Below are 144,179 nucleotides of genomic sequence, written 5' to 3'. Positions count from 1 at the left end.
TGCCATGTAGCTTTTCTGTGGATAAAGGGAAGATTTCATTAGATCCCTCCATCTGACACCTTTCATGGGTGCTAAATTCCTTAGTGATATACATCCTGAATATTTACAATCTCAATAGACTTCTGATATATAGAAGCAATTTCTAGGGTACTCTCAAGCATGAGGCAACATTCTGAAGGACAAGCTAACACAGAAAGTTCATACAAAGCTATGAGTAAATTCAGGTTTCATTTAGGCTAGCTGACCATTCTTATTTTCCACTAAAAATGATGCAGTTTTTCTAATCAATAGGTATAACTTATGTACAAAGCACTGCAGTTTGTTTTATTAGTGTGAAGTTCTGGTGACATCCACCCATTATGAAATCAGAATAAGAGAAGGAGACTATCTAGACAATGCTCTTTATGTCAGCTAGTGAGCTGATGTCATGTATGAATTTCCAAATTTCCAAATTAGTACCTGATGTTCTCCAGTAGCTACTGAGGGCAATCTCACAGCATTCAGTACAAAGCAGAAAGAATCATTTGGGTATGTTCTGATGAAACATCAGACCTTTTTATGACACTGCTACAATAGTGTACACACACCACAAAATTCTAAATAAAATTTGATTTTAATTGAATAAATTTTTAGAGATCACACTTCCTTAGTAGTATGCAAGCATCAGGAAGTCCAGCTATTTATACAATTAGGGCAGTTTAAAACATTTCAAAGACAAAAATTTCATGATGTTTCATAGAAACCAAATGTTCTTTTGGGAAAGATGCAATTTTTCATTTAGAAAAAAAACTTAAACATTTTGTTCTGAGGTGGATGGAGGCCATGTTGTCTAGTGAACACCTCAAAAAAGATATTTTGGCCTCGGAAAGGTTCAGAAAAGGGCAACTAAAATGATTAGGGGTTAGGAACGGGTCCCATATGAGGAGAGGTTAAAGCAACTGGGACTTTTCAGTTTAGAAAAGAGGAGATTGAGCGGGGATATGATAGAGGTATATAAAATCATGAGTGGTGTGGAGAGGGCCGAAAGTTATTTATTAGTTCCCTAAATAGAAGAACTAGAGGACACCAAATGAAATTAATGGGTAACAGGTTTAAAACTAATAAAAGAAAGTTCTTCTTCACACAGCATGTAGTCAACCTGTGGAACTCCTTGCCAGAGGAGGCTGTGAAGACTAGGACTATAATAGAGTTTAAAGAGAAGCTAGATAATTTCATGGAGGTTAGGTCCATAAAAGCCTATTAGCCAGGGGATAAAATGGTGTCCTTGGCCTCTGTTTGTCAGAGGCTGGAGAGGGATGGCAGGGGACAAATTGCTTGATCATTGTCTTTGGTCCACCCTCTCTGGGGCACCAGGTGCTGGCCACTGTCGGCAGACAGGATACTGGGCTAGATGGACCTTTGGTCTGACCCAGTACGGCCATTCTTATGTTCTTATGTACTAGAACACAGGAATGAGCCTCTAAGAAGACCTGGTGACTATCCTAATGATCTGTTGGAAGACCTTGGATAAGCCATATGACCATTCTAATAGATATGTAGCCATGTTAGTCTGGTCTAGCTGAAACAAAAAACAGGACCATTCTGTTACTCAGTTTCTCTACTTGATCCCTTTAGCAAAGTGCTTTGAAGTCTACTGGTAAAAAGCACCACATAAGAGCTAGCTACACAGATATTTTTCCACCATAGTACCTGAGATCATGATCCAGGGTCAGCTAAACTATGTAGCTCATTTTTAAAAATCTTTGAGTAGATATACCCAATATCCCTAAAATTTGACCTAGCCCCCGGTCATGTGTATATAGGGGCAGCTGGACCAAATTTCAGGGGTGTTGTGACCTGGTATAGGATTCACAATGCCACTGAAATTTGGCCTGGCTATCCTTTCGTCCAGAGGGAGGGATGACCGTGTCAAATGGTTTTGTGACCTTGTGCATGGGAAGTCAATCCCTGTGCAGCAGAATGTTGGGGAGTCCATCGAAAACTTTATGCCTGGTGACACTGGTTCATTCACGTGTAGATAAGATCCTATTGAGGGAGGAGGGGAATGAATAGCTACAGGAACAGGGTCCCCTTAAGGGCTATGTCTAGACTGCAGAGCTTTTCTGGGATACCAGCTCTGTTGCATCCCAGGAATGTGTCCACTTTTTCAGAACAGTTTCAGAAAAAGCAAACATATTCTTTCAGCATCCCTGTATTTCTCTCATTGAGATGAATAAGGGATGTTCCAAAAGAGGAGGTTTTTTTCTGAAATTTGGCCAGGCCAAATTTCAGAAAACCCTCTTTCGGAAAAAAAAACAGAAAAAGATACCAATTGCGATTTACAATTTGCATATCTTTTCCCAACTTTTCTCGGCAGTGTAGACATAGCCTAGGAAGAAGTGAGTGAGGAACCAGAATTTGGCAAAAATTGACATCACTGGATGAATTGGATGTTAAACTTTTTATCTTTTCCTGTTTGCCAAATGAAGATGACTGTTTTATATGGAATTTTAGGAGACAATGTATATATATATATATATATATATATATATATAACCTCATAGTTTCAATGGTAAACTGGGAACATTTGCAATTAACTGCAAAGGACCTGCAGACCACTGAAGAAATGTACTGATAACTTTTAATAAGACAATTCTGATTTTTTTCACTGTAGTTTTTGTAACCAGAAAAATACGCTAAATCCATCATGTAAGTTCCTGGTTGTGAACTATTTGCTCTATTAGCTATAATTTGAGAGGAATCAGAGATTACTTGGAGATCTTGTCGTGTGTGATGTGATTACCAGAACCATTGCAATCATGGAGAGGAAAGTACACATTTTAGTCATTATATGTAGTGAATAACTGTACTAACTCACTATAGTTCCAAAATGATGACTGTGGCACCAATACTCTATTCATTGAGATGCCATAGTATTTATTGCATTAACTTTCCACTTCTGAGGGCCACATACATGTGCACACAATTAGCAACATGATGGACACTACTCTGCAGAGAAACATTATTGGGGAAAAAAGGCTACTGGAGGTCAGTACAGTGCATTAGCAGAGTTCTCAGGGGCAGGTTCTACAATACCTGGTTGTTGGTACTCTTATGTATTATATGTTCACGATTGCTAACATTAATATACTGGAGGGAGGACACTTAAATTCACAGGAGGATTGTTCATGGTCTACTCCTGAAATTTCAATAGCAGGCTAGACCTTGAATCCTTGACCTTGCAAAGAGTAAAACACATAGAAGAGAACAAAATTGCCTATGAACCAGAGATATAAGAGGATATCCAGCAGGGCTATGAACTTCAGAAACAGGTTCTTCTTTGCTGCAAAATAGTTCTGATTCATGGGGCTTTAACAGTGGCAAAGTTCCAAACTTGCAGAAATACTCCATCCTGCAATGTTCCTGTGAAATTCCACCAAGCTGAACACATTCAAAGGTATTTGGTCCTGCTATCTGGTTGCACATGATGAATGTTTTCCTTGGTGATATTTGCTATAATTTATTCTTTATTATTGTGTCCAGCTAATAGCTATTTATTCCTTTGATTCTGTTCTTCCAGTCCTGAACCTCATATTAACCTTTTACTTTTGCCTTCTCCTAGCCTTTTTTTCAGTGCCATTAATTGAATACATTGATGCTGATAAGTTTTACACTTTATTTTCCCTTCAATTTGTCTTCCATTTTCTGTCCTTTTTTCATTGTAATTTTGTTTTGGTTTCATTTAGTATATGGAGTAGAATTGTACCATCAGTAAAGTAAAAATATCATTTGGGAGACACTGATACCATCCATTTTGCATGACAGCCCCTGATTCAGCTGTGCATGTGACTAACTACCAGCAGTAAGTTGTAGTTCCATAGACCTTATTGGAACAACTCACTTATTTAAATACTTACTTAAGTTTTTCTGGATTGAGTCCACGTGGAAAGTTTTTAATATAACCTAATCATGAGGAACTAAAAGGCCTCTTACTGAGATCTTCAAAACACAAATCAGACACTATCTTGAAGATCTTATTGTAAAATTCCTATTTTTTTTTACTTCAAATGGACATTGGTTTGAGACAGATTTGAAAACTAGGGGCCCATCATAGCTTGGTGCAAGCAACCGTACAGAAAAATGCCATCAATTGAATTATTAACTTTAAGAGAGGAGACTCAATAGATGAACTCATACTAAGCAGGTAGCACATGCATCTGGGGGTGGAGTCCTCCTTTTTCATCTACATTATAACAAGCCTATTGAAGTCAAATACCAAAAAAAAAAAAACAAATCACTGTAATGAATGAGGTTCACACTACAATTACCTATAGACAGTTTACTTGAGTATGAAAAAGCAGATTCACGATTTTTACTCTTGATATATATAGTCAAGATATACTCTAGCTGAGTGTCTAAGGCTATGTCTAGATTACATCTCTTTTATTGAAAAAAGAATATAAATTAGACATATCGAATTTGTAAATTAAAGTGGGATTTGAATTTCCTGCACTTCATTTATACAATGACAGCTGCAGCTGTTTTTTGAAAAGCCGCTTTTTGAAAAAAAACCCACTGTTAAGACGGGAATCTTTTGAAATAAATGCCCCTTTTCGAAAGATCCTATAATTCTAAAAAAATGAGGTTTACAGGATCTTTTGAAAAGGGGCATTTATTTCAAAAGATCCCCATCTTAATAATTTTTTTTCCGAAAAGTGGTTTTTAAAAAAAAAGCCGTGACCACCATTATATAAATGAAGGACAGGAAATTCAAATCCTGCCTTCATTTACAATTTTGATATGTATAATTGACATCCCTTTTTCGATAAAGGTAAGTAATCTAGACATATCCTAAGGCTGTGTCTAGACTGCATCCCTTTTCCGTAAAAGGGATGCAAATTAGACACATCGCAATTGCAAATGAAGCGGGGATTAAAATCCCCCCGCTTCATTTGCATAAAAATGGCTGCCGCTTTTTTCCAGCTCGGAGCTTTGCTGGAAAAAAGCACCAGTCTAGACACGGATCTTTCGGAAAATAAAGCCTTTTCCCTGGAATAAGGGATCTTTCGGAAAAGGCTTTATTTTCCGAAAGATCCGCGTCTAGACTGGCGCTTTTTTCCGGCAAAGCTCCAAGCCGGAAAAAAAGCGGCAGCCACTTTTATGCAAATGAAGCGGGGGGGATTTTAATTCCCGCTTCATTTGCAATTGCTATGTGTCTAATTTACATCCCTTTTACGGAAAAGGGATGCAGTCTAGACACAGCCTAAGAGTATACATGCTAAGTGATGCATCTTCTGAAGATATTCACTTTGGCTTTGTAACTGCAGGTACTTTCTATAGGTACCACACACAAACACAGCTAGAAGTGTTTCCTCCTCTGATAATTTTTGGTTTCATTAAATGTATAGCATGCTTCAAATTATATAAGCTATATACAGAATTCAGAGGAAGAAATGTGTAGACCATGCACAGGGGTATTTGTTAAAATTAAAGAGGTCATAAATGCAAAATGAAAGTAAAATGTTTAAACCTATTATTTTCAGAATTAGTTAATAAGGAATAAACAAGGAATATACACTGTTGCTGAGTGCTGTTGAGCCAAATATCCTTGCTGTACTAGATTTAATAATTGTGAGCATAAGACTAGCATTTGTAGTTAAAACAGTAAATACCCATTTTTGTGTTTAAGAGCACAAGTAGCTTGCAACTGTGTAGTGCATGGTTATTATTACCAGACCAGACTGTTTCTTCCCTCAGCATTAACCATAGAAAAGGGCTAACATGCACAGAAATCTCTGAGAGGATCCTTTGACAAATTCCTCCCTGATTGTTCCATCAGGGGCCTCAGTTCTTTGAGCCATGGAACAGGATTATTGTTACTTAAGGGCTAGCAGTATGGTTGGGTACTGAACAAGACACAGAAGAAAGATAGTTTCTGCTTGGTGAAGCTACACATAGGGAGAATGTGTGTTTTCAAATCACAAAAGTAGTAGGAATCTAGAAATGAGTGCAGAAGAAAGTTTTCCTGTTTGGTATCATAATGATTAGGGAAAAGTAACTACATAGCAGGGGAATAGTAACCCAAGCTCCTAAGACAACCAGTATAGATCAAAGTTGGAGACATTAGACTACTGATAAGAATCATTCTTCTGATCAGGAAAAGTTGTCAGATCCCAAACTGTGGGCAGACAGCCAACACAGACCAGATTATTAGAATTATGAAACTGGTAGTGACTGAGAGTTTCACCTTTTCCCTCCTTTCTACTCACTCACCAGTGACATGGTCTGGTAAGTATACACTGTGGATCCCTCATGGGTGAGCAATAATTTTTTATGGGGAGCCACTACAAGCTTTTGATAAATGGTCAAGGGCTACACTTTTCTAAGGAGAAAGTACAGGCTCTGGGATAAGGATGTTAAGAACTAGTCGACTCTCCAATAAGCCAATGTTTATTGGATAGTCGAGTCAACTAATCGATTCCACCCCCCTTGCTGCATCTATCAGGGTACATCTACACTTGCTCTCTAGTTCAAACTAGTGATGCAAATGTAGCCGACTGAAATTGCTAAAGAAGAGGGGGTTTAAATATCCTGCATTTCATTATCATAATCTTGCCCAAGTGCTATTCTGCTCTCCAGCTGATTTGAACCAAGAAGTGAGCTCTGGGATGCGTTAGTTCGAATCAAATCCCTTGGTTTGAACTAATGTTACTCCTCATTCATTAGCAATTTCAGTCAGCTACATTTGCATCCCTAATTCAAACTAGTGAGCAAGTGTAGACATACCCTCAGATCAGCAGAAATGGGATTAGCTGGGGAGTCCTCAGATAACCCCAGGTTCTGGAGAAATGCTGCGTGAAACCCATGGTCAGCTGAGGAGTCCCCAGCCAATCCCAGGTTCTGCAGAAGTAACCCTGAGCTCTGTGTGGCATTTCAAAGCAGCAATGCAGTATGGATCCTGGAGTCAGCGGGGTCCCCCACTGACATTGGGCTCCATGTGGGTGCTTCTGCTTTGAAATGCACAAGAGCTCTTCATGGGGACTTTTGTACATTTCAAAGCTGACATCTGTGTGCAGCCCGGAGTCAGCAGGACTTCCCATGGCCCCAGACTGCACACGGAGTTCCACATTCCTCCTTTGAAATTCAAAGGAGAAATGTGGAAGTGCCTATCGACTAGTCGAGTAGTCAATGGAAATTCCATTGACTACTCGACTAGTAAATTGGAGGTGGGTGCAGAAGGGAGCTCAGAGTAGGAGACTGGGTACAGAAGAGGTTGTGGGGTCTGAGAGGGAGTTTAGATGAAGGAGGTAATTATGTTCTGGGTGAAGGGAATGGGGTACAAGAATTGGGAATGAGTATGGGTGCAGGAGAGGATACTGACTTGGGGAAGGATTGTAGGAGGGGATGCAGGGACCTGGGGGAAGGGAGTGCAAAGGATTTGGGTACTGATCTGGGACAAGACTGGGTAGTGATCTGAGACAGGTAGTTGGGGTGTGGGAGGAGATTAGGGGCAAGAGGCAGGCTCTGGCTGGGGGGGCACTTACCTACATGGCTCCTAGACAGCAGCCCTGCAGGATCCCAAGGTATCCGCCATTACTGCTGCAGCCTCATGCCGCTCAAAATGGCTGCTGTTCTTTGTGGCTTCACATGCTGTTCCTGCCTCCAGCACAGTTTCTCAGCTCCTACTGGCCAGAAGTGTATAATGCTCTTGTCCTCATTCAATATTAAATTCATCATCTCTATACTCTGTGACCATGACAAATTATTGCTGATGCAAAAGGATAAACTGTAAAATACTTTCAAAGTGAATGCATAGTACAGATGCTGTTTCTTTAAATCTTTTTTTAATAATCTTTAGTCAATTGTTACTGGTAGTTAGAGAAGAGCACTTGGCTGTATTTGATACAATTTTACTTAATGTAAGATCAGCCTGAAAAGTGTGCTGGTGTGCCTGAGGAACAAAAGTGTAAGCATGTGTGTAATTGTCAGAATGTGAACAAGGGAACTCTTAAACACCAGGATTGCACAAAGATGTAGACGAGAGTGTTTCTAAGTGTAGATTATTCTAATGGATTATCATTGATTTTAGTTTCACTCTCTTTTTTTTTCATTAGAAGCATTAGTTGCCATGAGCTTTACAATTGGTTTGCAATTCAGATGGATGAAGTCAATTTGGTGTAGTAGAATAATCATTATTTTTTACCACTTTTAAGGAATTTATTTAAGACCTGTCTGCAAAGTAGCTCAATTTCACTGATGCAAACCAGCAGTTCAAAGAGAACCTATATATTCCAGGTAAGGTTATTTGCTGAATTAACAAAGATAATAAATATCCACAGGCTGAGAGGATTGTAAAATGAAATTAGAAAGGTAAGATATGTGAAGCAATACATGAAATATTGTTTGAAAAATGCTAATGTTTCTTAAAGTTTTAGATGTAGAACTATTATAAATTCAAGATTCATAAACATTAAACATTTGTAAAAATCTATGATCTAACTAATTACATTTTTGGGAATTACAGCATTGAGTATTCAGGTCTCTTTTGCTTGCTCATCTTTTTTCTGAATTATTTAGACTCCCTTTCTTCCTACATATTTTTTCTTAGAATATTTATTTACAGTGGGGATGAACAGCTGATTTGTTAAATTGAAAAATGCAGATTTGCATCACCTGAAACATTCATGCAGCATTCATTGAATAGTTTTGGGTGGGAGAAATACCCCCTAAGAATTCAGAAGAGTGAAATATTTTATTTTTCCTCTTCAGAAATGAATATTTTGCTCATTTTTTATTTGAAATGACTTTTTATTTAAATTTCTTTTAATATTTTATTTACAATTTTTTGAAAAAAATGCTTACAATTGAAACAAAATATTTCATTTGAACTGACATTAATTTTGGTCAACACTTCAATACACCAACATTTTTGAGAACTTTACTTTGGTTCAACCAATAAAAGTGGCAGTGGTTGTATGAGATTAACATTTCAAGCAAATAAATAATTATTTGCCTAGCTTTATTTACAATGAAGTGCTTTTGAACTGTATGGTTTGGTTGTTTGTGGGGCTCTGTTTTCTACTGAGGGGGAAATCTCACTCCCCTGGGGTACAGAGCCCCCAGAAGGGTCCGAGGCCGGAGGTCAAATCAGTGAGGCAGGAGAGAAACCTAGAAGGAAAAACTTTATGATGCATGCATGCAGGCTGTCACTTCCAAGAGTGAAAGCAGCAGCCATGAGAGACAGATTCAGGTATCCTATATACAGAATGCTTAGACAGTTCACTTGTTGATTGTTCTTCTTTGATATGTTAAAGTCTCAGCAGAAGTACTCTGAGACTTCTGTTCACCCCAGGAGTGCTAGAAGTAAGTTTTTACAGTACACAAAGCCACATGAGAACTTGAGTGGAGGAGTCTACAAGGCAAACTGTGACAAAGATAAGGGTTTACATGACAAATTGTGACAGACTAGGAGTATTCATGAACTTGAGATAAGAGGTATTGTAAGGGTCTTGATTAGAGTTAATTTGATTTCTCTCTGTTACAGGGAGAGAGGCCTGGAAAACTTTTAACCCTTACAGCAGTTTTCTTTTAGAGAGTTTTGATTTCCTGCACAGTCCCCCCTTTAGACACAATTAGAGTTATTTGATTTTTCTCCCACACTACTCTTTCAGATGGCTTTCTATCATAGTAGCCAAATGGTACACACAAATATTAATATGTTTTCTAACTTCCCAAGTTTCACCATACAAGTTAGAATTCCCACAGTTCATCCCTTTTACTTTCCAAAGACAGATAAATAACTGAATAAGACTCATTTCTGTGATTAAAGTGCCATGAAAAACAATCCTCTGTGGTACAGAAACAGCAGTATCCTTGCTTTTTGACCTCTTGCTAGTCAAGACAGACAAGGACAGTCTCATGGGTAAACCACAGAACTGGAAATCATAAGAGAACAATTCTGTTATCTTTTCCAAAGATGTCATAGGCGATCATTTGGAAATTATAGAACCAAAAAACATTGGCTTTTGGGGGGGGGGGGGAGGGAGGAGGGATGAGGGAATTCAACAAGCTAGACATATACAAATCCATGACTCCGGATTTAATGCATCTGAGGATACTCAGGGAGTTGGCAAATGCCATTGCAGAGCCTTTGGCCATTATCTTTGAAAACTCATGGAGATAGGGAGAGATCCCGGATGATTGGAAAAAGGCAAATGTAGTGCCCATCTTAAAAAAAGGGAAGAAGGACAATCCAGGGAACTACAGGACAATCAGCCGTACCTCAGTCACCAGAAAAATCATGGAGGGAACCTCAAAGAATCCATTTTGAAGCATTTGGAAAAGGGGAAAGTGATCAGGAATAGTCAACCAAGGGCAAGTCATGCCTGACTAATCTGATTAGCTTCTATGATGAGGTAACTGGCTTTGTGAATATGGGAAAGTCGGTGGATGTGATATACCTTGACTTTAGCAAAGCTTTTGATATGGTCACCCACAATATTCTTGCCAACAAGTTAAGGAAGTATGGATAAATGGACTGTAAAATGGATAGAAAACTCGCTTGACTGTCGGGCCCAACGTGTAGTGGTCAATGGCTAAATGTCAGGTTGGCAGTCAGTTTCAAGCAGAATGCCCTAAGGATCAGTTCCCGTGTGGTTTTGTTCAGCATCTTTATTAATTACCTGGATGAGGGGATGGATTGCACCCTCAGCAAGTTTGTGGATGACGCTAAACTAGGGGGAGAGGTAGATATGTTGGAAGGCAGGGATAGGGTCCAGAGTGACCTAGACGGATTAGAGGATTGGGCCAAAATCTAATGAGGTTCAACAAAGACAAGTGTAGAGTCCTGCACTTGGGACGGAAGAATCCCAAGCATTGTTTTTCACGTTACTGGATCTTGAGGGGAGCAGCCAGATCACTGATGCACCCATAGGTGGGGGTGTGGGCCCAAACAATGGTATAGAAGGGGGCCATGTGAGGTATTGAAAAGAAGCTTACTGTCTGATAATCCTATATACGCTGTTCATGTGTTTGTAGAATGTCTGTGTGTGCAATTATTAGCATGTAATGGTATGGATACTGAAGATTTCCCTGCATGTGGTTGAGCATTGGGCAGGGCCGGGCTGGTGGACATGCTAATTAGCAAGGCCCTGTGGGACAATGGCTCTCAATGGGCCAAGGACACACCTAAAGAATGAAGGCTGTCACCTGAGAGCTGCCAGAGATTGGCCACTGGCCAGGTGACCTACTACAGCCAAGAAGGGACCAGGAAGGAGGTATAAAGAGGCCATGTGGTCGACACCATCTTGTTTCTCAGCTCTGCACTTCATCCCAGAGGCAGCATTGCAGGGATCGAAGAGCCCGGAAGACCTGTGAACCCATCCTGATGCTAGGATGTGCAACAAGAACTTTTAAACCAGCATTTGTAACATCTCTGCTAGAGCCTGCATCGAGGACTGGGAGATTCGGTGCATGTAACGTACTATTCTTTAACAACCTGACTCTCATGCTTTTCTTTCTTGTGATAATAAACCTTTAGATATAGATTCTAAAGGATTGGCCCAGCGTGATTTGTGGGTAAGATCCAGAGGGTAAATTGACCAGGAATCCGTGGCTGGTTTCTTGGAACCGGACAGAACTTGTTCGGGGTAGGCGGGATTGGGTGCTAGGACCCCCCCCCACCTGTGTATAGGCCTGGGGCCATCTGGGGCATGGATATTGCTGGGGTGTCGGAGGGGTTTTGCTCGGGAGGCTTCAGGCAGGCAGCTGAAGCGCTCTGTGGGACTGGTTTGTGGCCTGTTTGGAGAGGTCACCAGTCTGGGAGCTGTAAGGAGCCCTGGATTTGAGCAATTTGCCCTGAGCAGACGCCCTCAGTTGTGCCCAGACACGGCCTGGTCGGTCACATTGTTACAGGCTGGGGACCGAATGGCGAAGCAGCAGTTCATCAGAACTGGATCTGGGGATTACAATGGCTGAGAAGCTGGATATAAGGTCAACCGTGTGCCCCTGAAGCCAAGAAGGCAAATGGAATATTAGGAGGAGCATTAGGAGGAGCATTGCCAGTGGATCTAGAGAAGTGATTATTCCCCTTTATTCAGCTCTGGTGAGGCCACATCTGAAGTATTGTGTCCAGTCCTGAGCCCCCCACTATAGAAAGGATGTGGATGCATTGGAGAGGGTCCAGCAGAGAGCAACCAAAATGATTAGGGGGATGGAGCATATAACTATGAGGAAAGGCTGAGGGATTTGAGCTTATTTAGTCTGCAGAAGAGAAGAGTGAGGGGGAATGTGATAGCAGCCTTCAACTTCCAAAGAGGTTCCAAAGAGGATGGAGAGAGGCTGTTCTCAGTACTGACAGAGAGCAGAACAAGGAGCAATGGTCTCAAGTTACAGTGGGGGAGGTCTAGGTTGGATAGTAGGAAAAACTATTTCACTAGGAGGGGGGTGAAATATTGGAATGGGTTACCTCGGAAAGTGGTGGAATCTCTAGATGTTTTTAAGTCTCGACTTGACAAAGTCCTGGATGGCATGATTTAGTTGCGATTGGTCCTGTTTTGGGTAGGGGGCTGGACTTGATGACCTCCTGACGTCTTTTGCAGCCCTATGATTCTATGATTCTAACATTTCTTTTCACGATATATTGATTTTCTTTTCCAAAAACATATTCCTTTATTTTACCACTTCTGCATAGATTTGTCTCTAATTCTTCAAATATGAAATGTACTGTGACATCTGCAGGGCTACCAGAAAACAGCACTGCATGTCCCTGTGAACACTTAGAACAGACAAAAGGAGAATTTTTGTACATTGTTAGTAGAGTAGAGTAGAATCTGTGACATGTTTGTGACAAATATACTAGATGAAGTTGCGCACTTAACCCTGGTCTACACTAGGGGATAAGTTTGAATTAAGATACACTACTTCAGCTATGTCAGTTATGTAGCATAAGTCTAAGTATCTTAACTCAGATTTTGCACTGTCTACACTGTGGGAAGACGAAGGGAGCACATACTCCCTTCGAATTCCCTTACTCTTTGTAGAAGCAAGATTACCAGCATTGACAGTCCTATAAAGGTAGCCTTCTAGTCAGGCAGTGGCACAGATAGCTGCAGCAGCACAGGAGCCAAGCAAACAGAGCTGTAAACAGGGGAGTTTGAGTGGGAGTTCTGTTGGAGGAGAAGTTTTGATTGTGGGACTTGTTTGGAGTTTGTTTTTGCTGTGGAGGGGGTGTTTTGGTTTGTTTTTGTGTTCACCAGACTAATAGGATTTTGGTGAGAAAGTAGATAAAACATAGAGGTATTAGTGGCCATGGCCCAAGTAGTAGAGAACACAAGGAGGATGATTGGATGTGGTAGCTGCGGTATGTACATGATTCTGGAGGGGGTACCTGAAAGGAGTTTTGTTTGCATGAAGTGCCGCCTGATCGAGCTGATGGAAGAAAAGATCCGAGGACTGGAGATGCAGGTGGAAACTCTGGTTGAGTTTAGAAGGGGGTTTGAACAGATGATGGGGCAAAGGCGTGACGTGGCTGAAGGGGAAAGTTTAGATATGCAGATGGAAGCAGGATCAAGGGCCTCAGAGGGGGGCAGCTGGGCGAAGAAAATGGACAGTGGAAGCATGTGACTCAGAGAACCAAGGAGAGGAAAAGATGGGTCAGTGAAGGAAAAATAGAGCTCAAGAACAGGTATGTGGAGCTGGAGAATGAAGAAGGGGTACAGCAGGTAGATAATGAAGATGGAAGGGTGAGAAAGAAGAGAAGAGTGGCTAGTCCCATAGATAAAGGGGAAGACTTAATGGAGACAACACCAATAATGAGCATTAGGAGGATACAGGATGGGTTAAAGAGGATTACAAGGGAAAATAGGAATGGCAAGGACTTGCAGCCAGAGGAAGCTAGAGCTAGACCAGAGAATTTCACTGTCACTAGGAAAAGACAGGTCTATGTATTTGGGAACTCCTTATTGAGAAGAATAGATAGGCCTGTTACCAGAGCTGATCCAGAGAATAGAAGGGTGTGCTGTCTGCCAGGTGCTAAGATACGAGATGTGGAACTGAGGTTGAAGAGGATTATTAAGGGAGCAGGAAGGAATCCATTGATCATCTTTCATGTAGGAAGAAATGATACGGCTAGATGGGCTCAGGTGATCTTTAGTGGGATTCTGCCTGTTCCTAGAGAAGGGAAACTAAGATGTGACAGGATTATGATGATCAATAGATGGCTTAGGAAGTGGTGCTATAAGGAGGGCTTTGGGATGTATGGTCACTGGGAGGCATTTATGGACAGAGGACTGTTCTCTAGGGATGGACTTCACCTAAGTAGGGAGGGAAATAGACTTCTAGGATGGAGGCTGGCTCAACTGATTAAGAGAGCTTTAAACTAGGAATTTGGGGGAGACGGTTGGGAAATGCCCAGGTAATCTCTACGCCAGATTTTAACACTGAGAGGGAGGAAAACGAAGTAAGAAAGGATATAGCTGGGGGTAGGAGAATGAACTTGAGGAAGGGCGGGGTGGATACTAGTCTAATAGGTTATATTGGGGTATAACGTCCGTGCCAAATTGGGTAAAGAATGTGAATGAGGCCAAACAGCAAAAATTAAGATGTTTGTATACCAATGCCAGGAGCCTAGGTAACAAAAAGGAGGAACTAGAGCTATTGGTCCAGGAAGTGAAACCAGATATTATAGGAATAACAGAAACATGATGGAATACTAGGCATGACTGGAGTACAGGTATTGAAGGATATGTGCTGTTTAGGAAAGACAGAAATAAGGGTAAAGGTGGTGAAGTCGCATTGTATATTAAAGATGAGGTAGACTGTAAAGAAATAAAAAGTGATGGAATGGAGAAGACAGAGTCTGTTTGGGCAAAAATCACATTGGGGAAGAAAACTATCAGATCCTCCCCTGGGATAGTGCTTGGGGTGTGTTATAGACCACCAGGATCCAATTTGGATATGGATAGAGACCTCTTTAATGTTTTTAATGAAGTAAATACTCATGGAAACTGCGTAATCATGGGACATTTCATCTTTCCAGATATAGACTGGAGAATAAGTGCTAGTAATAATAATAGGGCTCAGATTTTCCTAGATGTGATAGCTGATGAATTCCTTCATCAAGTAGTTGCTGAACCAACAAGGGGGGATGCTATTTTAGATTTGGTTTTGGTGAGTAGCGAGGACCTCATAGATGAAATGGTTGTTGGAGACAATCTTGGCTCGAGTGATCATGAGCAAATTCAGTTCAAATTAAATGGAAGGATAAACAAAAATAAATCTGAAACTAGGGTTTTTGATTTCAAAAGGGCTAACTTTAGTAAATTAAGGAAATTAAGGGAAGTTGATTGGACTAAAGAAATGATGGATCTTAAAGTGGAGGAGGCCTGGAATTATTTTAAGTTCAAGTTGCAGAAGCTGTCAGAAGTCTGTATCCCTAGAAAAGGGAAAAAAATGATAGGCAGGTGTGTTAGACCAAGTTGGATGAGCAAGCATCTCAGAGAGGTGATTAAGAAAAAGCAGAACGCATATAAGAAGTAGACAATGGGAGGAATCAGTAAAGAAAGCTACCTTTCTACCTTGAGGTTAGAGCATGTAGGGACAAAGTGAGAGGCTAAAAGTCAGGTAGAGTTGGACCTTGCAAAGGGAATAAAAACCAATAGTAAAAGGTTTTATAGCGATATAAATAGGAAAAACAAAAAAAAGAAGAAGTAGGACCGCTAATTACTAAGGATGGAGTGGAGGTTAAGGATAATCTAGGAATGGCCCAATATTTGAACAAATACTTTGCTTCAGTCTTTAATGAGGCTAATGAAGAGTTTAGGGATAATGGTAACTTAACAAATGGGACTAAAGATATGGACGTAGATAAAAGCCAAACTTGAACAGCTTAATGGGAGTAAATCGGGGGCTCAGATAATCTTCATCCAAGAATATTGAAGGAACTGGCACATGAACTTGCAAGTCCATTAGCAAAAATTTTTAATAAATCTCTAAACTCAGGGGTTGTACCATTTGACTGGAGAATTGCTAATATAGTTCCTATTTTTAAGAAAGGGAAAAAAGCGACCCGCGTAACTATTGGCCTGTTAGTTTGACATCTGTAGTATGTAAAATCCTGGAAAAATTTTTGAAGGAGAAAGTAGTTAGAGACATTGAGGCTAACAGCAATTGGGACAAATTACAACATGGTTTTACAAAAGGTAGATCGTGCCAAACCAACCTGATCTCCTTTTTTGAGAAAGTAACAGATTTTTTAGATAAAGGAAATGCAGTGGATTTAATCTACCTCGACTTTAGTAAGGCATTTGATACAGTACCACATGGGGAATTATTGGTTAAATTGGAAAAGATAGGGATTAATATGAAAGTTGAGAGGTGGATAAGCAACTGGTTAAAGGGGAGACTACAGCGGGTCATACTGAAAGGTGAACTGTCGGGTTGGAGGAAGGTTACTAGCGGAGTTCCTCAGGGATCAGTTTTGGGGCCAATTTTATTTAATCTTTTTATTGCTGATCTTGGCACCAAAAATGGAAGTGTCCTAATAAAATTTGAGGATGACACAAAGTTGGGAGCTATTGCCAATTCAGAAAAGGATCAGGATATCATACAGGAAGATCTGGATGATCTTGTAAATTGGAGTGATAGCAATAGGATGAAATTTAATGGTGAGAAGTGTAAGGTTATGCATTTAGGGATTAATAACAAGAATTTTAGTTATAAGCTGGGGACACATCAATTGGAAGTAATGGAGGAGGAGAAGGACCTCGGAGTCCTGGTTGATTATAAAATGACTATGAGCCGTCATTGTGACATGGCCGTGAAAAAGGCTAATACAATCTTGGGATGCATTAGGCGAGGTATTTCCAGTAGGGATAAGGAGGTGTTAGTGCCATTATACAAGGCATTGGTGAGACCCCATTTGGAATACTGTGTGCAGTTCTGGTCCCTCATGTTTAAGAACGATGAATTCAAACTGGAACAGGTACAAAGAAGGGCCACTAGGATGATCCGAGGAATGGAAAACCTGTCTTATGAAAGGAGATTCAAGGAGCTTGGCTTGTTTACCTTAACCAAAATAAGGCTGAGGGGGGACATGATTGCACCTTTTAAATATATTAGGGTATGTCTACACTACCCTCCTAGTTCGAACTAGGAGGGTAATGTAGGCATACCGCACTTGCTAATGAAGCCCGGGATTTGAATTTCCCGGGCTTCATTAGCATAAGCGGGGAGCCGCCATTTTTAAATCCCCGCTGCTTCGAACCCCGTGTAGCGCGGCTACACGGGGCTCGAACTAGGTAGTTCGGAATAGGCACCCTAGTCCGAACTACCTAGATCGAGCCCTGTGTAGCCGCGCTACACGGGGCTCGAAGCAGGGGGGATTTAAAAATGGCGGCTCCCCGCTTATGCTAATGAAGCCCGAGAAATTCAAATCCCGGGCTTCATTAGCAAGTGCGGTATGCCTACATTACCCCACTAGTTCGAACTAGCGGGGTAGTGTAGACATACCCTGAGAGGGATAAATACCAGGGAGGGAGAGGAATTATTTAAGCTTAATACCAATGTGGACACAAGAACAAATGGATATAAGCTGGCTAGTAGGAAGTTTAGACTTGAGATTAGACGAAGGTTTCTAACCATTAGAGGAGTGAGGTTCTGGAATGGCCTTCCGAAGGAAGTAGTGGGGGCAAAAGATCTATCTGGTTTCAAGATTAAACTAGAATGGTCTATGAAGGGGATGGTTTGATGAGATAACATGATCTTGGTAACTAATTGTCCATTCATTATCAGTGGGAATAGATGAATGGAGGGATGATAGGAGTTACTATAGAGAACTTTCTGGGTGTCTGGCTGATGAGTCTTGCCCACATGCTCAGGGTTTAGCTGATTGCCATATTTGGGGTCAGGAAGGAATTTTCCTCCAGGGTAGATTGGCAGAGGCCCTGGAGGTTTTTCGCCTTCCTCTGTAGCATGGGGTACAGATCACAGCTAGAGGATTCTCTGCATCTTGGGGTCTTCAAAGTATTTGAAGGCTTCAATATCTGAGATATAAGTGAGAGGATTATTCTGGGAGGGGTGGGTGAGATTCTGTGGCTTGCACTGTGCAGGGGGTCAGACTAGATGATCATAATGGTCCCTTCTGACCTTAAAGTCTATGGCTACATCTACACTGGCACCTTTTTCCAGAAATGCTTAAAACGGAACAGTTTTCCGTTAAAAGTATTTCCGGAAAAAGAGCGTCTACATTGGCAGGATGCTTTTCCAGAAAAGACCTTTTTCCGGAAAAGCGTCCGTGGCCAATGTAGACGCGCTTTTCCGGAAAAAAGCCCCGATCGTCATTTTCGCGATCGGGGCTTTTTTGCGGAAAAGACTACTGGGCTGTCTACACTGGCCCTTTTCCGGAACAGTTTTCCAGAAAAAGGACTTTTGCCCGAGTGGGAGCAGCATAGTTTTTCCGGAAAAGCAGCTGATTTCTTACAGTAGATCGTCAGTGCTTTTCCGGAAATTCAAGGGGCCAATGTAGACTGCTCGCAGCTTATTCCGGAAAAGCAGCTGCTCGTGGAATGAGGAGTACAGCTAGTTCGGTTTAGGAAGCCTAATCCGAACTAGCTACTCCGTGCCGCATGTAGTTGCGCGGCACGGGGTTCGAACTGCCGGCATTTAAAAATGGCACCGGCCGGCTTCATGCAAATGAAGCCCGGGAAATTCAAATCCCTGGCTTCATTTGCAAGTGCGGTATGCCTACATTACCCTCCTACTTCGAATTAGGAGGGTAATGTAGACATACCCTTAGTGGGAAAGGCAAAGGAAGGAATGCGTATGTAAAACATATTCACTACCATATCACCATAGGTGGTCCTGTCTTTTAAATTTAAGAAGTTGGAACTTTAAATTTGGTTGTCTTTTGAATCGGGCTGTTAAGCAATTAAAAAATGGATCATGATTAATCACATGTTAAACAATAATAGTATTTCATTCTTAATATATTTTGGCTGTTTTCTACATTTTCAAATATAAGTTGGACCTCTCTGGTCCAGAATCATCAGGACCTGACTGGTTCTGAATAAGATAATTTGCCGGATCAGGGGAGGTCTGCTGCCACCGGCCCCCGAGCTTGTCATCCGCTGCTTGCAGGCTGCCCCGGCAGGCAATCCTGCCTCACCCGTCCCCCCCTCACCAACCTGGCTTGACTGCTTGCCCAACTACTTCTGGTTCCCTGGGCAGCACAGGCTGTAGATCCTGCTGCAGGGCTCCGTTCCTATGCATCCAGGAGAAGCCGCAGGGCTGGGGCTCTGATCCTGGTCCTGCACAGCCTCAGCCTTGGCCCGGCACAATTGGGGGAAGGCGCAGGCTCCAGCCCTGGCCCTGTGTTCCTGGGAGCTGCTGGAGGGCTCCAGCCCCATTTCTGCACTGTCCCCAGCCGAGCTGCCATCTCACCCAGCTAGTCCTCCTGCCTTTAGGTTCCTGGATTCCTTGGAAGTTTGTGCTTCTAATTCTAATTTAAAACAATTATACAGGTTGTAGAGAATTAGAGCTAAGCCATTTTTGGTTTGATCATTTTTTCCAATTGTTTTATTCTTTGTGGTTTTATGAACCACTATGTTGGTGTGATTTTGTATGTGTGTGTATGTTCTTGAAACCCAAACACACCATGCAAAACTAGAATGAAGCCAGCAAATTTCAACACATCTGTCTCAGAGCCACTAAATTAGATCTTTAGTGCTTTTCAGTGGGTGGAATTCAGGTATATTGTAACCAAACTATAACATGAAACACATTGGCTTTGTCTACACTGCAGGGTTTTTGCAGAACAAGCTTTTTGCGGAAGGTGTCTTCCGCAAAACCTTCTTGCATGAAAGCGCATCCACACCTCAAAAGCTCACTGGAAAAGAGATGTGCTTTTGTGCAAGAGAGTGTCCACACTGAATGGATGTTCTTGCGCAAGAAAGCTCTGATTGCCATTAACAGAATGGCCATCAGAGTACCTGTGCTTTTTCTACTTTTAGCACAAGAAACCCCTGTTCAGTATCTACACATGCCTCTTTGCACAAGAGCTGTAGCGCAGAAAGGAGTTATTCCTTGTGGGAAGAGGAATAACTCTACTGGCAAAAGCCCTCTGTCCTGTCAATTTACTGGGAGAGTGGAGGGGGGGGGGGGCTGCACAAAAGCACGCTTGAGGTATAGACGCTCTGCCAGTTTTTGCACAAAAATGACTGGTTTTGTGCAAAAAGCTTGTAGTGTAGACGTAGCCTCAGAGTATGGCCAAACCTTTAATCGAAGCCATTCTCTTTGCTAACTCTACATTATTGTTCATTAGTTTTTGCTGGTAAGCCCAAAACTTGGAAACATATTAGTTTGAATTTCTCCTTTAGTTTCATAACAAAAGTTATGTGCAAACTTAGCTAAAATTTTAGAACTATAATGATTAATGTTCTGGACTTGAGAAAGAAGAGAGTAGGAGGCTCTAAGGAACAAAAGGGACAGAAAAATTGAATACCCCATCTTCCTTGCCCTAAATCTGCTGAAAAGGTCTTTTTACAATTTGATGTTGACTTTCCCTCTTCTCCCTTCATTTCTTCAAACTTTAGAGAGCAATGGCACTTTATCGTTTATTTCCCCATCAATTACAAATATTTCTTCCAGACACACTGAAAGATGCCTACATCTCTTGTAATTGTTGGCTTAGAAGAGATTTCTTCTCCTCTTTTCACATTGGAGGTACTTTTCTTCTTATTGTTGTTCTTCATTTACTACATTCAATCACACAAAAATATTTTTACTACCACAAAGTTGCCAACTGCCATAGGCCTTCTAATGTGCTAAATTAGAAATGCAATCTGATCATCCAATCTTTAGATGAGTTCTAATCTTAGAACTCATGCTGGCAATACTTATTGTCATATAACTGTGTCTGCTTGATTATAATGAACACTGAATAGTTTTAAAATGCTGTCCAAGAAACCAGACTAAAATATACCACAGACTAACAGCCTGGATGTGGGAAAATAAATTTGACTTACAAGTGTGTTGACTGGACCAATAGTGGGACAGAATCTAAATTGACATAAAAATCTCAGTTTGTCTGGAATCTTATCTGACATGTAATCAGTGTGTTTACTGAATGATAAAGTGGTGTCAAACAATGAGCTGGGCTCCAAGGTATTTGGTAGGTAGACAAGATATAAGCTTAGGAAAAGTCACCAGTTTGAACATCACAATCCTTAGTAAGATTAGACTGAATGCCAAAGAAAAACATCTAATGGCTGGATATTATTTTCAAGGACAAAAGTGAAGTAAGCTAGCTAATCTACTAAGTGAAATCAAAGGACAATTTTATAGACAGAAATCATGGGCCAGATCCTGAATAAGTATACATGATACACATTTGCTTGCCCAGATGGAGCTTTTTGCTTGATTATATATAGTGGATGCCTTTGAAAATTCAGCATCTGCCAATAGCTTCCAGGCAGTGATGTTAGGGATATGGCAGATACTTTCTGTTGGGGCTGTAGGATGATACTGTGGTAGTCTCCTCACTATAATTTCATACAGTGTGTTCAGCATTTTATTTGAGGTACACAGCCTCACATATAAAGGCTGATGGAAATTGTAATCTCTACTGTAGGATTTTTCAGGCATTCCTTGATTTCTATAATTGTATTGTTATTAAAACTGTTGGAGAAGCAAGGGAATGAGGAGGAAAGTAGACAAGCGCATATTTTATTTGTTCCTAATAATATTGGTGAATGATGGATAGAGAAAAGGGGAACATGTGGAAAAGAAAATGGGATAAACTGCAGTGCAAGGTATCTATGGAATCGCCCATCCTTTTTGCTCAATTGTGCTAATAATTACAAAGTGTCTGGTTTCCTTAGTTTTGGCTTGTTGTGTGAACCATTCGCTTTCAATACCATTTACAGGCAGTCCCCGGGTTACGTACAAGATAGGGACTGTAGGTTTGTTCTTAAGTTGAATTTGTATGTAAGTCGGAACTGGTACATATTGTAGGGGAAACTCTAGCCAAACATTTTTTTTAGTTTTGGATAGCATAGGGAAAGGTTAACTCCCCTCTAATGTTTGTTTTGCTGTCTGTTCCCCTGTTCAGAAGATTTCACATCTATTTCTGTCCCTGTGACAAACTCAGGACTAAAGGAGTAACTCATCAAAAACCAAACAGCTCTGCACCATGCTTTGAGCTAATAGCTTTATTTCCACACACCACCCAGGGTTCTAGGAGGAGGGTCCTTTTTTTGCTAACACAATGAGGCCAGCACTTTGTTTGTTTTGGTGGAGTCTTTGTTTGCCCAGGGAGCCCAGCATGTATAGGGGGAGGAGGGGCGGAGAGGCTGCTTTTGTCTGCTGTTCGGCAGCCTGTTGCTCAGGGGAGGGGGCAGCCTGTTGCTGGCAGGGGGGGAGGGGGGAGGCGTGCAGGATGCGAGGCCGCGGGGGGGGGCAGCGGGCGTGGGGAGGCACTTTTCCTCTGCCCGGCAGCTCTGCGGGACCCCAGTCAGAGCCGGCCCGAGGAGGAGGAGGATCCTAGGACCCAGGTGAGCGAGCCCCGGGAATGCTGCTGCGCATGTGCGGGAGTTGCCTCACCCAGTTCGTATCTAGGGATCCGACGTAAGTCGGATCCACGTAAGTCGGGGACTGCCTGTACTGATTTCCAAGGGTATGTTTACACTACCACCCTAGTTCGAACTAGGGTGGTAATGTAGGCAACCGGAGTTGCAAATGAAGCCCGGGATTTGATTTCCCGGGCTTCATTTGCATAAAGCCGGGCGTCGCCATTTTTAAATGTCCGCTAGCGCGGACTCCGTGCCACGCGGCTACACGTGACACGGACTAGGTAGTTCGGACTAGACTTCCTAGTCCGAACTACCGTTACTCCTCGTGAAACTAGGAAGCCTAGTCCGAACTACCTAGTCCATGCCGCGTGTAGTCGTGCGGCACGGAGTCCGCACTAGAGGACATTTAAAAATGGTGGCACCCGGCTCTAGGCAAATGAAGCCCAGGAAATTCAAATCCCGGGCTTCATTTGCAACTCCGGTTGCCTACATTACCACCCTAGTTCGAACTAGGGTGGAAGTGTAGACATACCCCAATAGATTTGTCATTTTTATGAATGAATTTGCATAGGACATGAAGTAATAATGATCATTTTAGTTTTCCTCATGTGAATCCTATGTGTGCACCCCGTTCTTCCAACAATGAAATGAAAAAGGGAAACAAGAGGAAGAGTGTTTTTGAAAATGAAATTAAGAGGGGAGGCAACAGATTTGAGGGGGGAAAGGGTAAATGGGTTAGAAATGAGGCAGAGAAGAGGAAAGAACTTAACACACTGTAGTGACTGTCCTTAAAATATCTAAGGGTATGTCTAGACTACAGGCTTTTGCCGACAGAAGTTTTGTAGACAGATACTGTCGACAAAGCTTCTGTCGACAAAGAGCGTCTAGACTACATTCAGTTCTGTCGACAAAGCAAGTTGCTTTGTCGACAAAACCCTGTAGTTTAGACACAACCCTAGATGCAATAACACCTTCTGTTGACAGAACTCTGTCGACAAAAGGCGTTATGCCTCATAAAATGAGGTTTACCAGCGTCGACAAAACTGCTGAGTTCTGTCGACGTTATGTCGACAGAACTCAGCGGTAGTGTAGACGCAGGTATAGTTTTGTCGACAAAAGTTCACTTTTGTCGACAAAACTCTGTAGTCTAGACACACCCTAAGAGTCACATCACAATTCATTCTGCACACCAAAATAAGCAGCAGTTTTAGGTGCCTGTTACTCCCTCAGACTGGTCTGCTGAAGTTTGAGAAGAATGGGTTTAAAAGAAGAATTTCAGGTGAACATCTCTAAGTTATGTATCTTTAATAACTCAAGTAGGATCCTCAGATTGCTTTGGTGCTAATTGTTCTCTTTATTCATGTAATGAGAATAATATCTGATTAAAGACTATTGGATGTACTTTCTTGGTAACATTTTTCAAAGTTCATTTTAAGCCTTGTTGTATAACTATGTAATTTGTCCACACTTGTTCAACTCACTCATAGAAAGAAATGGTGGGGACCTGTGTAAATAATAGTTTGCAATCACATAATTAAAGGCTGTCATTAGAAATACAGAAAGAATCAAAACTCTATGATTGTCTTAAATTTTAGCATTTCCTGACTTCTGAGGATTTTTCAACTTTAATATCCTTTTAATGTGGATTTTTAAAAAGTAACTTCTTTAGTTAAAATAAAATCAGTAGAAAAAATAATTTCCATAATGAGAATCTGTTCACTAAGAAGCAACAGCATGTGAGTCCTAAAACAGTCCTAAAACAGTCTCTAAGATTGGCTTAACTCACGTACCTTAAAATGTATATGGAACAGCCTAACCCTTAGTCAATGACCTGACACATTCAACATAACTTCTGGCCAAAAATGTTCAAATTAAATATTTTTTTCTGAATGGTAAATTTAATGTAATCTAAATTAAACCTGAAAAATTTGCTCTAAAAAGTATCTGTCTTCATGGGGAAAAAATCATTTTTCTATTAAACTCCCACGAACTGAACTATTTCTATGTGGCTATGCTGTCTACATGCTACTAGGTGTAGTTTAGTCTCTTCCTGTTCACTTCTAAACTATCAGCTGACCTCCCCAGCCCAATACATCACCCGTGATCAGAGATAAGGACACGGGCAGGATTCACACATTGGAAATGGACTCAGCTATCTTTTTAAGGGTAATTCTATACAGAATAACTGATGTTATTCTGAAATAACATAGTCCACATCTACACTTCAAGCTGTTATTTCAACATAATGTCAAAATAAAGTTGAGCTGGAGGACTTTTTAATCTGACTCCTGTAACCCTCATTTTTACAAGGAGTAAGGGAAGTTCGAGGAAGAGTGCTCCAACTCGGACTTCCTGCTGTTTAGACAGTGCCAAACGGTGACATAAGCAATTTCAACTTAAGCTACGCAGTTGACATAGCTGAAGTTGAGTAGCTTATTTCGGCTTTAGCCCTGAAGTATAGATATGCCCAAAGCAAATCTAGTCAGATTGAAGTCAACAAGAGTTTTGCCACAGACTTCAGGATTTCACCCCATGCACCTGGTCACTAGCTGGCAGACACAACATTAGTTTTTTCAACTAAAAAGTGAACTTTCTAATACTACATTTACCCTCCCGGCATATGTGCCTCCAAAATGCATTAACATTAGAGGAAGTGTTATGCAGTCTGGCTGTGAAAATTACTCCAGCATTGTATTAGCTTGGGAAAGTCAACATCTGCTTCTGAACTCTCATTAAATATATTTGCGCTCCAAACCTTTATCTTTATGCATGGGAAAATGACACGTGGTTTATAATTGCAACCTGCTCGAAGCAAGCAATTCAAATGGCCAGGTCAAAAGCCTTATTTTCCCCCGTCCCCAAGGGCATCCTTAGGGTGAACAGCAGGTGGAATTCTGATCACTTTGCCAGTTTTCCTTCTGCCTGACTTAGTGCAGTTATAAATACTTCATGGTACACCTGCAACAAACTTTACAAATCCTAAGTATTTCACTGCCTACAGCTTGCTAGAGTGAGATGAAAGGAGTGATGACAATGAAAATAGTAAATCTTATATCCATTGGACTATGTTTGATACACCTATGACCACAGGCTTCCTAGGAGACAGGATCTATGGATGTAGTCATTTTTTGAATGTGTTGCACTTCTCATTTAAAATATGTCATTTATGTAATAACTTTAATTTCTAAACATTGAACTATGCCAGCCTGTTCATGGCTTAAAGGCATAGCCCTGAATTCTTCCTGGGACTCTTAAGAACACCACATGACAGTTTAATCTTCACCATCGTTTAAATCAGTGTGGTATTGTCATTGCCTTTTCAGCCTCTCCTTTCCATTTCTCTACATGGCACACTACAATATGGAGAGAAATATGACTCTTTGTCTATATTATGTGGGGTCTAGGACTGCATGTCCAGTTTAAAACAAAACAAATAAAATCTTAAAGGCATGATTGTTGACCAGATTGTAGACAGTGGTCCAGTTGCTGTAAGTAAAAGGAAGGGATGCACAAAATAGTATTAGAGGGTTGAGATTGCTGAGGAACAAAGGAGTCTCTGCATACAGTTTAGCCTGTGGAATCTATTCAAATTATACTGTTGCTGGAAGTTACTCAGATCACTCATGTTTTACTTCAATTTGACTGGGACTCTGGCACTTCTGAGCAGGACTGGATATGGCAGTCCTTCTAACCTGATAAGAACATCTGGCCTTTTGGTCTTTGGTCTGGTGCTTCTAGTTTCCTGACAAACATTCAGGCTACATCTAGACAGGCAAGTTTTTCCGCAAAAGCGACCGTTTTTGCGGAAAACTTGCCAGCTGTCTACACTGGCCGCTTTATTTTTGCGCAAAAGCACTGCCGTTCTACTGTCCGAAATCAGTGCTTCTTGTGCAAATGCTTTGACGTTCCCATTCGGGCAAGAGCCCTTTTCCGGAAATGCTTTTGCACAAAAGGGCCAGTGTAGACAGCTGAAAACTGTTTTGTGCATAAAAGCCCCGATGTCGAAAATGGCGATCGGGGCTTTTTTGCGCAAAACTGCGTCTAGATTGGCATGGATGCTTTTCCACAAAAAGTGCTTTTGCGGAAAAGTGTCCGTGCCAATCTAGACACTCTTTTCCATTAAAAGCATTTGCGGAAAATCATGCCAGTCTAGACGTAGCCACAGGGTTACTTGGCCCTTATGCCAGGGCCACAGCAACAAGAGTTTGAAGAGGAGAAGCTAAGGAGTTAGCTGAGACATCCATTCTCTTCCAAATTCCACAGTGCACTGCTTCAAACACAATTGCTCTTTCTCTTCCCTTGGAGAAAAGTCTCTGGCTTCTGGCATTGTTCAAAATACCTTTGGTAAAACTTCTCTGCCTCTATCTCTGAGAAGGACTAAAATCTCACTGCAGGGGTAGTTGGTGCCTGGAATGCCTGTCATGGGAATAGGGCGCAGAATGGGATAGACCACAGCAGAAAACTCTGGATGGGGGAATTGAAATAACTTTGATCACTCCAGGAGAAGTCTCTTTGTAAAGGGGTAAATCCAGTGATCCACACGGTGATCTTCTGGGTAAGGGCTGCAGGAGTTGCCATACATATATGAGGGTGATATTGTGTCCAGTGAGAACTGGTCCCCATAAAATATTAATTGTTTCTGTATAGTAGCATCTTTATTCCCACATCTATATTTTGTGAGGATGGAGCCATACATAAGATGTTGCTTATCAACTGTCTGTTCTGCACAGTTTGTAATATTGTGTATAATAGAGCCTTGGATGGTGACATTGATCCATGGTTGACTGTGCACTTTACTGCTAAACACTTACTTAAAAACAAATGTAGAAAAAGAAAAAAGCTTTAAAGAAAGAAAAACAAGCATCAACTCTGACAGGTAAATGAAGTGATGGAGACAGACTCACATATTAAATAGCAAAACTTCAAAATCTTTCAAATATGAGGCTTTTTCATTGTGAAAAATTTCAAGCCATAATTTTCCTATGAGGCAGAGCCTCTTCTGCTTTGTAGTTATAATATTTCATAATTCGAGAACTATAGCAGAGTCCTCCAAGGAGCCAAAAATGTCTTCCCTTAAATTTGGGATGAGGAATAAGATATTTAAAATTGTGACCCATTTATTTGTTTTGTATAGATCTAAGTATACTTCTATTGTCTGTTCAAAGTAAAATGTGTTTTTATTAGAGATGGCCAAACCATGAGGAGTTCAGGGAGTCTTGAACTTGTCAATTGATTATTTGGATTCACAAAACTAATTTCAGATATGGAAATGCCACCCCAGTCACAATCTAATTTAAACCCTGCTCCTCTTTCTAGAGACATGAATAGATTTTCTGAACAGAATGGATTATTAGATACTCGAAACGAACTTCAAAAGTGCTCATGGTTGGCTCAGCTCTAGAAACTGAACCTTGGCTCTATGGAATAAAAAAAATGAGGTGCCTCTGCCTGAGCTGCATGATCACACTCTAGATTATTATTATTATTATTTATTAATGTTTCTCCATGTAAAACAAAGTCTGTATTGTAGTTTAGGCATAAAAATATAAGAACATCAATACTGGGTCAGATTAAAGGTCCATTTAGCCCACATCCTGTCTTTTGATAGTGGCCAATGACAGGTGCTCCAGAGGGAATGAACAAAATAGGTCATCATCATGGGGTTGTCCATTCTCTGTCATCCATTCTCCGCTTCTGGTAAACAGAGGCTAGGGGCGCCATTCCTGCCCATCCTGGCTAATAGCCGTTGATAGACATATCCTCCATGAATTTATCTACCTCTTTTTTTAACCCTGTTATAACCTTGGACTTCATAACATCATCTGGCAAGGAGTTTCATAGGTTGTCTGCATGTTGTGTGAAAAATTACTTCCTTTTGTTTGTTTTAAATTCACTACCTATTCATTTCATTTGGGGACCTCTAGTTCTTGTGTTATGAGAAGGAATAAATAGCTCTTCTTCATTCACTTTTTCCACACTTGTCATGATTTTATAGACGTCTATCACATACCCCCTTAATTGTATCTTTTTCCAAGCTGAAAAAGTTCCAGTCTTATTAATCTCTCCTCATATAGCAGCCGTTCCAAACCTCTAACCATTTTGTTGCCCTTTTCTGAACTTTTTCCAATGACCATATATCTTTTCTGAGATAAGGTGACCACATCAGCATACAGTATTTAAAATATCAGTGTACCATGGATTTGTATAGAGGCATTAAGATATTCTCTGTCTTAATCTCGTCCCTTTTCTAGCGTTCTGTTTGCCTTTTTTTATATATACTACTGCTGCACATTGAACTATCCACAATGACTCCAAGATCTTTCTTGAATGGTAACAGCTAATTTAGTCCCCATTATTTCATATGTATAATTGGAATTATGTTTTCCAATATGAATTGCTTTGTATTTATCAACATTAAAATTCATCTGCCTTTTGTTGCCCAGTCACCAAAGTTTCGTGCAATGTTTTTGAAGCTCTTCACCATTTGTTTTTGACTTAATCGTCTTTAGCAGTTTAGTATTATCAACAATTTTTGCCATCTCACTATTTACTTCTTGCTCCAGATCAATTATTAATATGAGTATGTTGAGACTATGTAGAATTTTCGAAAGAGGATATGCAAATTCCCATGGAGGAATTTCAAAAAAAGTGCTCTTCCTTAAAAGAGGAAATCTATGTGGTTTTTTTGAAAAAGGGTTTTTTCCCCCAAAAAATGCGTCCAGACTACTTTCACTTTCAAAAGATCCTCTTTCAAAAGTGAGATCAGAAGAAGATATGCAAATTCCCACCATATTTGCACATCCTCTTTCAGTAAAAAAAAAGTAGTTTAGATGTACCCTATATTTTATGGGAATGGTCCTAATACAGAACCTTGGGGGAAACCACTAGTTACCTCCAACCATTCTGAAAACTGACCATTTATTCCTACCCTTTGTTTCCTACATTTTAACCTTATAAATCATGAGAGGAATAGTGTTTCCTGTAAGCTGTGCACTTGTGTGGCCACTCAGGGGAGACTGAAATTCTGCCTAGTTGATTAGCAGAGTGCCCACAGTTAATTTTTTGTTCCTACTGGTGGTGCACATTTGAACATGACTTGGTGCATGTGGAAAAAATATTCTACACACCGATGGAAAAAACCCACACAGTTTAAAAAGATTACAGGAATGTTAGAGATGACCTTCTCGCTCATCCCATGATAGCTTACTTTGTTTAAGAGCTTTTGGTAATGGACTTTGTCAAAGGCTTTCTGGCTGGAAATCTAAGCACATTTTATCCACTGGACCTGACCTGTTCACATGCTTGTTGGCCCCCTCAAAGAAGTCTTTTAGATCGATGAGGCATGCGTTCTCTTTATAGAAACCATGTTGATTCCTCCCCAACAAATTATGTTCATCTATGTGTCTTACAATTCTGTTCTTTACTATAATTTCAACAAAATTTGCCTGGTATTGGAGTTAAATTTACCAGCCGGTAATTGCCAGGAGGACCTCTAGAGCCCTTTTTAAAAATTGACATCATATTAGTTTACCTCGAGTCATTTGGTACAGAAGATGCTTTGAAGAATAGGTTACAAACCACAGTTAATGGTTCTACAATTTCATATTTGAGTTCTTTCAGCACTCTTGGGTGAATGCCACCTGGTCCTGGTGTCTTATTGCTGTTTAGTTTATAGATTTGTTCTAAAACCTCCACCAATTACACCTCAATCTGAGACAGTTCCTCAGATTTGTCACCAAATGATGGCTCAGGTCTGCATCCTCATACATGAAGACCAATGCACAGAATTAATTTAATTTATGTGTAATGGCCGTATCATCCTTAAGTGCTCCTTTAGCATCTTGATCATCCAATGGCCCCACTTCTTGTTTAGCAGATTTCCTGCTTCTGATGTAGGTCGTTTTTTATGTTTTTGTGTTTGTTTTTTTGCTATTACTTTTTGAGTTTTTGGCTATCTATTCTTCACATTCCTTTTTGGCATTCTAATTGTATTTTTACACTTCATTTGACAGTGTTTATGCTCTTTTCTATTTCTCTCACTAGTATTTAACTTCCACTTTTTAATAATGCCTTTTTATCTCTCACTGCTTGGTCTGGCCCACGAAAGCTCATCATCTAATAAACCATCTTGTTAGTCTTTAAAGTGCTACATTGTGATGCATTTTGCTTCTTTCACTTCATTGTTTAGCCATAGTGGCACTTTTTTAGTTCTCTGGCACTTTTTTGGTTCTCTTACTATTTTTTTTTTAATTTGGGGGCATATATGTAAGCTGAGCCTTTATTATGGTATCTTTGAAAAGTTGCCATGAAGTTTGCAGGGATTATAATTTTGCCACTATACCTTTTAATTTCTGTTTAGCTAATCTAATTTTTGCTATATTCACCTCTTGGACTGGATCCTGCACTCCACTTAGGAGTAAATCAAGAATTACTTCTCTGTGTGTGGCTTCTATAACCAGTTGCTCCAAGAAGCAGTCATTTAAAGTGTCAAGAATCTTTATCTCTGCATTCCATTCTGTGGTGACATGTACTCAGTCAGTGTGGGGGTATTTTAAATCACCCATCATTATTGAGTGTTTTTTATTTTTATAGCCTCTCTAATCTCCCTTAGAATTTCAGTTACTATCACCATTCCAGTCAGGTGGTCACTAATATACCCTTACTGCTATACTCAAATTATTGGAGCATGGAATTGCTATCCATCGAGATTCTCTGGAACATATACGATTTTGTTCATTTAAGATTTTTACTTTGTTTGATTCCATGCTTTCTTTCACATATAGAGCCACTCCCACACCAGCATGCCTGTTCTGCCTTTCTGATACTTTTCATAATATGGTATTACTGTGTCGCAGTTATTAGCCTTATTCCACCAAGTATCTGTGATGCCTATTATATCAATATCACCATTATCCCCATTCAATACAAGGCACTCTAGTTCACCCATCTTATTATTTAGACTTCTAGCATTTGTATGTAAGTATTTAAAAAACTTGTCATTATTTAACTGTGCCATTATATAATATGATTGAATGAAACTCTTTTTAATTTGACTGTTTTTCATCAGATCTTATCCGTGCTTTATCATCTTCTATTCTTTCCTCTTTACTAGGGTACAGAGAATCTCTATTAATAGATCTTCTCTTCAGGGATGTCTCTGTCTGATCCATGTGCTCCTCTGTACCTGTCGACTTTCCCTCAGTCCTTAGTTTAAAAACTGTTCTACAATATTTTTTATTGTCAAGTGCCAGTAATCTGTTTCCATTTTAGGTGGAGTCCATCCTTCCTGTTCCCATTTTACCAAATATTTTCCCAATTCCTCATAAATCCGCCTCATACAAACAACTCATCATTCCACACATTGAGACTCTGCAGTTCTGGCCCTACGCGTGGAACTGGAATCATTTCAGAGAATGCTACCATTGAGGTCCTGGCTTTCAATCTTTTACCTAGAAGACTGAATTTGGTCTCCAGGACCTCTCTCCTATCCTTCCCTTTGTCTTTGGCACCTACATATACCACAACTACTGGCTCCTCCCCAGTACTACACATATATCTGTCTAAGGATAAGTCTTCTATCTATACGGAAGATCGACACGCTTTCTGGGGTTCAATTTAGTGGGTCTAGTGAAGGCTTGCTAAATTTAACTCAGAGGGCGACCTTGTTGGCACTGATATACCTGCTCCTCATGAGGTGTAAGGGAAACTGATGTAAGCATTTGATCCTGTCGATTTCCTGCTGTGTGGATGGCATGGAAATGTGATTTGAGATATGTCGACTCCAGCTACATTAGTGTATCTTAATTTGACCTTCTGGTGTAGTGTAGGCCAGGCCTAGATGCCTTGAGAGATCTACTATCTTTGCACCAGGCAGGCAAGTAACCATGTGGTTGTCCCAGTCATCACAATCCCAGCTGTCTATGTTTCTAATGACCAAATCCCTCAATACTAACAGCTATCTTTTCCTAATAACTGGAGTTTCATCCCCCAGACAGGTATCAGTATGAGAGGATACCACATCATCCTCTGGAAGGAGGGTTCCAACTATGGGATCATTTCCCTCTGCTCCAGTGGATGTTCTCTTTACCAGAGACTTATACCCTCCTCAGCAGCATGGAGGCTCTCTGACCAGAGATAGGACCATTTTACAGAGTCCCAGGAAGTCTCACCTATGTACCTCTCTGCCTCCTAAAATTCTCCAATTCAGCAATCTGTGGCAGATCTCCAATACCAGGGGTGCCCTTGGAGAATAAAATTCCTCCTGGAATTCCAGCCACAACATGGTCTCATTTTACTATGTCCAGAACAAATGAGATTACCAAGGGCAGATTCTTACCCATATTTAATTCATTTTCTTCAGCAACTTTTCCTTCTTCTTGTCTCCATTATTCCTAAGTGGAACATCAGCCTAACAGATGCTCAGTTCAGTTTCTGAATGCATACCATTCAAGTGGATTCAAAACTAAGCAGAAGAAGTTCAACTACATTTGATTGTCTTTTGGTAGAAAATAATGGCACAATGATATTCAGAGTGAAAGCTTCACATTTAACTTAGCTCTTTCTTGTTCACATTGCAACTCAGTATAAGCTGCTATGAAACATGGCCAGAAAGACACTCTTACAACCTGTACCAAAAACTGCTTTCAGAATGAAATATCAGAGTATGCTCTAGCTCAATGTACATTTAAAGATGAGTTATAATAATAAACCCTTGAAAAACAGGGTTCATCATTATAATGCCGACAGCTAACATAATGAAATGACACTATGAATGAAGTAATGAAAATGCTGCAGTGGAAACATGCAAAATAAGATGGGAGGGATGAAGATCTATCAGTACCTGCAATAACAATGAATTTAGCATGGGATAGGAGCCGCCTGAGACTAATGAATTAATCCCAGCTCAATACTCTACATGAAGTGGAAATTCTGTCCTCTCTAAGTTGGTTCCCATATGCCCTGGAAAAAATTGTATTTTGCATAAGACCACAAATCACCATAATTATGCCTCAATTCTTATTTATGTTTATTCTTGCCTTCTTCAATGAAATTCTACAATGCATGGATGGGCCCTTGGATTTAGATTTAAAAAGTGACTAAAGACAGACATATAACAAAACTGAGTTACACCTCAAGTGACAGTGTTCTTTGCATTGTATATTTTTTCTTTGATTGTAATTATGGCCAAATTCTGTGATACTGGTATAAAACTATAATATCTTACCTAAAACCAGCAGAGTTACTCTAGATTTAAAGCAGTGTACCAGAGCAGAATCTGGCCCTTTGAAAAAAACATCTATGGAAGATGTAGTCCAAGTTTCAATGTTACAGCATTCCTGCTAAAATACTCTGTGAATAAGGATAGCAGAATCTGGATCTTGGATAATTCTCATTTTGCTTCTTTGATTTTTTTTTAAACAAATTTCTTCTCCAAACAGCTTTGGATTTAGGTGGCATCAAAAGATACTGATAGGTAGGAAACTGGAATGCTGAACAAATTTCAAAGGAAGATCTTATACACTGAGATGTAACAATGTTACTCATAAGGGTTGCACAGGATAACTACAGTCAGAATATTTCTTGTCTATAGAGCTAATCCAAAATCCATTGGTGTTAACGACAAGTTAAGTCTTTGCACTGACTTCAGTTGGTGTTTGTTCAAGTCCTTCTGGCTTTGAGGAAGGTTATACTAAAAGGTGAGTTTAACAGAGAATTTAAAATTGGAAGATTGTTCAAGGAAACTTATTCTTAGGAAATTTCAACTACAAATTTGAAAAAATATTGAAATATTAACATATGAATTATTAACAAAGCTACTGCTTGAAGGGGAAAACAATGGGTTTAGAGGGATGAAAGGCACTGAATGAATGACGCTTAACTGTATGTAGAAACAAAAGATCTGATTAATTATGGAGATGCACGTGAACTGTAAAATTAAGATCCAGATTCTAAAAACTCCAAATTTCAGATCCAGAGTTTTGGTTCAGGCCCATCTCTAACAGATTATGAAAACAAACTTCCTCTGCCTTAATAATTTGCACTGATTATAGACCATAAGGTTGAAGACTACCAATATTGGAAAAGCACATCACCTATAATGTACTTTTCCCTTCAAACACAGCACTGAATTAATTTATAACAGAAGTAAAGACAAAGTTTAATAAACAAAAGGGTATGTGATATCAGCAGAATTGATAGAATTAAAAAGGGATAAAGATCAAAATGATTACAAACAAATAAAAGTGAATACATGTATATACACACTTAATATAGCAAGACAGATTTTATTCTAGAGTGTTTTTCTCACCTATAGTTGCCTTCCAAGCTTTTTACTGGCCAACTTGGCCAGAACACAACACATCAAATTCCTTGGTTTATTTCTCTGATAAAGGTGAAGGATAAAGATGGAGGCTCTCTTTCTTCTTTATGTCCTCAAAGAAATTGCCTTTGTCTGGAAAATCAGGAAGATCTGCTGGGGATTCTCTCTCTTGTTTCTCTCTGAGGTGGAGGAGCCATGTTAATTCTTTCTTTCCTGAGTTCAGAATTAACCTTAGTGATTGCTTACCGGTAATATATTAATTGAGGTAAACCTACATTCGTTAGTCCAGGACAGACCAGTTTATTGTCTTTATCAACAGCAGGCTGCCTCCTCTTAAGCATGTTCTAGTAATATCAAAGGAAGAAAAGCTGTAGCTTCATATATAATGCTACTAAAAACCAGTGTGGAGTTAGTTTTCATAGTACTATTAGAGAAATGTGGTAAACATAAAATTACAACAAGATTGGTATACAACAGGTTGGAAGACCATACTGAAAGAATAGTTATAAATGATTCACTGTATGACTAGGAGGGCTTATCTACTGTCACCTCACAGGACACAATATTATCCAATACTGTCACTGATTCCTTGGATAATGGATTGGAAAGAATGCTTAAAATATTGTAGATAACAACAAGCAGTGAGGGATTGATGGCACTCTGATAGTAGGATTAGAACTCAAAATAACCTTGACAGATTGGAGAACTGATTTGAAATCAGATGAAATTTAATAAAGATAATTGCAAAGTATTTTGATTAGGATGGAAATTATCAAATGCCCAACTACAGAATGGGGAGTAACTGGCTAAGTGGGAGTACTACTGAAGAGGCACCAGTGGTTATAGTGAATCACAAATTGACTAGGAGTCAACAACATGACAGAGGTGCAAAAAGGCTAATAACATTCTAGAATGTATTAAAGCGAGCATTGTGATATGGGAGTCAATTATCCTGCTCTAATTGGCCCTGATGAGCAAATAGTTTGGAGACAGTCCAGTGGAGAACAACAGAAATGTTAAACAGTTTTAGAAAACCTGCTCTATGAGGAAAAGTTTAACACTGGGCGTCTTCTATCTTGAGAAAAAATACTGAGGTTGGAGGGCTGACAATGGATTTCAAATATGTTAATGGATGTTATAAAGAGGTCAGTGATAAATTGTTCTCCATGGCCACTGAAGGCATGTCAAATGGGCTTCATGTGCAGCAAAGAAAATTTGGTTAGATATTGGAAAAAAATTCCAGTTACAAGCATAGTTAAGCTCTGGACTAGTCAGTCAAAGGAGGCTGGGGAGTCTCATCATTAAAAGGTTTTAAGGACAGGTTAGACAAACAACTGTCAGGGATGGCCTATGTTTTATTTGGTCCCACCTGATTACAGGGGGAAAGGATTTGATGGCTTCCTGACACCCCTTCCACCTGTGTATTTTTATTATTCCATGATTAACCACTTCATTTATTTTAAATAGTAAATACTAAATAGTTTTTGTGGAGCTTTTTTTAGCCATATCTCATCACAAAATATGAGTCAGTATCAGTATCCCCATTTCATGGAACCTGAGTCCTGGAGGTGTGAAATGACTTGCCCAAGGTTACAAAATTGTTCAGTGGCAAAGAAGGGATTTCAGTCTAGCACTCCTTAGAGTCAGTGTAGTTTAGAATCCACTCTGAGCTACACTGCCTCAGATAAATTCAGGGCAGGGTTTGTCTTTCATGATGTATTTGTTTAGTGTGTAGCAAAATGAGTCCCAGATTTTAGTCATGGCTTTTTTGCACTGCTGCATTTATAAATAATGCGTAATAGTAGTTCTAATAACATTGCTTTGTATGGGAAACCACTAGTGCAGAGTATAGCTCTCTGCAGCTTTTTTAATGTATAGTCAGCATGGTGGGACACAGTGTGGCTGACAACTGCACAGTGCTATGGAATGGTATTTGAAACTCTTGGCCTCTGTCCTTTTTGGCCCTCAATTTTGGTCTCCTCTGCACTGTGGAGTAAATAGGGCCCATGAAACTAATTTGTGTTCAGGATAACATATATATCTTTTTGGCTCTGGGTATTAAATTCTGATTATTTTAACAGAAAATCATGCAACTGTGGGGAAAAGCTTTTAAAAAGCATTTTGTTTAAACTGCAGCTTGTCAGCCAAATGTTTTTACTGTGCTGACATGCACTTGCCAGACTACCTGCAGCAGAACTGGACTCATATGATTAATGGATAAAACTCAGACTCCTTTCTTCAGGATGGGCCTGCAGGGCTCTGGTCATTTGGGATTTATGTATTCTCAGTATTGTGACAGCATGGCACGTGCTGGAAATGTGCTAACACACTACCATTTCTGCATGCCCCTTTCCTCTACACCAAAAGAGTTAAAGAATTGAGTACATTTATAATTAGAATACAATGGAACCATAAAAATCCTGCTAAAATATCTTCCATTACAAGATAATGCTACTATGCTGCAAAAATGATCTTTTGGGGGAAAATATTGCCATGATTCCTCATCATTTTTTAAAGAAACTGTTTGGGTGGTCATTTCCACTTGGCTAAATGTAGAGATTAAAGATTTAAGTTAATCCATTTCAGATGACAATTCACTTTTCATTTCTATTAAAAAATCATCAGATTCTGTTTTACTGCATGTGATTCTTAGAGTTGTTAGTATTAGCAGCTGCTGTGCTTTTTGAGCCTTACATTTTCCTGTCCTGGAGGAGACTTTTTGCTCTGCAAGCTACATTCTATTGAATAGCTTTGTGTTCCTGTTTTTAAAAAAACAACAACAGAGGAAAATGATGCTTCAGGCCTTTACAATAGGTAAATCACTAGGATTATTAATTCTCCGTCCACCGAAACAGAATATTTAATTCTGTACATATTTTTATGTCCACATTTTGTGATAGATCATTCTGCACATATTTTTCTTAACCTGTAAATTCATATAGCAGAAGAGCATGATCAATGACCATAACTGATGCAGATACATATATATGAATGGTCTCTCTCTCTCTCTCTCTCTCTCTCACACACACACACACACACACACACACACACACACACACACACACACACAGAATTCATTGATGATCTTAAAATTTAAAACCACAATCAATGGTCCAGTTTGCTATTTATGGTGTGGAGGGGGGCGTGGGGAGTACTGCAGCTACCAGTATTCTCAGGAGAGTGCTGTTTTTTGCTAATAGAATACATTGAGGTTTTGGTATTGTTAATTTCATGATTGATCTTGCACCACTGAAATCAACGGAAGTGGGACTGGGACCTTAAAACAAGGTCTGGAGAGAAGGACAATTAAAACAACCAATTCAGTAGCTAAAATAAAACACTTTGCCACTTGCAGCCAGACACAGGTAAGTGAAATCTTAATACCCCATAGTATGTTTGTTCTCTGTCTCTAAATATATGAGTGTGTGAATACATATGTATAATTTAGACGCACATGCACATTGCCGTGCAACAACATAGCTCATGATTATCCTAGAAACCAGTAAATGAAGGGTTTGGGAATAACAGTGAATGTTAACCTTTTATCATACTGAAAGAGAATATATTTCTGTGGTGTATGAAGGCACAGACTCCGGCCGGTGCAAGCACAAAATCATTTTATTGCAAGATTACAACTATCTTTATACCCTCTCAACTTCCCAAAAGTCCACATCCTGCTTTTTCACAAGGGCTGTGTCCAGACTCAGGGGTTTTTTCGGGAAAAGTAGCCTTTTTCCGAAAAAACTTCACCTGTGTCTAGACTGCAGCCGCGTTCTTTCGAAATTAAATCGAAAGAACGCGGCTTTTCTTTCGACGGCGGTAAACCTCATTTCACGAGGAAGAACGCCTTCTTTCAAAAGTGCTTCTTTCGAAAGAAGGCGTTCTTGAATGTAAATAGGGCTTCTTCGAAAGAGAGCATCCAGACTCACTGGGTGCTTTCTTTCGAAAAAGCGGCTTGCTCTTTCGAAAGAGGCTTGCAGTCTAGACATAGCCAAACTGTGCTTTTTCACAGCCCCAACACAGCATTCTCGAAGGTCGTTGACTCGGGCAGATGTTGTTATTGTTGGCTTAGGACTCTTGCCTGGTTTCGTCCTTGGGATGCCCTGTCACGCGGCCAAAGCACTATACTTGTTGATTCTCTACATATTTCTAGATGTGTGTAAGTTGAAAACATTGCATCAGTGCATATTATAAAATGTTCTTGACATTTTAGTTTAGACACTTTAGTAAGTAGACAAGCATGAGTCATATCTGTCAGGTTTTTCAGCATAGCAATACCAATTGTTGCCACAGCTTTCTCCTGCTGAACTAGAAATTTGCCCTTCGGGGGTCTTAAGATCTGTCTCAGCATTTTGTCTTTTTTGACATTTTCATCATAAATCCCATCATGCTTGGGGACTTGCATGCATAAGCTAAAAGGGGAGATATGTATCACAAATGGCATGCTAAAAATACCTAACTTGAATTCCAATTAAATGAAACATTTCAGATTTTAACTGACATCAGAGTAGATAGATTACAAATTGAAAATTTCAGAAACATCCAAAAAACATGCAGATTTTATCTGCCTAACAATGATCAGCTATTAGAGTGAACTTAACCAAGTAATGGAGACTTCCACAGACTACTAGTTGGCTTTAGTGAGTGTGGGCCAAATTTTCCACTTGTTCAAACTGATGTAGCTGATCTACATGGGGTACCTCCATTAAATCAGTGGAATTGCATTGATATACATTAACTTGAAATCTAGTTGTATGTGTCTATCATATTCACACAGCTGAGATTTAAAGACAAACTCTTCAAAAGCCATAAGAACATAACAGCCATACTGGGTCAGACCAAAGGTCCATCCATCCCAGTATCCTGTCTGCTGACAGTGGCCAATGCCAGGTGTCCCAGAGGGAGTGAACTGAACAGGTAATGATAAGCCATCTCGTTCCTGCTCTCCATCTCCACCCTCTGATGAACAGAGGCTAGGGACACCATTCCTTACCCATTCTGGCTAATAGCCATTAATGGACTTAACCTCCATGAATTTATCTAGTTCTCTTTTAAACCCTGTTATAGTTCTAGCCTTCCCAACCTTCTCAGGCAAGGAGTTCCACAGGTTGATTGTACGCTGTATGAAGAAGAACCTCCTTTTATTTGTTTTAAACCTGCTGCCCATTAATTTCATTTGGTGGCGCCTACTTCTTCTATTATGGGAACAAGTAAATAACTTTTCCTTATTCACTTACTCCACACCACTCATGATTTTATAGATTTCTATCATATCCCTCCCCCCCCCCCCCTTAGTCTCCAGAACATCTAGGATATATGTAGATATTAAGTGGCATTATTCTTCTCTCAGTGGAAGTTACTGATTTTATACCTTATAGTATCATAGCTACCTACAGATATCCCATTATCAATGTTTCAAATACAATAATTGGAATTCAGGTTAAACAATAAATAACACAGCCGTGTCACTGAAACACAGGCAGTGTAAATGCTGTTTATTGTCAGTTTTGCTGACAAAACATTCCACTCCCCTCCACCCCCACGAGCGGAGTTTGTGTTGTGGACAGAAGAGTGCTGCTCCTAACAAGGAGCCATTTATGCTGTCACTTGCCAGGGCGAAACTTTTGTCTTTCAGGTGGGGAAGAGGGCGATAAGCACCTATGAATGACAAAATTGAGTTGTTCTATTGGCAGTGTAGATAAAGCTTCAGTTTCAGACTGGGGGAATGGATGATTCATTGAAATGATGAATAAACTGAAATTTGGATAATAAAGGTTTGTGCAATCAAGGTTTACTTATATTTATTAAAATGTGTTTCCTTCTTCTCCGGGAAGACCATTCCATTGCTTTAGTCTTCCTCTCATTTGAATTGTTGATCAATAAAGCAACAGTCGTGATTTGCTAGTTCTCTGATCCCTAGTGGAAATACAACAGAATGTTTCCTACCATTTATTAAGATTTCTTCACTGGCAATTTGTTTCAAACAGTCAAAAAATCACAGGACAATCTGGAATGGATCGAATGCAAACAACAGTACAACATCAACTTGATTTAATTTTATACAGGCACATTGTATTTCAGTAGTGTAGCATCTCCATGGGTTGTCTTGTTTGAAATCCTTGTAGTCTAAATTTACAGCATCACCTTTTAGGATAATTATCACTTACCACAGCTACATGAAACCTCTAGGATTTAAATCAAAATAAAAATGTAATATTTCTCCTAAATAAATATTTTTCCAATATCCAAACATTCATTCTCATTGGATGGAATTTAACTTAAAATCCTTGGTGTTTTGACTTATTTTAACTTTAGATTTTGGGAAAATAAATAATGGGATTTAGAAGTACCCTTTCTCCTTGACATACACTGTGGGTACGCCTAAACTATGTGCTGTTTTTGAAAGAGGATATGCAAATTCCAGCAGAGCTTTCTAAAGTGAAAGTAGTCTGAACCCTTTTTTAGAAAAAACCGCGTAATCCTCAGTTTTTAAGGAAGAGAGGTTTTTTCAATAAAAGGGCTTTTTTCCCCAAAAAAACCATGTCCAGACCACTTTCACTTTTGAAAGCTCTGCTTTTGAAAGTGCGATCGGAAGAAGATATGCAAATTCCCAAGGAATTTGCATATCCTCTTTTGAAAATAGAACGTAGTCTAGACATAGCCTTTAAGAATTACCTGTAAGAACTGAGTTTTGTCTCAAATTATTCACCACCTGTAATCTTGAGTAGATTGGTGAGATAGTTTCATGGCAAATGAAAAATTTGTCCTGAAAACTTCTCAAGTTGTTTCTGAGAAAAGTAAAATATTTTTCTGTTTCTGTTCAAATTTCTATGGAAATTTGGGATTGGATGAAATTCTGTTGAGTCCCTAGACTTACACTCTTCTGAGATTTAGCCCCTTCCAAAACACCTGTGAGCTGGTCTATACTAGGAAGTTATTTTGGGATAACCTCCCCCCCCCCTTATTTCAAAATAATAAGCAGAATCTCCACACTACCAAGCCCATTATTTCAAATCAATGAGCTGGTTATGTCTAAGTATGCACTCCTGCTTTCTTGGGGAATAACGCTTTTCAAAATAGTGGTAGCGTAGATGTTCCTGTGCTGCTATTTCAAAATAACTACTCCCCAGAGTAATTAATCCCCATTTCTTCCTGGGGTACTAAGTTGAGGTAGTGCATCCCAATAATGGAGCCTACTGTGGACTAATTTCGAGGCTCCTCCATAGTGGGGACATGCTATTTCAATTTTGTTATTTCAGGAATTATTATTTCAAATTTAATTATTTTGAAATAATTTCCTAGGCTATGTCTAGATTGCAAGCCTCTTTCGAAAGAGGCTCTTTCGAAAGATACTTTCGAAAGAGGCTCTTTCGAAAGAGAGCATCTAGACTGCACGCGGAACTTTCGAAAGAGCAAGCTGCTTTTTCGAAAGAAAGCACCCAGTGAGTCTGGATGCTCTCTTTCGAAGAAGCCCTATTTACATTCAAGAACACCTTCTTTCGAAAGAAGCACTTTCGAAAGAAGGCGTTCTTCCTCGTGAAATGAGGTTTACCGCCGTCGAAAGAAAAGCCGCGTTCTTTCGATTTAATTTCGAAAGAACGCGGCTGCAGTCTAGACGCAGGTGAAGTTTTTTCGGAAAAAGGCTACTTTTCCCGAAAAAACCCCTGAGTCTGGACACAGCCCTAGTGTAGACATGCCGTGGGAATCTACTCTCACCTACCTAAACATTGTACCTCATGCTCATGGTATCCTGCTTAAGGTTTTTAGTGGGGTGTATTATTGGGTGACCCAGATATAGTGCTTAATTTCTAATGAAAAAAGGTATCAGGAACAAGCAATTGAGTGCCATGGTTCAAGGAGGTTTTGTTTTAATTTTCATAACTGATATAGCAAGCCCACTGGTGGTATGAACTACCAAGACTAGAAGTGCTGGGTCTCAGCCTTGCCAAGCCATGGCACAAACTAACCATTAACCAGATGTCCTGATATTATCAGAAACATCTTAATATTAGGGTCTTTGTCTTATATTGGCAACTATATGGCCCTGAAAAAAATGTGACCCAATTGTTCACACTTTCTATTTGGTCACCCTAGGATGTGGTATAATAATTTTCAGTAACTACATGTGTGAAGGAAACTTACTGGCTTGTAAACAGATTGTGTCTCTAAATCATGGGCAAAGGCCATGACATGATGGGTACACCAGTTGTTCTTAGATGTCTCCCTCTGCTATTAATTTCCTGAGACAGCATCCAAAAGTCCTTCCTGAGCTTGGTGTGAGATTAGTGTCATTTTTGCACTATAGAGGAACAAAATTTCACTACAGTGTCCTCTAATGCTACAGTGAAGTTTTGTGCCCCCAGAATTCACTCCACTCTTGCTCCTGTCTCAGCCGTCATACATGAAGCATTTTGAAACAATTGCTCACGATATACATGGAGGTTCAAGTCAGTCTCTTATTACATCTACTGGCGTTATTGCAGAATGACAGATGAATGAGCAGAATGCTGTGAAACACCCCCAGAGAAAGAGGCAAGGACTTACAATAAGATCAGAAGGCAGGCAATATCTTCTATTTACCACCTTTTCCTTTTAATGGCTTTTACCTACTATAGTTCCCCCCCCCCCCCCCCAAGAGAGGAAAGCACTACTATTTGATGTTTTTTTTAAGATTTAGATTTAGATGTAGCTGGTTTTTGTGCCATTGAAAATCTTCCGTTTGGCTTTCTTTTACTTTTTTTTTTAATTCTGAAAACTGCTATTTCCAACTATGCAAATTTCTGGGAAAATGCTAGAAATGATTGCATACAATGTAGAATTGGGTAGAATCTTGGAACCACAGCGTACAAGAATTGGCAGGAATCTCAATAGATCATAAACTCTATTCCTGAAATCATGGCAGTACGAAGTACCATCTAGACATCCCTGATAGGTGTTTGTCTAACCTGCTCTTAAAAATCTCCACTGATGGAGATTCAATTTACTCCAGTGTTTAACCACTGTGACAGGTAATTGTTCCTAATGTTGACCCTAAACCTTGCTTGCTGCAATTTAAGTCCATTGCTTCTTGTCATATCCTAAGAGGTTAAGAATATTTTTTCCCTCATCCTTGTAATAATCTTTTAGGGCAGAGTTAGGGTTGAATCAAATAGTCTGGGACTAATCAGTGCTCAGATATTGACAACATCCTTACAAATCTGTGGAAATCCTGTGGTACATCTGAAGGAAAATTTGCAATATTCTGAGCAAGTTGTTCACATAGGTTTAATTTTTCTAGCCCAACACATGTTTCTAGCCCAACACACATTTACATGCTACACACGTCTGCAGGAGCTAGCACATGTGAAATGTTCTCTTTTATTTCAATTAATAAAAATACCATTATGGCATAAAGAATTGCTGGTCAGGAAAAGGGCACATTTCAGTAAGATTGTGTTCTTTAGATTTATTTGAACCTCACCTTTCTTCTTTGTAACTATATCATTTTAACCCCTTTGTCCATTAAAATGTCTTAAACACATTTATTCTGTTTGCCATCTTATTTCATATATTGTCAAGTAACAAAGGCCAGTGAAGCTAAATAGGTCACTTCAAAGTCTTCTCTTTTCCAAAGGGAATAAATGTAACCTGTTTTTTCTTAAGAACAAATATTCTGAAAACCTGAACTCTCCCATCTATTTTTCCTTCTGTACTCTCCGGCATTGTAATGTTTTAGTAAAATAAAACCTAATATGGCAATTTAGACAATGTCTAGTTATACCTTAATATACAGAAAAGTGTGTGTGTGTGTGTGTGTGTGTGGATTTGTATGCTATCCCAATTGCCTCTTCTACCTGCAACATTGGCTGGCTTTAGGGATTTTTCTATAATAACCTTTAAATCATGGTCAGTGAGGTACACGATGTTCTATTAATAATATATGTGATATCTCTTTTGGGTCATTGTTAATTCCAGGGCAAAAGTATGGGGAATTTAGCTGAAAAAAAGTGTAGTTAACTAGAGTGGGGATGAACAAAGTGGTTCACTTCAGATAAGATTTCCCAACAATCTTTTAATTGTTCTTCATACTGAACCAGAAATAATAAAAAAGTGACATTTCTGTAAAGTTTGGATAAGCATTGCATGATCTGCCATTTGCCTGCAAATGTCAGGTGTTGCTTTTGGTGTCTTCACCAACCCATCACTAGTAGTTTGATCTTCCTGTTCCAGATCACTCTACCCACTATACGGGTATGTTTACACTATGGGATAAGGTATAATTAAGATATGCAATTTCAGCTATGTTAATTGCATAGTTGAAGTCGAAGTACCTTAATTTGATTTTCGGCACTGCCCACATTGCAGGAAATCAAAGGAAGAACACTCTCCCTTCAACTTCCTTTACTCCTCATGGAAGCAGTATTGTTGGCATTGACTGAAGTGCCACTCTCAGTTTGAATTAGTTGTCTCATATTGACAGCTGGCAATTTTAAGGAGTTGCAGGGAACTGTAGCCACTCTACATCTGTTTTCTGCAGCTTCACGTTCTGTGTGACAGAGCTCAGGTAGTTTGCTGGCTGGTAGTTACAGCTGACCTCTTTTAATTGTACTAGATCTATTTGATTATTTATTGGTTATTTTAATTGGATCATTGAAATAAGAAAAATAAAATGACCATTAATTTTAAAAAGCATTTCTCTTTGGGCTACTGACAAAAAATTTGCTGAGCCTCCAAATAAAGTCTTTGTTGCTGAGGCTAGTAGACAACCAAGTGAAGCATTGGTTAAATAAAGCTACCAACTACAAAGAATGCAAGATTATGAAAAGGAAATATTCCTTCATTTCTTTCTGTCCAACAGTAGTATTGCAGGAGAATCCTGTTAAAATGTTAGATTCCTGAAAGGAAAGCCATTAAAAAAAAGTGGAGGCCTCATCCAAAGCTGATGGAAAGTGCATGCTTACTTGCTAAATAACATACAACTGATCACTTACCTAGTGCTGTTTCATTTCATTTTCCCTGTAACTCTGGTTCACAGAAGACACAATATCATCAGCTAAATAAGGCAAAAAAAGGAATTCTGTCTACTCAATGTCCTGTGTTTCACTGTATTTCTTCTACCAGTTAGTCCTTTTACCTCCAAAATCTATTTGAGCTGTCAAATGACATGAAAAGCAAAATTGTCTGGGGACTTCTACAGACTCTGAAACAACTTTTTATTTTATTTTATTTTATTTTATTTTTTATTTTATTGCCTAGATTTCAGGTTGCCAGTGTCCCTTTAAATCCATTGTCTAGATATTTCAAGCCTAATATCTTGGTTGCTCGAGACTATACAATGTGACACCACAATGGGTCTCTTTGGTATGCTAATTGTTTCCTCCCTGCTATTACAAGATCATATGTTGCGCATTGTACACATAAAGCAACGCCCAGAGTGTAGCCCTTCTCATTACCTTCTGCTGTTGATTCTGCTACCTCCCGGCTTTTTAGGTCCATTCAGAGGCCTCTGTGGAATTTGATAACAGCAGATGCAAACAGAAGAAAAATTCAAGTTTGTATAAAAATTACAGTTCAGAAACATGTCAGTGACATGTGCCAAACAAGGTATGACTATGATCTCTTCAGTAATAGGAAGCACAAAGAAAAGTTATTTATTAATTTAGATTTATGTACTAGAAACAAAGCCCATATCTAGGGCTCTATATGCCTTGCCATATGTTAAAAATGTAATTGTACTAGTGTTAACAAAAGCAAACTCAGAAGCCAGAAAGGAAAAAAAATGTATAAATAATCCCAGCTACTACAGCTGCCTTTCCCGAAAACCTCAGAAAAGGCATGGGCTGTACAGCATGCCCCAAAGATTGAAGTGTTAGGGCTATTCGGTACCATAGCAGTTTCACCTCTGCAGACCCCACAACTACGGAAACTAAGCAATTCCCAAGGCTGTTAGTTAATGTAGGGTATTACACACTTTGCAAAAGAAAGAGAATAATACAATGAAACATAGTTATAGTGATACTCCACTTGCATTAAACAAAAGAAAAAATTCAAATTAATAACAATAATTAATGAATGTTTTGAACATATACAGAATTTTTTAGCCAGAGCTCTTAAAACACTTCAGCAAGATAGGGAACTATTATTATCATCCTTCTAAATAAAGGGGAAATGAAGCGCAGACAGATTAAGTGACTTGTCCCAGAGGCACATGTCTACAGAGCAAAATAAAAATAATAATAGAACCCCGAGTCTTAGAGTCTGGGTAACTTACTCAGTCATGCTACAGGGCCATAATAATATATCAGTTTAGTTGTTCTCACTTGTTCAGAGCCCAGGTTCCAGTCCTGCCAACAGGGTGCGGCAAAGAAAGCAATTACCCAGGGCCCAATGATACAAAAGGGCCCTATGACCTGGCAGCTGCTACTAAGACAGAGATGGCAGACTGAGCCCCAGGTCCTTTAAATTGCTGCCTGAGTGCAGTACTCTGAGCAGCACTGAGGGCTGCATGGGTGAGGCTCAGTGCTCTCTGAGCAGCACTTAGGGCTGCCTAGGCCCAGGCCCTCCCCTTCTGGGAGTTTGGCAAGGAGTCTGGCAAGGCTATTGGCTCTGCTGCCAAACCCTGAACACTGCTGAAGGGGGCAGGTTGCAAAGCCCAAACAGCAGCCCAAATGGAGATGTCTTCCATTCTATTTTTAGCCCTGTAGAGTGAGCCTGAGTCAGTGGACTGGGCTCTGAGATTCTCTGCCACTGGTTGTGTTTTGTTTTTGAAAATGTAGTGACAGTGGCAACATTAGAAATCAGGTGTCTAGGCAGTGCTGTCTCCTTTTGTCTGAATGTATTGCAATATGCAAAGTGCAGTTCCATTAAGGGGAAACCTTGTCGTCTAGGGATTGATCCCACAAGATGGTGAGCTTCTCTTGTAAGGTCTCAAAGTTTTGCAGGAGCAAACCTGTAGCAATGATAATCTATGAAAATCATCATTTCATTGTTTTCAAAAAAGTCCTACTAGTTGATCCTCTCTAGTCCGATACCATCTGGCATGGCAACATTTGGGATCCAGAATGATTTCAGTTACTCAGTTGTCCACTTATCGCGGGTGTTGTCAAGTTTGCCTCAGACCTATCAAGTTTTGTTTTTACACCCACCAGTCCTGGCTTTCAGTGTTCTGTGACATTATTTAGCTCTAAATCAACCCTAAATGCATTCTAAGAGACCAGCAAGCAATGGAAGTGCTGGTAATGTTATTACATTTACTCATGTTTTCTATGCTTTATCTATTTATTTCCTTGTGCCAATACAGTAAAATTATCACCGGGACCAGATGGCATTCACCTAAGAGTTCTGAAAGAACTCTAACGGGAAATTGCAGAACTATTACCTATGGTTTGTAACTTATCTTTTAAATCAGCTTCCGTACCTAATGATTGGAAGATATTGCCAATAAACGTGATGCCATTTGGGAACAGGTCCCATATGAAGAGAGATTAAAAAGACTTGGGCTTTTCAGCTTAGAAAAGAGGGGATTAAGGGGAGGATATGATAGAGGTCTATAAAATCATGACTCATATGGAAATAGTGAAGAAGGAAAAGTTATTTACTTATTCCCACAATATAAGAACTAGGGGTCACCAAATGAAATTAATAGGCAGAAGGTCTAAAACAAACAAAAGACATTTTTCTTCACTCAGGGCACAATCAACTGAATTCTCTGGCAAGGAGCTAAGGGTTAGAACTTTAACAGGGTTCAAAAAAAGAGGTAGCTAGATTCATGAAGGTTCACAAAGGCTTATAGCCAGGATAGGTAGGAATGGTATCCCTAGCCTCTGTTTTTCTGGAAGTGAGTGACAAGGGAGAGATCACATGAGGATTACCCGTTGTGATCCCTCCCTCTGGGGCATCTGGTATTGGCCACTGTCGGCAGAAAGGATACTGACCTAGATGGACTTTTGGTCTGACCCAGTATGGCCATTTTTATCTCCTTATGTAACAACACTAATACTTTGTTATGAAGAGAGCTTATAAGTCTTGGCTAGGCGTAGGCTTAGATAGGGTGTATCAGTACAGCCATACATTGTTAAGCAAATTGCAAGTGTTGTTCCATTTATTTGCCTCAGTGAAATAAAAATAGAGACTCACCCGCACTAATATTGACTTCCCGTGGCTTAGCAAATTCTCTGGTTTGGCACCAGTCAGGTCCTAAGAGTGCCAGTCTAGAAAGGTTCAACCTGTATTATGTATCTCTTAGTACAATATTCACTTAGTATTGAACAGGCCAGATTTTGTGTTTGGTTTTCAATAAAGGTCCTAATTGAGGTACAAATGTTTAAGAAAAGGTGGGGGGAGGGAGGTAAGTGATACAGTGTGTTAGTGACTTAGTTTAAATTAAACACCTTGAAGAGAAAGAGCATATTGAATATTTGGCCCCCAAATCTTTCAAACCTTAGGGAATGTCTACACAGCAAAGTTATTTCAAAATGACAGACCTTATTTTGAAATAACTTTCCTAGCATCTACACAGCCAAACTGCTATTTTGAAATAAATTCAAAATAGCGGAGTACTTATTTCGAATTTGGTTAACCTCATTCTACAAGGAATAATGCCAAATTCGAAACAGCTATTTTGAAATAAGTGCTGTGTAGACACTTATTTTGAAATAGGGGGCCTCCTGCCTTCCTAGGGAGCCCTGGTGGCCACTCCAGTCTCAACCAAGAACACTCCTCTCCCTCCCCCCCCCCCCCACCCTGGAGACCTTAAAGGGGTAGACTCTGGCCACAGTGCCTGTGCCAGCTCCAAGCCTGCCAGCCCTGAGCCAGTAGTCACTGCCCCTGACACAGTGGCCCCCGAAACATGAGCCAGCAAGCCACTGGCAGCCAGCCCTCCATCGCTCCCCGGGAGCAGTCTGCCAGCTCCCAGGAGCCTGCCAGGCCCAGAGAAGGTGAGCGCCTTCCTGATCCAGGGTAGAAATCATGGACCTTATTCAAGTTTTGGGTGGATGACCCCAACGACCATGAACTATGCACTAGACAGAGGAATGCGGCCGTCTATGGCAGGAGAGCTTCCAGCCTGGCCACCAAAGGCCACATGCGAATCCAAGAGCAGGTTCGCATGAAAATCAAGTTGGTCCAGTGAGACCCTCAACCCTGAGCTCTGAGCTTCCCCTCCCCCTTCTTCCCCTTGCTTCCCCCTTCGTGCTCCCTCCTCTCAGGTTTCCCCTCCCCTCTCCCACCCTCTCTTTTCCCCTCTCCTGCCTCCTTTCCCCATTCTCACCAGAGTTTCATTCCTCCTCCCCCCAGTTTTGTTAAATAGAGTTTGTGTCCATGAAAATATGTGTATTTTATTTGACATCAGGAAGAGGGGTTAGGGATGGGTAAGTGAAAGAACGTGAGGGAAGAATGAGACACAAGCTCCCAGTGGGGCAGACCAGGGAGGCTCTTAGTGCTCCTCAAGGTGCAAGCTCTCCTGCAGGGCCTCCTGGATACTGACAGCCCCCCAATGGACCTCCTGGATGGCAGCCTGCAAAAAGTGCAGCCAGGCTCACAGCAATGCATCCAAGAGAAGCATCAGAGTGTCCAGGGGCAGCTCAGGCTCCATGTCGCAGAGTGCTGTGGTATCCTGAGTGAGGGCAACCAGAGCATGCAGAGACAAAATGCTTTGTTGTCCCTCATTGAGGTAGTCAAGCTAGCAGGGAAACTTGAGAACTGGCTGTCCGGGAGAAGGGGGGATGTCCCTTTAAGTACAGACCTCAGCTAGCCTCAGGCAGTAGCCCCACACAGTAAGTCCTGACCTGGAGCCCTGCTGGAACTTGTTCTGGCCAGCTTTAAATGTGATTCAGAGTCCACTCAGGGTATGTCTACACTAGCTCGTTAATTCGAGCTAGGTAGGCAAATCAGGCAACTGGAGTTGCAAATGAAGTCCACGATATTCCACAAGCAGTAACAGTTAATCCGAACTAAGGACTTAGTTCAGATTAACTTTAAACTGCCGCGTGTAGCCGCGGGCAGTTCGTTCATACTAAGGGGGAATTTAAAATGGCGGCCGGATGGGAACATGCAAATAAAGCCCGGGATATTTAAATCCCGGACTTCATTTGCAACTCCAGTTGCCTGATTTGCCTACCTAGCTCAAATTAACGAGCTAGTGTAGACATACCCTCAGTGTGGACGTGTTATTTCAAAATAGCAAAATACTATTTCAAAATGCATTTTGTGTGTAGATGCGTTATTTCAAAATAAGATATTTCAAAATAACATTGTAGTGTAGACATACTCTAACTGAGGAGGGCTTTAAACTAGGGCAAAGAGTGCAGTTGACCAAAACCCAGAGGTAAGAGAAAAACATGGAGACCTGAGAGAAGTTTTGGAATTTGGAGGACCGTGGGCTTATAATAGCAGGTACAAATGAAAAACAAGACACAACTAGGAGGCAAAATCACGTCAGTATCTTAGATATCTGTATGTTATTGGGAGGAGTTTGGGGAAATAAGCAGGAAGAACTTGAAATTCTAGTAAATAAACACATCTATGACATAGTTACCTTGATAGAGACTTGGTGGGATAATATGCATCACTGGAATATCAGTATTGAAGAATACATCTTGTTGGGAAGGACAGGCAGGGGAAAAAGGGAGAAGATTTTACCTTATATAAGTTGAAGTGGAAATATAAAATGACTTGTTAAAAGTCTCTGTGTAATGCTGAAAGAGGTAAAAAACAAGAATGTTGTTATGCTAGGGATCTATTACAAACCAACAAACTGGGAAGAAAAGGTAGATGAGGTTTTTTTTTAAAAAACAAAAAATAACAAAATCATCCAAAGCATAGAACACGGGTGGTGATGGGGGGCACTTCAACAACTCAGACATCTGTTGGGAAAACAGAACAGCAGGGCAAAGATTATCCAACAAGTTCTTGGAATATATTGGAAAGTTTTTTTTTCTTTATTTCAGGAAGGTGGACAAAGTTAGTAGGGAAGATTTCATTTTGACAAGTAAGGAGGAACTGGTTGAGAATTTGAAAGTGGAAGGCAGCTAGTGTAAAAGTGATTATGAAATGGTACAGTTAAAAATTCTAAGGAATATTAGGAGGGAGAACAGAAATATAAAGATAATGGATTTCAAAAGGCAGGCTTTAGTAAACTCTGGGGCTGTGTCTAGACTGGCCAGTTTTTCTGGAAAATCAGCCGCTTTTTCGGAAAAACTTGCCAGCTGTCTACATTGGCCGCTTGAATTTCCGCAAAAGCACTGACTTCCTACTGTAATACTATGCTGCTCCCGTTCGGGCAAAAGTCCCTTTTGCGCAAAAGGGCCAGTGTCCACAGCTGAGATTTGTTTTGCGCAAAAAAGCCCTGATTGTGAAAATGGCGATCGGGTCTTTTTTGTGCAAAAGCACGTCTAGATTGGCCATGGACACTTTTCTGCAAAAAGTGCTTTTACGGAAAAGCTTCTGTGCCCATCTAGATGCTCTGTTCCGAAAATGCTTTTAATGGAAAACTTTTCAGTTAAAAGCATTTCCGGAAAATCATGCCAGTCTAGACGTAGCCTGGGGCTACATCTACACTGGCATGATTTCGCACAAGAACTCTTTTGCAGCTAAAATAGAGAAAGAGCAAGTTAGATACATTAGATGTGTTCAAGTCACCAGATCCTGATGAACTGCATTCTAAATTACTCAGGGAATTTCTTGAGGACATATCTGAGCCATTAGCTATTTTCTTTGAAAAATCATGGAATACAGGAGGGATACCAGGAGATGGGAAAGGGCAAGTATAGTGCTGTCTCTAAAAAGAGAAGGAAGGACAACCCAGAAAATTACAGACCAGCCAGAATAATGTCTGTATTAGGAAAGATAATGGAGCATATAATTTGCAAACACCTAAAAGATATTAAGGTGATAATTAATAGCAAGGATTATTAAAAAAAAAATCATGTCAAACTAACTTCAAAGCTTTCTTGGACAGTGTAACAAGCCTTGTAGATATGGTATAGCTACATTTTAGTAAGACTTCTCATAGAGTGTGTCATGATCTTCTCATTAAGAAACAAGAGAAACATAAACTAGATGGAGATATCAGGTGAGTTCATAACTGTTTGGATAATGATGCAGAGGGAAGGGTTATCAATGGTTCACACTCATGCTGGAAGGACATAGTGACTGGTGTTCCACTGGAATCAGTTCTGGTTCTTCTTCTGTTCTAAAATATTTTTACCAATGATTTAGATAATGGCATAGAGTATATACATACGCTTTACTGATGATAGCAGTCTGGGAGGGGTTGCAATACTTTGGAAGATAGGATTATAATTAAAAATTATCTGAACAAAGTAGAGAAATGATCCGAGGAAAATAGGATGAAATTCAATATGGACAAATTCAAAGTACTCCTCTTAGGAAGGAACAATCAGTTGGGCATATACGAAGTGGAAAGTGATTGTCTATGAAGGAGTACGGCAGAAAGGGATCTACGGGTCATAGTGGATCACAAGCTAAATATAAGTCAACAATGTGACACTTGCAAAAAAAAGCAAACATTTTTCTAGGATGTATTAGTAGCAATGTTGTAAGAAATTGTTCCATTCTACTCCACACTGATTAGATTTCACCTTGGGCATTATGTCCAGTTCTAGGCTCCACATTTCAGGAAATGTGTGGACAAATTAGAAAAGTCCATAGAAGAACAATGAAAACGATTAAGGGTTTAGAAAACATGACCTTGAGGGAAGATTGAAAGAACTGGGTTTGTTTAATCTAGAAAAGAGAAGACTGAGAGGGGACATCATAATCTTCAAATTCCTAAAAGTTTGTTACAAGCAGGAGGGAGGAAAAAACACTCTCCTTTAACCTCTGATGATAGAACAAGAAGATGTGGACTAAATTTCATTGAGGGTTTAGGTTGGACATTAGGAAAACTTCCCTTACTGTCAAAGTGGTCAAGCACTTGAATAAATTGCCTGGGGAGGTTGTAGAATGTCCATTATGGAGATTTTTAAGAGCTGGTTAGATTGTCTAGATGGTGCTTAATCCTGTTATTAGTTCAGGGAACTGGACTGGACAGGAAGGGCCAGTAGAGGGTTTTCCTTTGCTGTGTATATAAACCCATGCAGCCTCAGACTTTGCTCTAACTAATGCCCTTTGCTGGATAGAATTAGAACTTCTGATCTGTTTGTCATATGCTCTTTATTGCTAGTAGTCAGTAGATTCTTTTTATCCTCAAGTGATAGAGAGAGGCTGTGTTCTTACAGCAGAAGCATCTGATTTCTATATCCAGTTTCTACAGTACTATGAAATTTCAAGTAGTTTTAATATATAGCACACTGGTCACTATAATTTGTTGAACTATTTAGAAGATTGGTTGTGAATATAGCCTGTCTTTTGACTAGTTGCAATTTCATAAAGATTTCTGCAAATACTTTTCTTTCTTATGTGATCTCCACATGTATTCAGTGAAAAAGTGCAGTACTTGGGTTATGAACAAATCAGACTATATAAGACTCATGGAATTGTTTCTGTTCCCAGATTGAAACTCCTTTATAACCTCTAAAATAACAAAAAGAATAACTTTTGGCAAATTTTTAGCTTAACTTGTGCTAAACTGATGACACTTTCAGGATTCACAGATAATTTCAGATTACATTGCTCTTAAACTAGGGAATAATGACTCTCTACATCTACTTGGAGCTTATATGTGAACTTATAATTCATTAAATTTTCTGCTCAGCCAGCATTAAGACCTACCCAGCAGGTCCTATGTGACCACAGATTTGTAACAGTATTATACACATATTTTTTCTCTGTTTTATAGAGATTGTGTAAACAGATGAATAAGAATTTGCACAGCTTAAACCAATATTGCATTCCCTACTGCAGACTACTCATATGAGGTTTACTCTTAGATACTGTCAATTTCCTAAACTGCTTTCAGGAGCCTGAACGTTAAGTGATGGGGGTGACTTATCTTTGCAAGCGTGATTGCTGCTTGAAGAGAATATCAAAAATAAGAGAATGTGGTTCAGCACTGCCAAAACACAGAACTCCTAATCAGGAATAATTTATCTGAAGGAAAAATGCCAGATCAAGTATAAATTAGATTTATTTTTAAATTGCATTTTGTGTGCATAATGTGGAAGGTAACAATAGATGTCCTGGTCATTCAGTACTTTCAGCATTCTGTGGCTGTATCCTATTCACTTACTACCTTTTTAATGTTTTTAAAAAAGTTTCAATGCATTAAACCATTTTTTGGCTTTCTGTATTTCTGCATAATTCTTGTACTCATGGAGACTTCAGTCAAGAGCAAGTAAAAAGAGCAAGGGAAAGTAAAATTGGGCCCAACCAGGGCCAACTCCTACGCCCAACCAAGAATCCGCAAGGGGAGACTCCCTACAAATTGAGAGGCCCCAAGCCCCAGGTGGAGAGGAATCCTCACTGTGAGGAGCAGCTGCAGACACAGCCTAAGTAGGGAGCTTTAGACATTCAGGATGTGTCTAGACTACAGGGTTTTGTTGACAAAAGTTGGCTTTTGTCGACAAACCTATATTTGCATCTACACTACCACCGTGTTCAGACAACAGTAAGTCGACAGAATGTGGCAGTTCTGTCGATAGCGGTAAACCTCATTTTACGAGGAATAACGCCTTTTTTCGAAAGTACTCTTTCGAAAAAAGGCACTATTGCATGTAAACTGTGCTTTTTCGAAAGAGAGCGACTAGACTCTCTTTCAAAAAAACCGGCTTGCTTTATCGACAATACTGATCGTAGTCTAGACACTCTTTTTTGACAGAGGCTTTATTGACAGTATCTGTTGACAAAGCCTTTGGCAAAAAAGGTGTGCAGCCTAATCGTAGCCTCAGTGTTGACAGGGCTTTCTCTGCTCTGTACTGATTGGTGGTTTGCTCCAACTCTTCTACTTTCTGGCTCCCTGTGATGGGGCAGACGGACCCTGTACTGAAGGGCAGGCAGTAGCCCAGGCCCAGCTGGCTGAGAAGGCCCCGCCCCTCCAGCCCTGCACGGCAAGCTCCCAGCAGAGCCTGAGTATAAAAGCAGAGGGAGCCCTGCGGCCAGGGAGGCCGTAGGGGGAAGGAGGAAGCCAGGCCACGCCGGTGTTTCTGCAGCAGCTGAGACCCGAGTTGCTGCCCGTGGCTGACACTGCAGCAGAGCCAGCAGCCACCACCCCCCGGGAGGCAGGACCGGTCCGGGGGGCCAGTGGCCTACGGGGGAACCAGGGTGCAGCAGGAAGCAGCCAAGGGCAAGGGACCGGTCGTGCGGCTCGGTGCGAATCGGCTGGAGTCCTCGCCACATGGGCAGGAGCCATAGTCCCTGCCTAACGGGCCCTGGGCTGGGAGCCGGTGCAGAGGGAGGCCCGGGTCCCCCAGCGCCCGTTTCCCTTCCCTGGACAATTGACCCCTGGCCCAGGAAAGGCTTCTCTGGGCAACTAGGCCTCAAGGGCCATATTTACCCTGCTAGAGGGGAATTGACTTTGGGACTAGGCTGCTAGAATCATGGGGTACATCTACGCTAGCTTGTTAGTTTGAACTAGATAGTGTAAAGAGAGCAAGTGGAGTTGCAATTGAAGCCCGGGATTTAAATATTCCAGGCTTCATTTGCATGTTCCCGGGCGCTGCCATTTTAAAATGTCCACTAGTTCGGACTCCGTGCCCGCGGCTACACGCAGCATGGAGTAGGTAGTTAGAATTAAAGATCCTAATTCGAACTACCATTACTCCTCTTTCCCCTTCTCAGTCGGGGGCTGCCTCAGTGAGGTGTGGGTTGTTTTTGTTTTGTTTTATTTTGTTTTTTTGCTTCTAACTTCTGTGTGGCTACTGACTGATTTTTCTGTGGGTCAGTGACCCCAGATCCAAAAAAGGTTCCCCACCTCTGTGTTACATAAACCACCTTCCCCCAAAATAGTGGCATTTATACCACATTTCTTAACATTCTATTGTTAATTCTATTGGGTGTCATACCCCTGCCCCTATGCTATGTCTCTCCAAACTTGAAGATGGGATGGGTCACTCAATAACTGTTCTGTGCTTTTCATTTGCTCTGAAGCATCTGGCTTTGGCCACTGTCTAATTCAGTATGGCTGTTCTCATGCTTATTTAGACTGCAAACTTTTCAGGACAAGGATCATCTGCTACTCTATTTGTACAGAAATTAGTACAGTGGAGTACCATTTCTATGTTTGTTCTTAGGCCCCACCACAGTAAACATGACTAATAAGAGGCAGATCCTAAGCTGGTGTCAATGAATTGAGTTCAATAGGTATATGGAAATTTACAAACGTTGAGGCTCTGTCCCACAAACTTTAATATAAGCACTCAGGGTATGTCTACACCACAGTGCTAAGTTGAACTAACTTATTTCGAATTAGTTAATTCGAAATAAGCTAATTCGAAATAACGCATCTAGACCCAAAAACTAATTCGAATTAGTGTTTTGCTAATATGAAATAGCGCGTCCACACTGGTTGGACACTGGGTCGCATTTAAGGGCAGCTGAAACCGGTTCCGGAAGGGCATCAGGTCAGTAGTTGCTTTGTTTGACTGCTGTCTGAGGCTATCTGAGGCTCGTGCTTAAAGGGACCTCCCTGGAGAGCCAGATCTCAGTTTTTCCGCTTGATTGCCTACCTCGCCAAGGGACAGCAAAGCGTTTTCCTCTCCGCCTCCCTATGTCAGTGGTTCCCATTGGGGACACTGCCACAGTTGGCACCATGGAGCCAGAGCTCGCCCTGGGCATGCTGCTCCAGTTTTTGGACTTGCTGCGGCAAGCCTGCCAGCAATGGCTGGAGGCTGCCTGGCACCATCTGGTGCATGTCAGCCTCCTGCCTCTCCCCCTAACCTCCCTGGGGGTCATGGAGGAGCCGCAGCAGCGCCAGGATGCCAGTGTGCCCCGACGCATCTGGCATCTGGTCATCAGCAGCGACTGGTGGGACTGCATCATCGTGGAGCTCTGGGGAGACCAGAAGTGGACTCAGAACTTCAGGATGAAGAAGGACACCTTCCTGGAGCTCTGCAAGTGGCTCGCCCCTGCCCTGTAGCAATGGGACACTTGCATGAGGCCCGCCCCCCCCTTCCAGAAGCATGTGGCCATCACCCAGTGGAAGCTCTCCACACCGGACAGCTACCAATCTATCAGGAACCAGTTCAGCATGGGGAAATCCACCGTCTGAGCAGTGCTCATGCACATACGGCACTCACCATCCAGTGGCCCGGGAGGGAGGGGCTGCAAGGAGGGAATGGGCCACCCCAGGAAAAACGGGGGGGGGGGAGGAGGCCAAAGTGACCCACACGGGAGGGTTCGGTCTGACCCGACCATACTACATGTGGCCCGCGGCGGCCAGGATCGCAGCAGGGGTCGCTTCTGGGAGTGGGGTGTGGGGCTGTACCAGGGAATGAACACTCCCAGTCACCCGGGTGCCCCAGTGATTCGCGGTTTGCTGTGTCTCTCTGCAGGTGGTCAAGGCCATCAACCGGGTGCTGCTCCACAGGGTGGTCCGCCTCACCGACCTGGATGCAGCCATCCAGGGGTTTGGCACCCTTGGCTTCCCCAGCTGCAGGGGGGCCATCGACGGGATGCACATCCCCATCCATGCCTAGAAAGCCATGCCTCCCTATATATCAATGGCAAAGGTTACTTCTCCGTGATGCTGCAGGCCATGTGTGCCCACCGGGGCCAGTTCACGGACATTAATGTGGGCTGGTCTGGCAAGGCACCCGATGCCAGGGTGTTCCAGAACTCCTCTGTGTGCCACAGGCTGCACGCCATGACCATCTTCCCCGACCCCGACAACAGGGTCGGGGACATGGACATGCCCGTGTGCCTGGTGGGGGATGCGGCCTACTCCCTACAGCCCTGGCTCATGAAGCCCAACATGGGACACCTCAACCCCTCCCGGCAGGCCTTCAATGCCAGGCTCAGCAGGGCCCGCATTGTGGTTGGAGGGCCTTCGGACGCCTGAAAGCCCGATTTAGGTGCCTCCTCACCCGCTTCGATCTCGCCGAGCACAATATCCCTCCCGTGGTGGCAGCATGCTGTGTGCTGAACAATTTATGTGAACGGAATGGGGAGGCTTTCCTGCAAGCCTGGATGGCTGAGGCTGACTGCATGGCTGGCCAGTACACGCAGCCCTGCACCACCGCCATCCGGGAGGCCCAGCGGGGGGGCATCCAGATCCGGGAAGCCCTGAGGGAGAGCTTCCAGGTGGAGGAGGACTGAACTCTCCCTGCATGCCCCACTGGGGCCTTCTTCCACCCTCCCCACATTCCCCTTTCCCCTTCCTACCTGACCTTTCCTAATGTAAAATAAAAACACCTGTTTTGCCAAAAAAAAACCCTCTCTCTATTGTACATAACTGGGGGTGGGCAGAGGGAGGAATCAGAGTGGGAGAGGGGAGGGAGAAACCTGGGAGGAGGGAGCTGGAAGGGGGAGGAAGGGGAGAAAGGGAAGGGAAAGCTCAGGGTTGGGGGTCCTGCTGGCTTTCCTGTCTCACAGCACTGTGGGTGCAGGGGCGTCAGGAGGGAGTGGGTGTGGAGGGTGGGGCAGGAGGGATGGGGGGTGCAGAAGAAGTGGGAGGGGGAGCAGGGGTGGGAGGAGGAGCGAGAACTGGTGCAGCCGCAGGGGCTGGAGCAGGAGGAGGCAGGAACCTATCCTCCAAGGTCTGGAGGTGACCTCTGAGGGCACAGCCCTTCTCCTTCAGCGCCTCCAAGGCCCTCTGCCCCGAGGTCGATCACCACCTGGGGGGTATGGACTGCGTGAGCCCCCAGGATGCGGTCCAGGGACTCATAATGAGGGCTTGCCTCTGGGTCGGCCCCTGGCAGGGAGGCCCTGGAGTAGGCCTGCCACAGGTCCTTTATTTTGCAGCGGACCTGCTCCCGGGTCCGCATGTGGCCTCTGGCGGCCAGGCTGTCAGCCATGTGGCTGTAGATGGCCGTGTTTCTGAGGCTAGTGCGGAGATCATGGATGTTGGAGGCCTTCCCCCAAACCTCGATTTGGTCCATTATCTTCGCACTAGACCAGGCGGGCTCCCTCCTCTTGCGGCCCCAGGCAGGCTCCTGGGAGTCGCCAGCCTGGTCCTGGGAAGAGGCGGAGGGGCGGGTGGCAGCGGGTGGCTGGCTCATGCTATGCCAGGTGCAGGGTCTGCTGGCTGGACACTGTCAGGCTTGCAACTAGCACAAGCACTGTAGCCAGACCATGCCCCTTTAAGGGCTCCGGAGCCGGGAGGGGGGCAGAAGAGTTTCCCTGGTTTGGCCCAGAGTGACCACCAGGGCAAGCTGGGAAGGGCTAGCCTCCAACTAGTTTGAATTAAGTGGCTACACAGCCCTTAATTCGAACTACTTAATTCGAACTAGGAGTTACTCCTCATAGAATGAGGTTTACCTAGTTTGAATTAAGTGCTCCGCTAGTACGAATTAAATTCAAAATAGCGGTTTGTATGTGTAGCCCCTATAAAAGTTAATTCGAACTAACGTCTGTTTGTTGGAATTAACTTTGTAGTGTAGACATACCCTAAGGTACTTTCTCACTATGGCTATAGTCCTTATTTGTTCTCTTAGCTGCTGTTCCTTCTCAAACCTTGTATTTGTTAAAAATAGTAATAAGAGATCAGCAGTCAGATTACAGCTGTCCACAGGACATACTTTGAATTTCACAAGTCTGCTAGAATAAATTTAGTGTAATGGTGATAGAGATGCAGCCGTGTTAGTCTGGTGTAGCTGAACTATGTAACACTTTAAAGACTAACAAGATGGTTTATTAGGTGATGAGCTTTCGTGGGCCTGACCCATTTCCTCCGATCAATATGTGGAAGAAAATCGTGCCGATTGCTAGCACAATCTTGCACACCTAACTGCCATCATTTCGAACTACAGAACTGCATCCAGTATTATTAGTGGGTACAAAATAGGATGTAAAAAGTGGAAGACTTTTTTTTTTTTAAGCATCAAGGCCATATAGGAAAACTTGCTTCAGAAATAAATGGGACTATATACTGAAGGAGAGGATTAAGCTACATGATTTCACCAGGTTTATGGAAGAGAAAAAAAAGACTTTTTAATTAGCTTCAAAGTTCAAGTTTTCCTTATGCAAAAGGTCCAAATTTGGAGGAACTACAACATGCTGAATGAATAACAATACTATCTGATATAACAGCATCCTACCCCAACCTTGGCCTAAGATAACCAGATCAACAACAATTGTAGATGTAGTAATCTTCTGCAGATTTTTAATTAAAATGTATTCATCTAATTATTTAGAGGATTCTGGTGTCAAGGACCATTGGAACAAAGAGATTTAGGTAGACTTATGAAATTTGCTATTGAATGGAGAGATAAACCTGAAGAGATAACAATGCTAATGTTAAAATGTTAACACATTATTGAATATGACTATTGTAATATTTGAAAACTGAAGGTTTAGTGTATGGATCACAACACTCATGATTATTTTTTAGTACTATAACTTCCTTTGCCTAGATTTGATAGAACTGCCACTTTCCATTTCAGAAAAGGCTGTGTAATGTCCAGAAATTTTTCAGATATTACCTTCTTTACTGAAGACTACCCAAACCTCTGGGTTTTAACCTGCCATATAGCTAACTTTCTTGACTACCTGATCGAATATCTAAGATATCACCACCCTACCTTTCCCCACGTATATAAGATTTCTGTCATTTAAAAGAAATCTGTTGATGTGTATGTGTTCTTCTTCTGTACAACAATATTCCTTCCACAGTATTACTTTTAGTTATGACAAAGACTGGATGAAACATTTAGGTAGAAATCCAAAACTTCCTAGGCTATCTCACTATGATCCAGAAAGCTGACCAAGCCCATTTGAAGGAAATTTTGAAATAGAAATTCTTTTCAAACTGAAATTCAGATAATTTCATTTAAAAATATAAAAATGAGACATTGTAATTATTTTCTGTATTTTTTTTGTCCCTAACAGAGACAATTTGATGAAACTCAAATGATTTAGTGTCACTAAGTCAGCATTTTTCACAGGAAAAAAAATAGGATAAAAAATTCATGAAGCTCTAGGTTTGTTTCCTATTGAAAATACTTTGGTTATTTCAGAGAATACCACATACCAAGCCATTTGCAATTTTTTCCGTAACTCAGTAGACTTTTCTGGGAGAGCAAAAAGCTAGACACCTGGAATTCGGAGGGAATGTTGCAATGCTCCCAGTAAACATCTTCAGGAAATCTCTGCCAATGAAGTAAGACTGAAAATTGGTAGTGAGTACCAAAAACAACTGTGTTGAGATGGATTGATTTGTTCTTGTTTCTGGTGGATCAAAGATTCATGGAAACAGAGCATTCTGCTTGTAATGGTCTCGAGATACCAAGGACTGCTATCTTGTTACACCTCTTGCCTCTAGTGAGAGGTAGGCCTTGCCTGTGTTAGCTAGGCGTTAGCTTCCTAACATCAGCAATCTGTTATCATCACCCTCTGAGCTATACCATGCATATTTTTGTACAGGACATGCATCCCAATCTTCAAGTTCCCTTGCAACATTCTTCTGTGATATCTATTCCCTCACAGTGCCCACTCACAGAAATCTCAGATCCTCTGCCCTCAAAGGAGCAGAGTCTCCAATTTTACCTTATATCACTGCTCCTGTGTATCTCTTGGAACTTGTAATTGAACAAGAGAAGATTTATTTAGGAATAAAGATTAAACTAAAAACACAAGAGTGTAACAGAAGCAAATGATTACAATGTAAAACAGCATTGTAACAAGTGAACGAGGTCCTATCATAGAATCATAGAATACTAGGACTGGAAGGGACCTTGAGAGGCCATCAAGTCCAGTCCCTTGCCCTCAGGGGACAGGACTCGATTTATATGTTTATTTATACATATAAATTAATATTTATATTAATAAATATTAATATATTTATTAATAGTTACCTTTACTATCTTATACAGTAAACTTCTCCTCAAAGTTTAGTCCATTGATCAGCTGAGTGTTTTACAGAAAGGAAAATCCAAACTTTCATGAAAATACCCCATTGCACAAGTTGTTTCTTCAATGGATGGGTGCAGCGTGCCTCTGCCCGCTCTGTGTATTACTGAAACAGTCTTTTGTGTCTATTTATGGATAGGACAATCTCATGCTTATTGCAATATTATTTTTTTTATTTCCACATAGTTTCAGTTAATTCCAGTGGTCTCTGATGGTTTTCACTGAGATGGATCAAGGGTAGAGAACTGAGTTCTGCATCACAATACTGGCTAACCAAGAAGGGGTGACAACTACTTTCTACTTCAAAGGGTCACCGCTGTGATATATTATCCTCTTGTGATTAACTTTTACTTCAGGACTTCAAAGTATACATTCAGTATAGTCACATTATTCCTTAAATATTCCTATCCATGCATCTCATAGTGATAATTAGTATTGATAAGTGATAAACTTTTTGAAGACAACTTACATGTTACCTCTTAAAGATAAATATGCTTCAAGGCATGTGTTTAATATAATGAGATTGTCAGGACTGACAACCAAGCAGTTTGCAAAGAACAGGGGACCCGTTTTGTCTCTTGGATTGACTGCTGTGAAAAATTAACTAATTGAATAGCAAGCCTATGAGTGGCATTTGATTCTTCCATTTGGTTTGAAAATGTATCTCCATGGACAAAAGAGCTTTAATTATGTCAGCCTGAGGGCCACTAATTAACTCTGAAAAGGGATATGATGTCTTTCCGGGATGAACTAAATGAACTTAATGGGAAATATGGGGAATTGGATCAGGGCTATGGAAGAAAAACAATGTTCATCATATATGAATATGATAGTGTCCAGGACCGTCAAGAGGTTAACATTGAAGCTTGTTCTATGGATGGGCAAAATTGTTGCATTGGGTGCTAACACCCAGGGGCCACCACTACACCACAATGGGGCTATTTTTTGGTACTCAGAGGTGGCAGACAGCATGGCTAGGGTCTGGGTTGCTCTTGTCAGCAAGGCATGGGAAAGAGGAGAATGTAGGCTGAATTCATGGGCTTGGACAGCTATGAAGTTATACTTAAGTCATTGGTGCTATAAAAATAAACAATTATGGTTATGAGAGAGAAGAGATAAGTGCTCTGGTGATGGTGTATGAATTGGATAAGCACTGGTAGTGTAGTTATATCTGTAAAAAAGGGTATGTCTACACTACCCTCCTAGTTCGAACTAGGAGGGTAATGTAGGCATACCGCACTTGCAAATGAAGCCCGGGATTTGAATTTCCCGGGCTTCATTTGCATAAACTGGGCGCCGCCATTTTTAAATCCCTGCTCGTTCGAACCCCGTGCCGCGCGGCTACACGCGGCACGAACTAGGTAGTTCGAACTAGGAAGCCTAGTCCGAACTACCTAGTTCGTGCCGCGTGTAGCCGCGCGGCACGGGGTTCGAACGAGCAGGGATTTAAAAATGGCGGCGCCCAGTTTATGCAAATGAAGCCCGGGAAATTCAAATCCCGGGCTTCATTTGCAAGTGCGGTATGCCTACATTACCCCGCTAGTTCAAACTAGCGGGGTAGTGTAGACATACCCAAAGAGATTAGCCAGTAGGCCAACACATTCTCAACATTGTTGCCATCCAGAAATACCAGCTATCATGAGACAGTGTCCAGATGAGAACTAGCAGTATCAAGGCACTAAACTAACAGATACTTATGAAACATGTTACCTTACGTATATATATTCTGTGGAATCCTACACATTAATATATACAGTAATTCCTGTGCTAGGTCAGACACATACCTGTGTCTCCTGGAGAGCTTGATCTTTGTGTATCTTCTATTAAGATACATTCTTCTTTGTACTTCCTATCTGTATGAGTAGGTTTCTTTCTCTCTGACTGCAGGCTTGCAGGGTTACCTTATTTACATGATTTTTAATTACTGTTTTATCCTGAATGCATTGCTCTCGTGTGGTCCACTAAGAGCTTAAAAGTGCTGGGTATAAGTATTGCTATAGTGTTCCTCTCACATGAGGCTGTATTAACAAATTCAGCAGTATTGGTTGTGCATGACTGTAGAACAGACTTAGTTGCATATTTTATGGATAATGTAAATACAAAAGACTTTTTGCGGCTGCACTGAAGGACTTTTCCCCTTTGCTAAATGGAGTAGAGAGATTTGTTCACAGGAAATGCAATATTCAGATTAAGTTGCTATGTATAAATTATTCTATCAGGAATGAAATGATGGTGTGGATTGGGTGTGGGAGAGTGCTGTGTTGGTGTGAGAGAAAATAAGCAGATATGGCAGGGGAGAGCTTCTATGAAATAAATGGTAGATGTATTTTCTTTGGTGTCAAAGTCTGCATTGCAACTTTGCCTCCAGATTCCATGGTGATGAATGGTTGGTTGTATGGGAAGAGGAAATATTTAGGTATATGGTCCTGAAGTATCTTTGTTTTCTTCTCAAAAGAGTGAAACCTTCAGTGTATGATGGGTTTCTGGTGCTAGCAGTATTGCTAAAACAAAGCATTCCAAAAAAATCAAGATTTTTTTAATTTGAATAATTACTTTTATTTTCTATTGTGTTTTGAGTCTTTAGGGTTCAAGCTTTTCTCCACTGGAGAACTGGATTTTTTAATGAAAATAATCATTCTGATATAATATTAGTCTAGGAACTATAGCTTTAAAAAACTATCAAATATCAGACTTGTGATAAAATGGTGAAAGTTGCTGGTTATTTCTCACCTGGGGTGACAAAACTGAGGGTCACTACAGTGTGTCATAAGGAGAGCCTTTCCTTTACTCTCAGCCTGAGGAATCTTTGGTCCCATAACAGATCCAGAATTTGGCATTATCACCTTACCTGCTAGTGGTTTGCCCAAGTGGCCTGCTAATCTTTGTTTTATGAAGCATGAAACTCCATTTGTAAGCATTAAAGTCCAAAGGGGAAAAGTGAAAGATAACTTAAAATGCGTATGTAGTCTAAGGGGGGGAAAAAGAACTATGCAGCATTTTTTTTAATTAAATTATTTTTGATTAGACCAAGACTGTGCAGTGCATGCCATGCACTTTTCTATAAAGGTAACAAAATAGTCAGCTCTAAAAATGGTTCTGAAAGTTAATATCCTCAGCTGGGCATGACTAAAGGGTTAGTTTTCTTTATAATTGCATAGAAGCAAGATTATATTTAATGCCCAATTTGGATTCTGAAATATTCACATTCTGCTCTATTTTCTGCTTTTCGTCATTTAACTGTTTTGAATACCCTTGTGGTTGAAAAGAAACTTTCCATATGGCTCTCTGAAAGGGAGAAATGGGGCAGAAGCCCCCGTTGGGGAGGACCAGGTGGGCTCTGAGGGCTTCTTGGAGTGGACGCTCTCCCTCAGGGCCTTCAGGATCCTGACCGCCCCCCGACGGACCCCCCAGATGGCAACCTGCAGCAATGACCACGAGACGCACCGGCATGCCCAGGGGCAGCTCTGGCTCCATGTGGCCGAGTGCTGTGGTGTCCCGCGTGTGGGCACTCAGGGCACTCCAAGACAGGACTGCTTTGTCCCTCATTGAGATAGACAAACAAGTGGGAAACCCTGAGAACTGTCTGTCCAGGGTCGGGGTAGGGTCCCTTTAAGCATGGAGCTCAGTTAGCCTCTGGCAGCAGCCCCACACACTAAGGGTATGTCTACACTACCCCGCTAGTTCGAACTAGCGGGGTAATGTATGCATACCGCACTTGCTAATGAAGCCCGGGATTTGAATTTCCCGGGCTTCATTAGCATAAGCGGGGAGCCGCCATTTTTAAATCCCCGCTGCTTCGAACCCCGTGTAGCGCGGCTACACGGGGCTCGAACTAGGTAGTTCGGACTAGGGTGCCTATTCCGAACTACCGGTACACCTCGTTTCACGAGGAGTACCGGTAGTTCGGAATAGGACCCTAGTCCGAACTACCTAGTTCGAGCCCCGTGTAGCCGCGCTACACGGGGTTCGAAGCAGCGGGGATTTAAAAATGGCGGCTCCCCGCTTATGCTAATGAAGCCCGGGAAATTCAAATCCCGGGCTTCATTAGCAAGTGCGGTATGCATACATTACCCCGCTAGTTCGAACTAGCGGGGTAGTGTAGACATACCCTAAGTCCCAACCTGATGCCCTGCTGTCACTGGTTCTGGCCAGTCTTAACTTTGGTGCAGGGTCCACTCAGTGTGGACGTGCTATTTCGAAATAGCAAAATGCTATTTCAAAATAGTTTTTGTGTATATATGTGTTATTTTGAATTAGCTTAATTCAAAATAACTATTTCAAATTAAGTTAATTCGAAATAGCACTGTAGTGTAGACATACCCTCGATGTGTTTCAGACCAAGATAGACAAACATCCGTCATGGATGATCTAGATATGCTTATTTCTGCCTCACTATGTGGGGAAGGACTAGATGTGCTGTCAAGGTCTTTCCAGGCTTACATTGCTATAATTCACTTTTCATACATGCTTATACTCCTACAAATCCTATTGACTTGTATCCCTGAGTATCAGATATATTTAATTGCATAACCATGAATTCAGATCTTTCTCTTAAGTTTTTCAGGTCTGGAAATGTTGGCCTTAGTATTATTTCTCCAGTTTTCATCATCTGTAAAATGAGGATTATATCCCTTAGGGTATGTCTACACTACAGTGCTATTTCGAATTAACTTATTTTGAATTAGTTAATTTGAAATAAGCTAATTCAAAATAACGCTTCTAGACACAAAAACTAATTCGAAATAGCATTTTTCTAATTCAAAATAGTGCATCCACATTGAGTGGACCCTGAATCAAAGGTAAGGCTGGCCAGAACCAGTGCCAAAAGGGCATCAGGGTTGGACTTAGTGTGTGGGGCTGCTGCCTCAGGGTCTCCATAGTCTGTGCTTAAAGGGACCCGACCCCTATCCCGGACAGACAGTTCTCAGGTTTCTCTGCTTGCTGTCTACCTCACTGAGGGACAGCAAAACATTTGTGTCTTGGAGTGCTCTGCTTGCCCTCACTCGGGACACCACGGCACTCTGCAACATGGAACCAGACCTGCCCGCAGAAACTCTGCTGTGTCTCGTGGACACGTTGCCAGCAGCCTGGCTGCACTGTCTGCAGGCTGCCATCCAGGAGGACCATCAAGGGGCTGTCAGGATCCAGGAGGCCCTGCGGGAGAGCTTTCACCCTGAGGAGTGCTAACAGTCTCCCCAGTCTGCCCCACTGGGGGCTTGTGCCCCATTACTCTCTCTCGTCCTTCCACTTACCCCTTCCTGATTTCAAATACGCATATTTTCAAAAATAGAAACTGTCTTTATTTAACACACTGGGGAGGGGGAATGAAACTCTAGGGAGACTGGGGAAAGGAGGAGGGAGAGAGGAGAAGAGAGGGTGGGAGAGGGGAGGGGGAAACCTGGGAGGAGGGAGCTGGAAGGGGGAAGCAAGGGGAAGAAAGGGGAGGGGAATCTCAGGGCTGGGGGTCTCGTTGGACCACATGTCTTCCAGCATGGCAGGTGCAGGGGTCTCGGTGTCCCTGGGGGGATGGGGAGGAGGGTGCGGAGGTTGAGGTGGGGGTTGTGGAGATTGAGAAGGAGGGTCCTTCCCCAGGGTCAGGAGTGTGTCAGGTCTCTTCACACATGCGTGTGCCTATTGGGTGTCATGGCACCAAGGGTGGGATGGCACGTGCTCGCAGGTGTGCAGGTGGCTGCGTGATCCATGGGAGGCATGGCCCATGTGCACGGTCCCTGGTCTCCTTCCCTGCCTCCCCCCCGGGAGCCGGTATGGCCTCCCCTGACGACTCTTGTGCCAGGACAGCTGGTGATGGCCCCTCTACTGTGCCCAGGTCAGGGCCCTCAGCTCCCGGCTCGCTGCTCCCTGGAATGGCACTGACTGCCCTTCCCCCCAGGATTTGGTCAAGGGTGAGGCAGTAGGGGCAGGTGTCAGTTCCTGCTGCGGTGCTGCCCCCAGTGGCCCTGGCGTACGCCTGCCGCAGCTCCTTTACCTTCAGGCACACCTGCTCCTGGGTGCGCCTGTGGCTTTTCCTGGCCATGGTGGCCGCTATGTGGCTGTAGACAACTGCGTTCCTCCGCCTAGTGCGGGGATCATGGACATTGGGGGCCTCCCCCCAAACCTCAGTGAGGTCCATGATCTCCACACTAATCCATGAGGGCACGCGCTGTCTATGGCCTCTGGCTGGCCCCTGGGTGCTGGAGGACTTGGCGGGGGACAGCTGGCTGCCACTGGCTGCCATTATGTGGCCACAGACTGAGGGTCTGCTGCTGCTGGCACGCCTGGCTCTTGCATGTGCTCAGTGGCCAGACTTTACCCCTTTAAGGACCCCGGGGCTGGGGGAGAGGAAAATAGTTTTTCTGGTTTGGTCCAGAGTGGCCACCAGGGGAACCTGGGAAGGACTGAAGGCCCCCTAATTTGAAATAAGTGTCTACACAGCACTTATTTCAAATTAACTATTTCGAATTTGGTGTTATTCCTCATAGAATGAGGTTTACTAAATTCAAAATAAGGGCTCCACTATTTCAAATTTATTTTGAAATAGCGGTTTGTATGTGTAGATGCTATTAAAGTTAATTCGAAATAACAGCTGTTATTTTGAATTAACTTTGTAGTGTAGACATACCTGTAAATGGATATGTCTCTACCCTTCTCTCTTTTCCTCTTTTTATGTCCTTTTCCCTCAGTTTCTCTCACCCTTTTTATATTCCCCATATTTACTCTAACTGCCCCTTCTTCACCAATCCAAGCTTAACTCCTTCCCCCAAAGAGTTCAGTTTTAGAAATAGAAATAAAACAAACAAAATACTCATATTTACTTTTTTGTTTAGAAGTAAGAAAAGTAAAAATCCATGGGGATTCCTGTAGGACTGACATTTTGTATTCTAATAGCTTTTCAGACACACAGCTTCAGTGGCTTCTTTACTCATGCCTTATATAGACAAATATCCAATTGATAATGATTTGTTGTGCTTTCACCTATCCATGAAAACACTTTTGTGAAATATCCCCCTGACACTCTTCTTCGGCTTCATATCTAAAATGAGTTGTCAATGGCTAGAGACCAAAAAAGCAAATTATTAACAGTGTATAAAGGAAAACTTTGTTATAATATCTGCTTGGTTGTCCCCTAAGGCTACATCTAGACTGCAGGCTTCTTTCAGAAGAAGCTTTTCCGGAAGATATCTTTTGGAAAAACTGCCAAAAGAGGATGTCCACATTGCCAAAGCACATCAAAAAAGCAATCTGCTTTTTGAAAGATAGCATCTAGACTGATTGGACACTACCTCACTTAAATGCTCACCCGGAACCACTTCAAGCAGGACTGTAGGTCACCAGCTGCGTCTGAGTGCTGGTGCAGGAGCCTAGCAGAGACATGTGTTTAAAGGGACCCCCCTGGACTGCCATTCTCTGCTTCTGTTGCATGCTTGCCTACCTCTTCGAGGGACAGCAAAGCTCTTGCAGTACTTGCTGTGATTGCCCAGCTTTTTTGGATGCCACAGCTTTTTCCTTTGTACCATGGAGCCAGAGCTGCCTCTGGGTATGCGATGGCCCCACACGGCCATACTGCAGTTTCTGCAACACTTTGTGCAGGCTGCCTTCCTGGTCATGACCGAGCTCAACCCCAAGCTCATTCTGGGGACCCTTTCCCTGCGTGCTGGAGCAACATCCTTACAACCGCAACCCACTGTGGAGAGGCGTGTCTGGAAGCCGACACCACTTCCAACTCGTCGGACCAGCTAGTCATGGATTGGTGGGATGGCCAGCAGAAGGCCACCTTTTTGGAGCTGTGTTCCTGGCTCTCCCAGGCCTCTGACAACATGACACCCACCTGCCGCCCTCCATCCCTCTGGAGAATTGTGTTGCAATCACCATATGGAAGATCACCACCCTAGACAATTACCGGTCGGAGGGCAACCAGTTTGGCGTGGGGAAGTCCACTGTCGGGGCCCTCCTCATGGAGGTAAGGCACTCTGGGGCTGCAGTCCCTGCAGGGGTGGGGAAGTCCTGGAAATGGGGGAACCTTGGGAAATGGGGGGTTGGGAGTGGGGGAGGTGGAGTGGGAAGAGAAGCCCCATCCCCAGGGGGTTGTGCCATCCTGTCTTCACACAGCACTGCTGCTGGGGGGTTGGCTTCATAGGGGGTGGCTCCTGGGCTGTTTCAGGATTGAGGAGATGGGAGGGGAGAAGGCACCCCTCAACAGCTCAGACACCCCCTCTCTTGTTTTGTGTGTTTGTTTGTCTCCTTCTGCAGGCTGTGAGGACCATTAATTCCATCCTGCTGAGGAGAGTCATCTGCCTGGGAGACCTAGACTGATCGTGGCCGGATTTGCTGCCCTGGGATTCCCAAACTGCGGGGGAACAATTTATGGACCCACATCCCCATCTGTGCACCTCAACATGGAGCGGCCCAGTACATCAACCGCAAGGGCTACTTTTCTATGATGCTACAGGCCCTGGTCGACCACCATGAACAGTGCATGGACATTTTTGTTCAGTGGTCAGGCAGAGCACCTGATGCCTGCATTTTTTGGAATTCCAGCCTCTATGGGAAGCTGGAGGTGGACATATTCTCCCCCTACTGTGACTTTGCGGTTAGGGATGTGCAGATGCCATTGTGCATTGTGGGGGACCAGCCCTACCCCTACCTACTGATACGGCCACTTGAACACAGCAGGGACCAATTTAATGCCCACCTAAACTGGGTCAGGATTCAGGTGGAGCGCACCTTTGGCTACCTCAAGGCATGCTTCAGATGCCTCCTGACCCACCTCAATGTGGGGGAGCACAACATCCCCAAGGTGGTCATGACATGTATCCTCCACAACATTGTGGAGAGGAAGGAGGAGGCCTTCCTGCTGGGGTGGGGGACAGACACCAGCAGCAAGGGGAGACCTTTCAAGCAGCTGCGGACAGCTGCCATACACCAGGCCAATCAGTTGGGGATGCGCATCCAGGAGTTCCTGAGTGAGAATTTCTGTCAAGCACTCCAATAACTCTCCACAGGGCCTCTCCCCTAGGGGCCTATGGCTTGCTGCACTATCCCTTTCCCACCACAACCCCTCCCTTCACCCCTTCCCTGACCTCTCAATAAAGACACCTGTTTGGTTTTGAACAAAACAAACTTTGTATTTCTGTTTTAGAAAAAAAAGGGGGGAAGTGAAAGGGGGTTCATAAACTGGAGGGGGAGGGGGCTCATAACCTAAAGAGGGAGGGGGACTCATAACCTGGAGCAGGAGGGGGCTCAGAGTGGTGTGGGGGGCAGCTGGATATGCTACCTTGGGTGCAGGGACCTCATCAGATTTGGGGTTGGATGAGTCCAGGGACCACAGGGTGGTGGGCTGGAAGGGGAGCTGGAGCAGGGTCAGGGATGGCAGGGGACAGAGTGGGGGGTCATAGGCATCACTGGGGGGGGGGAACGGGCATCGCTTGTGGGGTAGGGGAAATGGGCATAGCAGGGGAGGCAGGAGGGTGGTAGGCAGGAGCAGCAACAGCAGCCAGGTGTACCATCATGTCATGCATGATGACACACGTGCTATTGCACCACTGCATGAGCTGGTCCCATGCTTGGTTCCGCCACTCTATGTCCTCCTGGATCTTCTGTGCCAGGGTCTGCTGCATGTCATACAGGATGCTGACATGCTGCCGCATCAGGTCTTCATGGACCCTGGCACACTTTCAGGTGCCCCAGGCTCTGGCAGATGACTTGGGTGGTGTGGCTCCCCCTCAGTCCCGACTGGTCCAGCTGTGGCGAACACAAAGAGGGAGAGACTGCCAGTCATCCATGCAGACACTGTCCCTGAGGCTGTGCTCTCCTCTGTGAGCAGCGACAAACAATTGTCAGGCCAGAGGAGGGGGATGTCCCGGGAGCAAGGCTATCAGTGGCCTGCTCAGCAGGCTCTGTTTCCTAGGGGTCCCGAGGTTTCCAAAGAACCATGGTGCCCACTTCTTGCCCACCCCCCGGCCCACAGACAAGCAGGCAAGGGAAGTGTCCAGCCACAGTGGGATCCCCCCATGGGCAGCAGAGGAACCAGGAGCAGCCTGGCCCTCCCTGGGGCCCACACACATCCCTGCACCTTGTAGCTCTGCTTGCCAGAGCAGGTGCTGCCTTGCACATGCAAGCATGCCCATGTTCTGTGAGCATCACTCCTCAATGTGTCTGGGGTTGTGCCTGTGCCCTTGAGGAGGAATAGCAGTAGTTCGAATTAGGAGCTTTAATTCGAACTACCTAGTCCGTGCCGCATGTAGCCGCGGGCAGGTAGTTCGAACTACAGGGCATTTAAAAATGGCAGCGCCCGGGAACATGCAAATGAAGCCCAGGATATTTTCAAGTTCAAAGGGCTACATTAGCCACCCTAGTTCGAACTAGGGTGGCAGTGTAGACATACCCCGTGTGTGTGACAAACTGAGAGTACTCACCTAAAGATCCCTCCCCAGTGTCAGAGGAGGCCTGGAAGATGTCTAGGCTCACAAAACAACAGCTCTAAGGAGATCATGACATCTGTGTCATCTGCCTCCTCCTCTTCATGCTGTTCCTGGTCCTCCTCCTCCTCCGCTGTGACCTCCAGCCAGGCGATGATGGGCATGTTGAAGCCAGAGTCTACCACGACATGGAAATAACCAAGACAAATAAAAATTCAGAAACAGAAAAATTATGTAACACGAATCAAAATGAAGGAAAACAAAGTGTTTGAAAATATGATTTTAAGACTTACTAGCTAATGTAAGTATATGTATAGACAATACAGCAATCCTAGCTAAATATAAATTATATAAATTCATATATTCTTATTTTTTATTCATAGAAAAGTTCTTTCATACAGTTCCATTGACTTGACAGTTTACCTCAGTGGAGGATGTTCCCAATACAATTAGTGGTATGTACCAGGAAGTAGCAGAGGCCTGGATCAACAGGCAGTAAAAAGTCTGGATATATATATATGTGATATAGAGCTAGGAAGCTCACTCAGGGCCATATTAAATGTTATGTGTGCCTAACGCCAGTGTTGTTTTAGTCCTTCATTTTCATGCCCGCTGACTTCAATCAAAATTTAAACTTTTAAAACTAATTCAAAATAAATATTCTGTGTAGTTTTTTCAAATGAGTCATTATATTCCATCATTGTATGAATTCACAGACTGCACATTTTATTAGTTGGTTATATGCTGGTAGCCAACAACATCCAATTTTGAACAAGACTGGGATAATTTAATAGCACAACTGTTTACAAAGGGATACAAAGGAGTAAATAATTAGCATTTTAAAGACTGTAATTTTCAACTGAAACAATAGCCCACAATAGATATAAAGGAGAATTTACATTTAATTGTCTTATTTTTTTCAAGCTAAAATTATTGCTTTTATAAAAGAAAAAGAAACCATTTTTTAAAAAGAGGGAGTTGAACCACCAATATCTGTATTGTATAAAGCATTAAGGCATTCACTTAAGGCATTCATAAACCAACAAAAGCATGGAAATCTTGGGTAAAACCTGAAAATCTAGGCTGACACTCCATACAGAATTGTGCCTTATGCTGTTCTTCTCATTTGCCCACAAAGACAGATTGTCATTTGGGATTTTCAGCTTCTATTCTGAAGAAAAAGAACATTGAGGTGAACAGAAGTTTTGGAGAGAGAGGTGATTAGAATCAGAAGTTCATCTTTAAATTTCTCCTCACCCAGAGGAAAACTCAGGTCCTCCCTTAACCAAAGCTCCTGAGCCAAATAATGAATCTTTATGACCAGGAAAAAACTGATTCTCATCCATCAAATGCAACAGGAAACTCCAAAAACAACATGGTTTGTTTAAACAAGCCTTTTTTGGAGAGAAAAAAAGAAAAATCCTGAAAGCAGGCAAATTGTACTGGTTTTATTTTTCTTTTTTAACATATAATTGAATTTCAGAACTGACTCCTGATTTTGACTCTTTCCAAATAATTGTAACACAAATACTGGTACTTTGCCTCATCTTCTTGATCACCAGAATACATGATTTTTTTTCTGCAAAAATGCTTTCCACAGAATTCAGTTATTTTGTCAAAATGACCATGAGTAGAGGTGATTAAACATGTCTGTTCAGGATGTGAATTGTAGCATGCCAAAAAGCAATATTAGTTTGATAGTATTAGCTGTGTGCTGATACTTTCTGGAGCTTTATTTATTCAGACTCTGATTTTCAGTGTGAGAATAAGATTCCATCATTCTTATATGTTTCTCTTCCTCATGACTTGTCAGGGCTGTTTCCCAATGTGGCACTCTGAGTGCAGAAGTTGAGGGGCTTGCAAAATATCTTGTCTATATAGTCTCTGCTTCTTAAAAAACAAAAAACCCTCTCCTCAGAGTCACAGATGCACTGACTCTGGAAGATAGGCTGTCACCATGAAGTGATTTAAAAAAACCCTGAAAAACCAGGAAGGAACACTTGAATTCCTTCCCAGGAGGTACCCCAAGCTCCTCTGCCACTAGAAAACTTGAAAAAAGAAGCAAAAAAAACCCCAGAAAACAAACTGTATCTCTGATAGCTGACCTCTGAGGCTAGGCAGACACACGCAGAGACATATTACTTTCCAGGGCACAAGAATCAAATCATGGCCTTAAAAAAGGTGATTTTATTAACAAAACAAAAAGTTATATTTGATAAAGCATACTTGGTTGCTAGGTGTTACAGAGCAACTAAGAAAAGAACAGATCAAAACACAAATAATCATAGCTTTTTGGGTGGCTTGAATATGGTGAGTGAGGGGAGAGAAGGCATAGATTCACACAGAGAAGTTTAACCAAACAACCAAAACAAAGAAAAAATATCCTGATCGTGACTAAATACACATTGTCCCTTATTTACTCATGATGCCTTCATGGTTCTGTCCACTTCCATTCCCCAAATACCTTGGAGGCATGATAGTCCTGCCGGGGTTTAAATAATTCTCTGTCTCCCAACTCCTGGCTTAAAGTCACACAAAAAGAGTTCAGGCAAAGTATCTATACACAATTTAAATTTCAGCACTGTATGCCCATTGGTTCTTCTGGCCTCCTAACACTCATAGGCTGTGTCTAGACTACATGGCTCCATCGATGGAGCCATGTAGATTAGGGTTGTAGGCAAAGGCAAATGAAGCCGTGATTTAAATGATCGCGGCTTCATTTAAATTTACATGGCTGCCGCGCTGAGCCGACAAACAACTGATCAGCTGTTTGTCCGCTCAGCACGCTAGTCTGGATGCTCCACTGCCGACATCAAAGCCCTTTGTCGGCAGCCCCGCTATTCCTCGTGGGATGAGGTTTACCGGGGCTGCCGACAAAGGGCTTTGATGTCGGCAGGAGAGCGTCCAGACTAGCACGCTGAGCGGACAAACAGCTGATCAACTGTTTGTCGGCTCAGCGTGGCAGCCATGTAAATTTAAATGAAGCCGTGATCATTTAAATCACGGCTTCATTTGCCTTTGCTAAAAAACAAATCTACATGGCTCCGTCGACGGAGTCATGTAGTCTAGACATACCCATAGAGTATGTCTACACTGCCACCCTAGTTCGAACTAGGGTGGCTAATGTAGGCATTCGAATTTGCAAATGAAGCCCGGGATTTAAATATTCCGGGCTTCATTTGCATGTTCCCGGGAGCTGCCATTTTTAAATGCCCCATAGTTTGAACTACTTGCCCGCGGCTACACGCGGCATGGACTAGGTAGTTCGAATTAAAGCTCCTAATTCGAACTACCATTATTCCTCCTGCAACTACCATTATTCCCATCCTTAACATATTGTATACTGTTGTATTCTGTGAAAGAGAGAGAGAGAGACAAATCTGAACTTCAGCCTTCTATTGTCAACTTGATCTTAACAGAAACTTAGTATCTTAAATTATATTCAGACTTTACAACCTTCATTTTTACACTAATGTATTTAGCAAACAATAAGGGACACTATTTTTCACTCAGTGCCTATTAATTGGCATTCATGTGAATTGTACAGGCATTACCAATGGTGTATAAGTCCCTAAACAAGGCAACCGCAACAGAGCTTAGCTAACAAATACAGTTTCTGATGTAAGCTAGAGGGAAATTAGAGGTGCCAAGAATTGTTATAGGAATGGTGAACAATAATGTCTCTACATTTTCCCACACATTAAGTAAAGCAATAAAATGATAGCCATAAATTTAAAATCTGTTTTGTCTTTCAAACGGTGCCCATTTAAATAGCAATAGACACCTCTTGGAACCAAACAGGTGTGTTTCACATATTCAGGGCAAATTGAGTCTAAATAGCAGCAAGTATTTACTGCAAAAATATCTGCAACTTCCCAGTAATAGAAGAATGACAGCTAGCAGATCCAGTCTATAGAACCTCTCTTCCAGAAATAGATAATTCCTTATCTTTGTCTCTCAGAATCATTGTTTTTGTAACTTGGGCTACAATGAAATTGCTGTAAACTTTACATTTTTACATGAACTCTAACCTCTAATCGTTTTTTTTTTTAAAGTTACACTGAGGATTTTACTTTTCTTCGGACATTGGAGGTCTGATTACACAGAAGCTTGGAGTATGCTTCCCAGCATAGAACACGCACTAGCTTGCCTCAAAACCTTGCGCAAGAAATGGTGGGGTGACCATAGCAGCACAGGTGGGGTTTAGATTAGGCACCACAGAAGGATTTACCCAGGGATTGGGTGGGATAGTATTCATGTGGTTTATCTAAGCCACCATCCATGTCATATTACCTTACTGCAATTTACAGAATGCTAGTTCAAGCACTGCAAGCGAGTGTGTATGCCCACACTGAGAAGCACCCTCCTAGCTGCTGTGTAGCCATGAACCTGTGTATGTGTTTTACTGGTTTCCTGGTTTTCTTTTAGATCTATAAATTTTCTGTTGGAGTGGCATACGTTTGTACTTTTCTGGGATTGGCATACGTTTGTACGTTTCTGAGCTCCTTACAAACTTCTTTTTTAGCCCTCATAATAGAAAAAGTGAAGATGGATTGATGGCTTATGACAGTGGTTTTCAAACTATGGGTTGCGACCAAGTACTGGGTCATGAAATTTCAGGCTCTGGGTCTCATTGCAGGAGTATCAGGCGACTAGAGGGGTGCTAAGGCAAGCAACCTGCCTGTCCTGGCACTGCAGACTGTGCTGTGCCCTAGAAATATCCAGCAGAAGGTCTGGCTCCAGAGGGGAAAGGGGGGAGAAAGTGCATGGGACTTCATGCACTGACCCTGCCCTGAGCACTAGTTCTGCACTCCCATTGGCTGGGACCTGGCTGCTTCTGGGTCATAGCATGGTCTGTGGTGCCAGGAGAAGCTGGAAGCCAGCCTTAGCATTCCCACTGCACTGCTGATCTGGGGCTGCTCAAGGTAAGCTCCTCCTGCCCCAATCCTGACCCCCTCAAAGCCAGAGTCCCCTCTTACACCCCAAAGCTTTCATCCTCAGCCCCACCCCAGAACCTACATTCTTGGTCAAATGATGTTGGGTCACAGGCATCAACAATTTTCTTCAACTGGGTCATGAAAAAAAAAGTTTGAAAAAAATTGAAAACCTCTGGCTTATGGAGTACAGAGTAGGATTTTCAAAGTCACCTAAGTGATTCAGGAGTACAAGTCTCATGGACTTTCCTAAGTAATCTTGGCACACTATTTTGTAAAGAATATACTGCAGAGCAATAAACTAAAAGTATAGCACAGGATGGACACAGGCATTCGGGGACAGATTTTCAAAAGCTCTTAGCATCCAGCACTATTCTCAACATAACAGTTGTTATAAATTGCAGTGTAGTTGCTTGATACTACTTAGTGGAAACTGCTGGTGCTGAGTGCTTTTGGAAATCTGGCCTATTTTTTTATTTGTGGAGGAAAGTGTATTTTGGCAGCTGTGAATAATGGGAGAAAAGGCATACCAATATGTGTTATTCAGTAGATAAGTCTCACAGTTTATCAGATCTATTAAGAGGAAAAGAACATTAATCCAATCCGCAGTAAACCAAATATAATTATTTACCTTAAGTGCTTGTCTGGCCCCCATTACCATAAAATCTGAGTACCTAAAAGTAGAGTGCAGTTACAGTATTGTGAGTTTTCACTAACTTCTGTGAATACCTGTCTGAGATGCTAGGCACATACACAGTTTGGTTTTTATCTCCTTACTAGTCCACTCTTATTTTTAGCATGCTAGCTTCACCAGAGCTAGCCTAGCTAATTCTTCAAGATGAGACTCACACTCCCAGCTCTAAGAGTGGATATAGCCTAAATGACTTGAGCAAGGCAAAACAAGAGGCCTGTGATAGATTATCCTTATTATTCCTTTCCTGGTGCAATGAAATTTCATTGTTTTCAGTAGTGTTACATCTGGAATTAAATTGGCCTCATGATCTCTGAACACAAATTGTAATCCACAATGAGACAAAACTTAACTGTGCTCTGCACAAGGCCCTTCCTTTTCATTATTTATTTTGTTTAAAGTTTCCCTGGAGTTTATTAGTGTTTGTTTAAAAAAAGGCGGAGCAGGGTGGGGAAGGGTGAAAAACAGGGAAAAAGTTATCTGCTAGTTTTCTAGGTAAATATCAGGGTTAATAGTGGGGGATGGGAGGGCAGAAAAAAAGCCAAAAATAAATACGAGTATTGAAACAGAACACTGTTTAATTCAGTGGTTTATTTTATGAATGTGCATTAACAATACACAGACACACACATGTGCAGATGTGTATCTTCCAGTACATCACTTTACTTTAACAACCTCTCATTTACACTTTGACTAATGTATTATTAACATAAACACATCCACCTAATGTAATGTACTGGATTTTCTTAACATAATTAATATTTGCTTGTACTTCAGTGGTCCAAATTTCAGATGAAATTTGGTAAAAATTGAAAAGGAAGGACCCAAACTGTTTGCCTCTTCATAAAATTGTCAATTTACTGCTGGATATAACATCATTAGACAAAACATTGGTAAAAGTACAGCACTCTATACATGCTCGAAAGCAACCGAGTAACTCTTGTTCAGATTTAAAAACTGACCTGAAAAAGACAAGGAATGAAAAATTTCATACTTAAAATTAAAAATTTGCAAAAGGTCTGAATGCCTAAAAACAGGCACTATTCACTCTCAAAGCTTTGTACAAATATATGCATTAATTAATCTGCCCTTTGATTTAGATAAGTAAACATTGCACTCGGACGGATGGAGAAACAGCACATCTGAGAAAAATCCCGGCCCCACTGAAACCAACAGTCAGGATTTCACCAAGCAAGTTTAAGGGCTTTTTCTAAACAGAGTTTTGGTAGCACTTCAATTATATCAGCTTGAAACTGATATATTTAAAATGGTAAAATCCTCAGTGTGTATACACTTATGCCAGTATTGCTTATTCCTATTAAGCTATTCCACTCTAAACATTTTGTACAAGCATAATCACAGTCGCACTAGAAGCTGCATTGATTGAACTATTTCAGGTTAAAAAACTCTGCATTCCTCTAAATAAAATAGTATCAGTAGAAAATGTGGGTATAGACAAGGGCTTTCATTCCTGTCCTATTATCCCAAAGCTATGGAAGAGTTATTAAAGGTTCCTCGCTTCTAGCCCGGTTTCCACACTTCACTGCTTCCGCTGCTTTTGTTGTAGTTGCTGCTGTAAACACCAAGGCTGTGTCTACACTGGGCCACTTATTCTGGAAAATCAGCCGCTTTTCCGGAATAAGCTGCGAGCTATCTACACTGGCCCTTGAATTTCCGGAAAAGCAACGACGCTCTACTGTACAAAATCAGCCGCTATTCCGGAAAAGCTACGCTGCTCCCGCTCGGGCATAAGTCCTTATTCCGGGACACTGTTCCGGAAAAGGGCCAGTGTAGACAGCCCAGTAGTCTTTTCCGGAAAAAAGCCCCGATCGCGAAAATGGTGATCGGGGCTCTTTTCCGTAAAAGCGTGTCTACATTGGCCACAGACGCTTTTCCGGAAAAAGGGCTTTTCCGGAAAAGCAGCCTGCCAATGTAGACGCTCCTTTTCCGGAAATACTTATAACGAAAACTATTCTGTTTTAAGCAGTTCCGGAAATTCATGCCAGTGTAGACACAGTCCAACACTTCATAATAATATGTGTGTCATAGCTAATCTACTTGATCTGTCATAAAATTTTAAGGGAGATTTTGAACACATAATTTGAACTTAAAAATCTTCAAGAATGGGGACAAACACTTGTCGGAAGTCACCTAGATATAGTTGATACTTTCTTAGTTCAGGGGAGCTGCACTTGACCTCTCAAGGTCCCTCTCAGTCCTACATTTCTATAATCTTCGAGTACATCTATACTGCACCCAGAACTTGAAATAAACTACTCAATTTGAGCTTCACAAATTGCATAGTTTACTTCAAGTTAATTTTGAAATAGTTTCTTTCAAAATTTGGCACTATCCACACGGTGCCAAATTCAAAATAGAACGCTGTTCTGAAACAAAATAACAGGCTTGCTCAAAAGAGGCGGAATAGCTATTTCAGGATACTTCCGGTATCCCAAAATAGTTCTGCAGTGTAGATACAGTCTTTGAGATCAATAGGTTAGAATGTAATCAGTTTGGTTGTTTGTATGTAGGCACTTGGATCAATGTTGACTGTTTAATATATATATGACAAAGATACAGTAGAAAAACTTATGAAGGGATTGCTTGTTCCAGCCCCATGTGTCTGTAGGTAGACACAGAGCTACTCCATCCATTCCTCCCTTTAGCCTCCCCGCCCTTCCTCCACCCCAGCCCACACTACGCACCTTGCAAATATTGGAGTGGAGTCAGAAACCAGAGCAGAAGTTCAGGCTACTATGGGCATTCTGATTCATACTGGAAACCTCAGGCATTCAGGAGGAAGCTGTCATAATTTAGAGCACTCCCACTCCACACGCTGACAAGTTTATGTCAGAGGAGTTTGGCCCTGGAGCAGCCAAGAATCAGAGGGCGATCTGAAATAGACAAGGCTTGAAAAATTCCATACAGAAAGTTAAACATTTCCAAAAGGTATGAATGCCTTAAAACAGGCACTATTCACTCTCAAAGCTTTGTACAAATATATGCATCAATTAATCTGTCCTTGATTTAGATAAGTAAACATTGCATTTTGATGGATGGAGAAACAGTGCAATTGAGAAAAATCCTGTACCCGCTGCTGCTGTTATCCCATATACTGTAGCTAGAGCATAGCTAGCTGCTTGTACTGCAGACACATCCAAGTGAGGGAGACAAGACATAAATAGGAAGTCAGAGTCTAGTCCCAAATACACTAGTACAAATCCAGAACAATTTCTAGAACACAATAGACAGTTGAAATGCTGCATCCTGATATTCAAAATTGTGTTTAGTTCCAAATATAGGATCCTGATCCTCTGGCCAGGGAAAATATACTTTAAAGGTACATGGGTTAAGTTTTACTGCTGGTTAGGTTGCCATGTATCAATGCCATTTTTCCTACATTAGTGGAACTGGCTTGGAGATAAAATTACTGAAAATAATAGTTTCCATTTCATATGTTTGGGGGAAGATTATGCACATTTTCAAAACATGTTTTGTCAATATTTTCCTGACTTTACATGATTAACAATCATCTGATATTAGTTGAAGAATCTTGTCAAATGTAAGAAATTCTCTGATCATTTTAAGAACATTAATTCTATGCTGCCTTTGGAGGCGATATTATAATAATAATAACATCTTCCATCAGTAGATTTTAACATGATTTAAGAAGGTGATTAATTTAATTATTTCAAGTTTACTGATGGGGAAGCTGAAGAAAAATTAGTGGCTTCTTTTCCTATAGCAATAATAGTTGGAGGTGTCACAAATGAACATTATGGCTTTCTGCCTCCTCCTCCCTGAAATTTGTCCATCGTGACACCTCTAGTTCTCTAGTTCTATGTATATCTACCAGATTAAAATGTATTTTTCTTCTAGATGCAGACAGATGATCTCCACAACAAACTTTAACTTGCTATGTGCAAGACACAGAATGTTCATGAAAACAAGTTCTTTAAAAACGTGCCCTGCTAATGGATTGACTCTCCCAACCTTTTTTTCTAGTATTTGTCCAAGACATTACTTTCACTTTTTCTCATAGTCAGGTGTCAACCAGTTGTCTGCCTCATAACTTTTGTTAGCAGGCTTTGGTGTGTGTGTGTTTCAGCAAGTCAAAGAAAGAGAAATAGATACAAATGACCCACACCCCAGTTTAGATAAGGAAAGAAGCCATGTGTTTTATTTATCAGGACAGCAGAGTTTAATTACAGGTATGTCTCTATCTCCTTGCTTACCAAAGGATGAGCTAATATTTGGAATTATGCTTCAAACAGATTATAGAATCACAGAATCATAGAATACTAGGACTGGAAAGGACCTTGAGAGGTCATCGAGTCCAGTCCCCTGCCCTCATGGCAGGACCAAATACTGTCTAGACCATCCCTGTAGACAGTTATCTAACCTACTCTTAAATATCTCCACAGATGGAGATTCCACAACCTCCCTGGGCAATTTATTCCAGTGTTTGACTACCCTGACAGTTAGGAACTTTTTCTAATGTCCAACCTAAACCTCCCTTGATGCAGTTTAAGCCCATTGCTTCTTGTTCTATCCCCAGAGGCCAAGATGAACAAGTTTTCTCCCTCCTCCTTATGACACCCTTTTAGATATCTGAAAACTGCTATCATGTCCCCCCGCAATCTTCTCTTTTTTAAACTAAACAAACCTAATTCCTTCCCTCATAGGTCATGTTCTCTAGACCTTTCATCATTCTCGTTGCTCTTCTCTGGACCCTCTCCAATTTCTCCACATCTTTCTTGAAATGCGGTGCCCAGAACTGAACACAATACTCCAATTGAGGCCTAACCAGCGCAGAGTAGGGCAGAAGAATGACTTCTCGTGTCTTGCTCACAACACACCTGTTAATGCATCCCAGAATCATGTTTGCTTTCTTTGCAACAGCATCACACTGCTGACTCATATTCAACTTGTGGTCCACTATAACCCCTAGATCCCTTTCTGCCATACTCCTTCCCAGACAGTCGCTTCCCATTCTATATGTGTGAAACTGATTGTTCCTTCCTAAGTGGAGCACTTTGCATTTATCTTTATCAAACTTCATCCTATTTACCTCAGACCATTTCTCCAATTTGTCCTGGTCATTTTGAATTATGACCTTCTTCTGCAGATTAGTCACAACCCCTCCCAGCTTGGTATCATCTGCAAACTTAATAAGCCTACTTTCTATACTAATATCTAAATCGTTGATGAAAATATTGAACAGAGCCGGTCCCAAAACAGATCCCTGTGGAACCCCACTTGTTATGCCTTTCCAGTAAGATTGTGAACCATTAATAACTACTCTCTGAGTACAGTTATCCAGCCAGACAGTTATCCACAAGACTCTTTATCCTATTAAAGAAAGCCATCAGATTGGTTTGACATAATTTGTTCTTTACAAATCCATGCTGGCTGTTCCCTATCACCTTGCCACTTTCCAAGTGTTTACAGACGATTTCCTTAATTACTTTCTCCATTATCTTCCTTGGCACAGAAGTTAAACTAACTGGTCTGTAGTTTCCTGGGTTGTTCTTATTTCCCTTTTTATAAATGGGCACTATATTTGCCCTTTTCCAGTCCTCTGGAATCTTTCCTGTCTCCCATGATTTTCCAAAGATGATAGCTAGAGGCTCAGATACCTCCTCTATCAGCTCCTTGAGGATTCTAGGATGCATTTCATCAGGCCCTGGTGACTTGCAGGCATCTAACTTTTCTAGGTGATTTTTAACCTGTTCTTTTTTTATTTTACCTTCTAAAACTACCCCCTTCCCACTAGCATTCACTATGTTAGGCATTCCTTTAGACTTCTCGGTGAAGACCGAAACAAAGAAGTCATTGAGCATTTCTGCCATTTCCAAGTTTCCTATTACTGTTTCTCCCTCCTCACTGACCAGTGGGCCTACCCTCTCCTTGGTCTTCCTCTTGCTTCTAATGTATTTATAAAAAGTTTTCTTGTTTCCCTTTATTACCGTAGCTAGTTTGAGCTCATTCTGTGCCTTTGCCTTTCTAATCTTGCCCCTGCATTCCTGTGCTGTTTGCCTATATTCATCCTTTGTAATTTGTCCTACTTTCCATTTTTTATATGACTTCTTTTTTATTTTTAGATCATTCAAGATCTCATGGTTAAGCCAAGGCGGTCTTTTGTCATATTTTCTATCTTTCCGACACATCGGAATAGCTTGCTTTTGGGCCCTTAACAATTATAAAAGTGTGGGAGAGCATAGACAGGCTAGTGGGAGACTAGATTGGTTTAACCTGGAGGGGCCCACAGCAAAGGAGGAAGTCCTTTAGCCTCAGTTTTCTGCTAACCCAGGTCATAAGCTATTCACATCTGTGCGGCACTAATAGAGACAAGAAAGAATAGTCAATGATGGCAGCACCTGCCATTTCTGCCATTAAAATTTTGTGCTTTTTTCCCCAAAGGATAGAAAATGTATCCCTCTTAATTGTTTTATGTTGCACGTCCTCACAATCTCCCCAAGCCTATGGGAGAGCAGGAAAGTAAACAAATTCATCCTTAGCATTTACACAGGAAAAATCCAAGGCAGGACTTCAGCAAGGAGCAATTTTGAATTGTGTACCACAAAGAATAAAATTATGATTGCTGAAGATACCATTCAACCTCTCTGGGATGTCTGCAAAGAAACATGAAGATGACAAAAAGAGAGTAACAAAGTATATGGCATGAGAAATGAGGAGATTAAGATGGAAATGAATTGGGGGTCTCCAAACTTCATTTTCCCATATCATTATGCATTGTATCAAATATGAATAGATTCATTTTTTTCAATGAAAAAACTCCTTTAATAACATTAAAGCTTTTGAAATAAAACCAACCAAATCTGAGAAATGTAAGCCTTACTCCATTCCAAAGAATATAATGTACTGGGTCTGCTTTGTCTTTAGCACAGAATGATTGATGGGTTTTTACACACACACACACACACACACACACACACACACACACACACACACACACACACACGAGATTATTTCCATTGTTTGTGTCTGTGCAATGAAACTGCCAAGTCTGCTTGGTTTGATTTCTAGCAAGTTGTTAAAATAGAAATGTAGTCCCCTCCTCACCACTAAAAGCCAAGAAACAGTTGCAGTTAAAAGAAAGAAATATACATAGTCCATGACTCATATCAATATCTGTTTATGCAATCAAATCACTGCATATTTAGTTTTGCAGTTGTTTTCCCTGTGAGATCTTCCTAGCATTATAGGGCCAAATTCCACAAGCTGAAGTTAATTGAGCTGCACATGTACCCACTTAGGCATCAAAAGCTATATGCTCTAGTATAGCAGAAACTCCTTTCTGCTTTCTTTTGCATCTCTGTCCAAACCGTGTCCAAAATGATTTCCGAGTCGGGTGCCAAAAGTTAGGCACGCCTACATAAAACAGAGTTGATTTTTCAGAAGTGCTAATTATCCCAGAATACCACTGCAGTCTATGGGCATGTCTATACAGCAAAGTTATTTCAAAATAACAGCTGTTATTTTGAAATAATTTTACCAGCAATTACACAGCCAAACCGCTATTTCAAAATTAAATCAAAATAGTGGAGGGCTTATTTTAAAATTGGTAAACCTCATTCCATGAGGAATAGTGCCAATTTCAAAATTGCTATTTCGAAATAAGAGCCGTGTAGACACTTATTTCAAAATAGGGGGCCTTCAGCCCTTCCCAGGGTGCCCTGGTGACCACTCTGGGCACAACCAAGAAAACTCCTCTCCTTTCCCACCCTCCCCAGAGACTTTAAAGGTGTAGACTCTGGCCACAGTGTAACTCCTGACCTGATACCCTGCCAGAACTGGTTCCGGCCAGCCTTACATGCGATTAAGCATCCTATCAATGTGGACGCGCTATTTCTAAATGCATTTTGTGTGTAGATGTGTTATTTCAAAATAAGCTATTTCAAATAACTATTTTGAAATAAGATATTTTGAAATAACGCTGTAGTGTAGACATACCCTATGGGAGCTGGAGGTGATGGAACTTGTGAGAAGTCTGGGAAATTTGAAAATTAATGTTATAGTGGACCATTTCACCTACCTCATATACAGTGGGGAAGAATTATTCCATTATTCTCTGAACACTAGGGCTGTTCCCAATTTACAATTCTCACTTTGGATTTTTGTAAAGTTGAAATTACAGCCAGGTTTCTCTTGCAGTCTTACATCGAAAGTCATGTTTTTGCTGGGGTTAAAAAATTCCCAAACAAAACTCTGTGGCTACGTCTACACTGGCATGATTTTCCGAAAATGCTTTTAACTGAAAAGTTTTCCGTTAAAAGCATTTTCGGAAAAGCACGTCTAGATTGGCAGGATGCTTTTCTGCAAAAGCACTTTTTGCGGAAAAGCGTCGGTGGCCAATCTAGACGCGGTTTTCCACGGAAAACATTACTGTGCTGTTTACACTGGCCCTCTTGCGCAAATGATTTGTGCAAGAGGGCTTTTGCCCGAATGGGAGCAGCACAGTATTTCTGCAAGAACACTGACGATCTTACATGAGATCGTCAGTGTTCTTGCTGAAATTCAAGTGGCCAGTGTAGACAGCTGGCAAGTTTTTCTGCAAAATCAGATGATTTTGTAGAAAAACTTGCCAGTCTAGACACAGCCTCTATGTTTTGAAGATATTGCCTCTATCAATGAAAATAAAGAGGTTAAGACTCTCAAATGTTCATCTTTTCAGAATAAGCAGTAGAAAACAAACTTATTTTCTTTTTAAATTGAATGTAGCATTCATAGCAACATCAAAATGACCACATGAGAAATTGAAGTCCTCCAGCATGGAGTTCATTGTAGTATCGGGACCTACGAGATTGCCAAAGGAAAAGAAACTATTATGTATATAAGAACATAAGAATGGCCAAACTGGGTCATAACAATTCACCATCCTGACTAGAATGGCTACGTTTACAGTGTACGATTGTTTCGGAATAAGCTATTTCAGAAGAAATACTCCAAAATAGCTAATTTTGAAATAGCGCATCTACACTACAGGGAAATCTGAAAATTAGTCCACGGCTTCCCTAATGTGGACATCCTACCTTGATTTAGAGCCTTGATTTAGAGCCCCAGGAGGCACTGGGGAGTACTTACTTTGAATGGCCTGGGGGGGAGCTATTTTGAAATAGCAGCAGTAGAGTGTCCAGACTACTGCTATTCTGAAATAACTATTTTGAAAGAGGTGTAATTCCTCATGGAATGAGGTTTACAAACACTCAATTAAGCCATCCATTATTTCAAAATTATTTCAAAATGATGGGCTAGCTGTGTAGACACTCGCATAGTTATTTCAGAAAAACGGGCATTATTTCAAAATAATGTTGCTGTGTAGATGTACTCTACCTGTTGTCTGATAGATAAAAGTGCCCATTTCTTCAGTGGGTGTTACCAACTAAGACAATTTAAGTGCACCATGCCTTGTCATTCAGTTAGATGTCAGCAAGTCACCAGGTCCTGATGAAATGCATCCCAGGATACTCAAGGAGCTGATAGAGGAGGTATCTGAGCCTTTAGCTATGATCTTTGAAAAATCATGGCAGACAGGGGAGATTCCAGAAGACTGGAAAAGGGCAAATATTGTGCCCATCTATAAAAAGGGGAATAAGAACAACCCAGGAAACTACAGACCGGTCAGTTTAATGTCTGTCCCAGGGAAGATAATGGAGCAGGTAATTAAGGAAATCATATGCAAACACTTGGAAGGTAATAAAGTGATAGGGAATAGCCAGCATGGGTTTGTGAAGAACAAGTCATGCCAAACTAATCTGATAGCTTTCTTTGATAAGATAACGAGCCTTGTGGATAAGGGAGAAGCGGTGGATGTCATATACCTAGACTTTAGTAAGGCATTTGATACGGTCTCGCATGATATTCTTATTGATAAACTAGGCAAATATAACTTAGATAGGGCCACGATAAGGTGGGTGCATAATTGGCTGGATAACCGTAGTCAGAGAGTTGTTGTTAACGGTTCTAAATCCTGCTGGAAAGGGATAACAAGTGGAGTTCCTCAAGGGTCTGTTTTGGGACCCGTACTGTTCAGTATCTTCATCAATGATGTAGATATTGGGATAGAGAGTACGCTTATTAAGTTTGCAGATGATACCAAACTGGGTGGGGTTGCAACTTCTTTGGAGGATAGGTACATAATTCAAAATGACCTTAGCAAGTTAGAGAAATGGTCAGAGGTAAACAGGATGAGGTTTAATAAAGAGAAATGCAAAATGCTCCACTTAGGAAGGAACAATCAGTTCCATACATACAAGATGGGAAGCGACTGTCTAGGAAGGAGCATGGCGGAAAGGGATCTAGGGGTCATAGTGGACCACAAGTTGAATATGAGTCAACAGTGTGATGCTGTTGCAAAAAAAGCAAATATGATTCTAGGTTGTATCAACAGGTGTGTTGTAAGCAAAACTCGTGACGTCATTCTGCCGCTCTACTCTGCACTAGTTAGGCCTCAGCTGGAGTACTGTGTCCAGTTCTGGGCGCCACATTTCAAGAAAGATGTGGAGAAATTGGAAAGGGTGCAGAGAACAGCGACAAGAATGATTAAAGGTTTAGAGAACATGACCTATGAAGCCAGGCTTCATGAACTGGGCTTGTTTAGTTTGGAAAAAAGAAGATTAAGGAGGGACATGATAGCGGTTTTCAAATATCTAAAAGGGTGTCACAAGGAGGAAGGAGAAAATTTGTTCCTCTTGGTTTCTGAGGACAGGACAAGGAGTAATGGGCTTAAAGTGCAGCAGGGGAGGTTTAGATTGGACATTAGGAAAAAATTCCTAACTGTCAGGGTGGTCAAATATTGGAATAAATTGCCAAGGGAGGTGGTGGAATCTCCCTCTCTGGAGATATTTAAGAACAGGTTAGATAGACATCTGTCAGGGATGGTGTAGACAGAGCTTGGTCCTGCCTTGAGGGCGGGGGGCTGGACTCGATGACCTCTCGAGGTCCCTTCCAGTCCTATGATTCTATGATTCTATGCTTCTAGCAGTCACAGATTTAAGGGCACCTAGAACATGAAGTTCCACCCTTGACCATCTTCGCCAATGGCCAGCGATAGATCTTCCCTGCATGAAATAATCTAATTCTTTTTGGAACCCAGTTATACTTTTGACCTTCGCAATATCTTCTGGCAAGGAGTTCCACAGGTGAAGAAATACTTCCTCTTTGTAAAATTTTAAATTGTTTGTTTTAAATTTTCTGCCTATTAATTTCCTCAGGTGACCATCACTTTGCAGGTATAGTTGAGATTATGTTTTGCAATGCATATTACTTTGCTTTTTATCAACACTGAATATCATCTATCATTTGGTTGCACAGTCACCAAGTTTTGAGAGATCTCTTTGTTACTCTTTACAATTACCTTTGGATGTAATTATCTTGAAAATTTTGAACCATCTACAAAGTTTGACACTCAGAATCTTTGCCAGTCTTTTTCCAGATAATTAATGAATATGTTGAATGCACTGATGTCAGTACAGATCCTTGGCACACCCGGCTTTAACCTCTTTCCAATTCCTTACCTTTTCTTTCCTATTTTCTAGCCAGTTACTGATACATGAAAGGACCTTGCTCTTATCCAATGGTGCCTTACTTTGCTTCAAACCTTGGGGGAGGAATTTTGTGAAAGACTTTTTCAAATTGAAGTACCTATATTGACTGGATCATTCTTGTCCACATACTTGTTGATTCCCTCACAGAATTCTAATAGATTGCTAAGCCATGATTTCCCTTTATGAAAGTCACATTGACACTTCCCAAACAAATAATATTCAGCTGTATGTCTGATAATTCTGTTCTTTACAATTTCGATCAATTTCTCTGGTTCTGAAATTAGGCTTGCCAAACTGCAATTGCCAGGATCACCTCCGGAGCTTTCTTAAATAATTGGCATCACCATATTTGGTAGAGAGACTGATTTAAGTGATAGGTTACTGTAGCCGGCCAGAGTAAGTCTCAGGTCCAACACTGGGCTCTCAAGGTACAAAATACACCACACAGGTATCTGTCAGACACAAGGGCTATGTCTAGACTGGCTCCAAATTCCAGAAAAGGGATGCAAAGAGGTAAGTCAGCATAGGGAAATCCGCGGGGGATTTAAATATCCCCCGCGGATTCAAATAAACATGTCCGCCGCTTTTTTTCCAGCTTGGGGAAAAGCCGGAATAAAGCCCTTTTGAAAGTAGGAATAAGAGATCCTCCGGAAAAGGGCTTTATTCTGGAGGATCGCGCCAGTCTAGACGCTTTTTTTCCGGCTTTTCCCCAAGCGGTGGATATGTTTATTTGAATCCGCAGGGGATATTTAAATCCCCCGCGGATTTCCCTATGCTGACTTACCTGCTTTGCATCCCTTTTCCGGAATTTGGGGCCAGTCTAGACGTAGCCAAGTAGTTTATTTCCTGACAGCTAACAGCTGTGCCCCATAACTGGAAGAACAATATAACAAAGAAGCGGCATATCATACGTCCCTTCCTGCAAGCCTGAGACCCCGCGTAGGCTGCGGATGAAGTGGGAGGTAGTTTCAGCTTCCCAGGCGCTGATACCCAAAGCCCATTGGTGAGGTCCGATTTGCTAGGCTCTGAGGCAGCCTTAAATACAGTTTTCCTGCCTTGTTTGGCAGTTTGGAAATTTCCAGGGCATACTCATTACATGCTGATGTAGAGCTTAGCTGTTAGTTATCGATCTGGTTCTGATCTGGATTTTCTTGTTCTTTGGCCCTGTTTATGTGATCAGTATGTTAGGGTAAACAGAATTGTTTATGCATTCTTGCCCTTTACCGTTATCTTATACTTGTTCCTACTATACTGGCAACAATACTTACCTTAAGTGGCGTATGCTCCCAAAGACTTGCTTCTGGCTCGTCAGATATAGGGGAAAGGGAAAAGGGGGGAAAGAATGCAGGCCTCACCACCCCTAAACTAACACGTACAAAGTTCTTCCGCAATTGACCACGACAGTTACGTAATACAATATTTCTGCAATTTCACATTTGAGTTCCTTCAGGATCTTTGCAGAAGGAACTAGTGGATTGTGGATGAAGCAGTGTTTTGGGTACCTAGTTTGAGATGCCTTATAACATTTGGATTTTCAGAGGATGGGTGTGAAATATTTTCTGAAAATCAGTCCCTTTGAAAATGAAAAGTAAAATACACAAGGGGTACAATTTTCAAAAATATTTATATTTTAATACCAATGACATTTATGCTCCTTTGAAAATATTGGCCTTAACCATTTTTATGAAAATAAACACCATATTTCTCTGACCAAAATAATAATGATATATTGCATTATTTTTATTTGGTGTTGTTTTACTGATATCATTGTATTTAACTGAAAAAACATACCTAACAAAACTGTGTGTATCTACAGGGGTATCTACAGGGGTAACGGGGGAGGGAGGAGTAAATTGGTGCAGAACAGAATATCCCTTCTGGAAAATCTCTACAGAAGGAGATAAGTTTCCACCGCACATTTCCCTCTCATTCCCATTGAAGTCCCAATTGAAGTCTCTCAAGTTGGGCTTTATAGCAGTGGATCAGCAATGTTCCAGAAAGTGACAGTAGATGTTGTATGAGATGGTACGGGGGACACGTGACTTTCTGCAGCATTGTTCCTGGTTGAATTTATTTTATCGATTTTTCTAGTGGGAAATATGCTCAGGAGTTAAAGCTGCTTCAAGCAGTATTAGCTCCCCATCTGGGTTCTTTCCTTCTTTTCTGTCCCCTGGGCAGGCAAAGGGGAGTGGCAGAGAAGTCTTGGCAGAGCCATATAGAGATGAAGACGTGTATATAGAACAGTTGGTGTATCTGTAGGTCTGCATGATAAACAGATCCCCAAAGTGTGTGGGCCCACCCCTTATCAGACCCCTCCTGCGAGATGGAACAATTTCTATGAGATAAATCTTGCAGATTTCAGTCTTCTCTTACCTCTTTACCAGTATGATGGGGTCAGTTTGCCTCCTGTTTCTGTTGTTTCCAGGGTATACCATGATAGAGTACATTTTTGTGTATTGTGAAAGAGCTTGAAATATTCTTTATCTGGTAAAGATGTTTTGCTTTATTTTGCTCAGTTTAGCTCAAACAATATCTGCCCAAAATCTGTCAGTATGATGGATATGAATCATAAATCATGTTATCTCATGTCAATGTGCCCCTCAGAAAAATTCCTTCACATAAATTCTCTTGTATGTTATGAACTGGACCCTTAGGAATGAACACAGAACTTACATTAGTTTAACTCTTATTTACATAGATCATTTGAGAACCTCATTTGACTTAACAGAGCAATACTTTTTAGATAATAAAATGACACCATAAAATAGTGTTCAAACATCCAGTTCATTCCAGCAAATGCATTTTTGGGGGGAGCATTTAATTTTCTTTAAAAATTGCTGAGTTGATTTATCTGAAAATTTCTGCAGTTCATTTAGCCCTTTTCATTTATGCAGGATAGAAGAGGGCTATTAACCATTATATCTCTTAGGGATTGACAGATCCACAAGAGGGAAAGGTATAAGTCTTTCAACAGAGTATGAAGTGCTACCTATGCGCATAGAATAAATCACCATGAAAACAAGGATATTTCGATGTTATGTATATGTCCTGGGACTTTCAAATATGGACCATATCCTCATTTGATTTAATTAACATAACTTCACTGAATGCGTTAAAGCTATGCCAATTTACACCAGCTGAGGAGCTGACTGCACATATTTAAACAACACATTACATTATTTTGTGTCTGCATCTATCTATTAGATAAAGAAAACAACCATACTTATAGAATGTCCACACAGTCAGAACCAGAAATAAAGGATCTTCAGTCTGAATACAAAAGGAAAAAGGAAACAAACAAACAAACAAAAAACCTTCAGCCAAATATTTATATTTATTATTTCTTTTTGTTTTTATTTATTTTAACTTCAAATAAAAGGATGCCTGTCCTTAACTCTGAGTGCTCACCATATCAATTTCTAAAACATTATACAAAGAGATGCAAATAAACCAGTCACAACCATTCTTGTGTCTTCTCCTGGGGGGCGGGGGGGGGGGGGGGGGTCCATAGGCTTGTACATAGAGGCCTGATTTTTTGGAATAATGTGATCACATAAGCATTTACATGATATCTACCAGAGTCTGTAGACAACCTGCAATAATAGCTCTGAGAGGTATGAATTTCCCCATGAAGGTCAACATGGTGTTAATGCTGAGATCGACAGCCTTTAGGGCTTCAAGTGCACTTGGTAAGACATGTAGAGCAGTAGGCCAGGTCCTTCATCCAAACAGATATCCCATTTGCTCAGTGTAAATTCTGAGGAATCTCTTCTGTCACCCCTGTCTCTTTAGGAAGAAGTGAGCTCCTGTTATCCCATGTGGAGGGAGAGCACTGTTACCCTTCATGAGTTAAAGCAACCATTTGATGTTACCACAGTGCCACTGGGATGGATCCTGTATTACTTCTATTCTAATTGGGGATGGTTCCATGCTATCTCTGCTTTAATGTGGCCAGGACTTACACCTTGGTCACTCCATGGGCATTAATGGAGTCGCTCTGGATTTATAATGATAACTAGAGCCTGGCCTTTCTAAATTGCAGATTTGTGAATCTACTTTTGTAAATGAACATGTTGTTGCAGGTAAGAGTAATTCTCAGGTCCGACACTGGGTTCTCTAAGTACAAAACACGCTGCACCAGTATCTGTCAAACACAGGGGCTGTGTCTACACTGGCATGAATTTCCGGAAATGCTTAAAACGGAATACTATTCCGTTTTCAGTTTTTCCGGAAAAGGAGCGTCTACATTGGCAGGCTGCTTTTCCGGAAAAGCCCTTTTTCCGGAAAAGCGTCTGTGGCCAATGTAGATGCGCTTTTCCGGAAAAGAACCCCGATCGCCATTTTCGCGATCGGAGCTTTTTTCCGGAAAAGACTACTGGGCTGTCTACACTGGCCCTTTTACGGAACAGTGGTCCAGAATAAGGACTTATACCCGAGCGGGAGCAGAATAGTTTTTCTGGAATAGCGGCTGATTTTGTACAGTAGAGCGTCGTTGCTTTTCCAGAAATTCAAGGGCCAGTGTAAACAGCTCGCAGCTTATTCTGGAAAAGCGGCTGATTTTCCGGAATAAGTGGCCCAGTGTAGACACAGCCAGGCAGTTTATTTCCTGACAGATTTCAGCTATAAAGAACAACATGATAGGAATAGTGGCTCTTACTGTAAGCTTGGGACCCCGGTCAGCTGCGGATGAGTGAGAGGTCATCTAAGCTTCCGAGGCACCAGTACCAGAGTCCATTGGTGAAGTCCGAATTGCTAGACTGTTGTGCAGGGCTGGCCTTACCATGATGCGAACTGAGGCAGCCATCCCAGGTGCCAGACTGTGGGGTGCCACTAGAACCCAGAGAATTGAGTCCTTTCAAAGTTTTGGCTCAAGTGAGGGAGTATGGGGGCATTATTTGAGCTCCCCGCCTCAGGTGCCAAAATGTTGTGGGCCAGCCCTGTTGTTGTACAGCTTATATACAGTGTTTCACCTTGTTTTTCAGTTTGAAACTTTCTGGGGGTTACTTATAACTTGTTAAACTATGGCTTAGCCATTGAGTATTGATCTGGTACAGCTTGTCCTTTGATCTTATTTACATGATTAATACATCTGGTTAATCAAGATTGTTATATGTTCCTTCCCTTTCTCCTACCCTTGTCTATAACTTGTTTTCGTTACAATGGCAGCACTGCCTATCTTAAATGTCTGTGTTCCTGAAGGCTTGCTTCTGGTTCGTCAGATATGGGGGCGGGGAAGAATGCGTGCCCTCACCACCCCTATACTGTCACATACAAAGTTCTTCTGCAATTAACCCCTACACATGTGCTAATGTTTACATTTTTTTTATTTGGTCAGCTTTACATCTGCCATGTTTTGATTTTGTGTGGGTATGAGTATGCATGTAAATCAGACTTATTCTGCCTATTTATGAATGGATTTAAACAAAAGCATTCCCTTTTGGATTTTAAACAAAACACATTAATTATGAATAAAATAGAGCAATTTCTGCAGCAAGATGCAGAACCACAACCATCCCTCATGTGGTTTCAATTTCATTGCAGATTTTTTATATAACTCTTTTAGAGACCTTGGAGTTACCAATAGACACATTTGCTATTAACTGTACCAAAATAGTAAAGACTTGAGAATTTCTTCCTTTACTAATCTGTCAAGACCTGAGTTCAAGTTTTGGTCCCTGTGGAGCCAATAATAAACCTGACCTCCCTTAAATCTAATGCAGCTTCATGAATACAGCTCACTGTGCTACTTAAGTACTACTGTTATCTTTTTGTTGAAAGAGAAACAACAGAACCATAAACTCAAGCTTAAGCCAGTTAAAGAGAAATTTCCAAAATTGTATAGTTCACTTTACATTCTATTAGATATAAAAAGGGAAGCAATATACTTGTTTCACATTATGACAGTTATATTTTAAATTGTCCTTGAATAATGAGGTAGTTCTTGACATGCCAATATTTTGACACTTCAGTCCCATTCTCTTTGTGTTGTTAACTGATAAATAATCATTTAACGAGCATGACTTTGGCTCTGATTTTCCAATGGTTTAAAAGTCTGCACTGTGCATTTTTTAATGTGGTATTCAATTCAGTCCACTGCAGCTGTGTCAATGACATCACCTCAAACATAAAATCTGGAGCGCTAATGTTTGATTGGATTGCATTGCTGTGTTGTTGCAGTATTCCTATGAGACATTTGAATTGTCCCAATGCTTGAAAGAATAGAAACCTCTAGAGAATGTATTGTTTTCCTGATGCACTCAAGATTGAGGTGAGGACTGAAAGATTTTGAAGAGAAAAGCTATCAGTTTTTCATCGTCTTAACATCAGAGGGATCACTTGGATAAAACTTTGTGAAGGATGAGAGAGAAGATGATTTATCAAAAGGTGGTAACACGCAAGTAGCTCGTTTCAAACTGACGTACACAGCTTGGATTTAGACCCAAGATAAATGTTATCAGAGAAAAAAAAAGGAGAGTGTCATTTTGTTGACAGTTAAGAAAGAAGGGACCCTGAGATACCAAAAATTCTCCTGGAACTGTAGAGTGGTTAAAATTTAGTTAAGGTAAGGGCAATCTATCTTCATATATATATATATATATATATATATATATATATATATATATATATATATATATATATATATATAATGACTTGACCTTTCAGCATATTTGGGCTGCAAGGCATGTGACACATTAGGTATGTTCACACAAGAATTTTTGAGCATTTCTTTTACAAAGCTGCACTAACGCACAGAATTTTAACAAAGCCGAGACTCTGAAGTGCATCTGCTTCAGAGAAATTAAACTCCATTCCCTGTATCATGTCTCAAGGAGCTGTCCCATAATTTCCTGAAGCAAAAAATATTCTTGTTCCTCTCAAAGCAGTTTAAGGGAATTAGAGACTCAAATTCCATTGAATTTTAATTGAATTTAGGTACCTAACTCCCTTAGGCACTTTGGGAAGCCCGAGATCAAAGGTATTCTAATTTGCAAGTAAGCATGTATAGAAGGTTCTCCTTACACATGCCTAAATATCTTCCTAATTTTATTTGAACTCCACATCAGAATGAATCTGTCACAATTATGGAATATATACAGTTCAGAATTCCAGGATCCAGGAATCAAATGAATAACAGCAAGAGGCAGAGTGGAGAGAAGGTGATGGGGAAGGATTTCAGCTATCAATATTTTTAAAGCCTGAACTTAAACTGAATCCAGGGTTCAAAAGGCAACTTTTAGAGGTCCCTCATTTAAAAGAGAACTGCTTTAGCATCTTTATGTACAAAATTATACTAAATTTCCCAGCTATACTGTCTTGAACATACTACTGAGACAAAGCACCTGTCAGTAAGACAAATGAGGCAATGTGATTTGATCCCGTACTGTGCCTTGCCTTGGGACCTAATTCTGCAGTGGAGGTATGTCTAGTCATTTCACAAGGCATAAGGGAGTGGTTGACAAAGGCTTCACCTGTCGACTGATCCTCATCTTGACTGCTGCGCTGTTCCAATGATCAGCTGAGCTAGTTTTTATTTTAATGAAGCTGGGGATATTTAAATCCCCGCTTCATTGACTATGTCAGGTAGTCTGTTTTACATGCCTCTGCCGGCAGAGGCATGTAGTCTAGACAAACCCAGGGATCCAAGTATGTTGGTCTGGTGATTGCATTTCTGGAACTAGGGCAAATGGATTAAACTTTGATCCCCATCTGCCTACAGTTCATCTTCTTCCTTGAGTCTTTTATCCTTACCCGGTCCTAACTGAGCACATTATAACATCCCATGGTGCAATCCAGAGAGGGACTGTTTGACCCCTGTCATGCACACTGCGGTGTTTCCTACCTGAGCCACTCTTTCTCAGGCTATGTCTAGACTGCAGGCTTCTTTCAGAAGAAGCTTTTCTAGACAAGATCTTCTGGAAAAACTTCTTCCGAAAGAGAGCATCTACACAGCAAAAGTGCAACGAAAAAGCAGTCTGCTTTTTTGAAAGATAGTGTCCACATTGATTGGACACTATCCTGCACTTTAGTTGTGATTACTGTGGACAGAGTGGCCACCAGGGCACTTGTGCTTTTTCCTGGAGGCCTCTTTCTTCGAAAAAACACACTCTTCTGTATCCACACACACCTTTTATTGAAAAAGCTTTTTTGGAAAAAGGCTTCTTCCTCGTGGAAAGAGGTTTACTGCTTTCTGAAAACCCTGTCTGTTCTTTCAACTTTCTGTCACAAGAACGCAATAGTAGTGTGGACATAATTGTAGTTTTTCCAGAAAAAATGGCTTTTTTTTCTGGAAAAAGTCTGCAGTGTAGACAAACCCACAGCCTTTCAGCCTGCAGGTAACATCCTGAGTGTCTGTATAACTGAAGACTTCCTGCCCCATCAGTCACGTTCTGGCTTCCATCAACACTCCAAGTCATGGCTTTTCCCCCAAAGAATGTGTTTTGTATTGTCCTGCTTTCTCCTGGACTGTCCAAAGGGACAGTCCAGTGCCTTGCCCATTTCAGGTGATCACTATACAACAGTTTGGTATTTTAAATGGAATTGCTCACACAGTTCATAACACTGAATTAGTTTTTATTAAAAGAGAAAAAAAGTTTATTTAACTAAAAGGAGATTTTAAATTAGTACTAATGAGGAGGGTTTCAATGAGTACTAATATAACACATTAAAACCAGAAATAGATACAAGAGAAATAAAGCTAACACACTTCTTAGTACTAAAACTTGCCAAACTAGGTTGGGTCAAGAGGAAGTCCCTTATCAAATGTTCCCAGTAATTTTGCCAACCAAATTCTCAGATCAGGATCTGCTCCCAAAGTTCATCCACTATTTATTTTGTATTCTTAGGTGAAAGAGAGATGGACTACATATAGACTACAGGCTTCTTTCGGAAGAATCTTCTGAAAAAACTTCTTCCAAAAGAGAGTGTCCACAATGAAAAGTGCATCGAAAAAGCGATCTGCTTTTTTGAAAGAGCATCCAGACTGATTGGATGCTCTCTCTCATGTAAGCTGTGATTGCTATGGACGAAGTGGCCACCAAGGCACCTGTGCTTTTTCCTCTTTTCTCTTCTTCCGAAAGAACTCTGCCTTCCCCATCACATATGCCTTTTTGCAAAAGAGGTCTTTTGGAAAAAGGTTTCTTCCTCCTAGAATGAGGATCATCCATGGCGGAAAAACCCCTCTTGTCTTTCGATTTTCTTGCAGAAGAACACAATTAGGGTATGTCTACACTACAAAGTTAGTTCGAACTAACGGACATTAGTTCGAACTAACTTTCATAGGCGCTACACTAGCGCTCTGTTAGTTTGAATTTAATTCGAACTAACGGAGCGCTTAGTTCGAACTAGGTAACCCTCATTCCACGAGGAGCGCCTAGTTTGAACTTACTAGTTCGAATTAAGGGCTGTGTAGACCCTTAATTCGAACTAGTGGGAGGCTAGCCCTCCCCAGGTTTCCCTGATGGCCACTCTGGCCAACACCAGGGAAACTCTATTGCCCCCCTCCCGGCCCCGGACCCCTTAAAGGGGCATGGGCTGGCTACGGTGCCCATGCCAAGTGCAAGCTTGCCAGCACCCAGCCAGCACACCCTGCACCTGGCACGGATCGAGCCACCCACCCGATACCCCCCAGCCCTCCCCCTCTTCCCGGGACCAGGCTGGTGGCTCCCGGGAGCTTGCCCGGGACCGCAAGAGGCGGGCACCCGCCTGGGCTAGTGCGGACATCGTGGACCTCATCCACGATCTCCACACTAGGCACAGGAAAGTGGCCATCTAGGGCAGGAGAGCTGCCAGCCTGGCCACCCAGGAGCAGGAGTGCATGAAAATCAGAGTGGTCCAGTGAGACCCCTGAGCCCTGAGCTTAGAATGTCCGTACTGGGTCAGACCAAAGGTCCATCTAGCCCAGTAGCCTGTCTGCCGACAGTGGCCAACCCTAGGGACCCTGGAGGGGATGGACCGAAACAATGACCAAGCCATTTGTCTCGTGCCATCCCTCTCCAGCCTTCCACAAACCTTGGGCAGGGACACCACTCCTACCCCCTGGCTAATACCACTCCATGGACCCAACCTCCATGACTTGATCTCACTTCCCTTTAAACTCTGTTCTAGTTCTAGCCTTCACAGCCTCCTGCAGCAAGGAGTTCCACAGGTTGACTCTTTCCTTTGTGAAGAACAACTTTCTGTTACTAGTTTGAAGCCTGCTACCCATTCCTTTCCTTTGGTGTCCTCTAGTCCTTCTTTATGGGAACTAATGAAGAAGAAGTTTTCTGTATGCACCCTCTCCACCCAACTCCTGCTTTTAGAGACCTCTATCCTGTCCCCCCTCCGTCTCCTCTTTTCTAAGCTGAAAAGTCCCAGCCTCTCTCTTCCCCTCTCCCACCTACTTTTCCCAGTCTCCCCCAGTTTTGTTCAATAAAGACAGATTCCATTTTTGAACACAATTGTCCTTTATTTTGTACATCAAGAAGAGGGGTTAGGGAAGGGTAAGTGGAAGGAGGTGAGGGAGGAATGGGGCACGAGCCCCCGATGGGGAGGACTGGGCTGGCTCTGCGGGCTTTTGGGGTGGAAGCTCTCCTGCAGCCCCCCCGATTGCCTCCTCTCCCCAGATGGCAGCCTGTGGCAAGTGCAGTCGGGCTGATGGCCGAGTGCTGTGATGTGCCCAGTGTGGGTACTCCAGGCACTCCAAGCCAGGACTGCTTTGCAAGCGGGGCACCTCTGAGAACTGTCTGTCTGGGGTGGAGTTCGGGACCCTTTAAGCACAGCCCTCGGCTAGCCTGAGACAGCATCTGCACGCTCTAAGTCCTCCTCTGATGCGCTGCTGGCACTGCTTCCGGCCATCCTTAAGCCTGGTTCAGGGTCCACTTAATGTGGACATGCTAGTTCGAATTAGCAAAACGCTAATTCGAACTAGTTTTTTAGTCTGGATCCGTTAGTTCGAATTAGCTTAGTTCGGATTAACTAATTCGAACTAAGTTAGTTCGAATTAACATTGTAGTGTAGACGTACCCTTACAGTGTAGATGTTCCTCGAGTTTTGTCAGAAAAATGGACGTTTTTCTGACAAAACTCTGTAGTGTAGACATACCCACAGACGGAACAACTGTGGGGGTTTTTTGTCACTCAATTTATAGTCCATTTACTCTTTGAAATACATTTTCCTGAGGGTTACCATTAGACAAATTTCATTCCTGATGTGAGGTTGGATGCAGGGAGTCCTGTGGTAAAAGAAGTATCACCCTGTTGTTTGCTAGTATGCAGATGAATGGCCATTAGTCAGGTGACTGCCAATCAATGATGATGACACCTGCCTAGAGTTGTCAGTTTGTTCTTTGTCTTTGGCAAACTGATTTGCCCACTGTTGTCTGGTAAACAGATTACAGACCAAATTTCAATGTATGTTTATAACTTTATATATAATGTTACTAAACATATTTCTTCATGGTATTATTGATCCATGAGCTATTAGCTTTCAAATAATATTTCACAAAGTATACTTTATGCACAGATGATTACAGAAGTAATTAGACCATGCATATAGACATGTATTACATTAAGGCTATGTCTAGACTGCAAGCCTCTTTCGAAAGAGAGCGTCTAGACTGCACGCGGAACTTTTGAAAGAGCAAGCCGCTTTTTCGAAAGAAAGCACCCAGTGAGTCTGGATGCTCTCTTTCGAAGAAGCCCTATTTACATTCAAGAACGCCTTCTTTCGAAAGAAGCACTTTCGAAAGAAGGCGTTCTTCCTCGTGAAATGAGGTTTACCGCCATCGAAAGAAAAGCCGCGTTCTTTCGATTTAATTTCGAAAGAACGTGGCTGCAGTCTAGACGCAGGTGAAGTTTTTTCGGAAAAAGGCTACTTTTTCCGAAAAACCCCCTGAGTCTGGACACAGCCTAAGTGCATGAATAATCCCACTCAAGTTAGCCCACTAGCCTACGTGTGCGCTTTGCTCATGCGCCATATTGGCAGGCACTTAAGCATGTGCTAGCTGCAGAATATGGATGCTTTCATGAAGCACAACCTCTTATTTTAGAAGCCCTCTAGGACTTGGATAGACTGTGTCTGTCATCTGGGCAGCACCTTTGTGTACGGGTGCTATAATAGGAACACTGTAGATGCCAAGCTTAGAATATGCTAACAAACATGATTGTAAAAGAGATTGTCCCTTGTTGTCTTCATTACAGACAGAGCTTCAAAATAAATATAAGATCAAATCATCCAAGTCTTTCTTATTAAATTAGTCCCACTTAAATAGATAGCACTACGTGTGTCAGTAAAGTGACCAGGAATTAGCCAATAAAGCCTTTAAAAAAAAAGGCTCATAAAGCAGCTATTTTTAGAGTGCTCCCAGTTCTGTGCTGTAATAGTAGAAAAGGAAGTGTGATTTCCACTTTTATAGAGTGATACTGATAATAAAAGTTATGTATGTGCAGTATTATTTAATTATTGTGGTATTCTCCACTAAATTCTTCATGTGCAAAGAACAGCAAAAGGACAAAAATCATTGCTTTCATAAAATGTGATTCATAACAAGTCATTCCAATAAAACAGATTTTTAAGGAACACCGATGAAATTTTGGTAATGAGCAGTTTTAATGAAATTGCCGACAATTAAAGCAACCATACAATACACCACAATTGTACAGATTCTGGCTTATTTCAAATGCATTATTTCATTGTGAATTATGTTTTTTTTTCAGTGCTTAACTCTTATGTAGCACTGTGATAGGATATAATATCTTATTATAATTCAGTTAACATGTCCAACTCTAAAAATAGTGACCTATATTATGTATGTGTTGCAAGCTACTCCATAGTTAAAGTTGAGTTTAATTTTTCAACTACACTGTTGAAATACCAGTGCAAAGCATGAGAAAAAATTCTGATTGAATTTAAACGTACATCACTTTTCCTTAAGGAAGAGAGTAAATATTTGTGAAAGTTGGAAATGAAGCTGTTCTTTAGTTTTAGGAATTAGGACATCCCTCTCAGTTATAAAGTTCTTAATTGTACAAATGACTTAATTGTAGCTATTCATACATACAGGGGATGGCAATTTTGACAAAATGTTAGGGAAATGTTTATTTTTCAACAGAAGTGTAGTATAACAACCAGGATTTAAAAAAACACTTTTCCTTAGTTTTTTGGGTGGGCTATTTTGGAAACCCAACAGAGATCTCTTCTGGCCAACTTTGGTTTTGAGTGGAGGCCCGGATCCTTGACAATGACCTGCACTCAGTCTATGCTACAGCAGAAGGTCAAGTTAAGATACACAATTAAAGATATGTTCATGACATAGCTGAAGTCAACGTATCTTAAATCGTATTTCTGAGCCACTAACACAGTAGGAGTTCAACAGGAGTGTTTGCTCCCATCATCTTCCCTTACTCCTTGTGAGGAGCAGGCACTGATGGGGGCACCCTCTGAGTTTGATTGAGCAAGTTTTCACTAGACCCACTAAATGGAACACTGGAAAATCAACTGCAGCAGTGTTGATCTTTTGCATAGTGAAGATGTGGCCTCACAAGGATGATATTATGACCTAATCTTATAAGAGCAAAGGTCTACACAGGGAATGTAAGAATTGCAGGCTTATAACTTTGCACCTGCTACTGCAGAAGGGTCATCCCCAAAAATCAAGCTTTATGAGAAGCAGGTCCACATTAAATGGCATTTTGGCCACTTTTTTTTTTTTTGGAGATACACTGTGAGTTCAGGAAGCCCCTGAATATGTCAGTCTTTTGATCCAGTTGATTGTGTCACACTATGGAAGGCCTTAACACTATGGCTGTGTCTGCATTGGCACCCTTTTCCGGAAAAGGGATGCTAATGAGACACTTCGGAATTGCAAATGCCGCGGGGGATATTTAAATATCCCCCGCGGCATTTGCATGAACATGGCTGCCGCTTTTTTCCGTCTCGGGGTTTTGCTGGAGAAAAGCGCCAGTCTAGACGGGATCTTGCGGAAAATAAGCCCTTTTCCAGAAGATCCCTTATTCCTACTTGAAGGCTTATTTTCCGCAAGATCCCATCTAGACTGGCGCTTTTCTCCGGCAAAACCCCGAGACGGAAAAAAGCGGAAGCCATGTTCATGCAAATGCCGCGGGGGATATTTAAATCCCCTGCGACATTTGCAATTCCGACTGGTCTCATTAGCATCCCTTTTCCGGAAAGGGGTGCCAATGTAGACACAGCCTATGGGTATGTCTACACTACAAAGTTAATTTGAACTAACAGCCGTTTGTTCGAATTAACTTTCATAGGGGCTAGACATGCAAACCGCTATTTCGAATTTAATTCGAAATAGCGAAGTGCTTAATTCAAACTAGGTAAACCTCATTCTATGAGGAGTAACTCCTAGTTCAAATTAAGTAGTTCAAATTAAGGGCTCTGTAGCCACTTAATTCAAACTAGTTGGAGGCTAGCCCGTCCAAGGTTGCCCTGATGACCACTCTGGGCCAAACCAGGGAAACTCTTCTGCCCCCCTCCCAGCCCCGGAGCTCTTAAAGGGGCACAGTCTGGCTACAGTGTTTGTGCCAGTTGCAAGCCTGCCAGCACTCAGCCAGCAGACCCTGCACCTGGCACGGCATGAGCCAGCCACCTGCTGCCACCCAGCCCTCCGCCTCTTCCCAGGACCAGGATGGCAGCTTCCAGGAGCCTTCCTGGAGCCGCAAAAGGCGGGTGCCCACCTGATCTAGTGTGGATATTGTGGACCAAATTGAGGTTTGGGGGGAGGCCTCCAATGTCCACGATCTCCGCACTAGCCAAAGGAACACGGCTGTTTACAGCCACATGGCTGCCAACCTGGCCACCAGAGGCCACATGCGGACCCAGGAGCAGGTCTGGTGCAAAATAAAGGACCTGCGGCAGGCCTACTCCAGGGCCTCCCAGCCAGGGGCTGACCCAGAGGCAAGCCCTCATTATGAGGCCCTGGACCGCATCCTGGGGACTCATGCACTCCATGCCTCCCGGGTGGTGATTGACCCCGGGGCAGAGGGCCCCGTCCCTGACACGAAGGGGGAGGAAGAGGATGCCAAGAGCCAGGAGCCTGCAAAGAGCCTGCCCAGGACCCAGCACCCCCAAGGCACCCCACAGAGCACATCGGCTGTGTCGTCGGAGGCCGGGGAGGGCTCCACATGTGAGTACCATCATGCTCCCCTTATGTGGTGGGGGTGGAGGAAGAGGGGCCCAGGGACCATGCGCCTGGGCCTTGCCCACCGTGGAGCAGCAACAGAATGTCATGCAGGGGCCCTGGCCCGTTCCCTCACACGCTGACCTTGCCTAGCAGAGGGGGGCAGGGTTTCACCCAATGTGTCCCCAGGGAGAACTGATCACTGCTCTTGTTTCACCACAGCTGCAGCACCTGGGACTGCAGGGCTCACCACCCCACCTGCAACAGCCACCTGCAACCAGGCCAGCAGGTGCACCATGAACCTGGAGGATTACCAATGGCGGCACCTGCGGCTACTGGAGCACCAGCTCTGCACCCAGGACCACTAGGTCTGGGACGTTAGTTCGAATTAACTTTGATAGGCGCTACACTAGCGCTCCTCTAGTTCGAACTTAATTCGAACTAGCGGAGCGCTTAGTTCGAACTAGGTAAACCTCATTGCACGAGGACTAAGCCTAGTTCGAACTTACTAGTTCGAATTAAGGGGTGTGTAGCCCCTTAATTCGAACTAGTGGGAGGCTAGCCCTTCCCAGCTTTCCCTGGTGGCCACTCTGGCCAACACCAGGGAAACTCGTATGCCCCCCTCCCGACCCTGGACTCCTTAAAGGGGCACGGGCTGGCTACGGTGCCCGTGCCACTTGCAAGCCTGCCAGCACCCAGCCAGCAGACCCTGCACCTGGCACGGCACGAGTCAGCCACCCGATGCCCCCCAGCCCTCCCCCTCTTCCCGGGACCAGGCTGGCAGCTCTCGGGAGCCTGGCCAGGACCGCAAGAGGTGGGCACCCGCCTGGTCTAGTGCAGACATCGTGGACCTCGCCCACGAATTCCGCACTAGGCACAGGAAAGTGGCCGTCTAGGGCAGGAGAGCTGCCAGCCTGGCCACCCAGGAGCAGGTGTGCATGAAAATCAGGGTGGTCCACTGAGACCCCCGACCCTGAGCCCTGAGTTTAGAATGGCCGTACTGGGTCAGACCAAAGGTCCATCTTGTCCAGAAGCCTGTCTGCTGACAGCAGCCAACCCTAGGTACCCTGGAGGGAATGGACCGAAGACAGTGACCAAGCCATTTGTCTCGTGCCATCTTTCTCCGGCCTTCCACAAACTTTGGGCAGGGACACCATTTCTACCCCCTAGCTAATACCACTCTATGGACCCAACCTCCATGACTTGATCTAACTTCTCTTTAAACTCTGTTCTAGTTCTAGCCTTCACAGCCTCCTGCAGAAAGGAGTTCCACAGGTTGACTCTTTGCTTTGTGAAGAACAACTTTCTGTTACTAGTTTGAAGCCTGCTACCCATTCCTTTCCTTTGGTGTCCTCTAGTCCTTCTATTATGGGAACTAATGGAGAACTTTTCTTTATGCACCCTCTCCACACCACTCTTGCTTTTATAGACCTCTATCATATCCCCCCTCCGTCTCCTCCTCTCTAAGCTGAAATGTCCCAGTCTCTTTAGCCTCTCTTCATATGAGACCTGTTCCAAACCCCTGATCATTTTAGTTGCCCTCTCCTCTCCCAGCCTCTCTCTTCCCCTCTCCCACCTCTTTTTCCCAGTCTCCCCCAGTTTTGGTCAATAAAGAAAGATTCTATTTTTGAACACAATTGTCCTTTATTTTGTACATCAGGAAGGGGGGCTAGGGAAGGGTAAGTGGAAGGAGGTGAGGGAGGAATGGGGTACGCACCCCTGATGGGGAGGAATGGGCTGGCTCTATGGACTTCTCAGGGTGGAAGCTCTCCTGCAGCCCCCTGATTGTTCCCTCCCCCCGGATGGCAGCGCCAGGACTGCATTGCAAGCGGGGAACCCTGAGAACTGTCTGTCCGGGGTGGGGGTCGGGTCCCTTTAAGCACAGCCCTCGGCTAGCCTGAGACAGCATCTCCACGCTCTAAGTCCTCATCTGATGCCCTGCCGGCACTGCTTTCGGCCATCCTTAACTACTGTTTAGGGTTCACTCTGTGTTTACATGCTAGTTCAAGTTTGGAAAACGCTAATTCAAACTAATTTTTATGTCTAGCTGCGCAAATTCGAATTAGCTTAGTTCGAATTAACTAATTCAAACTAAGTTAGTTCGAATGAGTGCTGTAGTGTAGACATATCCTCAGACATTACAGGTGATATAAAAGGAAAAGGCAAGAGAAGGCTTACAATATTCCTTTGGCTTGCTGGGGACTCTGACTCAGCAAAGGATGGAATCCTGGGCCATGTCCAAGAGGCATCTCTGTATAGTTCCAGGTCCTTAGGGCAAGTCTAAAGGGCTTTGGCAACAGTAAACGATATATAGCCTGTGCACAAAATTCTTGAAGCGACAACTAACTACGTGCAGAAAGAAAAAAAACAAAACAAAACACCTGCCCGTTTGAGAAGATTCCCACAGACAGGCTTGTTTACCTCGGAGCTTATCTCAACTATGCAATGAACTCAGCCATGCTGGGCATGGCCTATCTCTCTAACGAGCTAGCTAGCTGGGAATTTTCCTTGCTAACAGCAGGCCAAAGCCTGTTTTCTAGTTTCCAGACATGAGAACTGGGAAGATTCACTAACTCCTCTAAATATAATCATCTTCCAGTTTTCCAACCCAACAAGGGATCACGATTCATATCGATATGGATGGGTAGACTGGTGTATTATGCTGTCTAGTACAGAGCCATTGGCCAATCAATTTACCCCTATCCATTATTTAATTAAGTTTGTGGCCCTTTACATGTCTAACTGAGCCCTAGTTAGATGACATTTACTGGCTCTAGAAGTGCAGATGGTCTAATATTAAATAAAAGGGTATCAGGAAGATGGCTTTGTATCTTAAATGTCGGGATTCCTCCTAATCCCCAACTAGATTTAATTGAGTCATCATAAGAGATTCATCTGGATTTAATTATAGTATAAACGCCTCCCCCCTGTTATGTACCTAGGATTCTCTGCTACCCTTTATGAAGGTTTTCTTTCAACTGTTGGTTGTGTTGCCAAGAATAATTGATCTGGAGGATTTCAGTGATAACTTCCCTAGATTCGTTCACATTTTCCTGGCTAGTTTAACAATAGTGGGACTAGCCCACATAATTTCTGTCTTGATTCATGCAGTTGTTCATACTGTGGATCTGGTGTTTGGCCTGGGATTGGGTGATGGTTGGAAATTATATCCAACTGTGAACTGATCATTGCTTTGGTTTGGGATTGGGCAAAGAATTTGTTTTCTTGATCCACCTTAATTGTTTATAAGATCAGCATGTTTGCAAGGCGTCTTTGGAATAAAGCCTTTCAGCTTCTGCCATTGAGATTTCAGAGATAGTTGGGAAGACTTTGAAATGCAACCAGTGATTAAAGGTAAATGCTTCATGGCTGGTGAAAGCTGGTTTGAAAATATTAGGCCCGCTATTAGCAGAGATTTCTCTGGCCTCTTCTCTGCAGGAGGGACGGATGCTAGATATTTCAAGAAGACATTCCTCAAGCAGAGGTCTCAGCAATCTTTTTTGATATAGGTAATTCTTGTGTCTGCATTGGATTTCCCTTTACTAGGAAAGATTGCTTAGCAACAAACTTAGCATCTATGGCAACCTTGGATTTCAGGGGACCCCATTAATCTATCGAGAAGCTTACGCACACTGCAGAACTGTGACTCAGAGGTCAGTGCCTTCCTGAAACACTTGGTCTATGTATGAATAACTAGTAGAAATGTTACATAACCCATTATAAAGTTTTATATTATATATAATGAAAAAGGGTATTTAGCAAAGAGTTATACATACCTCGGAATTGGATCATCAGCAGGCTGAATCCTCCATTCTATATTCATAAGCCTGTGTCTCTGAGCTATCAAAACAACATTGTTACCTGTAGTTGTTTTGTTAAAGCTGGGGAAACTAGAATTGGAAAGACCTAATCCAAAGGGAGTCTTTCCATTGTCTCAGTGGTCTTGGATCACGCTGAGGATAAATAATCTATCTGAAACCAATCACAAAATAAAAGAAGATAATGGGTTACTTTCTTGTTAGGACAGAGATGATCTGGCACAAATACATAAGACATTATGTTTATTAGTCTAGTTTATTAGTCATTTGAACAGAACTAGTAGATGTTAAACAGAAGTATAGACTATTTTTTTAAAAAAAACTAACATATTCCAACAATTTTCTCACTACAGAAAATTCACCATCCTGAAGCCAGCCCACTTACATCATTTGACTACAGCATTGTGAGCCCTGGGGAGTCAGGTTTGTCTGGAAAGAAGATACTGCATGTTTTATTAATTGCATGATCTCTTCAGACTGAGCCTGCTCAAGTTTCTGGAAATGTCTAGTTCACAAAGGCACATTCAGTTATTTATTTAGCTGCTCCCATGGAAAATAAACAAATTCATTTGCATAGTCTTATGCAGTCCCTTGCTAGTGTCTTGAAAATATCCTACAATAACCTTCACAGTTTTACAAAGGAAAGAATCCCATCCAAGTGCCAAGGGAGCTGTCACAGATGTTGAGCTGAACACCATCCCACCTCAAGATTTCAAATACCTAGATGATATTGTCCAGTAGGAGCAGTTTGGTGAATTACTGTAGCTGACTTCTAATCTGTTTGGCGGAGAAGTAGTCATATTAATAACCAGGCCAACCTGTATTAAATCCTATGCATCCAGATTGAACATAATCCCTGACAATCATAACCAGTCAGCTTCCTACTCCAGATTATAACCAGCTCAGTATTAACCCTATATGAATGGGGCATTGTCCAATTATTTGACAATTGCCATATTCTTGTTGTCAGGGATAGTGCTACAGATAGCTCAGAAGATACTGTAACTCAAACATCAACAGCTGCTGCTGCCATATCTCTTTTGTGTGGAAATGAAGCATAGCCACAGAAGAAGGCTGAAAAACATCAGGCTGACATTCTAATTCTCGTCATCGTCCACAAATGGTCCATATCAAGTTTCAGAACAAGATTAGAAACAAGAATATTGCAAGTGGAACCCACCAACAGCCTTTACCAGTCCTGGTTTGGTTTTGGCAGTTGTCTTCAAATGGCCATAATAGAATGTAAGACCAAACAAATCCTGGAACATGTTTACCAAGGACAGCTGCTACATAACTGGATACCCTGGGCATCAAAAGTTTCAGTGGCATAACAAGATTTCCAAGACTTAAAATGGATAGATAAGCATTTTCAGCATCTTAACCTATAATAATCCAGGTTGTGCCCAATTTTCCAGGAAGGAACATCCTTTTGGGATTTTATGTGGCTGATGATCTCGATACAGGTATCAGAGAACACATTTGTTATTGGTCCAAGTGTTAGCTGTTAATCGCCCATCAAGTAGAATGGTGTGTATTGCCTTTATCAATTAAATCAATGCAGTGTTAGTTACACATTGTCACTGAATGTGACTGTGGAGGCTGTTCTGCCAGATATTCTTTCCAAGGTATAATTTACTACAAATTTGTGTTTCACATCTATTCCCCTTCTGCACTTTCAAGAACTTTAACACATTTTCTTTTATTCCCGGTAAACCAGGTAATGTTAAAAAGTGTGTTTTAAAGATATTTTCTTTTTTCAGAATCTAACTGTATATTTGTGTATTGGAGTAGAGATACTGTATATGAGACAATATCCGTGTGTCAAAACATACAGAGTTTTGACAAGAAGTTTTCTATGAAAGGTGAAATCTGTTATAGATTGGTCCTTGCAAGCAAGAGCTTTTCTGTTTTGTTTTGTTTTTTAAGATGTTTCAGCAGTCGTTATTGTGTCAATATCTCTAGATATGATAAGGAATACTTTCAATTTTCAAATTGGTACAAATATATTTCTGCTACAGCATATTTAATCTATTTTTGTTAACTGGATAGATAGTTGGGTTAGGTCTCTGCCATTCTTTAATCTTAGCACTGTTTGTATTTTGTTTCTTTTTTTGGCTTGTGCATCTCTTTATTATCCATTTTGTAACAAAAACAATAGAGTATATTTTTAATATTTTTGAGCACATGCATTTCTGTTATATTCAATGGAACCTTCCACACCCATATGAAGTGCCCCGAGCAGTCACTTGCTTATCTGAAGAAATGTCCTTAGAATGTTGCTCATTCTTCAAGTACTTTATCTATTCATTGCCAGTTTCTGCTAAAGAAAAGCATAACCTTTCTAAATCTAATAGTAGAACTTGAGACAGTTGTGTTACATGAGTGAATCATCTATGAGGATTCTGTGTGCTCAAACAAGGTGTCACATTTCTGCATATGTATCTGGGCATTGAAGCTAGCAGACTCAAAGATGTTCTCAGATTCAGACAGTTAGGTCACAGGCTAAGGCAGAAAAGCAGAATGTGTGAAATACACCTAAAAATCCCTTATTTTATTTAAATCTAGACAAAGGCAAATTACTTTTTAAGTATTATGAATGTATAGGCACTCACACACACACACATATACACTTACATAGACATGTTTCTTCCATCCCCGTAACTCTGCCCTCCCCAATCTAAATATTTGCATTCCCTTTTTGGATCATACCTTATCCACTCTGTTCCACTGATGCCAGTTTGTTTACTTCTTCCATGCTGTCTCCTGCACTGATCCCAAAGGAGCCTTTCCCCCCTCTTCTCCTTATTCAAGATTCTCCTTAAACTACCAGGATGATGGGGGGGGGGGGGGGGGGGAACTGTATTTCCTTCATTTTCCTATTTACTTTCTGGTTCCTGCTCCCTAAATTCAGTGTTCCAGGTCCTATATATAGTAATGGCTTTGTGTTACTAGACTGGGTCTGCTGCTACTCACTAGCCTTTCAAACTATTACTGCTTTAACTCATGTATTGTTATTACATGATTTGATTGACAGCTCACATATATGTCATGTTATTACATGATTTGGTTGACAGCTCACTTGCATGCCATTTTGGGGTGTGTCTAGGACATTCAGTAAGGCCTTGACTCTAAATCGAGCTCTGTGCAGGCATACAGATCCCCACTGAAGCCAGCAGACTGAAGCCGGGTAGATGGTTCTACCTGTAGGGAGCTTGATGTAGGATGGAAATCTTAAAAAACAAAATCAGTCTTCTTTAGTTTACATTATCCCACTTCATTACCCCATGCCCTATCCTACAATCTGTTTCATGCTTGTTACTTCACATCTACTTCAATCTCTAAGGAAATCAGGCAAGAATCAACTGGTCTTTCTCTTGGGGTATGTCTAGACTAAATGTATGGGGTATGTCGACAGAGCCATGTAAACTAGTTTACCCTGCATAGGCAAAGAAGCAGGGATTTAAATAATCCCTGCTTTATTAAAATAAACATGGTTGCCGCGCTGTGCCGACGATCAGCTGATCCGGCACAGTGCGGCAGTCTAGAAGCGGATCTGTCGGCTTTGCTGACCGATCATGTAAATGATAAAAAAAGTTTCATCATTTGGTAATATCAGTGTTGAGAGATTTTCTTGGAATGTATCATTTTATCTCTCCTCTAAAATTAAGAAAGTCAATAGGATTAAGCCTCTCTCCACCTGAATAGAATTGTATAAAGCATTTTTCTCTCCCACTCTTTGGCACCTCTTTTGCATGAAAATTATTTGTCATTGTTCAAGAGGTACAAATATTTCTGTCTATCCATATAGTTTAGTAAATAGACACATCATGTATTTGAAACAGTAGGTTGTAGCAGGTGTCACCAAATATATTTTATTGTGAGGTTTTAAGTGCTCGTAAATGTTATCATTAAAGATTAGAGATGACATTTTCTAAAAATATCACCACTGCTTAGAAATTTAAATCTTCTGAAAATACTTTGTGGTCCCCAATGTAAAATTAAGTTATACAACTTTGCATATTTGTATCTTGGTGATTGGAATGTTTTAACTATGAAACTGAAAACATTCATGCTTCTTCAATGTGTTTTTTATTTTTTCTACATTGCTTTTTGTTAGATTCCTTCTGCCTGAGCTCTTTTCCTCTCTTTACACCATCACATTAGATTAAAACCAGCATTTTCAAAATTGAGTGCCTAAAACTGAGCTCACAAATACATATTTAGGCATCAAAATTAACTTTTCTTTAATGGTAAAATTTTTCAGAATTTCTGAGCAGCATTGAAGATGATCAGAAAATAGAGTCTCTCTCCTGTGGAAAATTTCAGCATGTCCAAATTTCCTTTTTTCCTAACCCAGGATGAAGAGTCAAAATATTGAAATTTACCATGGAAAGAAATTCAAAGATATTTCAATTTCAGAAACATCAAAATTGTCTTATCAAAATGTTTCATAATTACAACATAAACTATCCAATATTATATCTACTATATAAGGGTATGTCTACACTAGCCACCCTAGTTCGATAGAGATAGGGTGGCTAATGTAGTTATTCGAACTTGCAAATGAAGCCCGGGATTAAAATATCCCGGGCTTTATTTGCATGTTCCCGGGTGCCGCTGTTTTTAAATGCCCGGTAGTTCGAACTCCCTGCCCGCGGCTACACGCGGCATGGGCTAGGTAGTTCAAAATAAAGCTCCTAATTTGAACTACCGTTATTCCTCCTGCAATGAGCAGAATTATCGAACTAGGGTGGCTAGTGTAGACATACCCTTATATAGTTTGAATTAGGGGCTTTAGTTCGAATTTCCTAGCCCGTGCCGCGTGTAATTAAACAGATTAAGAGCTTTATCTTTATCATGTTAGTTTACCAAGCTTCATTTTAAATAAAGTAAAATATTAATTTATGTCCAACACAGAAGATTTCAACTTTATCCTTATTTATAGCAGGGGTGGGGAATATTTTTTTGGATTGGGGACCAGTTATCCACCAAAAAAATCAGTTAGAGACCATGCAAAAGTGAGAAGCAACCCTCCCACACACAATGCCCCCACACAAACTCCAACTCTCACTGATGTGGCCCCCAAACAAGACACCTCCCTCCCCTGATGCTCTAGCCCCAAGGGAGTTGGAGGGAGAGGGAGAGGGTGAAGAGAAGACCAAGATACAGGGCTTCTCACAGGCCAGGTTAACTCTTCTGGAGTCATGGGTTAGTAGATTTTGTGAGCTCTCCAGATCTGGGGTGAGGCCAAAAATGAGGGGTTCAGTATGTGGGAGGGGGCTCTCAAGGATTGGGATAGAGATGGGGTATGGGTGAGGGTGCAAAGTCTGGGTGGGAAATAGGATGATGGAGCAGGCTGGAAGTAGGTGTCTGGTTAGGAGGGAGAATGCAGGAGCAAGGGAGGGTGCAGGTGAAGGGTGGAGGTAGGGATTCTGCTCAGCAGGGTGGGTGCAAGAGCAAGGATAGTGCAGTGTTTGGCCAGGAGGAAGAGTGCAGCAGCAAGGAAAGATGAAGGAGCAGGCTGGGACTATAGGGTCTTAGCAAGTGGAAGCGGGGGGTGGGGAGCTACTTACAAGGCTTCATGCCCTCCCACTGCTCCCAGGCACTGACTCCTGGTGATCTGATTGGCTATGATTTAAGCCAGTGGAAGCCGTGGGGAAGGCCTCCAGGCAGTGCATCCGTGTGCTGCCATTCTCCCAGCCACTCGCTTGCTCCCCCTGCAGGCTTTCTCTCTTCTCCTCCCCCGCAATAGAAAGCTGCTGCTGGTGCTCCTATCTCACAGGGTGAGGCCATGGGGACTCGAGCTCCGCAGTGGACTCCCCACTGTGGAGGATGGAGGAAACTAAGCCTCAAGTCGCGTCCCACTTGCAAGACAGCAAAGAACTACTGCTCTGTGCTGTTTGCATACACTCATCCATGCATCCTATTGAAGTCTTTGTGTCTTCAGCTTTCACCAGAAAGCCCGGCCCTGGTGGTGATCTCAAAATATGGAGGGAATGATAATGCTGTTCTACGCAGGACTGAGGCTTTGTAGGACTGTGTGAATGAGCAATGTGTTGCACTGAGTGACGTCTATCTGCAACACAAAGATTTTGCAGAGGGATTGGTGACACCTGCACAGGGAAAGCACGTAGAAGATCATGCTGCATAGGTGGCTTTCCCTCATATGCTTCCATTATACCGTTTTTATGAGACTGAAGCTCGAAGTTCCTCTTCAGGGAAAGATTATTCCAAAGAGACAAAACTCATCTCATGAAAGCATTTACTTCGCACTGAGGTTATGTCTAGTATGCAGGTTTCTTTAGGAAGAAAATTTCCAGAAAAACTTCTTCCAAAAGAGAGCATCCACACTGCGAAAGTGCATCAAAAAAGCAATCTGCTTTTTTAAAAGATATTTTGCATTTCAGCTGTGATTATTATGGGTGGAATGGCCACCCGAGTACCTGTGCTTTTTCTGCTTTCCTTTTCTTTCAAAGGAACTCCCTCTTCCCTGTCCACACACGCCTTTTTGCGAAAGCTCTGTCAGGAAAAGGCTTCTTCCTCATAGAATGAGGATTATCAACGTCGGAAAAACCCCTCTGTTCTTTTGATTTTCTTTCGGAAGACTGTGATTGCAGTGTGCATGTAATTGAGGGGTTTTGGGACAACCAGACATTTTTCCAAAAAAACTCTGTAGTGCCTGAGATTACCTTGTGAATAATATGTATTGTCTTAAGATGTTTTAAATGGTATTTTCTTGGGAAAAAAAGACAATAAATAGAAAAGACACATTTGACATATAGATGGACAAATCAACTGAAAACCTTAAACAGATATAAAGAATGATGAAGTGTGTGAATAATGCTGGTAGTCTTTAAAATCAACTAGATTATTAAAACCAACATCATTGACAATAAATGCTGGAATTAATTATACCATTTTCTATGCTCATTTCAGCTAGAGTTGAGCCCAAAATGGAAAAGCACAGTAAAATTTGGAAAAATTTCCAAGTCTGATCTGAATTAACGCCTGAACTTCTAGGCTCAGGTATATCCCTATCATTATAATTCAAATAATGAGTCTAAATCAGAAGTGGGCAATAACTGCCTCATGGGCCGGACACAGATAGCCATCGTTAGCCACTGGCAGGCTGCCAGATGCCTTGTTTACCTGCATATCTGCAGGTACAGCCGCTCCCAGCTCGCTGTTTCTGGCCAATGAGAGCTGTGGGAAGTGGCAGCCCAGTTTGTGCCACTTCAAATACTTATCCTTTACATTGTTTTTCTGGCCCGTACCTGTTGGCGTGGTAAGTTACACCTAGTTTGTCATATGTGTCTATAATTAATTTCCAAACAAGGCTGTTTTTTGTTGAGGGGTATTGGGAGTTTATCAACTTGCTAGCCTGACTTTTGAAGACAATTTGAATTTATAGAGAAGCACTATTGGTTGTTTTGTTGTTGGTGGTTTATTTATTTATTTTTTTTAAAGAAACATCCCTTTATGGAATATACTGAGTTATGACAAACTTAATGGGCAACATGAGCTTGAATGTATATATTGCAGTTAAACACCATTTTAGCCTGAGTATCATGAGCCAAGTCCACTAGCATGGACCAGCTATGGGATTTTAACTGAAGTGTAGATGTACTCTTAGCCTCTCCATTATGTCAGCTCCCTAATTGTAATATAGGGCAGAGTTATTCTCCCCATGTTATAGGTCTTTCGTGAGGTTAAACTTGTGCAGCACAGATACTACAGTGATGAGCAGTGAACACAGAGGAAAACCCTGTAAATTGATAAATCCTCTTTATAAATTAAAAAAGGAATACATTGATTATTTAGTCACTGCTTTGTCTTTCAGATCATTAGAACATGATCCTTGAGACGAAACAGAAAATCTTTGCTTTTACAGTGGTTATGAAGAAGAGTAGAAGTCTTTGTGGTCATTCATTTTTGAAGTCTTGTTTGTTGTTTTGATTGTTCTAGTGGAAATTTCTTGAAAGGTATAGTCTGTCGTGCTTGAATGGAAGATGGGTTTGTGACGTTTTGTGCTTCCTCCATTTACAAATTAGGATGAATATTAAAATTGCTTATTGCTTTCATATCAGATATTTTGAAATACAGTCTGGGAAATTTGGTTTGTGTCCCATTTGCAGCATTTTGTTGTATTATCGGATATGCTCTTGATCAACCTTCAAAAGAATGGTAATGCATGCTTTGTGCCTTTAGGATTGCAGAAATCAGAGCTGATCTTAACTAGGCTTTTAAAAATGAACCTCCTGCACAAAGGGATTCACTCACACAGAAGTAAAACTCTGTTCCTTGGTGTATCTGCAGAACTATGAGGCCAGCAATATTATGCAAATATTTGAGCCTGTGAATAAAGAAATGCAAGGATCAGAGTCTAAATCATGTTACATTTTAGTTTAGATTTTGCAGGTTGTTCATACTTTGTTTTGCCTATATCTCTGGCTATTATTTTTGTTGTGTATAATTTGTCAGCTAAGCCATCTGGCTTTGCTACTGTTCACTGACTGGATCTTTGATAAACAGGAGAAGGGATGTCAACAAGATTTCTTGACAGGTGCTTTTATTTGAGTGAATGTTCAATTACTTTTTGCAGTTTTCACCCAGCTTTAACACAAATGATAGGATCTACAAATTTGTACTTGCAATTTCTTTCTTTCTTTCTTTCTTTCTTTCTTTCTTTCTTTCTTTCTTTCTTTCTTTCTTTCTTTCTTTCTTTCTTTCTTTCTTTCTTTCTTTCTTTCTTTCTTTCTTTCTTTCTGTACAGGATACCAATATACAGTCCCAATGATGCATGCACAAATAGAGAGAGCAGTAGCTTGACAAGTATCCACATTTGTTGTGGCCATGTGATTTGCTTTTCCAATTCATGAGTATGTTCCCAGTTGAAACTGTATTCAGACCACCAAGCATTGTCTAGCATAGAGCTGATTGGTGGTAATTTTTGGACAAACGATATTCATGGGTGGCAGGTGAAGCTCCAGCTTGGGAAGCATGCTACCCAGCCGGTGGTCCCACCCATACACCTCTGCTCTGCCCAAGCCCTACCCCTGCCCGTCCCCTCTGTCTCCCTTTTCCTTTCCTTCCCCTCTCTGCTCATCCCCCTTCCAAAAGGGGGATGAGCCAAATCCCTGATTGGGGGGGAGGGACCCCAAATGTGTCAAATGAGATTGGGGTGGAGGGACCACTCCTCTGATGTTTCTTTCTAAAGAAAATAGAGCACCTTTTTCACTGCATGTCAGATTGTGAAGACTGGACATGCAGAATGTAACTAATTAAGAGCACTACATGTGGGAATATAAAAGGTCAGTCACAAGTTTGGTTTTTTTTATATAATCTGAAGTTTGTCAGAGATTTATTTGCAAAAACTTTGTAGTAATGGCAAGTCATCTGTTCTGCTGAATACAACATTAAATATTATGAAATATATGATTCATCTCTTCTCTGATTTTACATTTTTTTTAAAATTACTAAGCTTATTTTGTTTTTTAAATGTATTCTTAAACCTTTATAAAGTAAACACTCCAGATCAGTGCTCCCCAACACGGTGCCTGCGGGTGCCATGGTGCCTGCCAGGGCACCGGCCCAAGCTATTCTTGCACCCTGGGTGCCTGGCACATGCACAGCCCCCGCCCCGGGCGCACAGTGCATGTGCGGTGCTACCCCCGGGGACGTGGCGCATACGCAGCCCCTGCCCTGGGCATGCGGTGCATGTGTGGCCCTGCCCCCAGGCGCCTGGCAGCCCCAAAAGGTTGGGGACCACTGCTCCAGATTACTACATATTTAACTCACCGAGGGATATTATTTTAAAATAATAAGTCAAAGTGGTTTACTGGGTTCATAACAAAGTTCATTGCTTTTAGAAAAGGGGAGCATTGATTTATTTTGTGTGATATCTCTAACAATAGGCATGTTTATGAAATGTCACCATATGTTTCTATTAAAGTATGTTTCCAAAGATTTTAGGCATAATAAAAGATTTTATATTTTACTAAGGTGCTGATTTAGCTGCAGGGTTCTCTTAAAATGAGTTAATCAAATAGTCAGAAACAGAGTAAGAGAAACTGATTTTTCCAGCTATCTGGATAAAAAGGGATGTTGCCACTCTAAGGGCTCTCTTGAACATTGGGGTTGTACCTTAGATAAGGGTAGTCTTTTTGAAGAATTCATTTTAAAAACTCCATGTCTGAAGATCCAAGCAGTTAAGGCTAAAGATGAATACTCAGAATTGTGCATCTAAAAATCTATGCAAGGATTATCTTAGAGATGTGATTTTATCATTTTCACCAACAAACTAATGAAATATTTAAAGCAAATATGAAACTAAGGTCCTGTATACATATGTGGCTGCGTCTAGACTGGCATGATTTTCCGCAAATGCTTTTAATGGAAAAGTTTTCCGTTAAAAGCATTTGCGGAAAAGAGCGTCTAGATTGGCACGGACGCTTTTCCGCAAAAGAGCTTTTTGTGGAAAAGCGTCCGTGCAAATCTAGACGCACTTTTGCGCAAAAATGCCCCAATCGCCATTTTCACGATCGGGGCTTTTTTGCGCAAAACAAATCTGAGCTGTCTACACTGGCCCTTTTACGCAAAAGCTTTGCGCAAAAGGGACTTTTGCCCAAACGGAAGCAGCATAGTATTTCCGCAAGAAGTACTGATTTCAGACAGTAGGAAGTCAGTGTTCTTGCAGAAATTCAAGTGACCAGTGTAGACAGCTGGCAAGTTTTTCCACAAAAGCAGCTGATTTTGCGGAAAAACTTGCCAGTCTAGACGCAGCCATAAGAGTAAAGCATGGCTGTTTTTGTCACTAATTCAGAAACTGACAATACTTTCAGGATAGCACATGCTTGTCCCTTAATGGCTCTTTCACAGGTTCAGTGCTATGCTAATAGGTCTGGCCAGCTGGAAGGATTTTCAATTTAAAGTTACTAGGTCCCATCTGAAGGAAGACTAACCAGGCTGCCACAGCTTGCTGTGGTATCCTGCAGGAACAGTGAGAGCAGAGATAGGAAGAGGTGAGATGTTGGGCACTATGTCTACACTGCAGAGGTTTTTTGGAAAAATGGTCATTTTTCCAAAAAAAATTCACTTATGCCCACACTGCAATCGCGTTCTTTCGGAAAAAAATCGAAACAACAAAGGTTTTTTTCCAAAATTGGTAAACCTCTTTCTACGAGGAAGAAGCCTTTTTCCAAAAGAGCTCTTTTTGAAAAAGCTTGTGTGGACAGGGAAGATGGAGTTCTTTAGAAAGAAGAGGAAAGAGGAAAAAGCACAGGTGCCCTGGTGGCCATTCCATCCATAGTAATCACAGCTTCAATGCGGGATAGCATCCATTCAGTGTAGATGCTATCTTTCGAAAAAGCAGATCGCTTTTTCAATGTGCTTTTGCTGTGTAGACACTCACTTGCGGAATAAGTTTTTTTGGACAGGCTCTTTGGGTACATCTAGACTACAGCCTTTTGTCAACAGAGGCTTTGCCTCTCACATGTCTCCTTCAGAATAGAAGGAGAAGTGGTGTTTTTAAGATGCAGGGATTTGAAATGCCTAGCACTGACTGTATTAAGGGACAGAAGCATAGCCTCTGTCAACAAAAGTCAATACCTGAGTCAAAAAAGAGCGTCTAAACTACAGCCAGTACTGTTGACAAAGCAAGCCACTTTTTCGACAGAGAGTCTAGATGCTCTCTTTTGAAATGAGAATGAGGTTTACCGCCATCGACAAAACTGCCATGTTCTGTCGACTTACTGTAGCCGCAAGTATAATTTTGTCAACAAAAGTCCACTTTTGTCGACAAAACCCTGTTGTCTAGACATACCCTTCCAGAAAAGCTTCTTCTGAAAGAAGCCTGCAGTCTAGACATAGTCTAAGACTTAGGGGAGATAGGGTAGGTCTAAACTACACCTCTCTGTCGGCAGAAGGATGTAAATTAGACATATCAAAAGTGCAAATGAAGCCAAGATTTAAATATCCCATGCTTCATTTGTATAAAGGCAGCCATTGGTTTTTTTTTTTGAAATGGGGCTTTTTGAAAAAGACCTGTCAGTTTAGACAGGCCATTTTCAAAGAAATGCCCCATTTTGAAAGATCATATTTTGAGGAGTACAGGATCTTTTGAAATGGGGCATTTCTTTTGAAAATGCTCCGTCTAAACTGCTGTTTTTTTCAAAAAGCCTCATTTCGAAAAAAAGCGGCAGCCGCCATTATGCACATGAATTGTGGGATATTTAAATCCTGGCTTCATTTGCACTTTTGATACATCTAATTTACATCCCTCTGCCGACAGAGGGGTGTAGTTTAGACATACATAGAATGTTTTCCTTTGCCTCTTAATCTCAACACCCATGCTACTACTATTTTCAAGTAAGATGCTCTACGAATTCTTATTTTCCCTGTTTTAGAATACTTTATTTTACTGAGTCATGGGTCTTAGTGTCCCAGAGGTTCTCATTTAGCAGTGTGAAAAATTAATCATATCCCTTCTCCACATCAGACATTTCTCTAGCCTTCATTCTCGTTCTCTTTTCTATAATATCTGTGTCATTTCCATTGCACTTAATCAGGGGTAGCACACAAAAGCCTAAAAATGGCTTAACAAGTTTCTTATAGACAATTACACACCTTGCGTTCAGGGCTTATATGATGTATAATTCTCTGTGCTTGTTTGACTGCATAGCACTATTGTCTTCACTGTGTTGTCCACCATCAAGCCTAATCTTACAGAACACAGAACAAGAGTCGACTGTTACCAGGAGTCAGGACCTGAAGCAGATCCAAGTTTCCAGGCAATCTAGTAAATGCAAGAGTCTAGAAGTAGGCTATATGATTGGCTATACCACCTGATTGGTGGGAGGAGTCAGCAGACTATGCTTAAGCCCAGCAGCAGCAACTTGTGGCTGTTCAAACATTTACCCACGGCTGCCATTGCTCCTGTGTTTTCTTGTTCACAACCATGTTCTCATCTGCTTAGCACCCAGACTTGTTTCTGCTTCCATTTGCTCCTGGTAACCCAGCTATAACCATTAGACATCTGTCCTCTGGCTCTGACTCTGACAGTGGGTTCCTATTCATGGTTGCTCACTTCTTTTCCAACCATTAGGTGTAAATGCCTACGTGCCAATCTCTCATTGATAACACCATTTTACATCTGTTCTTTCTGCTCCTGTCCCAAATAATGTCACACTGCTTTAAGCTGAGACTCGGGAATCATACTTGTATTACTTTCTGTCCTCTTACCCAAAAACAATCTGTTTTTTTTTTCAATTGAATAGGAATGAAACACAAGGGGGAATGGAGATTTGAGTTTTGAATATTTATCTGTACAAAGACATAGACAAATGGGTTGCAGCACTTTTACAGATATCCATAAAATAGTTTTGTCCTATTTTGGGCAGAATAGTTAAACTACAAATTGAAACTGTGGGGATTAAATAAAGTTTCCTAGGCAAGAGATGAAAGTGCAGCTGTGCTAAAGGAAGTGAGAGTCCCACTGCAATACTATTGCCCCAAGAAAACATGATGTGCAGGTGTATATTTAGAATCGAGCACGGATGTCAGATGGTGGGTCCCTCAGGCTACCTGGCGACCTGCAGTCTATTAAAGAAGAGGTAACAGCTGCTTCCAGTAAAACTGCAATGAAGATGGAGGTGGATTACACCCAAAAGAGCTGCCCAGATCTCAAAGGGACAAGTCTGGGAAAAAGCATCCTGTGCCTGAGGAAATGGCTTAATATCATCAACTGAGAATGCTCCAATAATGCATCGAAGAGTGAATATGTTACTAAAATAAATGAGAGACTCTATGTAGTTGGAACTTCACAAATTTGGTACAGCAGACCATTCTGGGAAGTGGTGGATAGCATATGGGCTGTCTGGATCATGACTGTACATTTACACAAGATGTCAAGCATATTATCAGAAAGAATGTTAAAAGCACAAAGGCTGGCTGAACCAACTGTGTGTTAGAGCTATCCACAATTATATGCCAACATAATTAATTACATTTTCTCAATTATAAATAAATAAATAGACAGATAAATAAAAATATAGCTGTGCTAAAGAAAGACCAAATACCTAATAGCCCTGATTGTTGGTCCAATCTGGGAAGATGTGATAGGTTAGGACTGAAATTCTGGCCCCACTGAAAGCAGAGGCAAAGTTTCCATTGACAGTAATGAAGGCAAGATTCCACACTAGATCATCAGCTGCTAGAAACTGGCATGGTTCCATTGGATTCAATAGAGCTGTAGTGATTTACATCAGCTGAGTAACTGTTCTTGCATGTTTCTCTTAGCTCTGTGAAATGGTGGTGTGGTGGCATGAGTTTATTTCTTGAGTTGAACACAGGGCACTGAGAAATTGCCAGAGAATGGAGTATTTTATGGTTTAAAATGTTAGTAGTTTAAGAAACCTAACTGGAAAAATCTCACATCTCTTTCAGAATAGAAGGGAAAGTGGTGTTTTTAAGATGCAGGGATTTGAAATGCCTAGCACTGACTGTATTAAGGGACAGAAGCATAGCCGAATGAAGACAATGTACTTTGGATAAGGCCTAAAGTGTTCTAAATTTCAGTCAAGCTAACCAGTGCTGGCTGCCACTGCAATGGTAGAGCATTTTAAATGGCCCAGATCAGTAAATGCAGCTATCGAGAGAGAGGCAGAATCTTCTCACGTTAATCCCTATTTATAGCACTAGGCTAGAGAGCTGCTGAACAGGCCATTAACACGTTCACAAAATGTACTGTTTGGTTTAATTTCTGTCCTAGAAACAGTAAGATAATTTATTGTGAGAACTCAATTGCCTGGAGTTTAGGGACATTACCACAAGTTGTCCTGTGCTGCTTTCCGATTATGTCTTTGTAGATTGTGCAATATATATAGTGGGTTAAAAAAATCAATGCAATTTCTATTAGTGTCAAAAGTAGAGACTGTTTCTCTATGCTACCTTTCAACTTCCCTGATCCTGAGGATGCCAAGGGCTGATGTGGCCTTTACCTAATGAAAGATACTCTTCTCTTGGAAAGACCGCCTAGGAACTGTTTCACCAGCTGAGGATTAGCCAGGGAGTGGTGCCCTCTGCATTGCTTTCTTTCTATGCTCTATGGTATGCTCCCATCTGGGTGGAATGAATTGAATCAGGCTATCTATTATGCACACACACCTCTCAAGGTGTGAATTGTCTCAAAAAATATTGGCTGACTCTTTATAGGACCTTTTCAGTGTTTTGCACTTGCTGAGGAAAGCAAAGCAGCTGAAACAGGGTCCTGGGCTCTGGCCTTTTTATTTCCAGTGGGCAAGACCCTCCTTAATTTTTTTAATGCAAGTTACTGAACAAATACTGAAGTGTTCAAGTTTTGCTGAAACTTCAAAATGATGGTAAAATGTAGTGTTTCAGACCATTTTTTTAACATTAATCTGGTTTTTGTCCAAGATGAAGAGCAGAAATATAAAAATAGCTCTACAAGAGCCTACAGCAAGAAATACTAAACTAAAATCCACATACAAAGCGTATTTTGAAGAAAACATACAACCAAGACCTTAACAAAAGAGGATCAGATAACCTGTAAAGACATTTGGAATACTTCTTTAAGCTCAATGGAAAATGCTCACTATGAAAAGCAAAATGGCTTTAGAATTTTGTAAAACCCCACATGGTATTACTACAGAATTTGAAGATGTATACTACAGAATCTAGAGTTGAATTTATTTTATTTTATTTTATTTTATTTTATTTTGAGAAATAGCTTATTTAATAAAAATGCACTTTGGATCAACCTCAAAGATGGATCTAACATAAATCCATGGATTTAACGTACATCTGCCAGATATTTTCAGCCTGAATTTTTATATAAATACACACACACACACACACATATGGTTTGTGACAGGGCACGTAGCACTCTGCTTTTGCCTTCCTGAATAAATAGCTCTGTCCGTGTCTAGACTACAGTACATCCCTTTTTCAGTAAAGGGATGTAAATTAGGCACATTGATATTGCAAATAAAGCTGGGATTTGAATTTTCCGTGCTTCATTTACATAATGGTAGCTGCCGCTTTTTTTCAAAATGGGGCTTTTTCGAACTCCCCTCCCCAGTAGTTTAGTCAGGGCATTTTCAAGAGAAATGCCCCATTTTGAAAGATCCTATACTCCTCAGGATCTTTCAAAATGGGGCATTTCTGTTGAAAATGCCCCGACTAAATTGCCAGTTATTTAAAAAAAGGCCCATTTCGAAAAAAAGTGGCAGCCGCCATTATGCAAGTGAAGTACAGGAAATTAAAATCCCGGCTTCATTTGCAATATAGACATGCCTAATTTATATCCCTTTACCGAAAAAGGGATGTGGACTAGCCGTAGCTTCTGACACCTGCAGTTTGTCACAACCATCACTCTCTATGGGTATGTCTACACTACCCCGCTAGTTCGAACTAGCGGGGTAATGTAGGCATACCGCACTTGCAAATGAAGCCCGGGATTTGAATTTCCTGGGCTTCATTTGCATAAGCGGGGAGCCGCCATTTTTAAAACCCCGCTGGTTCGAACCCTGTGCAGCGCAGCTACACGGGGCACGAACTAGGTAGTTCGAACTAGGCTTCCTAGTTCGAACTACCGTTACTCCTCGTGAAATGAGGGTTACAGCAGTCAGAGTAAGAAGTCATTATTTTGACATCAGTCATGATGTCGAAATAACTGCTTGCTCTGTAGATGTGGACTATATTATTTTGGAATAACGTCAGTTATTCTGAATAACACTACTGTGTAGATGTACCCTTACAGTCCCATGTAAGTAAACATTCTTCTGAGGAAGGTAATAGGTGCTAATATGACCAGAGATGGCTGAAATGCCATCTTTCAACCTTCTGTCATAGGGCTGTATTCACAAAAAGATGGGAGCAGGAAAAAGGGGTGGTACTCATAACTTTTGCACTAATGGATAGGGCACTCAGCCAGAATGTGAAACACCTGATGTTCATTCTTCCCACCCTACTAGGTGAGAAGAAAGAATATGATCTTCCACATTGCAGGAGTATGCCCTAAACACTGGGCTATGGGTATTCAGGACGGGTTTTTCTCTGTTTTTCCTGGTGAAGCTTTTCCAGTTGAATATTAATTGGTGCAATGACTTGAACTTGGGTGTGACAGTTGTCTCATGAGTTCCCTAACTACTGGCTAAAAATTATATTCTCCAGCCATTGTCTGAATCTAACCTTTTAAAAATTTCTGAAAACAAATTTTTTTTGGTCAGCCTCAAAAGGATTATTTCAATTTGCTGATTATTTTTTAAATTTCCCATTTGGTTCAACCCAAACTGATTTTTTTCACCAAAAGATCAATTACTTTATCCAGCAATAATTGTCCCCTTGCTACCCCTAAGGCCTCCTTAGTTTAAGTGATTTGATTCCTTTTCTAACCACCAGTTTTGAGTCTCTAATCTCACACTGGGAACTGCTAACTTTCTTCACCACCCAGTGAGAAATATATAAAAGAGAAGCATTTCTTAATCTATCCAATACCTCAAAAAGAACATGTATACATAGCTGATTTTTTAATTCCAATCTATTTACTCTACATAGGAGTAAAGGGGAGAAGAATGAAAACCTCTACAGCTACACAATGACTTCTTGAAATGGGCATGTTGTACATTCAGGTCATAAAAATATTACAAGATCAAGGCTAAGGTTTGGTTTTTTTTGTTGTGAGTAGTTCTGATTAAATGCCATTGCACTAAGCTGCATCTAACCATATAATCAAATACACTGTATACAGTCTGTCGCTAGCAGCTTGCAAGCACGATTAAAGGAAAAAATCTAATAAAATATGCAAGTACAAATTCAGGCACTTTGCTTGAAAAATATAAAAGCACGAAAGGCATTTCAGCACAAATCTGATCAAATACACACTTAAATGCAAGACAGAACAGTATAGCACATTACGTTAACTCAGCAGCCTGCATCACAGTAAAAACAAGTAGAAAAGATTTTGTAAAACCCGATAATTTATGCAATGCGTGTGCAGCCAGTTGTGCAAAGGGTAATTTTCTTGCAAAGGATCCAATGGCTAGTATTACAGGCATCCCACATATGCCTGTTGATACACTATATTCTGATGTGTGAAGTCTCTTAAATTAAGCACAGGACTTTTCTTTTAAACATAAGAGAAAGTATATTTCTGAATGTCTGGTTCAGATCCAAAGCACATATGCACATTGTTGGTGGCAAAAAAGGAGCAATACTACAATGATTATAATGTAGTCCACAGGATTAAAGATTGTTTGGAACTTATGGTGTTTGAAAAATTTTGCATAGCCGAAGTTCAAAAGAACAGGATTTAAATAGCAATAGTTCAATGAGATTGTGTTTGGATCTGAATGCATATTGGGTTTGGAGAAAAGACCACATATAAACATGTATTGGGACCAATGTTTTGGTTCAAATTCGATGGCATTGAATGTTCGTTTTTGCAAGATTTTCACAGCATCTTTGAAAGTTTCAAATCCTATTCAATCCACTGGTTTTGACAATTTTTCATCATCAAAAAAATCAAGTCACATCCATGCCATTTTAGTTTTGGATCCTTATTTTAGTGGTTTGGGAAGATTAATGCAAATGTGCCTGAAATGCAAGCAGATTTGGAATGTATGTATTCATTTAAATGTGTATGACAAGTTCCTACCGTAACCTTTAGATTGCTAGATTGAAGGTTCCAGTTTGGCTCCTGAAGACTCCAGTAACTTTCCAAATGCCAGACCATTTATATATCTACTAGATGGGAAAAAGAATTGTAAAATCCACACTGCATGCTTTTCTCTTTGGCCATAGGGTTCAAAATAGATGCTTTCATTATGAGTGGAGTCATGTAAACATAGTTTTAAAAAGTATAGTCATTTTAACAATATTGTTGTAACACTCTTGACAATGAGATTTCTCCTTTTAATTTGTTTTGGTCCAAAAATATCTGCATCAAATCTGAATGAGGGAGGGAGGATGGAATGAGCAGGGACAGAGCCTTGGAGAAGGGGATGGAAGGAAGCAGGGCAAGGGTGTTTGGGTCTGAGGTAGATCCTGAAATGCACTTATGTTCAAAAGTGATCTCATGCTTAAAAAGGGTGGAGACTACTGGCCTTAGGATTGTAAGTATAGTCAAAGCAGCATTACTCTGTGCTCCTTTATTATGGGCATTATAACCCTGTAAAACTGGAAATTTAGCAGTGGGCCAATTTATAAGAGCCTATGCAGACTACAAGCTATGCAAGTTATGTTCCTAGGAGAAACTTTAAAAATAACCAGTAGTTCTGCAGCACCTTAGAAACTAGCAAAAATGTAAATGGTATTATGAGCTTTCGTGAGCACAATCCACTTTTTTCAGATGAAGTAGGAGAGTTAGTCAGAAAAGTTCTTCAAAATAGTTTTAAAATTTACAGATTCATCAAAATTAAAACATTGTGTGGAGAAAATTTAATGTCGATAACTTTTTTTCCCCTGGAAATCAAGCAGTGTTTTATGGGCCATCTGACTGGTAGCCCTGTGATAGCCATCAAGGTGAGCTGCCATGGGCTTGGGAACTCCAGGTCATCCAATATCCACAATTCCAGGACAGACAGGTGGATTGCAGCAGGGCTAAGGGGCCCAAGGTTTTGAAGACCTGTGGTTCCAGGGTAGTTCCCCCTCAAGTTGAATTGCATATATTTTTTCATATTAGTGCTATTTCACACAGCTTTGAACCATTACTGTCATATTCCCTTGCATTTTTTGGTCAGATATAAAAGTACTTAACCTATATTCTGTTTACATTTTAAATAAGTAAGTAAATAAACACTTTTCAGCATAATATCTCCTGATGACCTGGATATGAAAACTTTGCCCACTGAAGTCAATTTAGCTTTGCCATTGACTTCAGTGAAGCTAATGCTTCACACCAGATCATTGTCAATGATTAGTAAAGTACTTACAAATAAGCAGGATAAATCAAATAGCTGAGAAATAGAACAAGGAATCATTAAACACATGTGCGCACACACACACACAAAATCACTGAGACACTGATCATCATGGGTGGATCTGGCACCTTAATCTTTGCTCTGAGAGAGACAGTGTGGTCTGGCAGATAAGGCAGTGAGCTGTGGGGGGTTGAGCTCTGTTCTTGAGTTGGCTTCTGACCTTTTGTGCCTGCATGGGCTACTTTTTCTTAGATTATTAGATTATTATCTCATCCCAACTTTTTCTTAGATTATTAACTGAAATTAATTATAAATCCTTAATGGATATTTCAGAAGCATATAACCTCAGTTTATAAATCATTCTTTTGCCATCATTTACTCAGTTCTACTTATGAATGCACCCCTTAAAAGAGAATAATTTTGCCCTGTAATGCCCAGTTTTTCAATAAGAAAATAACTAACCTTCGTTTAAAGTAACGGTATCTTGATTAGTGATATACTTCAGTACACTGAGTAATGAGCATTTCATAATTTAAAGTGCAGAAAATTACTGGTGAAGTATAGTAATATCAGTATTATTACTGGTCAGGAATATACATGCAGGAATATACTGCCCAAACCCTGTCCCAGAATGCACTGGGCTCAATGTAAAACCTGAGACAGATTCTATGAGGATATTCTCCTATTTGGGTATGTCTAAACTACTTTTTTTTTTTCCAAAAGAGGATATGCAAATTCGGCAGGAATTTGCATATCTTCTTCCTATCTCACTTTCGAAAGAGAAAGCACTCTGCTTTCAAAAGTGAAAGTAGTCTCGATGTGTTTTTTTGAGGGAAAAACCCCTTTTTTGAAACCCCCCCACACATAAACCTCATTTTTTAAAGAAGAGCAGTTTTTTCAAAAAGAATTTTTATTTCCTAAAAAAATGCATTCAGACTATTTTCACTTTCAAAAGATCCTCTTTCAAAAGTGAGATCGGAAGAAGATATGCAAATTCCCACAGAATATGCATATCTCCTCTTTCAGAAATTCTAGACATAGCCTTTGATTGTTCCACAATCCTAGTTAGAAAGTGGAATGGATATGCCAGGATATTATCATAATTTTCCCTGTTTTTCTCATAAAAGCTGGGTGGGAGTAGAATCCTTTTCTGTTGCATGAATAGGATTTGGTTGCCCTGACACCTTGATTAGATGTTTTGTGCCCAATGAAAAATCCCACTTCTATTAATTTATGGCATGCACCATGTTAGCCCTCGTAAAGACTAAGGCTCTGTCTAGACTGCAGCACTTTTCCAGGATACCAGAGGTATTCCAGAAAAGCAATGCCACTTCCAAGGAATGTGTTCACTTTTCCAAAAAAAAAATCAGAAAAGTGGATGTTCTCTTTCACCTCCCCTGTAAACCTCATTCTATGAGGAAGAATGGATGTGTCAAAAGAGCAGGTTTTTTCTGAAATTTGGAGTTGTGTAGATGTGCCAAATTTTGGAAAAGCCTCTTTCAACAGAAAAGCGGGAAAAGATACATAAATTGCAGCTTACAATTTGAGTATCTTTTTCTGACTTACCTTTCTAGTCTAGACATAGCCTAACATGATGAGATCTTGATATTTAAACCACACAAACAACAGTATTAGGGGTCAAGACTGCATACATAAGTCTTGGAGAACTTAGCAGTAGAACAACTCCTTTGTATGCAGCTATGGGGAGATATGCTGCTGTTGTTTGGTAGTGAATTGGCCCTCCATAATCTAGGATATACTATTTTCACATGCTTCAAAATAACATGATTTGCTATCAAGTAGCACATTATATCTCAGCTGTATAAAGTACAAAATTTCAGGTTAAACTATATCACTGAAATTTTTGTACAACTCCCTATAATATAAGTCTGTATTTTAAATATTTAGTGTGTTTTTTTTTCAAATCAAGGAATCACTTTCCTCAGAATAAAAACTGTATGAAATACAGTATATATAAAGGTGAGAATTTTCGTTTTGCCATGAAAATGTGACTTCCGGAGAAAGGAGAGTTGCTTCATATTGACATTCTGATCTTTTCCAAGACAAGAAGCATTTAAAATTGTGCTACATTAATAAAAGATCAGCTAAATATGCCAATTATCTCTTCAGTGTATTATTTTTCCTCATTCAGTAGCAATAGAAAGTTGGGAACTATTTTAACAATTTGTTCCATTTTAATCATATTTATATGGAACAAAAATTAACACAAAGAAATCCCCGAGCTTATTGAAAATAGCAGCTTTCTCTTTTAAATTTGAATCATATTATTTTTGCTTTAGATAGTATTAGAATAATTATTAAATGTTATAGGCAAGATTATTCCATGAATCTCATGGTCCTCAGTGGGACAGTATGTGTAAACCTGATCTAGTGCCTACTGAAGTAAATGGGAGTTCTGTGGTAGAGCCTATTGCCTGATCTAAGATTCTGATTTAATTTCTAATTACGACCATTAGGGTTGACAGGTTCTTTGTCACAGAATCAGGCTCAGTATTCAATTATTCTATGGATGGAAAACCATATGCACATTTACTGATGTGAATAGTTGCTGACCTCTCACTATAGAAACTCTGGTATATTTACAAATATAATTTGTTAATACAGTTAGCACAGTCACAACACCCCAATTTCATAAGCTAGGGAATGTACATCCATATTTCCATACCATATACTTACATCATTATTTCTAGAACAATCTTGGGTGTTAACCCATCATCTTTCTCCTTACCTTCCCCATCATCACCAGGATCCATCTTTCTGGCCCTTCCAAGGACTACATCTTCTTCTCCCTTTCACCCCATATGCTGGCGTTCCACTTTTATACTATGTGCTGCTGACATGTTTGTTGCATATTCAATAGGGGATGTTTCTAAAGTTGAAGTGACCTTTTCCTATAAGTCAATGTATCATTGCTCTCAACTTATTATCACATACATCAATTTGTTTCCATGGGCCTTTGTGGTCATTTATCACAGCCTGTGTCCTGATTACTCAGCTCAGCCTGAACCAATTACTTTGGGACTTTTTATATAATAATGCATCTGCTGAATCTGAGGGTATTTTCCCTACCATTCTATGTGGGTGAAAGGCCTCAGACGTAAGTTTCCCTTTTCAGTCCAGAGAAGCTCTAAATAAGCTCTGACCTGTATCTGGGTGAGATCAGCCACAGAAATCTGCTAACCTTAGCTTCTTGCATTACAGCTCTTAACTATTACCTCTATATTAAATCTACCCATTAATATATTAATAAATTAATCTAAATCAACACAATCATATTATTAGCATGATAGGCAAGCAACTTGGTAGGCTAAAAGCCCAGTGAACAAAAATATCACAGGCTGCCTCTGTGCGTGTGTGTGTGTAATTCAGTAGAGTGCTATTCCTTCCATCAAAGGATTATATTCCAACTAAACAATTTACCTGGCATGGTTTGGGGTCCTTGAATCACATATGTTTTGTTTTCCTTCATTTAAATTATTGTTCTGGGGTGGGGCTAGAGATGAGGGGTTCAGTAAGGAGGTTGCCCCAGGGAGAGAGGACAACCCCAGCCCCCTCTAACCACTACAACTTGGGATCAGCTGTCCTGGTCTCCATTTCTGGCCCCTTGCTGCCCCCTCTGTGCTCATTCTTCAGTATAACTGTCTTACTAGACCCCTCCCTTTCCATTTGATGAGAAGAACTTGGATTCCAGGAACATCCCACTGCTTGACACAACCAAATTTCTAGGTCCTAGCTCTTCCCATGTAGAGGGAGTTCTTGAACAAATAGACTGATGGACAAACAGATATACAGTTCTAAAATATATAGTAAGATGAAGATAGAAATGAATAGTTGTATAATATATTTTTCTTGTCATAATATTTTACTTCTATGCAGTTGACAATGATTAAGATTCCAGAAGCGGTTTGTAGATCTAATCTGGTCTAATCTGGTTGGTATGAACTATTGATTTTTGTTAGGAAGTGTTTTGATTTGAGTGAATAGTTTTGGATCAACTCCTATGGCAGGAATGTCAAATGCTCATACAGAGACTTAAAAACTACTGCAATCAAAGCTTCTTGGAATATATTAAAATAAAGGAAAGAAACCATATTAAGCATAAAATATTCTTACATACTTTTTACCTACATGCAGTAGAGAAAAATGTTCCTGGCTTGTTAAATTAGCAGATGTTATAAAATGTATAACAATCTATCTATTATACAGGTAGATATACCATTAAAATGTGAAAATTTAGTCTCCATTATTTCCAGCAGACTTCCTCATTCTTAAGCAAAGGAATATCATTAGGGTTACTCAACTCTTTAAAAATGGAAGAACTTTTAAAAAGTGGCCACTACACATGAACTAAGATTTCCAAATCTGCCTAGGGTATTTGGTTGACCAGTTACAACTAATTTCCATTCACAAATGGGTTTCTAAATCCCTTAGGGTACGTCTAGACTACAGGGTTTTGTCGATGGAAGTTTTGTCGACAGATACTGTCGACAAAACTTCTGTCGACATAGAGCGTCTAGACACATTCAGTTCTGTCGACAAAGCAAGCTGCTTTGTCGACAAAACCCTGTAGTCTAGACGCAACCCTACAGGCAATAACACCTTCTGTCGACAGAACTCTGTCGACAGAAGGCGTTATGCCTCGTAAAATGAGGTTTGCCAGCGTCGACAAAACTGCTGAGTTCTGTCGACGTTATGTCGACAGAACTCAGTGGTAGTGTAGACGCAGGTATAGTTTTGTCGACAAAAGTCCACTTTTGTCGACAAAACTCAGTAGTCTAGACACACCCTGACATGGCAATGAAAATCCCATCCATGGACATGCATGTGTTTAATTTAAGCATGTGGAATAGCCCCATTTACTTCAATGGAACTACTTATCTACCTAAAGTTAAGAGAGACAAAAATATTTGCATCATTTAGGCCTAATATTAGGGTTAGATCTAGCTCCATAAGAGTCAGTAGGAGTCTTTCCAGTGGCTTCAGTACAGGCTGGGGAGATAGCAAAAGAGAAATTATCATACGTTCTCTACCCTGTCTTAATGCTCAGCATTCTCTGCCTATCTGCTCAATTCCCAGTGAAACAGAGGCAGCACTCTCCATCCCTTCCGGCCAGGCTCACAGAAAAGACAATGACCTTAGTTGCAACGCTGTCCAAATATATGTAAGGGGAAGAGAAATGTAAAGGGGAAGTAACTAAACTTGCTTGTAAGATTTGAAATAGATGTGGAATCATTGCAGCAGAAAGATATAGGGGAATCTGCTCCACATGGCAGTTGCTATACCACAGAGGCTCTTAGAATGATGTGACTATAGAAAGGGAAAGAGATAAGGCAGGGTCTGAATAAAGAGGGAACAGTTTATACAGTAGAAAGAGAGAGTAAGTCTGTGAGGGTATGTCTACACTACAGAGTTAGTTAGTTCGAACTAACGGACGTTAGTTCGAACTAACTTTCATAGGCGCTACACTAGCGCTCCGCTAGTTCGAACTTAATTTGAACTAACGGAGCACTTAGTTCGAACTAGGAAAACCTCATTTTACGAAGATTAAGCCTAGTTCGAACTAGCTAGTTCGAATTAAGGGCTGTGTAGCCCCTTAATTCGAACTAGTGGGAGGCTAGCCCTCCCCAGCTTTCCCTGGTGGCCACTCTGGCCAACACCAGGGAAACTCTACTGCCCCCCTCCCGGCCCCGGACCCCTTAAAGGGGCACGGGATGGCTACGGTGCCCGTGCCAGGTGCAAGCCTGCCAGCACCCAGCCAGCAGACCCTGCACCTGGCACGGCTCGAGGCACCCACCCGATGCCCCCCAGCCCTCCCCCTCTTCCCGGGACCAGGCTGGCGGCTCCCGGGAGCTTGCCCGGGACTGCAAGAGGTGGGCATCCGCCTGGTCTAGTGCAGACATCGTGGACCTCGTCCACGATCTCCGCACTAGGCACAGGAAAGTGGCCGGCTAGGGCAGGAGAGCTGCCAGCCTGGACACCCAGGAGCAGGTGTGCATGAAAATCAAGGGGGTCCACTGAGACCCCCGACCCTGAGCCCTGAGCTTACAATGGCCGTCCTGGGTCAGACCAAAGGTCCATCTAGCCCAGTAGCCTGTCTGCCGACAGTGGCCAACCCTAGGGACCCTGGAGGGGATGGACCGAAGACAGTGACCAAGCCATTTGTCTTGTGCCATCCCTCTCCAGCCTTCCACAAACCTTGGCCAGGGACACCACTCCTACCCCCTGGCTAATACCACTCCATGGACCCAACTTCCATGACTTGATCTCACTTCTCTTTAAACTCTGTTCTAGTTGTAGCCTTCACAGCCTCCTGCAGCAAGGAGTTCCACAGGTTGACTCTTTGCTTTGTGAAGAACAACTTTCTGTTACTAGTTTGAAGCCTGCTACCCATTCCTTTCCTTTGGTGTCCTCTAGTCCTTCTTTATGGGAACTAATGAAGAACTTTTCTGTATGCACCCTCTCCACCCAACTCCTGCTTTTAGAGACCTCTATCCTGTCCCCCCTCCGTCTCCTCTTTTCTAAGCTGAAAAGTCCAAGTCTCTTTAGCCTCTCTTCATATGGGATCTGTTCCCAACCCCTGATCATTGTAGTTGCCCTCCCCTCTCCCATCCTCTCTCTTCCCCTCTCCCACCTCCTTTTCCCAGTCTCCCCCAGTTTTGTTCAATAAAGACAGATTCCATTTTTGAACACAATTTTCCTTTATTTTGTACATCAAGAAAAGGGGCTAGGGAAGGGTAAGTGGAAGGAGATGAGGGAGGAATGGGGCACGAGCCCCCGATGGGGAGGACTGGGCTGGCTCTGCGGGCTTCTGGGGGTGGAAGCTCTCCTGCAGACCCCCAATTGCCTCCTCTCCCCAGATGGCAGCCTGCGGCAAGTGCAGCCGGGCTGATGGCCGAGTGCTGTGATGTGCCCAGTGTGGGTACTCCGGGCACTCCAAGCCAGGACTGCTTTGCAAGCGGGGCACCCCTGAGAACTGTCTGTCCGGGGTGGGGGTCAGGACCCTTTAAGCGCAGCCCTCGGCTAGCCTGAGACAGCATCTCCATGCTCTAAGTCCTCCTCTGATGCCCTGCCGTCACTGCTTCCGGCCATCCTTAAGCCCGTTTCAGGGTCCACTTAATCTGGACATGCTAGTTTGTATTAGCAAAACGCTAATTCGAACTAGTTTTTAGTTCTAGATGCGTTAGTTCGAATTAGCTTAGTTCGAATTAACTAATTCGAACTAAGTTAGTTCGAATTAGTGCTGTAGTGTAGACGTACCCTGAGAGATCCTATATATTCTCCCCTTTTGAGTTATCTTGCTGAGGTCAGGAAATGCATGCTTAGGAAAATGTCCTTGTAATCAGCCAACTACTTGGTAGAAAAGAGTCTTCAATTCCTATACTGAAACTATGGAATTATCTGCTCAAACAGATTACAAATTTTGACTCCGCCTATGCTAAAGCCTACTTATACTTTTTTAATGTTCCGATTTCATAATAGTTCTCATTGCTATTCTCCTCTTTCTCCTTTTTTGTTTAGACTGGCTCTGAAGTATACCATACAAAAAGCACTTTAATAACAAAAAGTACTGTGTATTAAGAAGGCAAAGGCTTAAAAAGGATCATGCTTCTGTGCCAAATTAATATTCTTAGAGATTTTTAATGATCTAGTACAAGTAAGGTCAGTGCTCCTTACAGAGCTGATACTCGGGTTCAGCACACTGGCTTCAAAAGTTTTTTAGGGTTTGAGGGGATTTTTTGCACAAAATAGTTTTATGCTGTTCATCGAAATTATATTGCCTTTAGCTGCCTTATTATGCTCCAAAAATGTGTGTGTGTGTGTGTGTGTGTTCTCTGTAACAGGAGGAGTTTCTTCACATCTGAGAAGCAGCTAGAAATCTTCTATAGGACTAAGGTAGGATTATGGTTCCATTTTAATGTTTATACTCACAGATAAAAGCTATCGTCCATGCAACAGGGGAGATAAGATGGCTGACAGCACTAAGCTGCCTTCAGTACGCAATGCTGATGGCTGCTTTTTTGACAGCCTGGGGGAGTATGCATGATTAAAGAGAGAAACTTAAGCTAAACCAGACTTTTTTTTTTTAATTTTAAAGACACTTTGGAGTAATGTTAACTCATAGCACTGAGCATTTCACTGTATATCTTAATAGGCTTAAGCAATTCCCTTTGTAAACAGTTCATCCAGGAGTTAATTTGTCAAATTCAATATGCATCAAGGAATCTTCATTTGTATCTTAAAAGGGTCTTAATGCAGAGAAGCTTTTCATCTTGGACATGCAATCACCAGTCTAAAAGCAAAATTTACCAGAATATATATCCTAGGCCACAAAAAACAGATGGGCATGGTTTTTTTTTTCAAACATTTACATAATTTTCCCATTCCCCAACCAGCCCAGCCTTCCCCTTCCCCTTCTCCCCCAAATCAATGTTTAAAGTCTTTTGGATAGGGTAGACATATTTTGTAAATGTGTAAGAAATCAAAACAAAAGGCCCTTAGCAAGAAAATATTTTATTGTCAAATTTTAAATCTGTCAGGTTGGTTAGTAGACTGAGGCCAGGTTAAGAGCCAGAAAGGCCTGAATTTTGTTTCTACCACTTCAGGCATTACTTCTGTCCCCATGTTTATATTAATAGATTTGTTAGGTTATTTTGGTTCACTAAAACCCGAGGGACTGATTTTGACTCACTGAAGTCTGAGGACCCAGTTTTGGCTCATTGTTGGATTCAGCTGAGCTACACTGATTTACATTAGCTGAAAATCTGACTCTCTATAAGAACAGAAGGGAAGATATTATGTTGAGATTGGTGTAGGAGCAGAGGTAAGGTAATTTGATATTAAGCATAATATTCCTAAAAGGTAAAATCGCTGATTTGGGTATGCAACTTTAAATAAATGTTCTGAGGAAGGATATACACAAGCAACATCATAAATGGATATGGATACATACTACATGAATACAAAGTACAGTATTTTATTCGCAGTACTTATGTGTAGATAGGGCATTTGGGTTTCGGAGTAGGAAGGTCAATGGGTTTCCCAAAGTTTCATCTAAAACAAATAATTGTAAAAAAAAACCCACCCATGGAATTGCTTACCTTTTGTATTACATTTACAAACAAAAAACACTTTTAAATTGAACTTAGTTAATAATACAGCCAATGGAAACAAAGGCTGAATTTTCACTTTATAATCTATGCGAGAGAAAATCAGGTAGCCTGACAGACAGGCAGTCTGTTGGCCAAGGAATCTGAGTCATGAAAAACAGTATCAGATTTATGTAGCAATAGAAATGATATACTGGAATGTTCAGGTCTTTATTTATCCTGTAACAAACTTTAGAATGCCTTTAATCTTAGTATGTGCATGAGTGTGAGATGGCCTTGCTATTGTTTATGCAAAAGAAGAGAAATTGTGCATTTTATGTTTCCATCTTTGGTTACATTAGCCACAGTGATGATATATTCCTCTTGGATACTGATCCTCAAGTCAGCATCTACTCTAAATCTCCCTTCTCTTGGGATGGATACATGATGTTTTAAATCCAAATTGTTTACTTTAAATTCCAGTGTACATCAAGATGTTCTTTCTAGAATGATATGCAGACTTCTCTATCTTTTTTGTAAGTAATTCTAACAATTCACACTGAATTTCTGTAGAACAAACTCATTATCTTTTCACACACGCACAATATTATATAATTTGTGTTTTGTTGAATAAGGGAAACCATTGGTGACAGACCTATATGACAAATACAGTTGATTAAGACATTCTCACCTTATGGAAAGTTCTATCGAATTTTGCAGGATGAAGACAAGCCTAGAATGCATTGCAGTATGGTTACATCCTGCTTCCAAGAGCTCCTTGGAAACAGATTGTAATTTAGAGTAGTCCTCTGGACATGGCTAATAATAACATAATGCAAGCTGTGGGTAAGGATCTGGTTTTCTGCAAGTGAAAATTGCCACAAATTTGTCTTAGGGGTTAAATTTCACCATTCCTGATGCCTTTATTATGCTTTCACAATGAAACTGGAAGCAATAGACTTTATTATTAAACTTTAACACAATTCACAAAATTCCAGGTAAAAGGACAACACATAGAATCTCATATGTCATATCTATTTTCCCACCTTTTTTCTGTTCTGTTTGTTTACATTGTAAACTCTTTTGAAATAGAATTTTCTACTCTTCTTTTTATACAGTGCCTAGCTCAATAGGACCTAGTTCTTGGCTGCTTCCTATGCACTGTAGCAACAAACATAACTGATAGTAACAATGATCACCAGGCTTATTTTTAAAACGATAGACTATTTCCTAGTTATTTTTGAATTCCTTCATGATTTGTAAGTAAGGCTGGCCCTTTATTTACAGTATTCTGAAAAGAACCTTCTACTGAGGTGCCTAAATAAAATGGCCTGATTTCAATGGGAGATGCATTGTGCTGGGTAAACATAATTGAAAAACAAATTCATGAAAAGAGGGTTTTTGACCGCAAAGAATGCAAAACGAAAATATTTTCATTTTCATAATTATTTTCCACTGCAACATTTTTTGTTGTCCAGTTCTTGTGTCTAAGCAGTTTTGAAAATGTTAATTCTATTGTTTAAAAAGGCATAATAAAATTCTAATTGGAAAAAAAAGTGTAAAAAGTTAGACAAGCATGCGTAGAAGATAGCATTTCATGAGAGTAAGAAAGTGTTCATTCTGTTTTTACAGGAGTATTTTATAAAGGCCTTAAATAACATTTGTCAGTGTATTGTTAGTCTCTCCACTTTTCTACAGTGTAATTTTTCTGGCTTTTTCCTATAATATGGAGCTAAAGATTTTGTACAAGAGAATTGCTGAGATTTTATAATGCCAAATACAGCAAATAGAGTAGCAAAAAACAGCAATACAGAAACTGAGACGAGAAAAGGCAGGGACACCATGCAGCTAGGAATCTCTGGAGGCCAATAAATTATGACCACAACTATAGCCAGTATCATTTAAGTACTCTTTAGTTTCTGATGATAAAGCACTAGCTTATCACTGTGCTGACAACTGCAAGCCCCTGTGGCCCCAGTTTATAGCTTGTCCATTAGTTACCCAGCCAGGCACACAGAATTTAACACAATGCAGTAAACTATCATGTGGATCTGAAGCAGGAATGGGCCCAAGCTTAATCCAAACAAAAAATCAACATAGGAAGGGGAGGGTGACAGAAGGGAGTCTTCTATCCATACTTACACCATTTGTCTACTAACCATGTCAATAATTGACTTTAGTAGGGACTGGAAACTAGTCTGAACTAGGTATGGCGATGTTCCAAGAGAGGGGCATAGGTAACTGAATGTCCCTGTGACCAGGGCCGCATTATGACTTTCATGGGTCCTAGGCACTTTTGCCTTTGTGGGCCCCTCCCACCATAATAATATCAATATTAACAATTATTTTTTATATAACTTTAAATACTTCAACATTTTATTTTTTTCCTGTTTAAGGCAAAATTTAATAGATTTTCGTGGGTCCTAAAAGTTTCCTTTTTTTCTGATGTGAGAAAAAAATTAAAACATTTTCCTCGACCCTAAAAGTTCATTTTTTTTCTTCTAATTTTAAAAGAAATTAAAACATTTTCGTGGGCCCCTAAAAGTATCGTGGGCCCTAGTCACTGATCTATCAACTTTATGCTTTAGGCTCTCTGTGCAGCCATCTAAACCCTGCAGGGCCAGCTCTGATCCTTTCAGCTCACAAAACTTGGAACAGGGTGTTAAATTGAAGATAAGTACCCTAAGAGTGAACCAAAGACCATAAGATTAGGACTGTGTCTGGACTCCTATCAGGTTCCAGAAGCTTACAACATTCTTGGGGATCCAAACAATTGCAGTAAACACTGGTATAAAAGTGTTATACTTGGTACAACCACCTTGTTCATCTCTCTTCTCTGTAGATTTGGTAGGTGGCGTTTGAGTATTCCTACTGGATTGATCCACAAACTTAAGTCAAGATGAACATTTCTCCTGGTTTGTAAATCAGTCTAGGAATTAGGGGAAGATAGGCATCTGGACAGCTAGGTTACATCTACATAACACAATTATTCTGGAATAAGCTACTCTGGAAGAAATACTCTGAAATAGCTTATCTCTAAATAGCGCATCTACACTACAGGGAAGCCTGAAAATTAGTCGTAAGTAGGCTTCCCTAATGTGGATGCGCTTATTGATTTAATGCCCCGGGAAGCACCAGGCAGTAATTACTTTGAATAGCCTGGGGCAGGAGCTATTTCAAAGTAATAGCAGTGGAACGTCCATACTACTGCTATTCCAAAATTGCTATTTTGGAAGAGGTGTTATTCTTCACGGAATTAGGTTTACAAGAACCAAAATAAGCCACCCATTATTTTAAAATTATTTTGAAATAATGAACTGAGTAGACAGTGGCATAGTTATTTTGGAATAAATTCATATAGCCTGGCAATATATTTCATCTTTGAAAGTCAAACTTTAAAGTGAGTTATTATTCATAACATGTGTGTCTATTTAACATATACCCATTTGGAATAAATGCAAGTAAGCAACTTACGTCACTGAGTTAAAGGAGAGTCAGCATTGAGCAAAATATGTTCTGCAATGTTTAGAACTTCTGAAAACTCAGAAATATGTTCAAAATCTGGCTCAAACAGAGATTCCTCAGTGATGCAAGATACACACATCCGACTATACATTCTATTCATAGAATACAACTTTCAATACACACACACATTTCAAGTTAGCTCCGTAAGATACATGGAAGAAGTAATAATGCTATACGTTGTGTTTGTCATTTCAGGATAAAAGGCACAGTACTCATTAGTACTAAATCAACATTTCAAACAAGGAGCCTAATCTTTCTTCTCTTGGGTCTAGCTGGAATATTGCATGATTCAGGAGACCAAGATTTTATTGTCTGAACAAATACAGAGGGCCAAATTCTGCCCTGAAGTCACTGGAAATTTGTTCTGAGTCTGCATTCCAGAACTCGGTTTGTGTGCTTCTTGTTGTAGTTCCTTCTGAACTTTCCAAAACTGCTGAACATTGTGGGATTTCCTTGTAGTGTCATTAGAAGAGGCATGCTGTTTAAATATGGACAGTTTTATCTTGAATTTTATTTTTAGAAAGTTGAGGAAGAATACAGGCAGTCCCCGGGTTACGCGGATCCGACTTATGTTGGATCTGTACTTACGAACGGGGCTTTTCTCACCCCGGAGGACGCGGGCGGCAGGACCACCCAGACGCACCGCAGTCCCGCCGCCCGCGTGCTCCGGGGCGAGAAAAGCTGCTCCGCGTCTCCCTGGTCTGCTGGGGGGGGCCCCCAGCAGACCAGGGAGACACGGAGCAAAGCCGCGGAGGATGCGAGCGGCGGGACCACCGAGACGCCCGCATCCTCCGTGGTGAGAAAAGCTGCTCTGCATCTCCCTGGTCTGCTGAAAAGTCCCACCGCCTGCGTCTCCCTGGTCTGCTGGGGGGGGGGAGGCGCAGCTAGTGCACCCCCCCCCCCAACAGACCAGGCTTTTCTCGCTGACGCCTGTGGTAGAGCAGCTGGGGCACTGCCAGGTTGGTCCCTCAGCACCGCTCCTCGGCCCTACTGGACCAACCCGGCAGCACCCCAGCTGCTCTGCCCCAGGCGTCCCCAAGTCAGCCGCTGCTGAAACTGACCAGCGGCTGACTACAGGAAGCCAGAGGCAGAGTTGCTCTGCCCCAGGCTTCCTGGAATCAGCCACTGATCAGTTTCAGCAGCAGCTGGTTTGGGGACACCTGGGGTAGAGCAGCTGGGGTGCTGCCGGGTTGGTCCAGTAGCGTCCCAGCTGCTTTGTCCCAGGAGTCCTGATTCAGCCGCTGTTGAAACTGATCAGCGGCTGATTCCAGGAAGCCCGGAGCAGAGTAACTCTGCCTCAGGCTTCCTGTAGTCAGCCGCTGATCAGTTTCAGCAGTGGCTGAATCTGGACGCCAGTTCCGACTTACGTACAAATTCAATTTAAGAACAAACCTACAGTCCCTACCTTGTACGTAACCCGGGGACTGCCTGTAATAAAAAGTGGACCAAAGCACCTAGCACCAGAATAATAAAAAGTGGACCAAAGCACCTACTTTTAAAACAGAAACCAAAGGATAATCTCAATTTCCTTTTATATCAAGACATGTGCTCCTCTTCCTAACAGAGCATGCATAAAATAAGCTACTATTATTGAATTTGCATTCTGGTCACTTTGCTGGTTAGGTAATATACCAGTAATTGTCATAATATTTCTATATTCTTTTTATTCACAGAGAGATTTTTTTTCTTTATAGCTGGTATTGTCTTGTGGCAGCCATTTGCCAATTGTTAAAAATCTGTTATGATTGATGTGTAAATTGCCTTCGGAGGAAAAAAAACCCATGAATTAATGAACCACACATCAGTTGGGAGTCACAATCTCCTGCAATGTGTTTAAAAAAAAAACCAAATGTACAGATGATATAAGCTTAATAAAGAGATTTTAAGCTTTAAATGTCAAAAAAGTATTCCAATGCCCCAAATTGTCATCTATAAATAGATTAGACATATCCTAATTTCAAACTGAACATAATTATGAAACAGAAGGAATTCCATTATTTCTTCCCGGATGGATAGTAACATTGTACAGTTTACAGGACATTAAAAAAACTCCACTTTTCTCAATAGCTCTCTTCATGGCATAGTTTGTAATTATAAGTAAAGGTTATTAAATTTTAACTGTTGTCAGCAACTGCTGCCAAGAACCAGTTTTTAGCAGCTTAAGCATTTCAAGGGTGAGAAAAAGAGTCCAGGGAGAAGTAGCACATTGTGGCATTTTGTCACAGAAATTGGACAGAAAGAGAAACTGTAGACTAT

The sequence above is a fragment of the Pelodiscus sinensis genome, chromosome 2, assembly GCF_049634645.1.
Source record: "Pelodiscus sinensis isolate JC-2024 chromosome 2, ASM4963464v1, whole genome shotgun sequence".
Lineage (NCBI taxonomy): Eukaryota > Metazoa > Chordata > Testudines > Trionychidae > Pelodiscus > Pelodiscus sinensis.
This window is presented reverse-complemented; position numbering follows the sequence as displayed.